We start from the raw sequence: 117822 nt of genomic DNA, 5'->3' as shown, positions 1-117822 counted from the left end.
GTATATTCAGGTTGCTCTTGTCTTTGCAGTGGTGAAAACCTATTATACAGGGGTATATCTCCATGCCCTTCTAAATATTGTTGAGGTGGGGGATATTGTTGCCATTGCCTATACTCCTGTGGTGTGCTTCCCCTATAGTTCCTGGGGGATGGATAATCATAATATCCACGTGGATATCCTCCTCTTCCCCGTGATGGGGGCCTAGGGGATAGGTGGTATCCATATCCTCCTCTTCCCCGTGATGAGGGCCTGGGGGAATGATAGCGGCCACCCGCATAGTGATCTTCCCCTATATTCCGACCCCTCTCGTTTGGTCTCGGCTCCATTGCAACAGCTCCATCTTTACCCCTATTTACTACTTTTTTATTGTTATTATTCGTAGTTTCTGGTTTTTGCAGGGGATTACTGGTCCCCCCTGCTGCATTACTATTAGCAGCTGGGTCCCCAGTATTATTGTTCACTGTTGTCTGCCAAGCATATATTTTATTAGTTTTAAAATCATTCGAATCTCTATTAAACATTTTTACCTTCTTTTTTTGCGTTTCTCTATCAATTTTTTCTAATTTCTTCTTTATATTGACATTGAACTCATTCATTTGATTGGAATCGTTAATGGGTTCCAATTTATCTTGTAATGCTTTAATCTTTTCATTTAACATGCTTAATTTGATTTGCTTCCTTTTCAGGACTAATCCCTGTAATTCCCTACCTACTTTATTGAAGAATTCCAGCCATTCATTCATGAATGACTGGTCATTCAATCCATCCTGAGGTGGTACTTCCCACCTCAGGCTCCTAAATATGAGGTTCTCTCTACGGTAGTGTTCAAACGTGAACACATCCCACCATGTTTTTACTTGTTTTTTCCAGTAGATTTTCCAGTGTTTTTAACACTGTCGAGAAGTCTTCCTCATATTCAACCATAGGCTGATCATTAGAGAAAACTGTCTCGGGGTTATGTTGTCTATTGGTTAAGAAACTGAACGCATCCATAGCTGCAGGTGGTGAGGAATGTCTCGTAAATATAATAAGGTATTTTAGATTGATAAACCGCCCTTCAACCCAAAACACCTCCACCGCGCTCCCTATCCTCCACAGATAAAAGTAAAAATAATGTGAATATAGTAAACCGTGTGGTGAAAAATCTCTCCACAATCAATGTGAAGCGGCCCCTTTAAATTTATGGTGCAACAACTAAATATTTGATCAAGGGTGCCTGTGACTAACACACTCCACACACAGGCATCCAGGAAAAAATAAGAGGCGCTTTGATAAAGTGTACTAGTGCCTTTAACACAGTGATGGTGTGACCCTCTATATGTGTTCTATACACTATCCCAGAGTTATCTGATCTCACTCTGAACAAATCTATAACTATAAATGATAAGTGTACATATCATAACCCTATAAGTGTGCAAGTGTCCTTAATACAGTGATGGCGTGACCCTCTAGATATATATTTCAACACTCACACGCATAGATAATTAACTATACGTCTCCAGTGTTACATAAATGGAGTCACCACATGTACAAACCGTATAATAAAGTGCAATAAATCCCAACATTAGTAAAGATAATAATCAGTCCAAAAATAGACGTGACATCACACGTGATAAAAATATGTGTCCAAAGCAGGTGATATTAACTCTTGATCTAGGTAAAGGTGATACTGTGTCTCTTCCACCTTTCCCCTCGTGAACAGTGATTCCACTCCCTCAAGAATTGCACTCACTGACTTGTTTTGCCAGCATTTTCATGCAAGGCAAAAATCGCTTAATTACCACACACCAGGGTAAAAGGATCAATCGTTGTTCCACAGTGAATGTATAACATGAGGTCCACATGAAAAAAACAAATGCTCCAATAGTGTAAACCAGCAACACACATTTATTAAAACACTGCAATCTTCTAACAATCCACTCACATTTAGAACAATAAAATTCAGCCAGAGTAAAGTGCAGATTACATCAGACCAAATCCAGTGAAACCAAACATAACAAACGGTCACGGCGGACCCGAGGTGTGCTGATGCCAATTCTCAATCTCACCCCTCCCTTGATGGTCCTCCGTGCTGCTGTGTAAACAATGCTCCTTTCCTATAGTGTAGTTAACAGCGCTGTGCGTCACGTCTCACAGCCACGCCCCCGACATGTTTCGTCATAAATTGACTTCCTCATGGGATAGGCTGTGCACTCTGCCACTCATCCCTTATATGCAAAACTCGCTAACGCCCATTGGCCGGCTAATCGCGCATGCGCACAACTCGGGTCCCCGTCATATGGATTTCACTGAGAGCTCCGGTGTACGCTGCATTAAGGATCAGGCATTACAATAGTGCGGACTGATGCTCGCAACAACTTCCTTATTCTGCTAAGTGAAACACAGGCATATCTGTTAGGTTAACAGACCGCTGTATATCAGATCCCATACTGTAAGAGGCATTACCTCACAGGCACTCTCCAGCGCTGTAGGCTACGCTCTCACATTGCCTGCTGTATACCTTGTGTTATTCACCCAGACATACATCCATATTAAGAGAACCTCCCTATCTCTATAAACTAAATAAAATCTACCACTCCTTCCTTGTAGGTACAAACCCACAACCTGTCTATACCTACACAAAACATGGATATTAACCACATATATGTGCGCTTATTGGTAAATAATTAAAATATTAAAATTAGTAAAAATAGCATATTAAAATTATTATTATAAACCATCTGATAAAAGTTTATTAATTAATTAAAATTACATATGTACCTCCTAATCCATAAGCATGTTAAATTAATACAAATTACGGCAAAAAATGAATGATAAATTCATATTCAGAATAAATTAAATAATAATACGGAGGACAGCACCAACTATGCCCTGCCGCAAGCCACCCTATCTCATCACACGTAGGCAATACGTTTCGATACATGATGATGAGTTAAAAATAAACATAAATCTAATACCTAATGTCTCGGCAGATATTTAATCCCCTTAAACAATCAAGACATGCGACTTCAACGTTTCATTCAATTACACAAATTACGTGTTAAGCATCCCCAAAATCTATAAATTTAAAAGTCATTGATAAAAATCTATAAATTTAAAAGTCATTGATAAAACCATTCAGGTCTAGCTCTATATTTAACCCCCTCGGGGCCAGACTCTTCATTAAAAATATCCACCGAGTTTCCCTTTGGGATAGATTCCTAACTCTGTTGGATCCCCTCCACGAGGGATGAATCACATCTATCCCACAATACTGTAACAGGGAGGGGTCTTGTTGATGTTTTTCCTTAAAATGTAGAGAAACGCTATGGTATTTGTAACCATTCTTAATATTAGTTAGGTGTTCTGAGATTCTAATTCTGAGGAGCCTCTTCGTTCTCCCCACATAAAGTAAGCCACATGGGCACCACATTAGGTAAACTACATGTGAGGAGTTGCAAGTGCTGAATTCTTTAATGTCGAAGGATTCTCCCTCCCTATTGGTTACACTCGTTATTCCTCTGTGTCTTACTTTTACCGTTTTACAGCAAATACATCTCCTGCAACAGTAAAAGCCTCTAAGGTTCAATCTCAAATCATTTTGCCTTGGTGGGTCCAATATTTTCTTGACCACATGATCGCCAAAACTTGGGGCTCTTCTATATATGAACTTTGGGTGATCCGGTAGTACCTCTCCCAGGTGCCTGTCCCTGCACAGAATATGCCAATGTCTTCTAAAAATGCTTTCGATATCCTTATACTGGCAATGATATCCAGAAATAAACCCATACTGATGTGAGTTATCCCTTACTGTAATTTCCTTTTTACTAAGACATTGCTCCCTGGGCATTTCTGCCACTTCCTGGATGACCCCATTCAATTCACCTTCCCCATATCCTTTTTGTATGAACCTGTTCTTTAGGATCCCAGCTTGCTCAAAAAAGTCTTCTAACTGTGTACAGTTGCGGCGTACACGCAACATTTGTCCCTTTGGGATATTCCTTATCCATGTTGGGTGGTGGCAGCTTCTTATTGATAAATAGCTGTTGCGATCCGTTGGTTTGAAAAATACCTTAGTTTTTAGCCCATTCCCTTCTCTTATTATCGTGACATCCAAGAAATTGACTGAGTGGTTGCTGATTTGATGTTCTAATTTAATGTTATTATTATTGGCATTGAGTTCATGTATCAAATCAATAGCAGATTCCTCTGTACCCTCCCAAATGAATAGGAGGTCATCTATGAATCTTCGATAAAATAACAATTGGGGTCTCCTTTGGCTGAAAACCTTCCTGTCCTCCCACTCAGCCATGAACAGGTTGGCGAGGCTAGGGGCATATTTAGCCCCCATGGCCACGCCAACCTGCTGAGAGTAAAACCGTTCGTTACACCAAAAATAATTGTGGGACATGCAAAAGTCCAACACATGTCCCAAAAAGCATTTCTGGACTCCCGGGATATCATGTTGTATTTCAGTATAGAAGGAGGCCACGTCAGCCATTACCAAATATACCGGTGATGAAGTCTCTAAACGGACCTCTTTAAGCAAAGATAATAACTCTCCAGTGTCCTTCAGATACGCTCTAGTAACTTTAACACTCAGCTGAAGAAATTTATCCAAGTACTCCCCCAGTCTGGCAGTTACAGAGCCAATCCCATTGACAATGGGGCAAGGTGGTGGGCATTGTGCATTTTTATGCACCTTTGGCAGGGTATAAATAATTGGAATCCTGCAGGCGCTCGGAACCAGATATCTCTTCTCTTTCAAGTTTAACGCATCTATTCTATAGCCCCATTCCACCAAGGACGATAGCTGCACTCTATATGTTTCAGTGGGGTCAGAGGATAACTTCTTATAGGTAGAACTGTCCCCTACCAGCTCCAAAAGCTGGTTGAGATAAAATGTCTTATCCAGTAATACCACCCCTCCCCCCTTATCAGCAGGTCGTATTATAAGGTCCTTTTTCTCTTCCAAGGATTTGATCCCTTCCCTGATGTACTGGGGATTCACTCCCTTACGTGGGACCAACTTCTCAATGTCATTTAGTACCAAATTCTTGAATACTTCTACAAAATGATTGCTTGGATTCTGGGGATTAAAGATAGACTTATTCTTCAACCCCGTATCTATTTTGTTGGTAGGTGCCATAGCTTTCATCGTAGACACCACCGGATGGTTAAGAAAATATTTTTTGATATTCAGGGATCTAATGAATTTGTGTGTGTCTATATAGACATCAAACTTATTCATTACCTTTTTAGGGGCACATTTCAAACCCAAGTTCAATATGTTGAGCTCCTTATGATTGAGCTCAACATTACTTAAGTTATAGATGCCCGTATTTATACATCTCTCGGTCTTTTTCTTGGATTTTTTGGATCTTCCTGCCCTACATCCCCTCCTTCTCCTCGTGGGGGCACAATCTCTTTGTTGTAACCACGGGGAGGTATCTGTCTTCCTCCTCCTTTCTGATAAAGCCCACCGGGATTCCTCCTCGGTGTTCCTCCTCCCCTCCCCTGTTGTCCTAAAAAAGGAGTATATTCAGGTTGCTCTTGTCTTTGCAGTGGTGAAAACCTATTATACAGGGGTATATCTCCATGCCCTTCTAAATATTGTTGAGGTGGGGGATATTGTTGCCATTGCCTATACTCCTGTGGTGTGCTTCCCCTATAGTTCCTGGGGGATGGATAATCATAATATCCACGTGGATATCCTCCTCTTCCCCGTGATGGGGGCCTAGGGGATAGGTGGTATCCATATCCTCCTCTTCCCCGTGATGAGGGCCTGGGGGAATGATAGCGGCCACCCGCATAGTGATCTTCCCCTATATTCCGACCCCTCTCGTTTGGTCTCGGCTCCATTGCAACAGCTCCATCTTTACCCCTATTTACTACTTTTTTATTGTTATTATTCGTAGTTTCTGGTTTTTGCAGGGGATTACTGGTCCCCCCTGCTGCATTACTATTAGCAGCTGGGTCCCCAGTATTATTGTTCACTGTTGTCTGCCAAGCATATATTTTATTAGTTTTAAAATCATTCGAATCTCTATTAAACATTTTTACCTTCTTTTTTTGCGTTTCTCTATCAATTTTTTCTAATTTCTTCTTTATATTGACATTGAACTCATTCATTTGATTGGAATCGTTAATGGGTTCCAATTTATCTTGTAATGCTTTAATCTTTTCATTTAACATGCTTAATTTGATTTGCTTCCTTTTCAGGACTAATCCCTGTAATTCCCTACCTACTTTATTGAAGAATTCCAGCCATTCATTCATGAATGACTGGTCATTCAATCCATCCTGAGGTGGTACTTCCCACCTCAGGCTCCTAAATATGAGGTTCTCTCTACGGGAGTGTTCAAACGTGAACACATCCCACCATGTTTTTACTTGTTTTTTCCAGTAGATTTTCCAGTGTTTTTAACACTGTCGAGAAGTCTTCCTCATATTCAACCATAGGCTGATCATTAGAGAAAACTGTCTCGGGGTTATGTTGTCTATTGGTTAAGAAACTGAACGCATCCATAGCTGCAGGTGGTGAGGAATGTCTCGTAAATATAATAAGGTATTTTAGATTGATAAACCGCCCTTCAACCCAAAACACCTCCACCGCGCTCCCTATCCTCCACAGATAAAAGTAAAAATAATGTGAATATAGTAAACCGTGTGGTGAAAAATCTCTCCACAATCAATGTGAAGCGGCCCCTTTAAATTTATGGTGCAACAACTAAATATTTGATCAAGGGTGCCTGTGACTAACACACTCCACACACAGGCATCCAGGAAAAAATAAGAGGCGCTTTGATAAAGTGTACTAGTGCCTTTAACACAGTGATGGTGTGACCCTCTATATGTGTTCTATACACTATCCCAGAGTTATCTGATCTCACTCTGAACAAATCTATAACTATAAATGATAAGTGTACATATCATAACCCTATAAGTGTGCAAGTGTCCTTAATACAGTGATGGCGTGACCCTCTAGATATATATTTCAACACTCACACGCATAGATAATTAACTATACGTCTCCAGTGTTACATAAATGGAGTCACCACATGTACAAACCGTATAATAAAGTGCAATAAATCCCAACATTAGTAAAGATAATAATCAGTCCAAAAATAGACGTGACATCACACGTGATAAAAATATGTGTCCAAAGCAGGTGATATTAACTCTTGATCTAGGTAAAGGTGATACTGTGTCTCTTCCACCTTTCCCCTCGTGAACAGTGATTCCACTCCCTCAAGAATTGCACTCACTGACTTGTTTTGCCAGCATTTTCATGCAAGGCAAAAATCGCTTAATTACCACACACCAGGGTAAAAGGATCAATCGTTGTTCCACAGTGAATGTATAACATGAGGTCCACATGAAAAAAACAAATGCTCCAATAGTGTAAACCAGCAACACACATTTATTAAAACACTGCAATCTTCTAACAATCCACTCACATTTAGAACAATAAAATTCAGCCAGAGTAAAGTGCAGATTACATCAGACCAAATCCAGTGAAACCAAACATAACAAACGGTCACGGCGGACCCGAGGTGTGCTGATGCCAATTCTCAATCTCACCCCTCCCTTGATGGTCCTCCGTGCTGCTGTGTAAACAATGCTCCTTTCCTATAGTGTAGTTAACAGCGCTGTGCGTCACGTCTCACAGCCACGCCCCCGACATGTTTCGTCATAAATTGACTTCCTCATGGGATAGGCTGTGCACTCTGCCACTCATCCCTTATATGCAAAACTCGCTAACGCCCATTGGCCGGCTAATCGCGCATGCGCACAACTCGGGTCCCCGTCATATGGATTTCACTGAGAGCTCCGGTGTACGCTGCATTAAGGATCAGGCATTACAATAGTGCGGACTGATGCTCGCAACAACTTCCTTATTCTGCTAAGTGAAACACAGGCATATCTGTTAGGTTAACAGACCGCTGTATATCAGATCCCATACTGTAAGAGGCATTACCTCACAGGCACTCTCCAGCGCTGTAGGCTACGCTCTCACATTGCCTGCTGTATACCTTGTGTTATTCACCCAGACATACATCCATATTAAGAGAACCTCCCTATCTCTATAAACTAAATAAAATCTACCACTCCTTCCTTGTAGGTACAAACCCACAACCTGTCTATACCTACACAAAACATGGATATTAACCACATATATGTGCGCTTATTGGTAAATAATTAAAATATTAAAATTAGTAAAAATAGCATATTAAAATTATTATTATAAACCATCTGATAAAAGTTTATTAATTAATTAAAATTACATATGTACCTCCTAATCCATAAGCATGTTAAATTAATACAAATTACGGCAAAAAATGAATGATAAATTCATATTCAGAATAAATTAAATAATAATACGGAGGACAGCACCAACTATGCCCTGCCGCAAGCCACCCTATCTCATCACACGTAGGCAATACGTTTCGATACATGATGATGAGTTAAAAATAAACATAAATCTAATACCTAATGTCTCGGCAGATATTTAATCCCCTTAAACAATCAAGACATGCGACTTCAACGTTTCATTCAATTACACAAATTACGTGTTAAGCATCCCCAAAATCTATAAATTTAAAAGTCATTGATAAAAATCTATAAATTTAAAAGTCATTGATAAAACCATTCAGGTCTAGCTCTATATTTAACCCCCTCGGGGCCAGACTCTTCATTAAAAATATCCACCGAGTTTCCCTTTGGGATAGATTCCTAACTCTGTTGGATCCCCTCCACGAGGGATGAATCACATCTATCCCACAATACTGTAACAGGGAGGGGTCTTGTTGATGTTTTTCCTTAAAATGTAGAGAAACGCTATGGTATTTGTAACCATTCTTAATATTAGTTAGGTGTTCTGAGATTCTAATTCTGAGGAGCCTCTTCGTTCTCCCCACATAAAGTAAGCCACATGGGCACCACATTAGGTAAACTACATGTGAGGAGTTGCAAGTGCTGAATTCTTTAATGTCGAAGGATTCTCCCTCCCTATTGGTTACACTCGTTATTCCTCTGTGTCTTACTTTTACCGTTTTACAGCAAATACATCTCCTGCAACAGTAAAAGCCTCTAAGGTTCAATCTCAAATCATTTTGCCTTGGTGGGTCCAATATTTTCTTGACCACATGATCGCCAAAACTTGGGGCTCTTCTATATATGAACTTTGGGTGATCCGGTAGTACCTCTCCCAGGTGCCTGTCCCTGCACAGAATATGCCAATGTCTTCTAAAAATGCTTTCGATATCCTTATACTGGCAATGATATCCAGAAATAAACCCATACTGATGTGAGTTATCCCTTACTGTAATTTCCTTTTTACTAAGACATTGCTCCCTGGGCATTTCTGCCACTTCCTGGATGACCCCATTCAATTCACCTTCCCCATATCCTTTTTGTATGAACCTGTTCTTTAGGATCCCAGCTTGCTCAAAAAAGTCTTCTAACTGTGTACAGTTGCGGCGTACACGCAACATTTGTCCCTTTGGGATATTCCTTATCCATGTTGGGTGGTGGCAGCTTCTTATTGATAAATAGCTGTTGCGATCCGTTGGTTTGAAAAATACCTTAGTTTTTAGCCCATTCCCTTCTCTTATTATCGTGACATCCAAGAAATTGACTGAGTGGTTGCTGATTTGATGTTCTAATTTAATGTTATTATTATTGGCATTGAGTTCATGTATCAAATCAATAGCAGATTCCTCTGTACCCTCCCAAATGAATAGGAGGTCATCTATGAATCTTCGATAAAATAACAATTGGGGTCTCCTTTGGCTGAAAACCTTCCTGTCCTCCCACTCAGCCATGAACAGGTTGGCGAGGCTAGGGGCATATTTAGCCCCCATGGCCACGCCAACCTGCTGAGAGTAAAACCGTTCGTTACACCAAAAATAATTGTGGGACATGCAAAAGTCCAACACATGTCCCAAAAAGCATTTCTGGACTCCCGGGATATCATGTTGTATTTCAGTATAGAAGGAGGCCACGTCAGCCATTACCAAATATACCGGTGATGAAGTCTCTAAACGGACCTCTTTAAGCAAAGATAATAACTCTCCAGTGTCCTTCAGATACGCTCTAGTAACTTTAACACTCAGCTGAAGAAATTTATCCAAGTACTCCCCCAGTCTGGCAGTTACAGAGCCAATCCCATTGACAATGGGGCAAGGTGGTGGGCATTGTGCATTTTTATGCACCTTTGGCAGGGTATAAATAATTGGAATCCTGCAGGCGCTCGGAACCAGATATCTCTTCTCTTTCAAGTTTAACGCATCTATTCTATAGCCCCATTCCACCAAGGACGATAGCTGCACTCTATATGTTTCAGTGGGGTCAGAGGATAACTTCTTATAGGTAGAACTGTCCCCTACCAGCTCCAAAAGCTGGTTGAGATAAAATGTCTTATCCAGTAATACCACCCCTCCCCCCTTATCAGCAGGTCGTATTATAAGGTCCTTTTTCTCTTCCAAGGATTTGATCCCTTCCCTGATGTACTGGGGATTCACTCCCTTACGTGGGACCAACTTCTCAATGTCATTTAGTACCAAATTCTTGAATACTTCTACAAAATGATTGCTTGGATTCTGGGGATTAAAGATAGACTTATTCTTCAACCCCGTATCTATTTTGTTGGTAGGTGCCATAGCTTTCATCGTAGACACCACCGGATGGTTAAGAAAATATTTTTTGATATTCAGGGATCTAATGAATTTGTGTGTGTCTATATAGACATCAAACTTATTCATTACCTTTTTAGGGGCACATTTCAAACCCAAGTTCAATATGTTGAGCTCCTTATGATTGAGCTCAACATTACTTAAGTTATAGATGCCCGTATTTATACATCTCTCGGTCTTTTTCTTGGATTTTTTGGATCTTCCTGCCCTACATCCCCTCCTTCTCCTCGTGGGGGCACAATCTCTTTGTTGTAACCACGGGGAGGTATCTGTCTTCCTCCTCCTTTCTGATAAAGCCCACCGGGATTCCTCCTCGGTGTTCCTCCTCCCCTCCCCTGTTGTCCTAAAAAAGGAGTATATTCAGGTTGCTCTTGTCTTTGCAGTGGTGAAAACCTATTATACAGGGGTATATCTCCATGCCCTTCTAAATATTGTTGAGGTGGGGGATATTGTTGCCATTGCCTATACTCCTGTGGTGTGCTTCCCCTATAGTTCCTGGGGGATGGATAATCATAATATCCACGTGGATATCCTCCTCTTCCCCGTGATGGGGGCCTAGGGGATAGGTGGTATCCATATCCTCCTCTTCCCCGTGATGAGGGCCTGGGGGAATGATAGCGGCCACCCGCATAGTGATCTTCCCCTATATTCCGACCCCTCTCGTTTGGTCTCGGCTCCATTGCAACAGCTCCATCTTTACCCCTATTTACTACTTTTTTATTGTTATTATTCGTAGTTTCTGGTTTTTGCAGGGGATTACTGGTCCCCCCTGCTGCATTACTATTAGCAGCTGGGTCCCCAGTATTATTGTTCACTGTTGTCTGCCAAGCATATATTTTATTAGTTTTAAAATCATTCGAATCTCTATTAAACATTTTTACCTTCTTTTTTTGCGTTTCTCTATCAATTTTTTCTAATTTCTTCTTTATATTGACATTGAACTCATTCATTTGATTGGAATCGTTAATGGGTTCCAATTTATCTTGTAATGCTTTAATCTTTTCATTTAACATGCTTAATTTGATTTGCTTCCTTTTCAGGACTAATCCCTGTAATTCCCTACCTACTTTATTGAAGAATTCCAGCCATTCATTCATGAATGACTGGTCATTCAATCCATCCTGAGGTGGTACTTCCCACCTCAGGCTCCTAAATATGAGGTTCTCTCTACGGTAGTGTTCAAACGTGAACACATCCCACCATGTTTTTACTTGTTTTTTCCAGTAGATTTTCCAGTGTTTTTAACACTGTCGAGAAGTCTTCCTCATATTCAACCATAGGCTGATCATTAGAGAAAACTGTCTCGGGGTTATGTTGTCTATTGGTTAAGAAACTGAACGCATCCATAGCTGCAGGTGGTGAGGAATGTCTCGTAAATATAATAAGGTATTTTAGATTGATAAACCGCCCTTCAACCCAAAACACCTCCACCGCGCTCCCTATCCTCCACAGATAAAAGTAAAAATAATGTGAATATAGTAAACCGTGTGGTGAAAAATCTCTCCACAATCAATGTGAAGCGGCCCCTTTAAATTTATGGTGCAACAACTAAATATTTGATCAAGGGTGCCTGTGACTAACACACTCCACACACAGGCATCCAGGAAAAAATAAGAGGCGCTTTGATAAAGTGTACTAGTGCCTTTAACACAGTGATGGTGTGACCCTCTATATGTGTTCTATACACTATCCCAGAGTTATCTGATCTCACTCTGAACAAATCTATAACTATAAATGATAAGTGTACATATCATAACCCTATAAGTGTGCAAGTGTCCTTAATACAGTGATGGCGTGACCCTCTAGATATATATTTCAACACTCACACGCATAGATAATTAACTATACGTCTCCAGTGTTACATAAATGGAGTCACCACATGTACAAACCGTATAATAAAGTGCAATAAATCCCAACATTAGTAAAGATAATAATCAGTCCAAAAATAGACGTGACATCACACGTGATAAAAATATGTGTCCAAAGCAGGTGATATTAACTCTTGATCTAGGTAAAGGTGATACTGTGTCTCTTCCACCTTTCCCCTCGTGAACAGTGATTCCACTCCCTCAAGAATTGCACTCACTGACTTGTTTTGCCAGCATTTTCATGCAAGGCAAAAATCGCTTAATTACCACACACCAGGGTAAAAGGATCAATCGTTGTTCCACAGTGAATGTATAACATGAGGTCCACATGAAAAAAACAAATGCTCCAATAGTGTAAACCAGCAACACACATTTATTAAAACACTGCAATCTTCTAACAATCCACTCACATTTAGAACAATAAAATTCAGCCAGAGTAAAGTGCAGATTACATCAGACCAAATCCAGTGAAACCAAACATAACAAACGGTCACGGCGGACCCGAGGTGTGCTGATGCCAATTCTCAATCTCACCCCTCCCTTGATGGTCCTCCGTGCTGCTGTGTAAACAATGCTCCTTTCCTATAGTGTAGTTAACAGCGCTGTGCGTCACGTCTCACAGCCACGCCCCCGACATGTTTCGTCATAAATTGACTTCCTCATGGGATAGGCTGTGCACTCTGCCACTCATCCCTTATATGCAAAACTCGCTAACGCCCATTGGCCGGCTAATCGCGCATGCGCACAACTCGGGTCCCCGTCATATGGATTTCACTGAGAGCTCCGGTGTACGCTGCATTAAGGATCAGGCATTACAATAGTGCGGACTGATGCTCGCAACAACTTCCTTATTCTGCTAAGTGAAACACAGGCATATCTGTTAGGTTAACAGACCGCTGTATATCAGATCCCATACTGTAAGAGGCATTACCTCACAGGCACTCTCCAGCGCTGTAGGCTACGCTCTCACATTGCCTGCTGTATACCTTGTGTTATTCACCCAGACATACATCCATATTAAGAGAACCTCCCTATCTCTATAAACTAAATAAAATCTACCACTCCTTCCTTGTAGGTACAAACCCACAACCTGTCTATACCTACACAAAACATGGATATTAACCACATATATGTGCGCTTATTGGTAAATAATTAAAATATTAAAATTAGTAAAAATAGCATATTAAAATTATTATTATAAACCATCTGATAAAAGTTTATTAATTAATTAAAATTACATATGTACCTCCTAATCCATAAGCATGTTAAATTAATACAAATTACGGCAAAAAATGAATGATAAATTCATATTCAGAATAAATTAAATAATAATACGGAGGACAGCACCAACTATGCCCTGCCGCAAGCCACCCTATCTCATCACACGTAGGCAATACGTTTCGATACATGATGATGAGTTAAAAATAAACATAAATCTAATACCTAATGTCTCGGCAGATATTTAATCCCCTTAAACAATCAAGACATGCGACTTCAACGTTTCATTCAATTACACAAATTACGTGTTAAGCATCCCCAAAATCTATAAATTTAAAAGTCATTGATAAAAATCTATAAATTTAAAAGTCATTGATAAAACCATTCAGGTCTAGCTCTATATTTAACCCCCTCGGGGCCAGACTCTTCATTAAAAATATCCACCGAGTTTCCCTTTGGGATAGATTCCTAACTCTGTTGGATCCCCTCCACGAGGGATGAATCACATCTATCCCACAATACTGTAACAGGGAGGGGTCTTGTTGATGTTTTTCCTTAAAATGTAGAGAAACGCTATGGTATTTGTAACCATTCTTAATATTAGTTAGGTGTTCTGAGATTCTAATTCTGAGGAGCCTCTTCGTTCTCCCCACATAAAGTAAGCCACATGGGCACCACATTAGGTAAACTACATGTGAGGAGTTGCAAGTGCTGAATTCTTTAATGTCGAAGGATTCTCCCTCCCTATTGGTTACACTCGTTATTCCTCTGTGTCTTACTTTTACCGTTTTACAGCAAATACATCTCCTGCAACAGTAAAAGCCTCTAAGGTTCAATCTCAAATCATTTTGCCTTGGTGGGTCCAATATTTTCTTGACCACATGATCGCCAAAACTTGGGGCTCTTCTATATATGAACTTTGGGTGATCCGGTAGTACCTCTCCCAGGTGCCTGTCCCTGCACAGAATATGCCAATGTCTTCTAAAAATGCTTTCGATATCCTTATACTGGCAATGATATCCAGAAATAAACCCATACTGATGTGAGTTATCCCTTACTGTAATTTCCTTTTTACTAAGACATTGCTCCCTGGGCATTTCTGCCACTTCCTGGATGACCCCATTCAATTCACCTTCCCCATATCCTTTTTGTATGAACCTGTTCTTTAGGATCCCAGCTTGCTCAAAAAAGTCTTCTAACTGTGTACAGTTGCGGCGTACACGCAACATTTGTCCCTTTGGGATATTCCTTATCCATGTTGGGTGGTGGCAGCTTCTTATTGATAAATAGCTGTTGCGATCCGTTGGTTTGAAAAATACCTTAGTTTTTAGCCCATTCCCTTCTCTTATTATCGTGACATCCAAGAAATTGACTGAGTGGTTGCTGATTTGATGTTCTAATTTAATGTTATTATTATTGGCATTGAGTTCATGTATCAAATCAATAGCAGATTCCTCTGTACCCTCCCAAATGAATAGGAGGTCATCTATGAATCTTCGATAAAATAACAATTGGGGTCTCCTTTGGCTGAAAACCTTCCTGTCCTCCCACTCAGCCATGAACAGGTTGGCGAGGCTAGGGGCATATTTAGCCCCCATGGCCACGCCAACCTGCTGAGAGTAAAACCGTTCGTTACACCAAAAATAATTGTGGGACATGCAAAAGTCCAACACATGTCCCAAAAAGCATTTCTGGACTCCCGGGATATCATGTTGTATTTCAGTATAGAAGGAGGCCACGTCAGCCATTACCAAATATACCGGTGATGAAGTCTCTAAACGGACCTCTTTAAGCAAAGATAATAACTCTCCAGTGTCCTTCAGATACGCTCTAGTAACTTTAACACTCAGCTGAAGAAATTTATCCAAGTACTCCCCCAGTCTGGCAGTTACAGAGCCAATCCCATTGACAATGGGGCAAGGTGGTGGGCATTGTGCATTTTTATGCACCTTTGGCAGGGTATAAATAATTGGAATCCTGCAGGCGCTCGGAACCAGATATCTCTTCTCTTTCAAGTTTAACGCATCTATTCTATAGCCCCATTCCACCAAGGACGATAGCTGCACTCTATATGTTTCAGTGGGGTCAGAGGATAACTTCTTATAGGTAGAACTGTCCCCTACCAGCTCCAAAAGCTGGTTGAGATAAAATGTCTTATCCAGTAATACCACCCCTCCCCCCTTATCAGCAGGTCGTATTATAAGGTCCTTTTTCTCTTCCAAGGATTTGATCCCTTCCCTGATGTACTGGGGATTCACTCCCTTACGTGGGACCAACTTCTCAATGTCATTTAGTACCAAATTCTTGAATACTTCTACAAAATGATTGCTTGGATTCTGGGGATTAAAGATAGACTTATTCTTCAACCCCGTATCTATTTTGTTGGTAGGTGCCATAGCTTTCATCGTAGACACCACCGGATGGTTAAGAAAATATTTTTTGATATTCAGGGATCTAATGAATTTGTGTGTGTCTATATAGACATCAAACTTATTCATTACCTTTTTAGGGGCACATTTCAAACCCAAGTTCAATATGTTGAGCTCCTTATGATTGAGCTCAACATTACTTAAGTTATAGATGCCCGTATTTATACATCTCTCGGTCTTTTTCTTGGATTTTTTGGATCTTCCTGCCCTACATCCCCTCCTTCTCCTCGTGGGGGCACAATCTCTTTGTTGTAACCACGGGGAGGTATCTGTCTTCCTCCTCCTTTCTGATAAAGCCCACCGGGATTCCTCCTCGGTGTTCCTCCTCCCCTCCCCTGTTGTCCTAAAAAAGGAGCATATTCAGGTTGCTCTTGTCTTTGCAGTGGTGAAAACCTATTATACAGGGGTATATCTCCATGCCCTTCTAAATATTGTTGAGGTGGGGGATATTGTTGCCATTGCCTATACTCCTGTGGTGTGCTTCCCCTATAGTTCCTGGGGGATGGATAATCATAATATCCACGTGGATATCCTCCTCTTCCCCGTGATGGGGGCCTAGGGGATAGGTGGTATCCATATCCTCCTCTTCCCCGTGATGAGGGCCTGGGGGAATGATAGCGGCCACCCGCATAGTGATCTTCCCCTATATTCCGACCCCTCTCGTTTGGTCTCGGCTCCATTGCAACAGCTCCATCTTTACCCCTATTTACTACTTTTTTATTGTTATTATTCGTAGTTTCTGGTTTTTGCAGGGGATTACTGGTCCCCCCTGCTGCATTACTATTAGCAGCTGGGTCCCCAGTATTATTGTTCACTGTTGTCTGCCAAGCATATATTTTATTAGTTTTAAAATCATTCGAATCTCTATTAAACATTTTTACCTTCTTTTTTTGCGTTTCTCTATCAATTTTTTCTAATTTCTTCTTTATATTGACATTGAACTCATTCATTTGATTGGAATCGTTAATGGGTTCCAATTTATCTTGTAATGCTTTAATCTTTTCATTTAACATGCTTAATTTGATTTGCTTCCTTTTCAGGACTAATCCCTGTAATTCCCTACCTACTTTATTGAAGAATTCCAGCCATTCATTCATGAATGACTGGTCATTCAATCCATCCTGAGGTGGTACTTCCCACCTCAGGCTCCTAAATATGAGGTTCTCTCTACGGTAGTGTTCAAACGTGAACACATCCCACCATGTTTTTACTTGTTTTTTCCAGTAGATTTTCCAGTGTTTTTAACACTGTCGAGAAGTCTTCCTCATATTCAACCATAGGCTGATCATTAGAGAAAACTGTCTCGGGGTTATGTTGTCTATTGGTTAAGAAACTGAACGCATCCATAGCTGCAGGTGGTGAGGAATGTCTCGTAAATATAATAAGGTATTTTAGATTGATAAACCGCCCTTCAACCCAAAACACCTCCACCGCGCTCCCTATCCTCCACAGATAAAAGTAAAAATAATGTGAATATAGTAAACCGTGTGGTGAAAAATCTCTCCACAATCAATGTGAAGCGGCCCCTTTAAATTTATGGTGCAACAACTAAATATTTGATCAAGGGTGCCTGTGACTAACACACTCCACACACAGGCATCCAGGAAAAAATAAGAGGCGCTTTGATAAAGTGTACTAGTGCCTTTAACACAGTGATGGTGTGACCCTCTATATGTGTTCTATACACTATCCCAGAGTTATCTGATCTCACTCTGAACAAATCTATAACTATAAATGATAAGTGTACATATCATAACCCTATAAGTGTGCAAGTGTCCTTAATACAGTGATGGCGTGACCCTCTAGATATATATTTCAACACTCACACGCATAGATAATTAACTATACGTCTCCAGTGTTACATAAATGGAGTCACCACATGTACAAACCGTATAATAAAGTGCAATAAATCCCAACATTAGTAAAGATAATAATCAGTCCAAAAATAGACGTGACATCACACGTGATAAAAATATGTGTCCAAAGCAGGTGATATTAACTCTTGATCTAGGTAAAGGTGATACTGTGTCTCTTCCACCTTTCCCCTCGTGAACAGTGATTCCACTCCCTCAAGAATTGCACTCACTGACTTGTTTTGCCAGCATTTTCATGCAAGGCAAAAATCGCTTAATTACCACACACCAGGGTAAAAGGATCAATCGTTGTTCCACAGTGAATGTATAACATGAGGTGCACATGAAAAAAACAAATGCTCCAATAGTGTAAACCAGCAACACACATTTATTAAAACACTGCAATCTTCTAACAATCCACTCACATTTAGAACAATAAAATTCAGCCAGAGTAAAGTGCAGATTACATCAGACCAAATCCAGTGAAACCAAACATAACAAACGGTCACGGTGGACCCGAGGTGTGCTGATGCCGATTCTCAATCTCACCCCTCCCTTGATGGTCCTCCGTGCTGCTGTGTAAACAATGCTCCTTTCCTATAGTTTAGATAACAGCGCTGTGCGTCACGTCTCACAGTTACGCCCCCGACATGTTTCGTCATAAATTGACTTCCTCATGGGATAGGCTGTGCACTCTGCCACTCATCCCTTTTTTTCCTGGATGCCTGTGTGTGGAGTGTGTTAGTCACAGGCACCCTTGATCAAATATTTAGTTGTTACAGAATCTATTTTGCATTTCATTCTAGTAACAAAGCCATCTACACAACCCAATTCTTTGAAGACAAGCATAGGGCGTCAAAATGGTGGCCAAATGCATATGGCCTAAACAATGGTATTTTATAGTTGGAACGAAAAATGTTTGATCCGAACGAATAATGTGCCCATGAACATGAAAGTTGCCATTTTAAACTGTACAACAGTTCCTAAAAGCACATGGAGCAGAACGAACGTAATAAACACAAAAAGAATAGGAATGAAATATGAGTGGTGTATCCGCGCAACGGAACAGAAAATTAAAAAAGTGGAGAAAATGGAAAAAAAATGGAAACAATGGAAGAAATCGCATAAAGGACTGCTGCCTCCACAGATGTGATTTCCACCTAGGTGGAAAAAACAGAAGGTAAGTGAAGGGTTAGTGTGTGGGTGTGGCGCTGTCCTAATTTATAGAAATACTTGGTAAATTGTGTGTAGCCAAATCCCATATGTAAAGTCGCATAAACCAAAATTGCTAATAAAAAATTCAACGAAAATAAAACCAAACATAAAACAGCAAAGTGACCCCCTTTGGAGTGTGTAGGTGTAACGTTGTCCTAGTTTAAAAAATACTTTGTAAATCGTGTGTAGCCAGATCCCACATGTAAAATCGCATGTAAATTATAAACAAAATATAAACAAAATCGCATATAGCAAATATAACGGCTAGGTTGGCCCCCTTTGAATTGGGGGAGGGGGAAGGGGAACAGGGGATGAAATCAAAAAATGACTTTAGCCAAAGCTATTCCATCCGCATAAAGACCCCATATAGTGATTGACAAACATAACATTGCTGAATAATTACATAGGTTAAATCGTGACTAGTGCTCAGTGCAGTTTAAGTGAAAAACTTGACATCTTTGTAAAACAAGGCAGGTATTTGTATTAATCTTGGTGACCAGGTGCTCGTGTCTTGTGATCATGCGGACACTCACCAGCTTCTTTAACCCCTGCGGGGGTAATGCGCAGTCACAGTGTATGCCACTGTGCGGCAATCCACAGGCTGTTTCTGGGTCACGGTGACGTTTTAGGCATAAGAGAAGAAAGAGGAGATTCCATAGCGTAAAACCATAAAACACTCTTTATTGAACGCAGATGACAGAATGGTACTCACATTTAAGCAGTTTATAATAGGCAACCAAATGTCATCAAAACAGGAGAGCGTCAGATTTAAGTTGGTGATCCTCTGGGAGATGATGCAAAAGCGTCAGAATAGGCCACGCCCTACGCGTTTCGTCATAGGGACCTCAACTGGACGCTCCAGTTGAGGTCCCTATGACGAAACGCGTAGGGCGTGGCCTATTCTGACGCTTTTGCATCATCTCCCAGAGGATCACCAACTTAAATCTGACGCTCTCCTGTTTTGATGACATTTGGTTGCCTATTATAAACTGCTTAAATGTGAGTACCATTCTGTCATCTGCGTTCAATAAAGAGTGTTTTATGGTTTTACGCTATGGAATCTCCTCTTTCTTCTCTTATGCCTAAAACGTCACCGTGACCCAGAAACAGCCTGTGGATTGCCGCACAGTGGCATACACTGTGACTGCGCATTACCCCCGCAGGGGTTAAAGAAGCTGGTGAGTGTCCGCATGATCACAAGACACGAGCACCTGGTCACCAAGATTAATACAAATACCTGCCTTGTTTTACAAAGATGTCAAGTTTTTCACTTAAACTGCACTGAGCACTAGTCACGATTTAACCTATGTAATTATTCAGCAATGTTATGTTTGTCAATCACTATATGGGGTTTTTATGCGGATGGAATAGCTTTGGCTAAAGTCATTTTTTGATTTCATCCCCTGTTCCCCTTCCCCCTCCCCCAATTCAAAGGGGGCCAACCTAGCCGTTATATTTGCTATATGCGATTTTGTTTATATTTTGTTTATAATTTACATGCGATTTTACATGTGGGATCTGGCTACACACGATTTACAAAGTATTTTTTAAACTAGGACAACGTTACACCTACACACTCCAAAGGGGGTCACTTTGCTGTTTTATGTTTGGTTTTATTTTCGTTGAATTTTTTATTTGCAATTTTGGTTTATGCGACTTTACATATGGGATTTGGCTACACACAATTTACCAAGTATTTCTATAAATTAGGACAGCGCCACACCCACACACTAACCCTTCACTTACAAAAAGAATAGGAACACAGCACAACTACTTACTTTTTTGCAGCACTCTCCGGATCTTTCTGTACTGCTCATGTTCTCGTAATTTAACCACCGCTTCCTGAGCTGATCTTTCGATCGTCTTACCCTGAAATTCCGGTGCAGACTCCTGACCACTTTCGCCATGATCTTGGCCTTTCGGACATTGAGGTTGGGGTAAGGCCCATACTTTCCATCATAGTCGGACTTCTTCAGGATGTCCACCATTTCCAACATCTCCCCAAAGGACATATTTGAGTCCTTAAATCTCCTTCTGGATCGGGACGTTTCAGGCTCCGGCCTTTCCTCCCCCTCCTCCTCGTTGCTACAATTAGCACGCACCTGCTGTCTATCCGCCATGTGCTCTTCCCCCACTGCTTCGAACAAAAAGGGGCGGGGAATAGACTAGAAAGAACGTCAGGGGCAGGCGGAGTTATACGCATGCGCAGTGTGTATAAAGCGTAACACACGTGCGTATTACGTACGATCTGTGAGCGGAGGAAGGAGCATCGGAGACGCCGATCGTGATAACGAAGGTAAGATCTAAACTTGCGCCTATACTGCTTCGAAATGGAAGCCTATATTGTAACAAGATTAGGGGAGTTTGGCCTGACATAAGGGTTTGTCTTGTGTTGTGTCTTGCAGAGAAAATGGATGGGTTCAACGACCACAATTTCCTGCCCCTGTTCATTGACAAATACAGGGAGCTGCCCTGTCTGTGGCAAGTGAGACACCCCCACTATAATCACAAACAGAAGAGGCAGGCAGCGCTGGAGAAACTGCTGGAGTTGGTGAAGCCAGTGGTCCCCACAGCAACCATCCCTTATTTAAAAGCTAAAATTGGTGGCCTGAGGAGCACTTATCTTAGGGAGCGCAAGAAGGTCACAGATTCCCAGAGATCCGGAGCTGCAGCAGATGACGTTTATGTCCCCAGGTTGTGGTACTATGAGAGACTGCGATTTCTGTCAGACCACACTGAAGTCAGGGAATCCCTCTCTACTCTTCCTTCCACGCTTCCTTCCATACCAGCTGAGGCTTCCGATATCCAACCTGGGACTTCCAGCCAGGAAAAATTGGAGGAGCCCAGCTGGAGTCAGGTATAGCATTGTTCTACTGATTTCTGGTCAATAAATAAATGATGTTTACTAGATGTTAGTATTGATCACTAAGTGCTGATTGAAAGTGTTTTACATATCAATAGACAGTAGTGGGCACCCAAAATTGGGACAAGAATGAAAAATGCTGGGCTCAGAAGGATAGTCTGTTATATTTGTTAACATTCAATTTGCAACAGTCAGGAGGTGAAAATTGTGTGTGATTGATGAATAAAAAACTCAAACTATGTCCCTTTTTCATACACAGGAAGACCTCAGCCAGGAGGAGGTTGTGGAATGTGGCAGTCAGGAGGAGGTGGGGATTAGTGGCAGCCAGGAGGAGGCGGGGCTAAGTGTCAGCCAGGAGAAGCCTGGGACCAGTCGCAGCCTGACTGAGTCTCAGGTCCCTCCCCTCCGCCTGCCATATAAACGAGCCAGGAAGGCCACTCCGAGTCCCGTGCAGGATTCCGCGTACAGGCTGATCCAGGAGGCTTCTGCGCCCCTCAGAGCCTTACCAACTCCTGAAGAGGCCTTTGCCTGCATGGCTGCCACCAAATTGCAGGGCATGCAGGAGGGTCAACGCAGGCTCTGTGAGGACCTTCTGTACAAAGTCCTACGTAAGGGGGTGAGTGAGGAACTAACACCCAAGACGGATGTCATTGAGTTGGACCATCCTCCTCCTCCTTCTGCTGCCACAACTCCACCACCAGAGCCACCGCGTGGAAGGAAGCGTGAAAGGAAGACCAAAGAGTGATGGCCCTGGGTTCAGTCTGGTCTGACAGAAGCTGCAGTCTCTCGTATGACCACAGCCTGGGGACACAGATGTCATCTGCTGCTTTCCGGATCTCTGGGACTTCTGGACCAGACTGCCCTCCCTTAGATAAGGACTCCTCAGGCCACCAATTTGGCTTTCAAATTATTGATGTCTGCCCTGGGGGTCCAAGGCTTCACCCACTTCTGCAGTTTCTCCAGCGTTGTCTCCCTCTTTGTTTATAGTTGTGACCCCTTAATAAAATTTTTTAGGTAAATTCTACTCTCCTGTGTGTGTTTTCATCCAAAAAGGACAGTTTGTTGGTGATGATTCAGGTACATTTCTAAAGTACAATGTAAAATTAACAAGGGACAACAACACCAAACAATCTCCTACAGATTAAATAGAACAACATATCAATGGTGTTGTGGGAACTTGACACAAAAAACACACACAAACATTTTCGGGAGTACAAATCAAAATCGCCCAAAAAAAAAAAAAAAAAAATACAAACACAAAAAAAAATCTACATTAAAGCCAAAAAATATATAAAAAATATACAAAAATATGTTGTCAGATGTGAGAAATCAAAATATATTTATTCACGATAAATAGTAACGAAATAAGTTTGTGAGAAGTGTGTGTGAATATGAGCAGCAAAACTACTTAATTTTTGTCACATTATAAAGAAGAAGAGATTGCGCTGTATTAAACCATTTTTAACATTGCAGCGTTACGAAAGTGCTGTATCCATTGCGAACGCTAAGTTTACCAGAACGAGCTGTTCCGAATTTCTTCTGAGCATGCGTGGCACTTTGTGCGTCGGAACAGGCCACACACGGTCGGAATTGACGCGATCGGATTTTGTTGTCGGAAAATTTTATCTCCTGCTCTCCAACTTTGTGTGTCGGAAAATCCGATGGAAAATGTCCGATGGAGCCCACACACGGTCGGAATTTCCGACAACACGCTCCGATCGGACATTTTCCATCGGAAAATCCGACCGTGTGTACGGGGCATTAGTCCTCACAGATACTCTTGGTGGGCGCAGAAACGGGCCCTGCTGTGAAATATTAAATCAAGAATTCTATGTACATGTCCCTGTTGAACAGGGGCTGAAAAATTGGGCCTTAGGCACTGGTGCTGGTGCCACAACACTGGAACCCCTCACAGATACTCTAGTTGGAGTGCAGGAACGAGCCCTGCTACAAAGAATTGCATCAAAAATTGTAATTACATGCCCCTGTTAAACAGGGGCTGAAAAATTGGGCCTTAGGCACTGCTGGCGGGACTGGCGGCGCCCATAACTAAAAATGTTCTTACAAGCTATCATCATGATCATTGAGGAGGAAGAGGATAATTACTCAGTATAACAGGATAGTCACTCAGCATCAGCATAGACAGTCTTTGAAAGGATCTGACATTTCAAAAAAATTTATTCGGTTACATCAGCATCAGGTGCTTGGTAGCTGGTGGTGATCCAAGACTGATTCATTTTTATGAAGGTCAGTCGATCGACCGAGTCGGTGGACAGACGCACCCTGTGATTGGTTACAAAGCCTCCAGCAGCACTGAATGTGCGTTCCAAAAGAACGCTGGATGCAGGACAGGCCAGTAGCTCAATTGCATACTGTGCAAGCTCTGGCCAGTGATCCATCCTCAAGACCCAGTAACCCAGAGGATTTTCAGTGGGAAAGGCGTCCAAGTCAGATCTTGCCCCTAGGTATTCCTGCACCATGTAAAACAGAAGCTGGCGATGGTTGCTGGAACCGATCATACCTTGGGGCTGCGGACTAAAAAATTGTCTGAACGCATCGGTCAGACGGCCACCTTCTCCACCGCTCCTTCTTTGACTGACCGAAGCCTCAGCAACATGTTGTCCAGAAACAGGAGTTTGTAACCTCCCAGTCTCTGGGAACGCGTTGCACAGACCTTTCTGCAAGGCCTCCCGAAGATGTTTCATCCTCTGCTCCCTCTGCGACGGCAAGATAAGGTCCGCAACCTTACCCTTGTAATGTGGATCAAGAAGGGTTGCCAGCCAGTATTGTTCCTTCTCCTTGATACCACGAATACGAGGATCCTTCCACAGGCTTTACAGGATCAGGGAGGCCATGCAGCGTAGGTTTGCTGAGGCATTCGGTCCGGAGTCCTCTGGGTCACTAAGGACGACATGATCTGCAGCCACCTCCTCCCAGCCACGTACAAGTCCATGTGTTTCTTGGGACTGTAAATGACCCCCTAAAGACTGCTGCTGATGCTGAGTGCCAGGCTCCACCTCCATACTGACACAATCCTCCTCCTCCTCCTTCTCCTCGTCCTCTTCCTGCGTGATTGGCGGGCACGCAGGAACACTGTCTGGATAAAGGGGGCCTTGAGAGCTAAGGAAGTCCTCCTCTTCCTGCCTCTGTTCTGCCTCAAGTGCCCTGTCCATTATTCCACGCAGCGTGTGCTCCAACGGGTGGACAAGGGGGACAGTGTCACTGATGCATGCACTGTCACTGCTCACCATCCTCGTGGCCTCCTCAAATGGTGACAGGACAGTGCATGCATCCCTGATCATGGCCCACTGGCGTGGGGAAAAAAAACAAGCTCCCCTGACCCTGTCCTGGTGCCATAGTCGCACAGGTACTCATTGATGGCCCTCTGCTGCGTGTGCAGCTGCTGCAGCATGGCCATCGTTGAGTTCCACCTGGTGGGCATGTCACAGATTAGGCGGTTCTTGGGCAGGTTAAATTCCTTTTGGAGGTTTGCCAGCCGAGCACTGGCATTATATGACCGGCGGAAATGCACAGACTTTCCTGGCCTGCCTCAGGACATCCTGTAAGCCCGGGTACCTTCCCAAGAACCGCTGCACCACTAAGTTAAGGACGTGAGCCAAACAGGGCACATGGGTCATTTGTCCCTGTCGGAGGGCGGAGAGGAGGTTGGTGCCATTGTCGCAAACCACCATTCCTGCCTTAATTTGGCGTGGCGTCAACCACCTCTGAACCTGCCCCTGCAGAGCTGACAGAACCTTTGGCCCAGTGTGGTTCCTGTCCCCCAAGCACACCAGCTCAAGCACCGCATGGCATCTTTTGGCCTGCATACTTGAGTAGCCCCTTGAACGCCTACAGAGCACCGCTGGTTCCGAGGACAAAGCACAGGAAGAGGCCATGGAGGAAGAAGAAGAGGGGGTGGAGGAGAGAGGTGTGTCAGAATCATTAGTAGTGGCGTTTTGGAGGCGTGGTGGCGGAACAACCTCCAACACTACTGCACCTTGTCCTGCATCCTTCCCAGCTGCCAGCAGAGTCACCCAATGCGCCGTGAAACTTAGGTAATGCCCCTGTCCATGCCTGCTGGACCATGAGTCAGCAGTAATATGCACCTTACCACTGACCGCCCTGTCCAGTGAGGCATGGATATTGCCTTCCACATGCTGGTAGAGAGCCGGAATCGCCTTCTGTGAGAAAAAGTGGCGTTTGGGTACCTGCCACTGAGGAACCACACATTCCACAAACTCACGGAAGGGGGCAGAGTCTACCAACTGAAAAGTTAGCAGTTGAAGTGCTAGCAATTTTGCCAAGCTAGCATTCAACCGCTGGGCATGTGGATGACTGGGAGCGAAGTTCTTTGCCTGGTACAATCTGACTTTGGTGTACTGAAAGCAGATTGCCCACAAGTACTTGGCAGTGACACCTAATTCTACACCTTCATTCCTCTCAGTGCAGGTCTCAGAGAGGACTAAAGGTATAGTGGGGTTGGAGATCTCAGTTGATGAGGAGCAAGGAGAGGTCCTCTTTGTTCTTTGGTGTGGGTCTTTTAGATACGCTTGCCAACGAACTGCATGGCAGGTCAACATATGTCTGGTCAAGCATGTGGTGCCCAAGCGGGAGATGTTTTGGCCACGCGAGATACACTTGAGACATATGTTGCAAATAGCAGCGGTGCGATCTTATGCACTCGTCTCAAAAAAGGCCCACACCAAAGAACTTTTGGAATAACGCGCAGAGACAGGAGCCCCCTGCACATGCGGAGCTTTGCGGTGTGATGCAGTCAGTGTGATGCAGTCTTTCCTGTCGAATTCCTCGACAGGAAAGATTATCAGGCAGAAATGACCAGAATTCTAAGCGATACAGAAACCTATTTGCCTCTTAGAACAAACCCCACTGCAGGATTCAAAAGGACTCTGGTGGATCTGATCGATACTGGCTCCCAGTTAGGTATACTTGATAAAAAGGAAAAAAGTTTTCTGGTTCCGGTGGCTCCACGCATCCCTATAATGTATTACCTGCCCAAGGTACACAAAAACATCACTCAACCTCCTGGTCACCCAATCATTAGTGGGATTAATTCCATAACCTCACGTATACCCATAGGGAAATATATCGATCATTATTTGCAATGCTACCATCATTCCTGAAGGATACCCGAGATACCATCAATAAATTACAACAGATTACCTATAGCAATGACCTTATATTAGTGACTGCAGACATTACATCCCTATACACCAATATCCCCCATGAGCTGGGCCTAGGAGCAGTTGAACTATTTTTGTCAAGAGAGAAAAACATCCCCAGGACCCAAAAGAGGTTTATTATGGATCTGTTACGCTTTGCTACCAAGTCAAATTACTTTTGGTATGACAACCATTATTATTTGCAGACAAAAGGGGTAGCTATGGGGGCGAAATTTGCCCCCAGTCTGGCCAACATCTTCATGGCCAAATGGGAGGAGGATGTTGTCAGGGCCCTGAACCCCCCACAGTTAGCTCTGTGGGCCAGGTACATTGACGACATCCTCCTCCTATGGAGAGGTACCATGGAATCACTTAATCGTTTCATGTCGATCCTCAATGAGAACGAAGTGGGCATCCATTTATCATATGAAGCCAGCACTTCTACGATACATTTCTTGGACCTGGAAATCACAGCTGCCAACGGTCAATTGGAGACGAAAACCTTCTTTAAGGTCACCGACCGTAACGGCTACATCCCGATCGACAGCTGCCACCATACAGCCTGGCTGAAATCGGTTCCTCGGAGCCAACTGATAAGAATCAGACGCAACTGTTCCCTTTTGTCGGATTATTATAGGCAAGCAGAGACTATCAAATCCAGATTCAGAGAAAAGGGATATGATGGAGGACAAATCGACCATGAAATCCAAAAAGTGGCCCACATTGATCGGTTATCACTGTTAGTAGAACAATCTAAAAGATCCTCTGATAATAGACACAGATGGGCCTTTCTTAATAACTATTCCATCCAACATAAACAGATAAATGCCCCGTACACACGGTCGAACTTTGTTCGGACATTCCGACGACAAAATCCTAGGATTTTTTCCGACGGATGTTGGCTCAAACTTGTCTTCCATACACACGGTCACACAAAGTTGTGGGAAAATCCGATCGTTCTGAACGCGGTGACGTAAAACACGTACGTTGGGACTATAAACGGGGCAGTAGCCAATAGCTTTCATCTCTTTATTTATTCTGAGCATGCGTGGCACTTTGTGCGTCGGATTTATGTACACACGATCGGAATTTCCGACAATGGATTTTGTTGTCGGAAAATTTTATATCCTGCTCTCAAACTTTGTGTGTCGGAAAATCCGATGGAAAATGTGTGATGGAGCCTACACACGGTCGGAATTTCCGACAACAAGGTCCTATCACACATTTTCCGTCGGAAAATCCGACCGTGTGTACAGGGCAAAAGAGTATTATCTCGAGGCACTGGAAAGTATTAAAAAGCGACCGAATACTGGGTCCACTACTCCCCGAACAAGCTGGAGTGATATATAAAGGTGCACCATCGATAGGAGGACAGATCGCACCAGGTGTAGTAGACCCTCCAAAAACACCATCCTTTTTTCACGATCTAAAAGGCTTCTATCCCTGTAGGAAATGTACGGTATGCAAACCTAATGCCTGCAAATCTCGTAAAATCAAAACTTTTACGTCATCCTCAACTGGGAGGGAATATAGGATGAAACATTTTGTCACATGTACTATGAAGTTTATCGTATACCTTATTACCTGTCCCTGTGGTAAACAATACATAGGACGCACTATATGCAATTTCTCTATATGAGTGAACGAACACATCACAGCTATAATAAAAGGACGCACAAATCATAGTGTTCCTAAACACTATTTACATCACCACAATCAAAACCCATCTGGAACGAAGTTTCAAATCATAGACAAATTCGTTCCACACTGGAGGGGGGAACCGAATGTGAGGGGTGTGTCCAAACTAGAAACTTTTTGGATACACCTCATGAAATGCTATGTACCACACGGACTCAATGTTGATTGGGATATCAACGCTTTTATCAACCAGTCTTAAACGTTGATGTCCCTCTCATGGTTGGCCCGAGATTTCCTTGGATCGCATAGATTTCTTCTGGATCGCATAGATTTGCGAATTTTTATATCTCCTTTTTTTAGTTTTATTTCTATTTTTATTTCTCTTAAATTTGTTGGCACCACTTCTACGTGAATTCCCTTGATCCCACCTGATTGGGGATCTTGAGCGTTTTCTATCAAGCCTCTGGCGAGGTTTTATTCTAGCACCATGGAGCCAAATACTTTTTTGGACTATTTCTCCAATATAATCTTCTTTTACATATAGTAGCATTATATTAGTCACTGAGCTTTATATGTAACAAGTCTCTGCAATTTCTTCAATATACATAATCTCTCCTCATATAATACTAATATTTTCACAACTCCCTTTTTTTATGAATTATTCCTTTTTGAATTATTATTTCAAGGGTCCGTTCCAGGTAGTGATATAGATTTACATATCTCCTCCCACTCATTTACAAAGGCTGCATGGATTTTCACCCTGATATTTAATTTTTTCCACGAATGGTCTACATGCATATGTTTTAGGAATATAATTCCATACAGGCTGTGTACTATGGCCTGTTTCATGAATACAATCCTACACAGATTTCTGTATTATGGTTTATTTTTACATATTTTATATATATTTCTTATTTTTCAATTCTTAACCACCAATGTCTGGTATGTCCTTTTTACTACTGTATAGGAGTGCTGGATTAGTGTCTATTCATATGTGCCCTTTGTATGGGTAGATTTTCTACTGATCACTTTTACAATATGTACTCTATATAAATATGTAATAGGATAATGTTTAAAGATTTGATTTCCGTGATGCGGACCGAGTCACACATATTCAGATGTAAAAGGACGTCACTATTCCGGACCGCCGCATTATTTGTGTTCCAGGTCTCGGACTGGCGAGCCCCCACTTCCTATCTCCTATGATACGCAAGCTACGAGCGGCCCGTCGTCACTCCTTACAGAACAGATCACATGACTGGCATGTGACTACAGAGACCAATAGGAATGACGCAATGTTGATTGGAGAATAGAAGTGAGGCTTGGTTCCTGACCAGCTCCATGGGGATATGATTGGCTACAGAAATATCACATGACTGTTTGTCATCGGTGATGCCGCCAGACCCGGAAGTCATGCAGTGCAATAGCGATAATCAGCTGTTCCACTTGATTTTAGGTTAGAATATATAAAGCGCAGTGGATGGGGGGCCATTCATACCCCAGCAGAAGTCTTTGAAGACGAAACGCGTCGGATTTCTATGACTATACCCCTACCATCACTCACTGCGCTGTTTTTTATACTGCTTTGTCATTTTGAGCCGAGTATTTACTGCCCTTTTTTGTAACTTTTTGGAAAATATTCTCTGATACCAATAAAACGCTACAACGTTTTCTAAAATAAGGATTTACACTATGTGGAAGTTTTTTCTCCTCTGTTTGCTTGTCCATGTGATGGGCCGTTGAGGAAGCGATCGCCCGATGACTGAAGCAGAATCTTGGAGGCTCCCGATTCCGATCTGGCATACCATCCGATGACATCTGATGAGACTCCGCATAAGACCACCACACGGATTGCCGCACCATACCGTTTGACGGTACAAGCTCGTTTGACTCACCGCCAAGGGCCTGTGAGTCCACCTTGTCTGTAAGGGCATCTTTTTGCTTTTCCCTCTGTGTTGAGACCATCTGAATGAGTGAAGAATCCATCCATATTTAAGGATCCCTTCAAACAGCTCCTATTAATTTTATATGAAGACTGCTTGTTTTTAGACTGTTGAGGGGTTAACTATGAGCACTCCATTCACTTAGTAATGGACTTTCAATATTCACACATACTCACCTCCTCATGGACTTTTATGTTCACATCCCGGCTTTGCCCTGATGAACACTATCTTTGCTGAGTTATATACACAGTACACTGTGATACTCCGTACACCTATATTATTGCACTTTATTTTGGAAAATGTTATCTTATATATAATATGCATACCTATTGATATATAGGTCAAGATACAGTATTCACCACTCTTATGTGTTTTTGCACACCTAATTATTTATTGTCGTTAGATATTTTTTATATTTTATTTTATCTAATTTTTGCTTTGATTCTTTTTGGTGTTCTGCAAAGAAATTATCACTAATACAATAGGTACACACTTCAGGACTTGATACCTCCTCTTTAGATAACACTGTTATCGGATCAATAGCACGTATTCTGATATTTGTTAGCGCCACACTTTATTATTATCTTTACATTTACAACGGTCAGATTGTTGTGTTGGCTGCTTCACTACATATATTTTTTAGGAGTTGGCGCAAGTTCTACACTTTATACCTTAACAGGGGCATGTAATTACAATTTTTGATGCAATACTTTGCAGCAGGGCTCGTTTCTGCGTTACAACTAGAGTATCTGTGAGGGGTTGCAGTGTTGTGGCACCAGTGCCTAAGGCCCAATTTTTCAGCCCCTGTTTAACAGGGGCATGTAATTACAATTTTTGATGCAATACTTTGCAGCAGGGCTCATTTCTGCGTTCCAACTAGAGTATCTGTGAGAGGTTGCAGTGTTGTGGCACCAGCACCAGTGCCTAAGGCCCAATTTTTCAGCCCCTGTTTAACAGGGGCCTGTAATTACAATTTTTGATGCAATACTTTGCAGCAGGGCTCATTTCTGCGTTCCAACTAGAGTATCTGTGAGGGGTTGCAGTGTTGTGGCACCAGCACCAGTGCCTAAGGCCCAATTTTTCAGCCCCTGTTTAACAGGGGCGTGTTATTACAATTTTTGATGCAATACTTTGCAGCAGGGCTCATTTCTGCGTTCCAACTAGAGTATCTGTGAGGGGTTGCAGTGTTGTGGCACCAGCACCAGTGCCTAAGGCCCAATTTTTCTGCCCCTGTTTAACAGGGGCATGTAATTACAATTCTTGATCTAATATTTCACAGCAGGGCCCATTTCTGCACCCACCAAGAGCGAGTGAGGACTTACAGTGTTGTGGCACCACCACCACCAAAGGCCCAATTTTTCTGCCCTTGTTCAACAGGGGCATGTAATTACAATTCTTGATCTAATATTTCACAGCAGGGCCCATTTCTGCACCCACCAAGAGCGAGTGAGGACTTACAGTGTTGTGGCACCAGCAGCAGCACCACCACCACCACCAAAGGCCCAATTTTTCTGCCCTTGTTCAACAGGGACGTGTAATTACAATTCTTGATCTAATATTTCACAGCAGGGCCCTGTGAGTTCTTACAGTATTGTGGCCACAACAACACCTAAGGCCCAAATTTATGCTGAGTATATAGGGCAGGCCCGTACTTTTAAACATCCAACTTACAAACGACTCCTACTTGCAAACGGAAGGAGACAACAGGAAGTGAGATGAAATCTACCCCTAGGAAGGGAAATTCTCTCCTGTAAGAGTTAATATGGGAAAAACATTTCTCCTTTCCACTGATGCTTTCCAATCCTTGTTTCACAAAAAACCCCAAATTTTCAAAAAACATTTGTCATTGGGACAAAAAGTGAGGTGAAATCTTCTGAAGAGGAGGAAAGACAGCAAAACAAATGTCACAGGGGTGATAACCCTTCCCAATGTTTTCCAAAAAGCTTAAAAAAGATTTTTTGGCTGGAGCTAAACACGTTAAAAATGTACCCGTTAAAAATTACAAACAGATTCTACTTAACAACAAACCTACAGTCCCTGTCTTGTTTGCACCGCCTGCATACTGCTGTTCAGAGTATATAGGGCCTGGTGGCCCCACACCTTTCCTTATTTTAATTTGGGTGTGGGGTTCCCCTTAATATCCATACAAGACCCAAAGGGCCTGGTAATGGACTGGGGGGTACCCATGCCGTTTGTCTCACTGATTTTCATCCATATTGCCAGGACCCGACATTACATTAAACCCGCAAGCTGTTTTAAATGAGATTTTTTCCTTTAAAAATGACATTTTGTGCAGGGACTGTTCTAAACACGGGAAACACGCATCACTTTACAGGCATACTATAGACAACCCCAGGTACGATATTTAAAGGAATATTTCACTTTTTTTTTTTTACTTTAAGCATCATTAAAATCACTGCTCCCGAAAAAATGGCCGTTTTTAAAACTTTTTTTTGCATTGATACATGTCCCCTGGGGTAGGACCCGGGTCCCCAAACCCTTTTTAGGCCAATACCATGCAAATTAGCCTTTAAAATGAGCACTTTTGATTTCGAACGTTCGAGTCCCATAGATGTCAATGGGGTTCTAACGTTCGTGCGAATTTTCGGTCCGTTCGCAGGTTCTGGTGCGAACCGAACCAGGGGGTGTTCGGCTCATCCCTAGCTGGGATATATATATATATATATATATATATATATATATATATATACTGATACTGCAGCTAGCCAAATCAACTGCCTGCCTGTAGTATGAGAACACCACCAATCTTCTACAGGTAGCTTTAGATGAACACTGTGCACTTCTACAGGTAGCTTTAGATGAACACAGTGCAGAGGTCGCACTACACTAACGTGTAACTTTAGCTGAACACTATGCAGAGGATGCACTACACCAACGTTAAAATAATGTAGCTGCCTGCGGTAGTGATAGGATCAGGAAAACACCACCAACCTTCTACAGGTAGCTTTAGCTGAACACTGTGCAGAGGACGCACTACACTAACGTGTAAATAATGTAGCTGCCTGCGGTAGTGATAGGATCAGGAAAACAACACCAACCTTCTACAGGTAGCTTTAGCTGAACACTGTGAAGAGGACGCACTACACTAACGTGTAAATAATGTAGCTGCCTGCGGTAGTGATAGGATCAGGAAAACACCACCAACCTTCTACAGGTAGCTTTAGCTGAACACTGTGCAGAGGACGCACTACACTAACGTGTAAATAATGTAGCTGCCTGCGGTAGTGATAGGATCAGGAAAACAACACCAACCTTCTACAGGTAGCTTTAGCTGAACACTGTGAAGAGGACGCACTACACTAACGTGTAAATAATGTAGCTGCCTGTGGTAGTCATAGGATCAGGAAAACACCACCAACCTTCTACAGGTAGCTTTAGCTGAACACTGTGCAGAGGTTGCACTACATTAACTTGTAGCTTTAGCTGAACACTGTGCAGAGGTCGCACTACACTAACTTGTAGCTTTAGCTGAACACTGTGCAGAGGTCGCACTACACTAACTTGGAGCTTTAGCTGAACACTGTGAGGAGGACGCACTACACTAACTTGTTGCTTTAGCTGAACACTGTGCAGAGGTCACACTACACTAACTTGTAGCTTGAGCTGAACACTGTGCAGAGGTCGCACTACACTAACTTGTAGCTTTAGCTGAACACTGAGGGGGACGCACTACACTAACTTGTAGCTTTAGCTGAACACTGTGCACTACACTAACTTGTAGCTTTAGCTGAACACTGTTCAGAGGACGCACTATACTAACTTGTAGCTTTAGCTGAACACTGTGCAGAGGTCGCACTACACTAACTTGTAGCTTTAGCTGAACACTGTGCAGAGGTCGCACTACATTAACTTGTAGCTTTAGCTGAACACTGTGCAGAGGTTGCACTACACGAACTTGTAGCTTTAGCTGAACACTGTGCAGAGGACGCACTACACTAACTTGTAGCTTTAGCTGAACACTGTGCACTACACTAACTTGTAGCTTTAGCTGAACACTGTGCAGAGGTCGCATTACACTAACTAGTAGCTTTAGCTGAACACTGTGCAGAGGTCGCACTATTCTAACTTGTAGCTTTAGCTGAACACTGTGAGGAGGATGCACTACACTAACTTTAGCTGAACACTGTGCAGAGGTCACACTAAACTAACTTGTACCTTAAGCTGAACACTGTGAGGAGGACGCACTACATTAACTTGTTGCTTTAGCTGAACACTGTGCAGAGGTCGCACTACACTAACTTGGAGCTTTAGCTGAACACTGTGAGGAGGACGCACTACACTAACTTGTAGCTTTAGCTGAACACTGTGCAATACACTAACTTGTAGCTTTAGCTGAACACTGTTCAGAGGATGCACTACACTAACTTGTAGCTTTAGCTGAACACTGTGCAGAGGTCGCACTACACTAATTTGTAGCTTTAGCTGAACACTGTGAGGAGGACGCACTACACTAACTTGTAGCTTTAGCTGAACACTGTGCACTACACTAACTTGTAGCTTTAGCTGAACACTGTGCAGAGGTCGCATTACACTAACTAGTAGCTTTAGCTGAACACTGTGCAGAGGTCGCACTATTCTAACTTGTAGCTTTAGCTGAACACTGTGAGGAGGATGCACTACACTAACTTTAGCTTTAGCTGAACACTGTGCAGAGGTCACACTAAACTAACTTGTACCTTAAGCTGAACACTGTGAGGAGGACGCACTACACTAACTGTAAATAGTCTAGCTGCCTGACTGTGGTACTAATAGGATCAGAAGAACACCAGCAATTTTCTTCAGGTAGCTGTAAATACTGTAACAACACAAGCCTGCCTGTCAGTAGGAAGATAACAGGAACGGATCTAGCTAAACTGAATACGGTGTGTGTGTTTATATATATATATATATATATATATATATATATATATATATATATAAATATATATATATATATATATATATATATATATATATATATACACACAACACCTGGGATGCATATATATATATATATACACTGTAAGTGCAGCTAACTGACTGACTGTCCTGCCTAATCTATCTAACTTAAATCAAATGACACTGTCCCTCTGTCTCTCAACGCCGGAACACACTACACAGGGCCACCGTGCAGGCGGCCTTATATAGTGGGGCCATGTACTAAACCCCCTGAGCCATAATTGGCCAAAGCCACCCTGGCTTTGGCCAATTACAGCTCCCTCTACAGACAGCGCTGTGATTGGCCAAGCATGCGGGTCATAGTGCACTAACTTGTAGCTTTAGCTGAACACTGTGCAGAGGTCGCACTACACTAACTTACAGCTTTAGCTGAACACTGTGCAGAGGTCGCACTACACTAACTTGGAGCTTTAGTTGAACACTGTGAGGATGACGCACTACACTAACTTGTAGCTTTAGCTGAACACTGTGCACTACACTAACTTGTAGCTTTAGCTGAACACTGTTCAGAGGACGCACTACACTAACTTGTAGCTTTAGCTGAACACTGTGCAGAGGGCGCACTACACTAACTTGTAGCTTTAGCTGAACACTGTGAGGAGGACGCACTACACTAACTTGTAGCTTTAGCTGAACACTGTGAGGAGGACGCACTACACTAACTTGTAGCTTTAGCTGAACACTGTGCACTACACTAACTTGTAGCTTTAGCTGAACACTGTGAGGAGGACGCACTACACTAACTTGTAGCTTTAGCTGAACACTGTGCACTACAATAACTTGTAGCTTTAGCTGAACACTGTTCAGAGGACGCACTACACTAAATGGTAGCTTTAGCTGAACACTGTGCAGAGGTCGCACTACATTAACTTGTAGCTTTAGCTGAACACTGTGAGGAGGATGCACTACACTAACTTGTAGCTTTAGCTGAACACTGTGAGGAGGACGCACTACACTAACTAGACTACCAATTAAGGGGAGTGGTTAATTGCTCATAGGTGCTTGAGGCCTATATAACTTTGTGTAGGACTCATACTGAGCCTGCTCATTGTGAGGCTGTTGGAACTCAGTCCAAGTGGAACTGGTCTAAGTGGAGTGGTGAGTTAAAACCAGAGGGGGGACCTTGAGTGCAGAGTGAACAAGTTTTTTTTTTTTTTTCTCTTTGGTTCCTTCAGACTACCAATTAAGGGGAGTGGTTAATTGCTCACAGGTGCTTGAGGCCTATATAACTTTGTGTAGGACTCATACTAAGCCTGATCATTGTGAGGCTGTTGAAACTCAGTCCAAGTGGAACTGGTCTAAGTGGTGCGTTAAAACCAGAGTTTAAAACAGGAGGTTATAACAGGGGTCATAGTACCTGTGTAGTGTGAGTACCTGAGTGTTGTCTGTGTAGTGTGTGTGGATCGTTAGTACTTGTGTATTGTGTACTGTATACTTGAGTATTGCGAGTGCACGTAGGTCTGCGACTGTTCTGTGATTGCACGTAGGTCTGTGAGTACCTGTGTATTGTTTGTTGTGTACCTGTGTATTGTCTTGTTGTGTACCTGTGTATTGTCTTGAGTATTAGTGCCAGGAAGCTAGCTGTTAGGTAATTTGGACAGGGTAAAATCCCCAATCCTCACTAAATTTAATAGGTATGATGCTCGGCGGGTGTGGAGAGGCGACTCTTTGTATATCTTGCTGCATGTATGCGTTCCTTGATCATCCGATGGAGGGCGAATACTGCTGTGCAAAATGTAAGCACATTGTTTCCCTGGAAGCCCAGGTTCCTAATCTGGGGAAGCAACTGTCAGCACTGAGAAGTCCCTCCATACTAAAGGTGAGCCAGGAACGTACATGGCAGGTGTCGGCAGGGGCCAGCACAGAGGCGGGTGGAGACAAAGAGGTGCCGGCACTAGCAAAGAGTAGATGGGTGACAGTCAGGAGGGGTAGAGGGGGAAGTGCCAGGGAGGCCGATCCAGGACTGGAGCATCCCAATAAGTACGCTCCATTGAGTGACATTGGTGAAACCAGTCAGGGACCAGCACTGCTGGAGCTGAGGGACTCTCCTAGCTGCCGGGGGAAGAACTCCTCCAGTGAGAGTATGGGGGCAGCAAAGGGAAAGGAAAAACAGATTCTGGTGGTAGGGGACTCAATTCTTAGAAGGACAGAGAGGGCAATCTGTAACCAAGACCTGAAGCGCCGAACAGTATGTTGTCTACCGGGCGCTCGGGTTTGGCACATCACGGATCTTGTGGACAGATTACTGGGAGGGGCTGGGGAAGACCCGGCTGTCATGGTGCACGTTGGCACCAATGACAAAGTCAGAGGCAGATGGAGTGTCCTAAAGAACGATTTTAGGGACTTGGGAGCTAAATTGAGGAAAAGGACCTCCAAGGTAGTATTCTCAGGAATACTACCGGTACATCGAGCCACATCAGAAAGGCAGAGGGAGATTAGGGAAGTAAACAAGTGGCTGAAGAGCTGGTGTAGTAAGGAGGGGTTTGGGTTCCTGGAGGACTGGGCCAACTTCTCAGTCGGTAACCGGTACTATAGAAGGGACGGACTGCACCTAAATGAGGAGGGTGCAGATCTGCTGGGAATGAAGATGGCCAAAAAGTTAGAGGGGTTTTTAAACTAGGCGATGGGGGGGAGGGTCCAGAGGCAGAGATAGCCAGCGCGGAAGATAAGCCAGAGGGTAGTATTGGGGGCATTAGTGGTAGGTTAACCAAAGCACAAAAACACAAGGTGAGTATAATAGCAAGTCCTAGCTGCAATCTCGAAACGCCCAATACGAGGACAATATGCAACCGTTCTAAACTATGTGGCATGTTCATCAATGCCAGGAGCATGGCGGACAAGATGGGTGAACTAGAGATACTGTTGTACGAGGAGGATTTGGATTTTGTGGGAATTTCAGAGACCTGGTTCAACAGCTCTCATGATTGGCTGGCAAACATTCAAGGGTATACCCTATACCGCAAGGATAGAGAGGGTAAAAAAGGGGGAGGGGTATGCCTATATATCAAGAATAATGTACAAGTGAATGTGAGAGATGACATCACTGAGGGAGCTAGAAAGGAGGTGGAATCCTTATGGGTAGAGCTCCAAAGGGATGAAGCTAAGGGGTAAATAATACTGGGAGTATGCTATAGGCCCCCTAACCTGAGGGAGGAACTGGAGACAGATCTCTTATCAAAATTTGGATTAGCAGCAAGGATGGGAAGTGTTATCATAATGGGGGATTTTAATTATCCAGACATAGACTGGGCGGAGGGAACCGCGCATTCATTTAAGGCTCGCCAGTTCCTTAATGTCTTGCAGGACAATTTTATGGGTCAGATGGTAGACGCACCAACTAGAAATAAAACATTACTGGATCTACTGATTACCAACAATACAGACCTGATCACGAATGTGGAAATACGGGGCAATTTAGGTAACAGCGATCACAGTTCAATTCGTTTCAGTATAAATCACACAAATAGGAAACATAAAGGGAATACAAAGACACTGAATTTCAAAAGAGCCAACTTCCCTAAACTACAAACCTTGCTAAAAGGCATAAATTGGGATAAAATATTAGGAACAAAGAATACGGAGGAGAGATGGGTTTGCTTTAAGAGCATATTAAATAAGGGCATTAGCCAATGTATCCCATTGGGTAATTAATTTAAAAGAGCGAACAAAAGTCCTGGATGGCTTAACTCCAATGTAAAAATGCATATAAAAGCAAAGGAGAAGGCCTTCCAAAAATACAAGGTTGAGGGATCATCCTCAGCATTCAAACTTTATAGAAGCACCTCCATGGTTAACAGAGGACGGAATTAAAATTAGACTTGAGAAACTTAACATTAATAAATCACCGGGACCAAATGGCTTGCATCCGAGGGTACTTAGGGAACTCAGTCAAGTGATTGTCAGACCGTTGTTCCTAATTTTTACAGATAGTCTACTGACTGGAATGGTACCAGCTGATTGGAGAAAAGCCAATGTAGCACCAATATTTAAAAAGGGCCCAAAATACATCCCTGGGAATTACAAACCAGTTATCCTAACATCAATAGTATGTAAACTCTTGGAGGGGATGATAAGGGACTATATACAAGATTTTAGTAATGAGAACGGTATCATTAGCAGTAATCAGCATGGATTCATGAAGAATCGTTCTTGCCAAACCAATCTACTAACCTTCTATGAGGAGGTGAGTTGCCATCTAGATAAAGGAAGGCCCGTAGACGTGGTGTATCTGGATTTTGCAAAAGCATTTGACACAGTTCCCCATAAACGTTTACTGTACAAAATAAGGTCCGTTGGCATGGACCATAGGGTGAGTACATGGATTGAAAACTGGCTACAAGGGCGAGTTCAGAGGGTGGTGATAAATGGGGAGTACTCAGAATGGTCAGGGGTGGGTAGTGGGGTCCCCCAGGGTTCTGTGCTGGGACCAATCCTATTTAATTTCTTCATAAATGACCTGGAGGATGGAATAAACAGTTCAATCTCTGTATTTGCAGACGATACTAAGCTAAGCAGGGCAATAACTTCTCTGCAGGATGTGGAAACCTTGCAAAAAGACCTGAACAAATTAATGTGGTGGGCGACTACATGGCAAATGAGGTTCAATGTAGAAAAATGTAAAATAATGCATTTGGGTGGCAAAAATATGAATGCAATCTATACACTGGGGGGAGAACCTCTGGGGGGATCTAGGATGGAAAAGGACCTGGGGGTCCTAGTAGATGATAAGCTGCTGCTAACAAAGCAAACAGAATATTGGCATTAAAAAGGGGATCAACTCCAGAGACAAAACGATAATTCTCCCGCTCTACAAGACTCTGGTCCGGACGCACCTGGAGTATGCTGTCCAGTTCTGGGCACCAGTCCTCAGGAAGGATGTACTGGAAATGGAGTGAGTACAAAGAAGGGCAACAAAGCTAATAAAGGGTCTGGAGGATATTAGTTATGAGGAAAGGTTGTGAGCTCTGAACTTATTCTCTCTGGAGAAGAGACGCTTGAGAGGGGATATGATTTCAATATACAAATACCATACTGGTGACCCCACAATAGGGATAAAACTTTTTCGCAGAAGAGAGTTTAACAAGACTCATGGCCACTCATTAAAATTAGAAGAAAAGCGGTTTAACCTCAAACTACGTAGAGGGTTCTTTACTGTAAGAGCGGCAAGGATGTGAAATTCCCTTCCACAGGCGGCGGTCTCAGCGGGGAGCATTGATAGCTTCAAGAAACTATTAGATAATCACCTGAATGACCGCAACATACAGGGATATACAATGTAAACAATGTAATACTGACACATAATCACACACATAGGTTGGACTTGATGGACTTGTGTCTTTTTTCAACCTCACCTACTATGTAACTATGTAACTATGAATACAGTGTATATATATATATATATATATATATATATATACATACAACACCTGGGATGCATATATATACACAATACACTGTAAGTGCAGCTAACTGACCGACTGTCCTGCCTAATCTATCTAACTTAAATCAAATGACACTGTCTCACAACGCCGGAACACACTACAAAGGGCCGCCATGCAGGTGACCTTATATAGTGTGGGGCATGTACTAAACCCCCTGAGCCATAATTGGCCACAGCCACCCTGGCTGTGGCCAATTACAGCTCTCTCTACAGACTGCGCTGTGATTGGCCAAGCATGCGGGTCATAGTGCATGCTTAGCCAATCATCAGCAAGCAAAGCACTGCGATGCTGCAGTGAATTATGGGCCGTGACGCGCTACACGAATTTGGCGTGAATGGCCCATATCGTTCGCAATTCGACGAATGATCAAACAGACGATGTTCGAGTCGAACATGGGTTTGACTCGAACACGAAGCTCATCCCCAGTGATCAGTGGGAAGAATGTTCCTTACATTGGTGATCAGTGGGAAGAATGTTCCTTACATTGGTGATCAGTGGGAAGAATGTTCCTTACATTGGTGATCAGTGGGAAGAATGCTCCTTACATTGGTGATCAGTGGGAAGAATGTCCCTTACATTGGTGATCAGTGAGAAGAATGTTCCTTACATTGGTGATCAGTGAGAAGAATGCTCCTTACATTGGTGATCAGTGAGAAGAATGTTCCTTACATTGGTGATCAGTGAGAAGAATGTTCCTTACATTGGTGATCAGTGAGAAGAATGTTCCTTACATTGGTGATCAGTGAGAAGAATGTTCCTTACATTGGTGGTCAGTGGGAAGAATGCTCCTTACATTGGTGATCAGTGAGAAGAATGTTCCTTACATTGGTGGTCAGTGTGAAGAATGTTCCTTACATTGGTGATCAGTGGGAAGAATGTTCCTTACATTGGTGATCAGTGAGAAGAATGTTCCTTACATTGGTGATCAGTGAGAAGAATGTTTCTTACATTGGTGATCAGTGAGAAGAATGTTCCTTACATTGGTGATCAGTGAGAAGAATGTTCCTTACATTGGTGATCAGTGAGAAGAATAATCCTTACATTGGTGATCAGTGAGAAGAATGTTCCTTACATTGGTGGTCAGTGTGAAGAATGTTCCTTACATTGGTGATCAGTGGGAAGAATGTTCCTTACATTGGTGGTCAGTGAGAAGAATATTCCTTACATTGGTGATCAGTGTGAAGAATGTTCCTTACATTGGTGATCAGTGTGAAGAATGTTCCTTACATTGGTGATCAGTGAGAAGAATGTTCCTTACATTGGTGGTCAGTGAGAAGAATATTCCTTACATTGGTGATCAGTGTGAAGAATGTTCCTTACATTGGTGATCAGTGTGAAGAATGTTCCTTACATTGGTGATCAGTGAGAAGAATGTTCCTTACATTGGTGATCAGTGAGAAGAATATTCCTTACATTGGTGATCAGTGTGAAGAATGTTCCTTACATTGGTGATCAGTGTGAAGAATGTTCCTTACATTGGTGATCAGTGAGAAGAATGTTCCTTACATTGGTGGTCAGTGAGAAGAATATTCCTTACATTGGTGATCAGTGAGAAGAATGTTCCTTACATTGGTGATCAGTGAGAAGAATGTTCCTTACATTGGTGGTCAGTGAGAAGAATATTCCTTACATTGGTGATCAGTGTGAAGAATGTTCCTTACATTGGTGATCAGTGAGAAGAATGTTCCTTACATTGGTGATCAGTGAGAAGAATGTTCCTTACATTGGTGATCAGTGAGAAGAATGTTTCTTACATTGGTGATCAGTGAGAAGAATGTTCCTTACATTGGTGATCAGTGAGAAGAATGTTCCTTACATTGGTGATCAGTGAGAAGAATAATCCTTACATTGGTGATCAGTGAGAAGAATGTTCCTTACATTGGTGGTCAGTGTGAAGAATGTTCCTTACATTGGTGATCAGTGGGAAGAATGTTCCTTACATTGGTGGTCAGTGAGAAGAATATTCCTTACATTGGTGATCAGTGTGAAGAATGTTCCTTACATTGGTGATCAGTGTGAAGAATGTTCCTTACATTGGTGATCAGTGAGAGGAATGTTCCTTACATTGGTGGTCAGTGAGAAGAATATTCCTTACATTGGTGATCAGTGTGAAGAATGTTCCTTACATTGGTGATCAGTGTGAAGAATGTTCCTTACATTGGTGATCAGTGAGAAGAATGTTCCTTACATTGGTGATCAGTGAGAAGAATATTCCTTACATTGGTGATCAGTGTGAAGAATGTTCCTTACATTGGTGATCAGTGTGAAGAATGTTCCTTACATTGGTGATCAGTGAGAAGAATGTTCCTTACATTGGTGGTCAGTGAGAAGAATATTCCTTACATTGGTGATCAGTGAGAAGAATGTTCCTTACATTGGTGATCAGTGAGAAGAATGTTCCTTACATTGGTGGTCAGTGAGAAGAATATTCCTTACATTGGTGATCAGTGTGAAGAATGTTCCTTACATTGGTGATCAGTGAGAAGAATGTTCCTTACATTGGTGATCAGTGAGAAGAATGTCCCTTACATTGGTGATCAGTGAGAAGAATGTCCCTTACATTGGTGATCAGTGAGAAGAATGTCCCTTACATTGGTGATCAGTGAGAAGAATGTTCCTTACATTGGTGATCAGTGGGAAGAATGTTCCTTACATTGGTGATCAGTGAGAAGAATGTTCCTTACATTGGTGATCAGTGAGAAGAATGTTCCTTACATTGGTGATCAGTGAGAAGAATGTTCCTTACATTGGTGATCAGTGAGAAGAATGTTCCTTACATTGGTGATCAGTGGGAAGAATGTTCCTTACATTGGTGATCAGTGAGAAGAATGTTCCTTACAATGGTGATCAGTGGGAAGAATGCTCCTTACATTGGTGATCAGTGGGAAGAATGCTCCTTACATTGGTGATCAGTGAGAAGAATGTTCCTTACATTGGTGATCAGTGGGAAGAATGTTCCTTACATTGGTGATCAGTGGGAAGAATGCTCCTTACATTGGTGATCAGTGGGAAGAATGGTCCTTACATTGGTGATCAGTGGGAAGAATGTTCCTTACATTGGTGATCAGTGAGAAGAATGTTCCTTACATTGGTGATCAGTGGGAAGAATGCTCCTTACATTGGTGATCAGTGAGAAGAATGTTCCTTACATTGGTGATCAGTGAGAAGAATGTTCCTTACATTGGTGAGCAGTGAGAGGAATGTTCCTTACATTGGTGGTCAGTGGCAAGGTCACTAGGGATTGCAGTGTCCTCCTGTGACACCTAGGGGGCTCCAAAGGGAAAACATCCCTCTGAGTCTCCGCTCCATCAATATAGCGGCAGATGCCACCTGCTGGATAGAGCAAGAATGACACCTGCCTACAAGTCTATATAAGGTCTATTTATAAACAATATCCATCTTTCAAGCATGTAACTGATTGGTGTACTGCCATCTTTGCCCTCAAAGTCACATAAAAATGAGGAACATGGGTACATCTCCAAAGGCAGAGCCCAGCTCCAGGTGCTCTTTCTTTGACAATCCCTTGCCTAATATCTTTGGAAATGTTCAGAAATGATTCCCCCGCCCCCCCATATGACTTTAATAGGGCTTGGATGAAACTTTGCGATTTCTGGAATTTGAGTAAAGGCCCACAAATCAAACCCATGCACATTCATCGATCACTACCTAACACCAGCAAATAAAAGAAATTATTTCCTGGAGACGCCCCTGAGCCCAGCCACCAATACAGGATTTTTTATATTGTTTGCAGAGTTTGTTATCTGGAGGGAGACGTGCAAGTTCAGGGCGGAATATTCTGCTTGGGGAAGTCCAGATGAAGGAAAATTGAAAGAGTGAAGAGTATATAAGAGAGGAGCCAGGACTCTGGAGGAAGCAGACACAACGCAGAGAGAGACCATGGCTGGTGCTCCAGGGACGGGTATGATTACATATTATTATAATCAGGGGGGATTGTAGGGTGAAATTATGGGAGATTCATGGCCAGTGAAGACATCAACAACAGAGTGGAGTCTTCATTAGTCACATTTTTGGTGATTTCCCTTTATTTGGGTCCAATATGAAAATTTTAACATTTTATATCCTCAGTAACAAAGGATTTTTTTAAAGAAGTATATCTAAAGGCAAGAGCGTGGAGTGGAGAGGGATTAGAACATTTCTGCCTGTGCCCCCCGTTAGGGAGATTCACCCTCTGAATTTGTCCCATTTACCATTATCATTGAAAGTAAAAGAGAATACCAAATTTTGAGTTGTCCCCAGAAAAGTGACAGAGGGGAAATCTACCAATGAGGACACTAGTTCTGGTGACTTGGGGGGTTCCTAAGAAATTCCCCTAATGTGCAGGGATTTCCTCTGGAAAGTGAAGGGAAATCTCTGCAATGGAACACAGATGGCGAAAACTCCTCCTTGCTCTATCCAAAATGAAAAAAAAAGAGATTTGCCCATAGTTCTACTTTAATTACTTGCTGATAGTGTTGCCACTTGTCCGGTATTCACCCCGGCAGTCTGGGTTTTTAATCATGTATCCGGGTTTCAGGCCAGACTGCTGGTTGGAAGCTAAACAGTGGGGATCTTGAGAGAGAGCGTGAGCGAGTTTTGCTTTTTGACTGCTGGTGATTACTGGGTTGCATTTTTAGGTTCTTTTTGGGGCTTTTCCTTGTAGCATTTTAACACCTTTTTCTGTCACTTTTTAAACAGCTTTTTTTTTCTTTGCTTCCTTCCTACTTTTCTGGTGGTGTACACAGCACACAAAACAGTGCAACCATAGGGCAGTTGCTCCTACTTTTCTGGTTGTGTACACATTACTTAATACACTACAGCCATAGTGCAGTTGCTACTACTTTTCTGGTGGTGTACACAGCACACAATACAGTGCAGTGTGGTGTTGCCAAAACACAAATATACATCATGTCCGGAAGGCCACCAAGGAGAGGCAGACGCTCACAGGCCACTAAAAGAGGGCAAGCAGGCTCTGTGCCTACAGTCAACAGTGCTAGTCATGGACATGGTGCATCCTCTGCAGGTTGCCGTGCGGCATGCTTGTCCTTTTTTTCTGCTGCTGGCCGTGTTATTGAGCCAGAACATGCAGAAGAGTTGGTGGAGTGGATTAAAAAGCCGTCCTCATCCTCCTCATCCTCTGTCACCCAGGCTCAGAGTAGTTTGCCCTCCAATGCAGCTGCCAAAGTGGCCTATTCCACTGGCTCCTTGTCCACAGTCACTCCTTCCGTAGCCCGACCATCATGCACGCAGGAGTCCCCCGAACTATTTGACCATAGTGACGGGTACATGCTGATGGAGGATACGCAGTGATTAGAAACTCCGATGTTGGTTCCCAGGTTGAGGAAGGGAGAAACTTGAGCCAAGAGAGAGGGGGTGCCCAAGAAGGACTAGAAACTGGCAGTCATGTTCCCCCAGCCGCAGCATACTGCCAAGTTTGCCCAAGTGACGAGGAGGGAGGGGCTGATGAGGTCGCTGACTCTACTTGCCTGATAGAAGAGAGGAGGAGGAGGAGGCACAACTCCAATGAGGCAGGATGTCCTCTAGGGGGCAGCTTAAGGGCAGCCACCCTACTACATCAAACCGCAGACCTCCGCAGGTGCAGGGCGCTGCTGACTCCCCGCTCATTTTGAAAAGTTCTTGGTGTGGGCCTTTTTTGACACATGTGCAGCAGATCTCACTGTTGCTGTTTGCAACCTGCATGTCTGAATCGGATCAGGCGCGACCAGAACAGCAGCCGCTTGGGCACCACATGCTTGACCAGACATATGACGACCTCCCATGCAGTCTGTAGCAACAGCACTTGAAAGACCCAAATCAAAGAAAAAGGCGGATTTCTCCTTGCTCCTCATCTGGGATCTCCAACCCCATCATACCTCCAGTCCTCTCAAAAACCTGCACTGAGAGGAATGAAGGTATAGCAATAGGTGTCCCAAGTACTTGCAGCCAATCTGCTATCAGTACACCTCCATCTGAATTTAGCAGGCAAATTTCCCTACCCCCAGTTGCTAAACCGGAAAAAGAAATTTGGTCCCAGCCATCCACATGCTCAGCATCTGAATGCTAGCTTGGCCAAATTGCTATCACTGCTGCCTTTTCAGCTGGTAGACTCTGCCCCTTCTGTGAATTTGTGGAATGTGCTGTATCTCCAGTGGCAGGTTCCAAAACGCCATTTCTTTTCACAGAAGGCTATTCCGGCTCTCTACGGGCATGTGGAAGGCAATGTTTTGCCTACGGGGCCTACGCAAGCACTCGGGCAAAAAGATGCCATGCCGTGCTTGAGTTGGTCTGCTTAGGGGACAGGAGCCACACTGGGGCAGAGATTATGTCAGCTCTGCAGGGGCAGGCTCAGAGGTGGTTGACGCCACGCCATCTTCAGCCAGGAACGGTTGTATGCGACAATGACACCAACCTTCCCTCCACCCTCCGAAAGGGACACTTGACCCATGTTTGGCACAAGTCCTGAATTTGGTGATGCAGCGGTTCTTGAGCAGGTACCCAGGCTTACAGGATCTCCTGAGGCAGGCCAGAAAATTCTGTGGTCATTTCCGCTGGTCATACAATCCCAGTGCTCTGCTGTCTGACATTCAAAGGAAATGCAACCTGCCCACCAACCGCCTCATTTGTGACATGCCCACCAGGTGGAACTCAACATTGGCAATGCTGCAGCGGCTGCACTCGCAACAGAGGGCCATCAATGAGTACCTGTGTAAGTATGGCACCAGGACAGGGTCAGGGGAGCTTGGCTTTTTTTCACCACGCCAATGGCTACTGATCAAGGATGCATGCACTGTTCTGTCACCATTTGAGGAGGCCACGAGGATGGTGAGCAGCGACAATGCATGCATCAGTGATACTGTCCCTCTTGTCTTCCTGTTGGAGCACACGCTTCGTGGAATAATGGACAGGGCACTTGAGGCAGAACAGTGGGAGGAAGAGGAGGACTTCCTTACCTCTCAAGGCCTCCTTTATCCAGATAGCATTCCCGTGGGCCCAATCAGTGAGCGGTAATGGTGTGCAGTAATATCTAGCAACCCAATCAGTGAGCGGTAAGGGTGTGCACTGTGCAGTAACCTCTACCAACCCAATCAGTGAGCAGTAATGGTGTGCAGTAACATCTAGCAACCCAATCAGTGAGTAGTAATGGTGTGCAGTAACATCTAGCAACCCAATCAGTGAGCAGTAATGGTGTGCAGTAACATCTAGCAACCCAATCAGTGAGCAGTAATGGTGTGCAGTAACATCTAGCAACCCAATCAGTGAGTAGTAATGGTGTGCAGTAACCTGTAGCAACCAATCAGTGAACAGTTGTGATCTGCTGTAATCTCTCGCAACCAATCAGTGAGTGGTAAGGATAGACTGTAATCTCTGGCAACCAATTTCAATCGCTGTGTGATCTGCTGCAGTAAACTGATTTTGAGCCGACCTGCTATTTTTTTGTATGTCTCAGAAGAAAATGTTTTCCTAGGGCCCAATCAATATTAAAGACGGCTCTGCTCCTATCACAAGTTGGATTAGCTGCAATGATGGAAAGTTATCATAAAGGGAGATTTTAATTATCCAGACATAGACTGGGCAGAGGGAACCACGTATTCGTCTAAGGCTCGGCAGTTCCTAAATGTCTTGCAGGACAATTTTATGGGTCAGATGGTAGACACCCCAACTAGAAATAAAGCGTTACTGGACCTACTGATTACCAACAATACAGACCTAATCACAGATGTGGAAATACCAGGGGCGGATCCAGGGGGGGGGACCATTGCCCCCCCCGAAAATATTATTAACTCCTGTCCCGGGCCGAGTCTCTCTCACATCAGCAGCGGCGGCAAGAGAGAAAGAGACCCAGTTCTCTTCATGCCGCGCTGGAGCCTGGAGAAAATGGAGGGAGGACTCGGAGGTAGGTAGGTGGAGCCGTGCCGCTGGCCTTGCCTCTCTAATGCTGACGTCAGATCACTGTCAGTCACGTCCCAGCCACTGCTGAGGGGGAGGAGAACGAGGCGCCGCATTCAGAGCCTTCTAACTCCTCCGCGCCTAGTGTGAGAGGGTTGGCTCCACCCACCTCCTCCCTCCATGATCTTCTCCAAGTCTCCAGCGCAGCGTGAACATGAGGACACTGACAGGATGAAGAAGACATGAAGGCTGCAATGGCTGTGTGTCTTGTGAAGTGATGGTGATGCTGCCTTCAATCCTATTTATCTCTCTTGGTCATTGGAAGCCCCTCCCCCCACCAGAGCATCAAAGTATAGGAAAAGTGAGTACAAAAAGTAATGCCATAGAGTGTGTGTTTCCCTCCCATCTAGTCTGTGTATATCATTACTTTGCATAAGTCAGCCCCCTTTAATGCAAATCCTTGTCCTAGACTATTTTGAGCAGGAAACTTAACCTTGTAAGTAGATTACATTTTCAGGGAATGAAGTATACATGGCGGACTGGCCTCTCTTCATTGCATATCCAAACATGGGATCCTTTGAAGTGAATATGCGTAGAACAATGAGGTTTGGGTCCCATTGTTTAGATACACAAACCTAGGCACCAAAATCTCTGGTCTAACAGAGGTGTGGTGTGGATGAGATACACCTTGTACAGGATTTTCTCAAGTGCCCACAGAGAGGGCTCGGTGTGCCAGCTGTGGCACGCGTGCCATAGGTTCGCCAACACTGGCCTAGACTAATACACACAATCTATCTATTTGTACAGGGAAAGGGTAAAAATCTGGGATTACATGAAGGAATACAGAGTTTATCCCTTAAAACATCAATCTACAAACAGTAGGACAGAAAATGCATAAGACCAACATATTTAGATACACGTACAAGGGAGATTTCCCATATTTACCATTCCCATAGAGGTTCCATTCACGTGACCGCTCTGCCATAGAGTGTGTGTTTCCCTCCCATCTAGTCTGTGTATATCATTACTTTGCATAAGTCAGCCCCCTTTAATGCAAATCCTTGTCCTAGACTATTTTGAGCAGGAAACTTAACCTTGTAAGTAGATTACATTTTCAGGGAATGAAGTATACATGGCGGACTGGCCTCCGTTCATTGCATATCCAAACATGGGATCCTTTGAAGTGAATATGCGTAGAACACTGAGGTTTGGGTCCCTAACAGACACTTCTGTGAAGCTATATTGCACGCCCTCCATATATACAAGCTAAATGAAATATATTCATAATTACAATATTTTACAGCTATTAATGGAGATTTCACATAAACTCATAAGGCAACAGATGGCCGCTTGTGGCCAGTTGAGAATATGAGACTCGGCCACACCTAAAACAATAGTTTATGTGTAATCTCCTTAAAGCGGGATTCCACTGTCTCTGAGTTATTTTTTTTTTTTTTGGCACAATGACAAATATTAAGATTTAAGAATAAGTAACTCACGTATTCCGATTTTAAAGATCTTTGCTGTCCGTTTTCTCCATAAAAAGAAACTTAGAAAATATGCTCATCACGGTTTTCATCTTGCCTGTGGGCATGTGAAGCCCACAGGCATCCTCTTCCGGGATACGGTGCTGCTGATCGACCAGCATGCACCGCCCGTTCTATTCACGATCTCGCGCATGCGCAGTAGAGGGAAATCGGATCGCCGTCAACAGCTCCGGTTGCCATCACAACGAGCGGCGTCGTAGGAAGTCCCGCCCCGTTGTGATAGCCCTCAACATAAAAACTATGCTTTAAGGTCCTATGTGTTTCACAGTAATTTGCCCAGTCTGGGTCTGCTCTGGATTATCCGTCTATGTTTGTGTATTTATCCTAAAATACAAAACTCATAAACCATTAATAACACCTCACTCTAACTCTCTGAGAGGTTTCCAATGACTACACTAGTCGTGGATACTTGGAACCACCTTCCAGCAGAGATAATGAGTCCATCAACAGTAAGTACAGTCAAAAATGCGCAGACACACCCACATATCTGTACTCTGACAAACAAAAAGTTATAGAAAACTTTTTGGGTTTGTAAGTACTTAAAGTCTAAGAAGACAACATGTAGACATAAAAAATTATATGGTGCGCCAATATCACAGATGCTGATATTAATAAGTGCTATGTGATTCCTATAGGTGGCTAAACCACTATATAAAGTGCAAAGTGCCTAGGAACAAACCCGGAAAACTTATAATTGACAAATGAAAACAAACATGCAATGTCCAATCCCCCAAAGGAGCTCGTTCTGTTCAAGAGATTCATAGATGACTGTATAATCATCTGGAAAGGAGATAAAAATAGTCTGATCCAGTATCTTGAAAAATTGAATGATAATCGAAAAAACATTAGGCTATCGTATGAGATTAGTAATAACAACATAACATTTCTTGATCTAGAAATAACTCTTGAAACTAATGGTCTATCAACAAAGACATTCTTCAAACCAGTTGAACGTAATAGCTATACTCCAACAGACAGCTGTCATTATGATCCCTGGCTCATTAACATACCCAAAGGACAAATGATAGGAATTAGAAGAAATTGTAGCAATAAGAATACATTTGTGGAACAGGCAAACATAATAGGGAATACATTTATAGAAAAGGGGTACAGTGAAGATTTCATAAAAGGTAAAATTCAGGAGGTTCTGGAAATACCAAGAGAGTCCCTTGTAGTGGATAAAGAGAAAAACAAAAAGAATCAGCAAGATATTCCTATGATATTTAATTATAATGTTCAACATAAAAAATTGAGCAGATAATTAGTAAGCACTGGTCACTAGGGGTGCAACTGATCGTCATTGATCCGTGATCCGATCCGCGGAGGTTGATCCGTACGGGACACCCGCGATCCGCGGAGCGCTCTGTGGCCTCGGCCATAGGAAAGGCCGCGGCTTCGGCCTAGCTCCGGAGCGGCGGCCATCTTGGTACACCCGGTGGACGTTAAGCACGTGATATATATGACCGTCATATGACGGAGCGATCACTTGTAACAAACCGGCGTCATGTCATGACGCCGGTTCCTCTCTCCCCTCTGTGTACTGATCTGTACAGTGGAGGGGAGAGATCGGATGGCAGCAGTGCCAATACTCTGCAATGCCCTGCCAATACTCTGCAATGCCCTGCCAATACCCTGCCATATCCTGCCAATACCCTGCCATACCCTGCCAATACTCTGCCAATACTCTGCCAATACTCTGCCACACCCTGCCAATAGGGAGATTGTGGATATTACAGTGGGGGAGATTTTTTTTTTTTGTTGATCCGAACCGTGACTCCTGATCCGAGGAACGATCCGAACCGTGAGTTTTTTGATCCGTTGCACCCCTACTGGTCACTATTAAAAGCTGATGTACAATTGAATAAAATCTTACCGGACAAACCACGTTTTATATACAGAAGAGCTCCCACACTCAGAGATTTGATTGTGAAAAATGTTCCAGACCCCCCAAAAAGAAACCATGATTTTACTTTTTTCAAGGAAAGGGTTTTTATCCATGCAAAAAATGTTTTGTGTGTCGGAATACAAATCAGAAGGGACAAAAGTGCAATAAATGTATATCTAATACCACCAAAAAAGAATATGGATTAAAAGACTTTATCTCATGTCGTACAGAAGGGGTTGTTTACATGCTGGAATGTTCTTGTTCTTTACAATATATAGGAAGAACTAAACGCCCCCTATGGAAAAGATTACGTGAGCATGTACGGAACATCAAGTCAGGATTCCCAAAGCATAGCGTATCCCGACATTTTGCTGAGGTACACGGAAAAAAACGCTATGGAGTTAAAATTCCGGGCCATTGAGAAATATAAACCCCACTGGAGGGGTAGTCACAAAATTAGGGAATTGAGCAAAATGGAATCCAGATGGATATATGAAATCAATTGTTTTGCACCATTAGGAATAATCATTGATTTTGATTTAAATTGTTTCATATCCGATATTTAAACATCTTTGATTAAGTAATGTTTCCCATCTGCCCACCCATCTTTTATCCCATACGCTATTAAAGTTATCCCGCGATTTTTTTAGATTTTTTAGATTTTTAAAATTTTGTTAAGTTAGTTTTTCACCACTAGATGCAGGGCACATGCATTTAGTTTTTGACCAATGTATTGTTTTAAATGTATTAAAATGTACTAAAATATCTGTTAAGTTTGTTTAACAGTCCAGGATAAAGTATATATTGTAACCAATAGTAATGTATTTTTTACATTCTTATGTATTGACATCTGTCACCAACATACTGCATTGGCAGTTTAAATGATGCAGCATGATGTTACAATGAATCTGAAGTCACTATGGCAACCCACAAACAAAGTGCGGCTATAAACCCACACGTTCGTCACACGGCTTCATTCCCTTGAGAACGTCACGTGACCTGTGACGCAACGCGTCAGGAGGAGGAGCCAGTGATGTCAGCCACGAGTGTGAAGCTACACGAACAGGCTGTGAGGAGGAGTGAGTCTGACTGTCATACACGCTGTTTTCCATCGGGCGTGTGTGAGTGCATCGGCTTTAGCTAGCTGACACTAATTTTGCAGTATTACACTATTGTTTTCTCTTCTGTTATATGTTTGAGCTCTGGAGGATATAGAGATTATGAACAGAAAGGGGTGATCGAATTAGCTGTTTGAATTAGAACTGCAAGCCATCTCATGTGGTAGCTATCTTCTGGAAGATCCATCATTTTTATTTATTGCTATTTATTTCTTATGCTTCCTTACCTGGCTTCAGCTTTACCAGCAGAAACAATAATGGGTGGGACCTTTTAAATAAGCACTTTCTGCTTATAATTGGTCATCGTCAGTGATATTTATTCCATTGTATAAACCTAATATTTCATATACCTGGCTTTTATTACTAGCAGGAATAACATTGGATGTGATTGCTTTTAAAGTGGTGTTCCACCCTAAAAAAAAAAAAAAATTCATGACTGTGCCTAAAAAAAAAAAATAAAAAAAAACATTTGGAATTTTTTTTTTTTTTTTTTTTTACTTACCTCTAAATGCCTGTTGCTAGGGGGTCCCTCATAGTCTGCCTCTTCCAGTGCCTGGGCTGGTGACATCACTTCCCTGAGCACAGGAAGGGCTCAGCTCTGCTCCCTCCCTCCTGTCAATCATCTGGGACCCATTACAGGTCCCAGGTGACTGAGCGGCCAATCACGGCGCGCGGCGCCGCTCGCGCACGTGCAGTGGGTGCCAGGCTGTGAAGCCACAGCCCGGGCGCCCACAGTTGCAAAGCCGGCGCCGCTGAACGGAGGGGGAGATGAGCGGGGCTTCGATCCCCATCGTCCCATCGCTGGACCCTGGGACAGGTAAGTGTCCAATTAAAAGTCAGCAGCTGCAGTATTTGTAGCTGCTGACTTTTATTTATTTATTTATTTTTTTTTGATGGGCCCTCCTCTTTAAGCACGTATATACCTTTGTTGCAATTCACCATTATAGTGGGAATTAGTTCATTGTGCACACCCAACATTTAGCACAATTGTCAATTATGTTTTAAGTTTTCCAGGTTTGTTCCTAGGCACTTTGCACTTTATATAGTGGTTTAGCCACTTATAGGAATCACTATAGCACATAGCACTTATTAATATCAGCATCTGTGATATTAGCGCACCATATAATTTTTTATGTCTACATGTTGTCTTCTTAGACTTTAAGTACTTTACAAACCCAAAAAGTTTTCTATAACTTTTTGTTTGTCAGAGTACAGATATGTGGGTGTGTCTGTGCATTTTTGACTGTACTTACTGTTGATGGACTCATTATCTCTGCTGGAAGGTGGTTCCAAGCATCCACAACTAGTGTAGTCATTGGAAACCTCTCAGAGAGTTAGAGTGAGGTGTTATTAATGGTTTTTGAGTTTTGTATTTTAGGATAAATACACAAACATAGACGGATAATCCAGAGCAGACCCAGACTGGGCAAATTACTGTGAAACACATAGGACCTTAAAGCATAGTTTTTATGTTGAGGGCTATCACAACGGGGCGGGACTTCCTACGACGCCGCTCGTTGTGATGGCAACCGGAGCTGTTGACGGCGATCCGATTTCCCTCTACTGCGCATGCGTGAGATCGTGAATAGAACGGGCGGTGCATGCTGGTCGATCAGCAGCACCGTATCCCGGAAGAGGATGCCTGTGGGCTTCACGTGCCCACAGGCAAGATGAAAACCGTGATGAGCATATTTTATAAGTTTCTTTTTATGGAGAAAACGGACAGCAAAGATCTTTAAAATCGGAATACGTGAGTTACTTATTCTTAAATCTTAATATTTGTCATTGTGCCAAAAAAAAAAAAAAAAACTCAGAGACAGTGGAATCCCGCTTTAAGGAGATTACACATAAACTATTGTTTTAGGTGTGGCTGAGTCTCATATTCTCAACTGGCCACAAGCGGCCATCTGTTGCCTTATGAGTTTATGTGAAATCTCCATTAATAGCTGTAAAATATTGTAATTATGAATATATTTCATTTAGCTTGTATATATGGAGGGCGTGCAATATAGCTTCACATAGGAATCACTATAGCACATAGCACTTATTAATATCAGCATCTGTGATATTGGCGCACCATATATTTTTTTATTTCATATTATTTGTATTAGTGAGAGATCACCTTTTTGGTTGCAGCTTTTATCACTTCATATATATAAATTATTGTTTTATTATTGTTTAATATTTTTTACCACGCCAGCGCTTGAGTACTAACATCATTACTCATAATCACGTAGACATAAAACCTTCTCACATATTAACAGGACATGAGTCAATATGGAAGGAAAAACAAAACACAACACATACTGAATCCATAGGTTGCAAAATAATGTATTATCATTTACTTTCCCAGTGTCGGGGTCAATGAAACTTCACTCCAAGCCCCAGGAAAGGAAAAAAAAAAAACGAAAAAACAAAACAAAATCCCTACAGTTTCTCAGAGTTCTAGGGATGGAGACCTCATATCTGTGCACAGGTTCATTTATTCGAGAATAAACTTAAAAAAAAAAAAAAGGTATAAATGTAAACTGGTACCAGTACTGAGCTCATTACAAATGGAACAAAAATAAATAAAAGCATGCGAGGTTAATGTGATCACATTTCTTATTGATGGCTATCCATCAATGGTGTGTACACACCCCTAGAAAAAAAAAAAAATCTTTGTTTACACCTAGACAGTTCATACACAACCATTACATCACTCAGACACACACATTCATTTAGATTGAATCCCATACATTCTGGATAGAGAGACCTTTGGTAATTGCAACTGAATTGCTAGGCGTTTCTGGCCACTGGGAGAATACAAAAGAAATCTACTTTCAGGAACTCACTTAAAGTGGTGTTCCGGCCGAAATTATACTTTTTAAATAAAAATACCCCTATAATACACAAGCCTAATGTATTCTAGTAAAGTTAGTCTGTAAACTAAGGTCTGTTTTGTTAGTTTATAGCAGTAGTTTGTTATTCTATAAACTTACAGCAGGCCGTGGCCATCTTAAGTGTGGGCATCTGAAGCCAGACTGTATTTCTTCCTGGATCTCATCCTTGCAGATCTCGCACATGCTCAGTGCAGCACAAGCAGTGTAATAGGTTTCAGGTCAGGTTTCCATAGCAACGGCAGTTTCAGAGGAAGTTGCCGCCCCTTCCCAGAAGGCATTGCAAACAGGAAATGATGCGATGGGCCGCGGCCAGGGAGAAGGAAGTAAAAAATGAATACAGCAGATATACAGTAGGTGCTGAGAAAAAAAATGAAAAAATATCCAATTTGTTTACAGTGCACAGTTTAGTGAGGGATACTGAAGAGTTGTAAAAGTGGGTGGAACTCCACTTTAACCTAAAAAAAGATAACTTGTAGACAACAGTTATTACTCTATTCACCCCCCCCCCCTCTTTTTTTAACCAATTTAAAGCAAACAATACAACATTCTTACGTGTACATTGGCAAATGGTCAATGACATTCCCACTTTGATATAGTGAAACTTAAATGCCATAGACCTCTAAAACATAACTTGTATCTTGTATTTCATTCCTTGGTTTTGGTGTACCGATCTGGTTTCCGATGGACAAGTTATTCCCTCCATTTTTCCAATTCAAGGATTCAATAAGGTTTCTTTTAAAGGATTGGAATTCTTTCACAAACTCATCCTGTTCCTGTTTCGTTTGCCTAATCTCATACTGTAAAGCCTCATTCTCTGCCTTAATAGTTGAGGAAGGGATATATGATCTCGTATTTTCATATTTATTACTCCTAGGCCCTTCACCCCAGCGTGGTGAGTATACTTCCACGTCACGCCTCTTTGTTGTATATTGATTCTGTTTTAATATCTTTTCACCAGAAGACAAACAAAACCGAGCGATGTGACCGAATAAACCACAGGTGTAGTACTTTTTTCTTTTGTAAAGTATTAAAGCATCTCTTAACAACTAATGTGGTTTTAGGCTGAGAATATTCAATGGCTAAAACCTGATTAACAACTTTTTCTGTCTTCATACGAGATATAGGGGCACGTTCAAAAGAGCTCCCACCTTTTAATGAGTTGTTGAAACTAGCACATACTCCAGATAACGGTCTGTTGTCAGATTTTCTGATCGTGTGTATACAAGTCCGTCGGACAAAAGTCCAAAGTACAAACACGCATGCTTGGAAGCAAGGACGAGCTGGAAGCGGTCGGTCTTGTAAACCAGCGTTCATAATGGAGAATTAACATTCGTGATGCGGCAAATTATGAAATTTCGAAATGCAGCGCACAGTTCTATTCTTCTTTATTGGGATAATAATGAAGCTGCTTTGCTGGTGATACTGATGTAGTTATGGCAAACTAATTTTCAAAGGCTTTAGTGATATCAAAAATAATATTATTATGCTTGTTTTTTTTTATTTTTTGGAGCAAGTTACCACAACACCATTATCCTGTAGTTTCAAAGATACAACTATGTTGGTGGCCCTTGTGTAGTGCTTACCCCCGAAGGAGCAGCTTAATATTTGCTATATCCGTAATTCACGTTTACTACTCAACCCTCGCAGCCTATAGATTTAAAAGTCACAGTCCTTAATGCTTTTTCTTAATGCTTTATTCATCAACATAAACTGGGATAGGAGAAGGACTTCCTTTGAGATGCTCTTTTGTTACATCTTTCAATGAATCTTACAGGAGAATCTGAGTACAATTGCGGGTAGTCAAGAAATCATTTTTAAACGATCTCTTCAATCAGGAATGATGGAAGTAGATTTGATAGAGAATAAGTTGATAAAGAGTCACTCTGAATAACTTTTTCATCTGGATAACTTTAAAAGAACGATCCATATCTCTACATGTGTGCTTGCAGCTTCACCGCTACCTCTTTACCACTTCTTCCCACCGACATGGTACTTCCAAATTAGGCTAAAGGAGAGCCAATCTGAATAACTCCTCCCGCTTGACTGATTGGAATCCCAGGGCAATGCTGGACTCAAAGTCATAGGCCATTACCGCCCATCTCACTGACTTGTGCACCAAGAACCCTCAGTCTCTGGCAGTACCTTTCCCTTGGGCTTTCACTCACGTGATTGATAGTCCATGTGCCACTCATAAACGATCAATCGCCCAGTTTCCTTTCGCTTTGTTGCTACTTCATCCGCAATATTCCTCAGCTTCCTTTATCTCTTTGTGGCCCGTTCCCCTCCCCGCAGGAGCGGCCTACATCATCACCGACTGCAAGCGGCAAGATGTCGCCTGTTCCTCCATGAGGACCGGATCTCCACGCTTCTCGCTAGGGTGAAGCTCCGTTGGCTCCCCGGAGGGGAAAACCTCCAACTTCCCCTCCGGGAACCAGGCTGGCTCTCCCGCTTAACCAAAAAGTGCCTTCTATGCGTCCAGAAATCTAGAAAAGATACCAAATCAAATCATCATTCAACCAAAAAATAAAATAAAAGCCTCATTCATGTGTCCTGTTTCTTAATATAGGGGGGCAACAATGCCAAGAGTTGGTGAAAGCAGGGGTCCATCATCCGGAGATAATTCCAAAAATCATCCGGATTATTCTCCTGGAGCTCCCGCAGCAAAGGCATATGACATAATTGGTCACGATTAATAAAGCAACCAATTTTTGGTCCAAGAAATCCTCCTCCTCCCGTTCCTGGACTGGACTTGGGTCAAAGCAATAACTCCAAGGCCAATAATAACACGTTATCTCCTCCGATTCCGCAACATTGCTGGTTGACGAACGGCCGTTCAGAAACGAACTGAAAAGCGCGAAATGAAAAGCAACACTCACCAAACGTCTACTAACACAAAATTAGCAGAAGGAGCCCAAAGGGTGGCGCTAAAGAGCTGAAAAACCATGTAGTACGTCACTACGTTCGCGTTGGCCGGCAATTCCTTGCTGTTTGTATGCAAGACAAGTTCCTGGCCAACGCCCTTCGGACAAAAGTCTGGCGTTTTGTCTGTGTCTGTGGAAAATCCGATCATGTGTACGAGGCTTTAGAGTACTGATATTACTTTTGGCTATTTCTAGATCCTCCTTGAGAGATATATTTTGCAACACTAACTGTCTGTAATTGTTAGCCAACAAGCAAGCTGCAAAAATGAGTCTTACCCTCACGTTTGCTGTAGTTTTTTTCTCTGTAAGCTTTAAATTTACATACTCTTGTGCCTGGTGCCATGGGCTTTTAGATTCCTCCATTGCTCTTATTATTTCAGAGCTATTTTTAACTTTAGCAATCCTGGCCATCAGTTTCTCCATGATGTACAAGTTCAGTGACGATACAACAATCCACCGCAGAACAGACTTCTGACACAGTAGTCTACCACTTAGAATATGCACAAGAGTGGAGACACAAACATTAAATTAACACTAGTATCTTCACAGAATATAGTCTACACCAGGGATATGCAATTAGCGGACCTCCAGCTGTTGCAGAACTACAAGTCCCATGAGGCATAGCAAGACTCTGACAGCCACAAGCATGACACCCAGAAGCAGAGGCATGATGGGATTTATAGTTTTGCAACAGCTGGAGGTCCGCTTATTGCATATCCCTGGTCTACACCCAAGAAACAATAGATAGAGATGATGTGCTGAACAATAGAGATGGAGATACAGTATGTACAGTATACACACCACAAACAAATGTGCTGAAATAAGCACACAAGGAACAATAGGGTAACCCTCTAGGTTGACAATAGAAAGGTAAACATAGCCGTGTTTACACCAATAGCTGTTACACCCAATTCAGTTAAAAAGAAAAACATACAAAAAAAATACTATAAGACAAATTGAGCTTATCAAATTATTGGTAGGATTTATCCTAACAAAAAAAAAAATTCAAGGTATAATATAATATGCTAAATGCACCTTATTTTACACTCTAAAATGAATTGTTCTCAGATATTAGCTTCAGCAACCAGACCTCCACAGTTTGGAATTTTAACAGAAAACAACGAGAATTTTACTGCTTGTAAATTCCCACAGTAAAAAAAAAAAAACAACCAAAAAAAAAAACAACAAAACAAAACAAAAAAAAAACCAACCAATTCTCTTGTAGGTTAGTTTCAATGTCCTAAACCAATACTATTCCTTTAGTGGACATGCAATCTAAATAGCAACCAAAAACCTGTTGAACCTGTTTCAACCTAAGCACAACAGAAAACCAGCACATTACGTTTTTATGTCTTAAAAATAAAAATAAAGCATAAAAACCAAACCAGGAAAAAAAACAGGAAAAAGAAACCAAACAAAAAAAAAATAATTGCAAAATTTTTCAACAAAACAACAAGGACCACACTCTTTCAGTGTCTTTCCAATAAAACACAAAAGAAACAAAAAAATTTTTCCCACTCAGCACATCCTCCTCATTATATGACCGGTTATAATGATACTTCCAATGTACTTTTTCAATTATAATTATGGGATATTAACCAAAACAAAATATGTGGTGTATCCTCCCTCCTTTTTTAGAGTTGATCTAATACCCACTAATAAAACAAAAGCATTTACCTATATTTTTTCCCTATATAAACTTGCTGTGACCTCCAAACTACCGGAAAAACGGACTCAATTTAAAATCCAGCCCAATAACTTAAATCTACATTACACAAATCTCGGTATTATATTAAATACTTTCAGTCCTGGTCCTCAACGTCGTGTGTCGCCAATTATGTTACCCGTTTACTATATTTGAGATTTAATATCTCTCAGATATGATCTGGGTTAAATGAGAGTTCTTTGACCATGAGTGAAAGCTTTAACACAATAAGAAAAATGTATTGGTATTAGGGTTGTCCCGATACCACTTTTTTAGGACGGAGTACAAGTACCGATACTTTTTTTCAAGTACTCGCCGATACCGATTACCGATACTTTTTTTTTAATGTCACGTGACAGGTTTTTTTTTGCTATTTTTTTTGGGGGGGGGGGGGGGGGTGAACGTTGTATGTGTGTGTGTTTTTTTTGTTTTTTTTTTACAATTTTTATTTTTTACAATAATATTTTTTTATTAAACTGATTGGTCTATTGTTCCCAAGAGCTCATGCGCGGCTCTTGCAAATCAATAAAAGTGGCGCTCAAGGTCAGTGTTTAAACTACCAAGTGTGCAAAACAGTTCTATAGACTAAAGTGATCTAGTGCTGTAAATGCTACATAAACAATACACAATTATTACATAAATGTGCAGATGAAATCGTGACAGTGCCTCTGAAAATATACCATACACGAAGCAATATTAAATCGTGCACTGATATCAATAATAGAATATGAGTGGTTTAGTCCATAAAAAATCCATAGACAGGACACCGTGCAGGAAATGTGCAGTCTCTGGAAACAGTCCACCAATTCACTCAGTGATAGTGATTCCTCTCCCTTTGAACTCAACACTCACCAGCTCAATATGCCTCACACTCTCGTGTTTTGGCAATAAGGCATAAGTATAGTTGGTCAATAGAAGACGGAAGATCCAGATTCCTTGATAAATCGAAGTGTCACCTCAATGTATAAAAGAACTCAAAATAGTGTGATACCGTAAAACATGTAAAATTTATTTAATTAAAACCTTCAATCATTACACTCACAAGAAAACTTCTTGAAAAAAGCCAAACTGACACTGCAAATCAAATCCAAACACAATCCTCCTCTGTGAAACGCCCAGCACCACTATGGAAATGACGGTCACGGCGGACCTCAAGGGACAGCGTTAGATCGATTCTCACCCCACTTCTCTGACACGCTGCTGGTGTAGATATCCTGCTGTTAGGCAAGCCCAGGGGGCAGCTCCTCTGTCACCCTCGAACTCTCTCGCCGGTGTACGGAGGTACACAACCACGTCCCGTCCGTCACTGATTGTTACTGGTAGATGCCGTACAGCCACGCCCCGACATGTTTCGTCATACCTGACTTCCTCATGGGATTGGCTGTACGGCACGGCATCACCTCCCCTTATACCCTTCACGTCTTTCGACGTAGCTGTATGCTAATGAGTCTTCCCATTCCCAGGTGTCCCCGCGGCCCTCCAAGCAGCGATGCTGGGCCGATCACAAACTCCAGAGAGCATAATCATTATACAATGTCCTCAGTGTTAGCGGAGCATATACATCCCAGATGTGTTGCATAGATTGGATAGCAAAAATTCAAAAAGGGTATACACAAACATGCAAAGCAAACATTCAAAGGGGATGTAAACTAGATAGAAACTTTTGATCATAATCTTATTCATAAGGTACTGATTGATCGTATACATACATCCTATTTACTGGACAACTCCCAAGGACTTGTTCGCCTAGAAGTGTTACCTAGTGGCCTCGTCCTGATACTCTGTGACATATAGCCAATGCATGCACCCCATACATTGACCGATCCAGATCTAAAATACGGGACCCTTCCCTAGACATACCCCTCATTCCCCTTATCTAATAATAGGGAAACTAGATAAATATGAAAAACTCCTTTCCTAACTCTCTATTATATATCTGTGATAAGTGAAAAAATTATTATTATTATTATTGTGCACTAAGTGAATCTATATAAATTATTAGAGAGCTTTAGTGCTGTTAACCACCATCATAGCCCCCTAGTGGTGAAAGTGAGAGAGTGACATCTCAGTTTCCCAAAAGTTAAATAAAATTAAAGTAAAATTAAATAGGATTGAACCGCACAATTACCATCCCCCGTGACCACTTAAAGTCATTCAACCTACTGGTGTGCCAGATTAATGTAAATTCTGATACCTGTGCAGTGTGCTTCAAATCAATAAGTGATGAAGTGTCTATAAGTCAATGTTTCAAAAAAAATTTTTTCAAAAATATTATTATTTTTTGTGTAAAATTCTAAAATTCAAACTAATGATATTCAAATTAATAATTTTATAAAAAACAAAATGTGCGGTGAAATAAACTGTTAAAAAAAATATATATAGAGCAAAGTATGAGCAATTCTCATTGGGTACCCTATTAGACGTCACTGATGAAACAGTTTAAATCTACCTCAATATTTAGGCCCCTAGGGGCAAGGCTCTTCAGACGATATATCCATAGGGTCTCCCTTTGTGAGAGGTCCCTTACTCTGTTCGACCCTCTCCACGATGGATACACACAATCTAATCCACAAAATTGTGCTAAGGAGGGGTCTTGGTGATGTTTCTCTCGAAAGTGTAAGGATACACTATGGTATTTGAAGCCATTCTTAATATTCGTGAGGTGTTCAGATATTCGGACACGGAGTAGTCGTTTTGTCCGTCCAACATACAGTAACCCACACGGGCACCATAAAAGGTAAACCACGTGTGAGGAGTTGCATGATATGTATTCTTTGATTTCAAAGATTTTCTGGTCTGTGCTTGTAACAGTTGTTATCCCCCTATTGGAGACCCTCACGGTTTTACAACACACACATTTCCTGCATGAGAAAAAACCTTGTAGGTCAATCCTTAAAGTCTGTTGCCCTGGTGGGTTCAGGATCTTTCTTACCACTCTATCTCCAAAGTTTGGAGCTCGTCTGTAGACAAACCTAGGTGATGAGGGCAAGATTTGGCCTAAGTGTCTATCCCTACCCAAGATATGCCAGTGCTTTCTAAATATTGCTTCAATATCCCTATACTGGAAATGAAAGCCTGTGATGAACCTGATTTGTTGTTGAGTTTTTTCTCTTGGTGGGCGTCCCCTACCAAAACATTGGTTCCTAGGTATAAGAGCTATTTCCTGTATTGTGTTGTCCAATATTTGCTCTTGATAACCCTTCTGTAAGAATTTGTCCTTTAATATTTTAACTTGGATATGGTAATCCTCCAGCTCGGTACAATTTCTCCGTACCCTGAGTATCTGCCCCAACAATAATAATAATAATTTTTTCACTTATCACAGATATATAATAGAGAGTTAGGAAAGGAGTTTTTCATATTTATCTAGTTTCCCTATTATTAGATAAGGGGAATGAGGGGTATGTCTAGGGAAGGGTCCCATATTTTAGATCTGGATCGGTCAATGTATGGGGTGCATGCATTGGCTATATGTCACAGAGTATCAGGACGAGGCCACTAGGTAACACTTCTAGGCGAACAAGTCCTTGGGAGTTGTCCAGTAAATAGGATGTATGTATACGATCAATCAGTACCTTATGAATAAGATTATGATCAAAAGTTTCTATCTAGTTTACATCCCCTTTGAATGTTTGCTTTGCATGTTTGTGTATACCCTTTTTGAATTTTTGCTATCCAATCTATGCAACATATCTGGGATGTATATGCTCCGCTAACACTGAGGACATTGTATAATGATTATGCTCTCTGGAGTTTGTGATCGGCCCAGCATCGCTGCTTGGAGGGCCGCGGGGACACCTGGGAATGGGAAGACTCATTAGCATACAGCTACGTCGAAAGACGTGAAGGGTATAAGGGGAGGTGATGCCGTGCCGTACAGCCAATCCCATGAGGAAGTCAGGTATGACGAAACATGTCGGGGCGTGGCTGTACGGCATCTACCAGTAACAATCAGTGACGGACGGGACGTGGTTGTGTACCTCCGTACACCGGCGAGAGAGTTCGAGGGTGACAGAGGAGCTGCCCCCTGGGCTTGCCTAACAGCAGGATATCTACACCAGCAGCGTGTCAGAGAAGTGGGGTGAGAATCGATCTAACGCTGTCCCACGCTGTCCCACGCTGTGGGCGTTTCACAGAGGAGGATTGTGTTTGGATTTGATTTGCAGTGTCAGTTTGGCTTTTTTCAAGAAGTTTTCTTGTGAGGGTAATGATTGAAGGTTTTAATTAAATAAATTTTACATGTTTTACGGTATCACACTATTTTGAGTTCTTTTATACATTGAGGTGACACTTCGATTTATCAAGGAATCTGGATCTTCCGTCTTCTATTGACCAACTATACTTATGCCTTATTGCCAAAACACGAGAGTGTGAGGCATATTGAGCTGGTGAGTGTTGAGTTCAAAGGGAGAGGAATCACTATCACTGAGTGAATTGGTGGACTGTTTCCAGAGACTGCACATTTCCTGCACGGTGTCCTGTCTATGGATTCTTTATGGACTAAACCACTCATATTCTATCATTGATATCAGTGCACGATTTAATATTGCTTCGTGTATGGTATATTTTCAGAGGCACTGTCACGATTTCATCTGCACATTTATGTAATAATTGTGTATTGTTTATGCAGCATTTACAGCACTAGATCACTTTAGTCTATAGAACTGTTTTGCACACTTGGTAGTTTAAACACTGACCTTGAGCGCCACTTTTATTGATTTGCAAGAGCCGCGCATGAGCTCTTGGGAACAATAGACCAATCAGTTTAGTTTTATTTCATTTTAAGTGGCAGCTTAGCATAATACGTTTATTTATACTTGTTGTCTAGGGGGGTAACACCCCTGCACCTGGCATTTGAGCGCAGTGGTGGAGACTCGGGAAGGGCGGTATATCTTGAGTTTTCTCATTTGTCACATAATATTTTTTTATTCTTTATTGTTTTTTTTTTTTTTTTTTATCAGCCCTTTTGGGGGGCTTTGGTGAGATATCAGGGGTCTTAACAGACCTCTGATATCTCCCCCTTGAGACAGAGAAAGAGACAGAGGATAGAGATTCCCCAGTCCCTTTCTCTGCAGCCTCAGCTGCACTGAGAATGAATGGAGAGAAGACAGCGGCTCCTCTCCATTCATAAACTGACACATCGTAATCACAGGAGATTACAATGTTTCAGTTATGTGAATGGACAGAGTCAGCTGACTCTCTCCATACACAAAGGAAGGAGGGGGAGGACGGAGGAACTGAGGGGGAGAACGGAGGGGACAAATAAGGAGAGAGGAATGCAGGGGACAGATAAGGAGAGAGGAACGAAGGGGGAGTACGGAGGGGGACAGATAAGAAGAGAGGAATGCAGGGGACAGCGGAGAGGCACAGAGGAACGGAGGGGGCACGGAGGAGGATGCAGTGACAGTCAGCTGTGAGCGATCACCGCTGTGTCACTAAAGCTGGTGAAAGCCGCTGGGGGAGAATCTTGTAACTCCCCCACGCGCCGATCACAGCTGTCCTCTAGGTATCGGGGGAAGCATCGGGAGCATTTGCCCGAGTACAAGTACTTGGGCAAATGCTCGGTATCGGTGCCGATACCGATACTAGTATCGGTATCGGGACAACCCTAATTGGTATATAGTAAAGTAGGCCTAGACTAATACACACAATCTATCAATTTGTACAGGGAAAGGGTAAAAATCTGGGATTACATGAAGGAATACAGAGTTTATTCCTTAAAACATTTATCTACAAACAGTAGGACAGAAAATGCATAAGACCAACATATTTAGATACAGGTACAAGGGAGATTTCCCATATTTACCATTGCCATAGAGGTTCCATTCACGTGACTGCTCTGCCATAGAGTGTGTGTTTCCGTCCCATATAGATTATATATAGATATATACTATATATAGATATAGTGTATATCATTACAGGCTTATGCCTCTTTGGTTGGCATGGTGTGGCTCTGATTGGTGGGCTTCCCTATTCCTGGTTAAGGACTGGCTACATCTCCAATCCCTATACTTTGCATAAGTCAGCCCCCTTTAATGCAAATCCTTGTCCCAGACTATTTCGAGCAGGAAACTTAACCTTGTATGTAGATTACATTTCCAGGGAATGAAGTATACATGACGGACTGGCCTCTCTTCATTGCATATCCAAACATGGGATCCTTTGAAGTGAATATGTGTAGAACAATGAGGTTTGGGTTCCATTGTTTAGATACACAAACCTAGGCACCGAAATGTCTGGTCTAACAGACACCTCTGTGAAGCTATGTTGCACGCCCTCCATAGATACAAGCTAAATGAAATATACCGTATTTATCGGCGTATAACACGCACTTTTTTTCCCCTTAAAATCAGGGGAAGATCCCCGCTAATTGTGATCTATCGGCGGCAATCGCCGCCGACATTCACATAGCGTGTAGTTTTAAATATGGCGCCGCGGAGTTCGGAGGGACTCGGCGGAGCTGAATGAGCGCCGCCAAAATCACAGTAACTGGGCGGAGCCGAGATACACATAGTCGAGTGTTCTCAGCTCTTTCCAGCGCCGCTCACAGTCACGCCCAGTCCCGCCATTGGACCTGTGTTACGTCCATCATAGGGCTGGACTGGGCAGGACTGTGAGCGGCACCGGAAAGAGCCAAGTACACTCGGCTATGTGTATCTCGGCGGCGTTCGTTCAGCTCCGCAGCGCCATATTTAAAACTACATGCTATGTGTATGTCGGTGGCGATCTGCCCAAGCATGGACACTGGGGCAAGGCTGCACTGACCACTGGGGCAAAGCTGCACTGACAAGACTGCACTGGGGCAAAGCTGCACTGACAAGACCACTGGGGCAAAGCTGCAATGACAAGACTGCACTGGGGCAAAGCTGCACTGACAAGGCTGCAATGGACACTGGGGCAAGGCTGCACTGACACTTAAAAGGCTGCAATGACACTGACAAGGCTGCAGATGAACACTGATGAGGCTGCATTGATGGGCATTTTAATGTAAGTTTTTTTTCCTTAAACTTCCCTCCTAAAAGTGTTTTTCCTTAAAATTCCCTCCTAAACTTGGGGTGCGTGTTATACGCCGGCGCGTGTTATACGCCGATAAATACGGTATTCATAATTACAATATTTTACAGCTATTAACCACTTAAGGACCAGCCTCGTTTTGGAATTTAGGTGTTTACATGTTTAAAACAGTTTTTTTGCTAGAAAATTACTTAGAACCCCCAAACATTATATATATTTTTTTCTAACACCCTAGAGAAAAAAATGGCGGTCATTGCAATATTTTTTTTCACACCGTATTTGCACAGCGGTCTTACAAGCGCGCTTTTTTTTGGAAAAAAATTCACTTTTTTGAATAAAAAAATAAGACAACAGTAAAGTTAGCCCAATTTTTTTAATACTGTGAAATATAATGTTACGCCGAGTACATTGATACCCAACATGTCACGCTTCAAAATTGCGCCCACTCTTGGAATGGCGTCAAACTTTTTTCCTCAAAAATCTCCATAGGCGACGTTTAAAAAATTCTACAGGTTGCATGTTTTGCGTTACAGAGGAGGTCTAGGGCTAGAATTATTGCTCTCGCGCTAACGATTGCGGTGATACCTCACATGTGTGGTTTGACCACCGTTTTCATATGCGGGCGCTACTCGCGTATGCGTTCGCTTCTGCGCACAAGCTCGTCGGGACAGGGCATTTTAAAATTTTATTTTTTTAATTTTTCTTATTTATTTTACATGATTTTATTTCTTTTTACACTGTTTAAAAAAAAATGGTGTCACTTTTATTCCTATTACAAGGAATGTAAACATCCCTTGTAATAGGAAAAAAGCATGACAGGTCCTCTTAAATATGAGATCTGGGGTCAAAAAGACCTCTCCGGCCACCGATAAAAGTGACTTTGCGGTGAGACCACTTTTATCTTGTAGCCGACCGCCGGCCGAAAACGGGGATACCGGGGTTATGGCAGCTACTGCACACTTCTCTTAGCAAAGCCCATTTAAATCCTTGTTTCCTTATTATGGCAGTAAAGTTAGTACTCAGTCACATCCACATTTCCTGTCTCTGCCATGGACTGGACACATTTAAAGTAATCAAAACATCCTCAGCCTTTTCTTTTCTCACATCCAGCAATCCTCATTAATAATTTTACAACATTCTGTCCACTTTCTTTATAGTGCAATTCACTTTCATGTTTCCTATCTACTTCTTTAAATCATCAATAACCTTTTGATTTCTTTCTTCTACAAACACAAGTTTACACAGGAATGTGAAGGGGAGGGGCACCTCACTCCTTTCTTACACAGAAACACAAAGGTGGGAGGTGAGGAAGCTGCGAAAAAACGAGCAGGCTTCTCCCATCAGTAACAAACAAATGGCCCCTGCCCCCACCTATAACTGGCCTTCACAGCAAGGAGCACATGGAAGAGCTATCACATGAAAGACAAAAACAGAACATTCCATAGCTCAACTTACCAACCAGTCTGCCAACTGACCAAATTAACCTATCCAACAGTCTGCGTTAAAAACAGGGGGTTAGTTAGCACGCATTTGCAAACGCATGCATAAGCTGCAAGGCCTCTTCACGGCACCCTGTGTATTGCTTGCAGTCCTAAGGCTACTGAATTTATAAGTGTCTCCACAATGGAAGCACATGCATTAAATTGATAGATGAGGGGCAGGTGGGCCTGGAGGCAACCCAATCCCCCTTAATCCATTTAATGGGTCAATCCCCTATCCATTTAATGCATGTGCTTCCATTGTGGAGACGCTTATAAATTCAGTAGCGTTAGGACTGCAAGCATACACAGGGTGCCGTGAAGAGGCCTTGCAGTTTATGCATGCGTTTGCAAATGCGTGCTAACTAACCCCCTGTTTTTAACGCAGACTGTTGGACAGGTTAATTTGGTCAGTTGGCAGACTGGTTGGTGAGTTGAGCTATGGAATGTTCTGTTTTTGTCTTTCTCTCATCAGTATTTTACAAATCATCCAAACGTAGCATTATCCTTCTGCTTCTCAAACAACAGTCTAAAATTCAGTTTTAGACTGTTAAAATTCCATCACGTTGCATACTTTCAAAAATCTAATATTGTACACATTTAATCCCCTTATCCAACTCTGTCAATCTGCCATAAAAATTATCATACACAGAAACCCAAGTTGATCATAACTCCTTCAGCTGGTATTGATCTGGCCTGTTTTGGTCCAGCCTATAATAGTCTTGGTGTCATTTCTTAACCACTGTCCATATCTGTCTGTCATTTCTTTCATATTACTTAATTTACTTGTGCCACTTCTACCTCTCCCGGCTTGAAAGGTCCATGGGAGTGCTGTACTCCCAATCTAGAGTCCTCACTCTGGAGTCTCTACTTACAAAATTTGTGGGTTGTCACCCAAAATTTCTCCTGGGCCACACACACAGTAGCCATCAAATGGCACTTTATTACACTTGGCCACACGGGCCTGTACACTTGCCAGATAGGCATTATTTTACTTCTCTTCTAACTTTCTTTTTTTCAAAATCTTACATTAAAACCTCCTACATGCTTCTTGCCTTGTCCTCCATTCTAGATCAGAAAACGTGTCACAGATCAGCTGCAATGCTCATCGGTCACCTGTAGTTATACAGACATACAAGGCTGACTTGTTACCATTCAACCCATGGGCCAGCAGGCAAACTGTTACTTGTAGTCCCATGGACCTGCAGACATGATGTTACTTGTAGTCCCACAGCTCTTCTGTTAGCTTTTGTCCCAAAGACATGTATTTAAAGACTGGAGACGATATGAGTCACCATGTCTTATCAGTTGTTTGATTTAATCTACACGCCCAGTCCCAACCCTGGCTGATATGGTTTATTTTTATTTAAGTTGGGCTCAATCCAACATATGTTAACTGGGCAACAGGTCTTGGTCTTGAAAACAAGGTCCAGTGTATTATTACCCCAGCGGTATCAAGCATTCCTTCTATGTGTTCCCTGTGCTCCTCAACTGCATCCAGCATTCCTCCTTCTGTGTGTTCCCTGTGCTCCTCAACTGTGTCCAGCATTCCTCCTTCTGTGTGTTCCCTGTGCTCCTCAACTGTGTCCAGCATTCCTCCTTCTGTGTGTTCCCTGTGCTCCTCAACTGCATCCAGCATTCCTCCTTCTATGTGTTCCCTGTGCTCCTCAACTGCATCCAGCATTCCTCCTTCTATGTGTTCCCTGTGCTCCTCAACTGCATCCAGCATTCCTCCTTCTATGTGTTCCCTGTGCTCCTCAACTGCATCCAGCATTCCTCCTTCTATGTGTTCCCTGTGCTCCTCAACTGTGTCCAGCATTCCTCCTTCTATGTGTTCTCTGTGCTCCTCAACTGTGTCCAGTATTCCTCCTATGTGTTCCCTGTGCTCCTCAACTGCATCCAGCATTCCTCCTTCTATGTGTTCCCTGTGCTCCTGAACTGCATCCAGCATTCCTCCTTCTATGTGTTCCCTGTGCTCCTCAACTGCATCCAGCATTCCTCCTTCTATGTGTTCCCTGTGCTCCTCAACTGTGTCCAGCATTCTTCCTTCTATGTGTTCCCTGTGCTCCTCAACTGTGTCCAACATTCCTCCTTCTATGTGTTCCCTGTGCTCCTCAACTGTGTCCAACATTCCTCCTTCTATGTGTTCCCTGTTGTGAAACGCGTAAAGCTTTGAAATGCAGTTTTTTATTCAATCATGCGTTCATATTATACCCTTTTCTTTGATTTTATGTATCTTGTGCAATAATGGAATTTTCACATTTGTCTATTATATGCCCATCAGCTCATCATATCTGCTATGTACCATATCTCATGTGTACTTATATGAATAAACTCTCTCATTATTGTGCAATTTATTTATTTTTTTCCAACACACATTTCACTCAAAGTCCCAAATCCCCCTCTTTTCTCAATGATTAATAGGGATGGAGGTGTATGCTCGTTTGGACCAAACACCTCATTTAAAGTCCCCAAATTCCCCCCTTTTATACAACTGTATCCAGCATTCCTCCTTCTGTGTGTTCCCTGTGCATCCCAGCTACATCCACAAGTCCTCCTTCTGTGTGTTCTCTGTGCTCCTCAACTGTTTCTAGCATTCCTTCTTCTGCATGTTCCCTGGGTACCCCAGCTGCATCAAGCATTCCATCTGCGTGTTCCCTGTGCACTTCAGCCACATCCAGCATTCCTCCTTCTGTGTGTTCCCTGTGCACCCCAGCTGCATCAAGCATTCCATCTGCATGTTCCTTGTGCACTTCAGCCACATCCAGCATTCTTATTTCTGTGTGTTCCCTGTGAAGCCCAGCTGCATCCAGCATTTCTCCTTCTGTGTGTTCCCTGTGCACCCCAGCTGCATCCAGCATTCCTCCTTCTGTGTGTTCCCTGTGCACCCCAGCTGCATCCAGCATTTCTCCTTCTGTGTGTTCCCTGTGCACCCCAGCTGCATCCAGCATTCCTCCTTCTGTGTGTTCCCTGTGCACCCCAGCTGCATCCAGCATTCCTCCTTCTGTGTGTTCCCTGTGCACCCCAGCTGCATCCAGCATTCCTCCTTCTGTGTGTTCCCTGTGCACCCCAGCTGCATCCAGCATTCCTCCTTCTGTGTGTTCCCTGTGCACCCCAGCTGCATCCAGCATTCCTCCTTCTGTGTGTTCCCTGTGCACCCCAGCTGCATCCAGGATTCCTTCTTCTGTGTGTTCCCTGTGCACCCCAGCTGCATCCAGGATTCCTTCTTCTGTGTGTTCCCTGTGCACCCCAGCTGCATCCAGCATTCCTCCTTCTGTGTGTTCCTTGTGCACCCCAGCTGCATCCAGCATTCCTCCTCAGCAAGCCCATGTTGTATTAAATTTTGTCGGATTGTCTTTTGCTTGGTAAATGAGTTTTTCCATCTCGGCCATTCTATCGACTCTTTTGAACCATTCAGCCACTGTGGGTGGTGTGTAACTCCTCCAGTGAACTGGGACACAGAGGTTGGCTGCATTGATAAGGTGTAGGGTAAGGGATTTTTCGTAGGAGGAGAGGGGCATGGAGGTGTGATGGAGCATGTATTGGGCCGGAGTGAAGTCTGGGGCGTAAGAGGTAATTAGGGTGATAAGGCGATGAATTTCCGTCCAGTACAGTAGGATGAGAGGACATTCCCACCAGATATGAATGAGGGTACCAAGCGCTGCATTGCAACGCCAGCATGTCGGGGGGACCGAGGGGTTCATTTTGTGGATTTTATCAGGTGTCCTGCACCAGTTGGTGAATATTTTGTATCTGTTTTCCTGGGTGGATACATTAACGGAGCCCTTATGAATATGGTTGTGTATACGTTCCCATTCAGTGGAGGTTAAGTCTATAGACAGTTCTGATTTCCAGCGACGGATAAGCTTATCATCTTTAATTTTGCAAGTTGAAAATAAGAATGCGTAAACAGTAGAGATCACATGACGTTGGGGTTCTGAACTATCACATAGCAATTCAAAGGGTGTACGCTCGGTACCACAGTGAGATGGATTTGGCGTCAGTAAAAAAGTTTCTTAATTGTAGGTACTTGTAAAAGGGGATGTTGTATTCAGTGAGTTTGGTTGCCATGGCTTGGTGAGGGAGAAGTTCACCATTTTGGAAGAAGTGGTGTGCCCTGGTGGGGGCTGTGCATGATTCCCTGTGCAGATCTCTTAAGGCAAGGCCTGGCAGGAAGTCAGGATTACGGACCAAAGGGGTCATAGGGCCTGGGTGCGGTGTGTAATCGAGTGCTTTGCCGGCTAATTTAAGGTGGGACAATGTGGCTCCAATAAAGGGATGTGTCACCAAATCTCTAGGAATGGAGTTGTGATTGATCCAGGGTAGATGTGACAGCGGGGTTTTAGCGAAAGAATCCTCAAGTGTAATCCAGGCTTTATTGGAACGATGAAGATGCCAATCTACAATCCTAGTTAAATGACATGCCCAGTGGTATTTTTGAATGTCGGGGAGGCCAAGGCCCCCTAATAGCTTGGGGAGTACTAGCCTATCCCAGCTTAGTCAGGGGGTCTTGGATGCCCAGATAAAAGTCCTGCACATACGCTTGTATGATGTAAAAAAGGAGGTGGGTAGCTTTATGGAGATTGCCTGAAAAAGGTAAAGAAGTCTGGGCAGTACATTCATTTTTAATATGGCTGTCCTACCCAACCAGGAGAAGGACCCAAAATGCCATTTATTTAAATCAGCTTGTATGTTTTGAAGCGCGGGTTGGAAGTTTCTCATGTAGAGATCCTGTAATTTAGTAGGTATTTTGATGCCCAGGTATGTAATGTCCTGTGATTCCCATGTAAAGGGGAAGTTCTGTTTGCATTTGGGTGACCAGTGTGGCTGGTAGGGAGATGTTCAGTGCTTTCGATTTTGTAAAATTAATTTGAAGGTTTGACAAGGTTTTGAATAATGAGAAATCTTTAAGAAGATTGGGCATAGTGACTATAGGGTCCGTGAGGAAGAGTAAAATGTCATCCGCATAGGCTGCTAATTTATAGTGGTTATCACCAATGTTAATGCCTTTGACGTCCGGGTTGTCTCTTAATCTGCGGAGCATTGGTTCCATAGTGATGATGAATATGAGCGGGGATAGGGAGCATCCCTGACGGGTTCCGTTTGAGACAGAGAAGGCGTTCGACAGGCGGCCATTGATCCTAAGTTTAGCTGTAGGTGCAGAGTATAGCGCTAGGATCATTTGGAGTAGATGCGATGGGAAACCCATTACTCTTAAAGTCGCTTCCATATAGTCCCAAAGACAGGAAAAAACCTTGTGTGGATGTTTTGGAGAGCCAGGGATGGATATTTGGAGCCTTGATAGTATTGTCCCTGGCCTCCCTGCCAGGGACAAAACCTACTTGATCAAGGGAGATTAATTTGGGTAGTAGAGGGAGAATGCGGTTTGCCAACACTTTGGCGTAGAGCTTTAAATCTACGTTCAGGAGTGAAATTGGGCGGTAGATAGAGACCAATGAGGGGTCTTTGCCTTGTTTGGGAATGAGAGTGACGTGTGCTTCAAGGATGTCCCTCATCGTATTAGAGGTTGGTGAGAGATTATTGAAGGCTTTGGTGAGGTGGGGAATGAGAGTGTCTGGGAAGGACTTATAATAGCTAACTGTCAGGCCATCTGGGCCAGGGCTTTTGCCCGGTTTCATTTGCTTTAATACAGTTAAAATGTCTTCTCCTGAGAGTGGAGATCAAGGTCCGAGGATTCATCTGAAGAGAGGGGGGAGGGACAGTATTGTGCAAGGAAGTCGGTAATGGCTGTAATTTGGTCCGAGGTGGCTGCAGGGGGGAGGTTGTATAGTTTGGAGAAGTACTGAACAAAATGGTCAGAGATATCATCCGTAGTAACAAGGGCGTTGCCAGTCGGTGTTGTAATTTTGTGAATGGTATGGGCCGCTTTCTTAACTTGAAGCGCTCTGGCTAAAAGTTTACCCGACTTGTTGCCGAATTCGTAGAATAATTTTTGGGTTATGGCGTAGTTACGTTTTAGTGCGTGGTTAAGTTCCTCTAGAAGTTCTTCTCTGGTCTGAGTTAGTTCCGTTAATGTGGAAGCTGCTAGCGATGCTTTGTGTGCTTGTTCAAGTGTTAGTATGCGGTCGGTCAGCTCATTAATTCGTGCTTTTCTAAGTTTGTTTCGTTGGGCCACAAGGGAGATAAATTTCCCCCTTATGACGCATTTGTGTGCTGCCCAAACGGAGATAGGAGAGGTGTCTTCTGTTGTATTTTCTGCAAAGTAGTGGGTGAGGCTCGTGGTAATTTGTTGTATATGGTCCAGGTCGGTCAGTAGAGAATTATCAAGTCGCCATATGTTGGACCTACCATGGGTCATCGGGAGGGTAATGCCCTGTACACACGTTCGGATTTTCTGACGGAAAATGTGTGATAGGACCTTGTTGTCGGAAATTCCGACCATGTGTGGGCTCCATCACACATTTTCCATCGGATTTTCCGACACACAAAGTTTGAGAGCAGGCTATAAAATTTTCCGACAACAAAATCCGTTGTCGGAAACTCCGATCGTGTGTACACAAATCCGACACACAAAGTGCCACGCATGCTCAGAATAAATAAAGAGATGAAAGCTATTGGCTACTGCCCTGTTTATAGTCCCGACGTACATGTTTTACGTCACTGCGTTCAGAATGATCGGATTTTCCGACAACTGTGAAGTAACAGGTTGCTGAGTTGCAATTTAATAGCTCGTAGGGCTCTGTAGGTTAGGGAGGAAGCACCGTTGGATGTGTCAAGGGAGGGATTCAGAGCGACATTGAAGTCGCCTCCTACTATCAGAGTACAAAATTGGAAGCTGAGAAGTTGTTGGAAGGTGTCTCTAAAAAAAGGCCACTTGTTGCGAATTAGGGGCGTAAATGTTAGCTATTGTGACAGGCCTGTGGTGCAGAGTGCCTTTAATGAATAGGAATCTCCCTTGGGAGTCTCTTTGGACTTCTGTCACCTGCAGGGGGCATTATTTAGAAATTAAGATTGAGACTCCTTTGGATTTAGCCTCGGTGTTGGAAGCGTGGTACACCAGTGGGAATTGGTGATTATACAGTTTAGGGATGCTATCCGTCCTGAAGTGCGTTTCCTGTATAAGTGCTACATGTATTTTCGATCGTTGTAGGAAATAGAACAGTTTAGACCTTTTCTCTGGGATGTTAACGCCTTGTATATTGATTGAACAGAGTTTGAGTGTCTGTAGGTGCTTATGTAGGTCAGGCGGTGAGTCCCGGGGGTCTGTGTCATCCGCCATAAGTATGAGTGAAGGGAGAGGGATGACCTAGGCGATCAGGATGTGGGTCTGTTCAGTGTATGGCAGGCTTAAGTGTAATGTTGAGGTAACTGGGGTGAAACCGATGAGGTTTGGGGGTGACTTGCTCCCGTACCTCTAAACTGTACAGTATCGGTAAAGTACAGTGCGGGTACAATGTGTGTACCCTGAGGGGTGTAACAGCACCGTGACTCACAACTGTGTGGGGGTTGGCAATCGCCAAGCAGTGAAGGAGGACTATAGGTAAAGGAAAGAATGGTATAGTCCGCCACCACAGGGTCTTCAGGTGATAAAGGGAGGAGGTTTTGGAGAAAGTATTTTCTGGGGGATATATAATAGGGCGAGGGGATACGCTCAAAGAAACGTGAGTGCTGGGTGGTAGGATTTGGGTGAGTAAATGCATCATTACACAAATAGCATACAAGAACCATCATATAGAAATATTGGGAGTTCTGATACCACCACCCAGCCCCCATACCAGAAGGCACCCAAAACGCCATTAAATACTATCGCGGCTAAATGCGGGTTTGGAAAGGTGGGTGCCCTCTCATGGGTCAAGTGTCGGCCTCAGAACGTGTGAGGTAATTAAACAGAGGACATTTATAGGGCCTAAAAACAGCACAAAAATCTTAAAAGAGGGATAGAACACTGTAACCGGAGTAACATGTAAATAAACAAGTAAATCAGTCAGCAAGCTGACCATGCAATCAGTGACAGATCTCCAACTAGAAAGTCTGAGGAATACTAAACTTGTAGACTAGAAGATTTCTCATAGAGAGAGAGTGGAATATACCTCATACCTCGCCGTGCAACCTAACATGCCAGCAAGTGTGATTGGGTAAAGTTACAGTTACAGGCCAGTAGATGGCGGTAGTGCACTCTGCATAAGCCTGCAGGTAGGTGTCACATCAGTTGAGTGTCTGTACAGGACATGTAGATGGATGTAGTGTACTGTGTATAAGTCTTCAGGTAGGCATCAGTTCTCAGCAGTGAGTGTCTGTACAGGACATGTAGATGGATGTAGTGTACTGTGTATAAGTCTTCAGGTAGGTATCACATCAGTTCCCAGCAGTGAGTGTCTGTACAGGACATGTAGATAGATGGATGTAGTGTACTGTGTATATGTCTTCAGGTAGGTGTCACATCAGTTGAGTGTCTGTACAGGACATGTAGATAGATGGATGTAGTGTACTGTGTATAAGCCTGCAGGTAGGCATCAGTTCCCAGCAGTGAGTGTCTGTACAGGACATGTAGATGGATGTAGTGTACTGTGTATAAGTCTTCAGGTAGGTGTCACATCAGTTGAGTGTCTGTACAGGACATGTAGATGGATGTAGTGTACTGTGTATATGTCTTCAGGTAGGTATCACATCAGTTCCCAGCAGTGAGTGTCTGTACAGGACATGTAGATGGATGTAGTGTACTGTGTATATGTCTTCAGGTAGGTATCACATCAGTTACCAGCAGTGAGTGTCTGTACAGGACATGTAGATGGATGTAGTGTACTGTGTATATGTCTTCAGGTAGGTATCACATCAGTTCCCAGCAGTGAGTGTCTGTGCAGGACATGTAGATAGATGGATGTAGTGTACTGTGTATAAGTCTTCAGGTAGGCATCAGTTCCCAGCAGTGAGTGTCTGTACAGGACATGTAGATGGATGTAGTGTACTGTGTATAAGTCTTCAGGTAGGCATCAGTTCTCAGCAGTGAGTGTCTGTACAGGACATGTAGATGGATGTAGTGTACTGTGTATATGTCTTCAGGTAGGTATCACATCAGTTCCCAGCAGTGAGTGTCTGTACAGGACATGTAGATGGATGTAGTGTACTGTGTATAAGCCTGCAGGTAGGTGTCACATCAGTTGAGTGCCTGTACACAGAGGCGTATCTAGTGAAAATGGCGCCTATGGCAAGCACTGAAACTGTGCCCCTGTCAAAACATTTGAAACCCATCTTTCAGATAACCTTAGCAGAAAAGACAGCTAACAAAATGAAAAGTCAAGCTCTTTAATCTTTCAATTAACAAATTATGGATTGGCACTACATAAAAATTACAACTGCACCTTCCTTGCTTTCACTAATGCAAACTGGTCTATGATGTGCTCAAAGTCATTTTTTTCTGTTTCTACACTCAGCACACACACAATGGTCCGCAGGCACACACTGATACAAAAATCACTGATGATACCAACACTGGCACTCACAGTCATTAAAATACATTGGTGCACACAGTAACTCATATAAAAACAATGACACACACACTCAATGCACACACATAATCATTAACATACACTGACATACATACCTGTATGATGTCGGTGTAACTGTATGTCTTTGTGTGTGTGTGTGTGTATGTATATAAATATGTATATTACAGGAGGAGATGATCAGAGACTGCAGACATAATACAGGAGATGATCAGAGACTGCAGACATAGTACAGGAGATGATCAGAGACTGCAGACATAGTACAGGAGATGATCAGAGACTGCAGACATAATACAGGAGATGATCAGAGACTGCAGACATAATACAGGAGATGATCAGAGACTGCAGACATAATACAGGAGATGATCAGAGACTGCAGACATAGTACAGGAGATGATCGGAGACTGCAGACATATTACAGGAGATGATCAGAGACTGCAGACATAATACAGGAGATGATCAGAAACTGCAGACATATTACAGGAGATGATCAGAGACTGCAGACATAGTACAGGAGATGATCAGAGACTGCAGACATAATACAGGAGATGATCAGAGACTGCAGGCATAGTACAGGAGATGATCAGAGACTGCAGACATAATACAGGAGATGATCAGAGACTGCAGGCATAGTACAGGAGATGATCAGAGACTGCAGACATAATACAGGAGATGATCAGAGACTGCAGACATAATACAGGAGATGATCAGAGACTGCAGGCATAGTACAGGAGATGATCAGAGACTGCAGACATAATACAGGAGATGATCAGAGACTGCAGACATAATACAGGAGATGATCAGAGACTGCAGACATAGTACAGGAGATGATCAGAGACTGCAGACATAGTACAGGAGATGATCAGAGACTGCAGACATAGTACAGGAGATGGTCAGAGACTGCAGACATAGTACAGGAGATGATCAGAGACTGCAGACATAGTACAGGAGATGATCAGAGACTGCAGATATAATACAGGAGATGATCAGAGACTGCAGACATAGTACAGGAGATGATCAGAGACTGCAGACATAGTACAGGAGATGATCAGAGACTGCAGACATAGTACAGGAGCTCAAAGACTGCAGTTTCTGGCTTACCAACAGTCTATTTTCCAAGCACAATTAGTAAGATAATAAATGGTTAAAAAGTCTTTGAAGATCCAGGCCTGAGCAGCCCAAATCCTGAAAGGCCATATAAAAACCAAACAAATCAAATCATCGGGAATACTGTGTCACACTCTTGCAGCGTCTTCCAGAAATCTAATCATCAGTGTGTTCATCCGTCCTGTGTGCAGTGTAAATAGATAAAGAGAAGAGCGAGGGGAATACCGTATTTATCGGCATATAACACGCACTTTTTTCCCCTGAAAATCAAGGGACAATCGTGGGTGCGTGTTATAGGCCGATCCCCGCCGATTTTGTGTTATCGGAGCGATCGCGGCAATTGCCGCGGTCGCCGCCGACATAGACAGCCGTGGGTAGATTCAAATATGGCGCCGAGACTGCAGGGATTAGTCGGAGCCGAGATACACATACCCGAGTGTTCTCGGCTTTTTTCGGCGCCGCCGTCACGCCCAGTCCCGCCCCTGGACCTGTGTTATGTCCATCATAGGGCGGGACTGGGCGTGACTGTGAGCGGCGCCGAAAAAAGCCGAGAACACTCCTCCATCCTCATTACATGTCACAAACACTCCTCCTGGTATCAGCTCTGTAATGAGCTCCCACCTTCTCCTGTCCTCGCCTTATCTATGATCTCCCTCCCCCGCTCAGCCTGTATCACTCACCTGTTCTGCTGTCTTTCAGGGCAGCCCAGGCCACAGAGTCCCCCCTCCTCCTGGGCACTGTGCTGAGGCTCCCAGAGAGTGGGTGACAGACACCTCCGAGCTCTGCGCCCTCAGGACTGAGGGAACCATTAGCAACATGCAGCAGATGGCAGCCATCTCTCTCGTCATGTGATGGCAGTCAGCTGACACTTCTGAGAGCACTGATTGGCTAGGACTCCCCTGCTATCTATTTAGCTCGTAGCTGGCTTACTTCATCCCTCCCAGCACACTGTGTGGGCGGCGCCGGGTGAGAGCGGAGCGGTTCAAGTTTTTTAGGGGGGGGGCGGTCAGACACCTCAGCCCAGTTCATCCATGCCCAAAAATGATTTTTCTGGAAACAACCCGGGACGGCCGCAGGTCCAAAACCCGGGAATGTGCCAACAAAATTGTAACTGTTGCTGGCAAGTATGTGATAAGTGCCTTGCTGCCCAGCCACTCATGAGCGCCCCCTTCACATGGCGCCCATGGCACTTGCCATATCTGCCATACCCTGGATACGCCACTGCCTGTACAGGACATGTAGATGGAGGGGGAAGCCCCTGTAGGGTCCTCAGTCAGTACACGAGTGGTTGCCGCCAGCGATGGAGTGGAAGAGGAGACTGTGTGAGACGCGGCTTTGGAAGTCAGCCTTGAGTGTGATGATCTGTGTGAGGCGTTGTCCAGGTAACAGTCGCAGTGTTCGTCGGATGTTCTTGAGGCTTTTCCTTGGTGTCAGGGAGATTGTGGGCGGAAGTGACACTGTACAGAACTGCTGCCAGGTCAGGGGCGGGTACAAACCGCAGGGTGTTGTGGGTCATGTAGTTTTGGAACACTCCACTAGACATATGGGCGGTGTTCATTCCATAGGCGAGTGCTGCTGCTTTTTAGCTAAACTTGCAATGTCTATGACAGGCACACAATCCGAACCCAGTACAAGATGCAAAACATCTATTGTGCCGAATATCTCTTGAAGAAAGTCAGTCACATAAACATTGAATTAAAGGTTAACAGTGTGAGAGAACTGATTAAAGCCGAACAGGGCAAACTGAGATTGCGTGGTAGCGCGTATCTGAGGCTGGCTAGCGGTTTCGGCGAGCTCTCCTGAGCCTTGGCGAGTTTGTGGGGCTGCCCTCCTGGTAGTGAATGCGGGTACCGGTAAGGTGCCTGGGGGCGGATGGGGACCTTCTCCTACGGTACCTGGTATCTTGCGCCTCCATGGGTTCTTCCTGAGGTGATTCTTTGCTTGTCACTGAGCGGCGAAACTCCGCATACCAGTTAGGGACATCTACCAGGGGTATGCCCAGGGTTCCGCAGAAGTGTGGGAGATCCTCTGGTACTCTCAGGAGAGCCGTACGGCCCTGGGTGGAGGCAGAAAGGCAAAATGGGAATTTCCATTTATATTGAATACCTTTTGTGCGAAGGGCGTCCAGCAGAGGCTTCAGATCACGGCGGAGCTGTAAGGTGATTCCTGAGAGGTCCTGATAGATTTGGATTGCTCTCCCATCATGGAGAATTTGAGGCCTGCTTCTTGCTTGTCTGATTATTTCTTCCTTCAGTTTATTATACAGCAAATGATGTCAATCGGGGATCCGTCTCCCTTCCCTTGGGACGTAAGGCCCGGTGGATCCTCTCCATGTCAATGGGCGTATGAGGTGGTCTATTAAGCAGACCATTGAAGATTCCAGTCACAGTGGGGGCTAATTGTTCTCCCTCGATGGCCTCTGGCAGTCCTCTGACTCTGAGATTATGGCGCCGACCTCTGTTGTCGAGGTCTTCCAGATGGCGTTGCATAGCTCTCATTTGTAATGTGTGGGAGTCAGTGCGATTCGCAGCTTTGCAGATAGTCGCATCATGGCATTCAGTCACTCTTTCAACTGTGAGAACTCTGTCACTGAGCGCACGGATATCGAGCCTGAGCTCTGAAATGGCGGCAGATAATGTGTCTTTGATGTTCTCTGCGATGGTCCGCAGGTCCTGCATGTTTAAGTGCGGCTGGGGTGAGAGTTCAATGCTATTTCTATCCCTGTGAGGGTTTGGAGATCCCGCGTGTGGCGGTTCTGTCAGGGCTGCCTCAGAAGCCTGAGAGTGTGAGTGTCTGTGGTGGGAAGGCCCTGTGTTCCCTCTGCCGGTATGAAGCATTTCAGGAATAATATGACCCCCGTCCCCTAATTGTTCGTGGGGGGAGCGGGAGTGGGAGGCAGAAAAGATTTTAACATATTTAATTCTAAAATTAGAAAGGGATTGAAATGTCTGTAGAAAAGCCATTATGTTTGGAAGAGTAATTCTAGGTTGCTGAATGTAAAACAAAATATCATCTGCATACATACAAGTCTGATAGCGTGAACAGATGCAACTGGGACCCAATAATTTTTCTAAGGCCCAAAGCCCTTCCAAGCAACCAGGTACTAGATAGAATTCCTTAATTTCCTGGAGACAAAACATTGGTATCCTTCTGAAGAGATTTTTTAAGAGAAACATGGAAGACATTAGGGATCCTCATTGAGGTAGGAGGTTGTAGTCTAAAGGATACCGGGATAACCTGGTGAATAACTTTGTAAGGCCTGATAAACCTAGGGACCAGTAAGGGAACTCTGAGTGACAGATTTCTTGTTTGAGAGCCAGACCCGATCCCCGACCGTAATCTGAGGAGCCTGAGTACAGAGGCGATCCGCAAAGTGTTTTTGGGCAGCAGAGCTTGAGGGCAAGTTAGGCTTTACTCCAAATCTGAAAAAACATGTGAATTTTGGTGTTGGCACTGGAAATGTTGGAAAAAGTGTCTGAGAATGAACAGAATTTGGGATGAAAACCATAAAAACAATAGAAGGGAGAAGTTCCAGTGGATGAATGAAGCCGGTTGTTGTAGACAAATTCAGTCCAGGGCAGTGCTGAAGACCATTCCATTTGCTTATCAGAGAAAAAACAGTGAAGATAGGTCTCTAATGCCGTGTACACACGACCGGACTTTTCGATCGAACTGGTCCGCCGGAACGAATCCGTCGGACAATCCGACCGTGTGTGGGCTTCATCGGACCTTCAGCTGACATTTTTGGTTGAAAATCAGACGGACTTTAGATTTAAAACATGTTTCAAATCTGTATGCTAGTCCGAGGGACGAAAACCGACGCTAGGGTAGCTATTGGCTACTGGCTATGAACTTCCCTATTTTAGTCCGGTCGTACGTCATCACGAATCTGTCAGACTTTGGTGTGATCGTGTGTAGACAAGTCTGATTCGACGGAAGTCCGTCGGAAGTCCGTCGAAAAGTCCGATGGGATTCAGTCCGTTGAAAGTCCGGTCGTGTGTACACGGCATAAGGATTGGTTCGTCCTCCCTGTTTGCCCATTTGTTTGCGGAAGATAGGCAGAGTAAAAAGAGAGTCTGGTTCCCAAGAGGTCACAGAAGGCTTTCCAGAACCTGGAAACAAATTGTGTACCCCTGTTGGAGACAATGTTCTGGGTGGAGTCTGAGTATTTCTTAAACAAACAAGGAAGCCAGGAGTTTCAAGGAGGGAAGTTTGGCTAATGGAATAAAATGACCATGTGCCCATTTGAGGGAGGTAGATCTACAATAAAGTCCATGGCTATGTTTGTCCAAGGGTGTGTCAGAGAAATAATCAGCCCGGCCGTATTGGCCGAATGGGTTTCCGGAACGAATGCATGTGCAGTAGAACGATGCGGCGCTCGCGCGCTCGTGGCCCAATGGCACAACGCGCACGCAGTCGTATTAGCACACGCTCAACGTGATGCTCTGGCTGCCTATTTAAAGACACTCAGGTGCTCAGACAGGTTGCTGGTTTGTCTTCAGCTTCCTGTCTGAGTTGTTTTCTGTTTCCTGCCTACTGAATCACTGCTTGACCCGGATCATTCCTGACTACTCTGCTCTTCTCCTGGACCTGACCAACGGCTTGTTTATACGGATTCTGCCTTGTCTTCAGTGTTTGACCCCCTTGCTTGTGACCCGGATTTACCTGCTATCTCCTGTGCCTGAAACTTTGCTTGTGACCCGGATTTGCCTACTATCTCCTGTGCCTGAACTTCTGCTTGTGACTTGGACTTAACTGCTTTCTCCTGTGCTTGACCCTCTGCCTGTGTCCCGGATCTGCCTGTTAACCTTGTGTTTTATCCTCAGCCTGTTTCAAACATTCTGAATTGCCAGTCTCTGCACATCTACCAGGACCCTTCAAGGAGTATTACGCAAGTCCCATCCAACCTGCTGGTAGCCTGTGCCTCTTCGTGCCATCCGTTCCCTGTTCCACCTCCAGGGGGCGGACTGCACTTAGTCGCAAGGGCGAATCGCTCTCGGCAGCTCAGCCTCGGTAAGTACTTACCTGACAGTACAAACCAGCCAGATGTCAGAGGCCGACAGAGCACGCTCTCCGCTTGAAATACTGTGCCAGCAGGTTTCCACACTCACCGATGCAGTTCAGAACCTGCAAGAAGGCTACACCCAAATTGATAGTCGCCTCCAGCAATTCTCTGGAGCAGCCATACCAACAGCTGCACCCGCCAGTGGGGCCTCCGCTCCTCAGCCTTCATTAAATCCAACTGTGGTAATGGCCCTTCCTGAACCTAGGGTCCCTATGCCGGAGCGATTTGCAGGCAATCAAAAAAAATATAGGGCTTTCAAGAACGCTTGCTCCCTATACCTAGCTCTTCATCCCAGGACTTTTTCTTCTGAAGTAGTAAAGGTGGGCTTCATTATTTCCCTCCTGGCCGATGAACCCCAAGTCTGGGCCCACAGTCTGATGGAACAAAGGAGCCCAGTTCTAAATTCAGTAGATACCTTTTTTGAAAACATGGCACAACTTTATGATGACCCACAGCGCACGGCTACTGCTGAAACCATTTTACATAACCTGATTCAAAGGGGGAAGGCAGGTTGGGGACTATAAAGTGGAATTCCGGAAGTGGTCGGCTCATACCTGCTGGAACGAACCTGCCCTGAAGTACCAATACCGCCAGGGGTTGTCGGAAGTCCTTAAGGATGAGTTAGCTAGGGTGGAGACCCCTGCAACTCTGGAGGAATTGATCCAGTCAGCCACCAAGCTAGACAGGCGCATGCGCGAACGGCGCTCAGAGCGCTTCCAGGTTCCTCGATCCAGCTGGGTGCTTCCCAAGCTGACCCCCTTTCCGGTTCCTCCAATCACCACTACTCCCGAAGTCGAGCCTATGCAACTCGGACTGGTCCGCGCTTCTCTTACTCCCGAAGAGAGGCAACGTAGGCGGCAAGCCAATCTTTGCCTGTACTGTGGGGGTACAGGTCATTTTCTCCGTAACTGCCCTGTGAGACCTAGTAAGTTTTATCCTCGATCTGTTATGAATTATGAAGTTACCAGTGCACCCAAGACTTATGTCTCACTCCTTATCTCCCTACAACTAGCGGAAAAGGAAACTCGCCTGGCAGCTATAATTGATTCTGGAGCATGTAGCTGTTTTTTGGACATCACGCTGGCTCAAGAGCTACAAATTCCTCTTCAAACTAAGAAGCAAAGCCTTTAAGTACACTTGGCTGATGGGTCTCTCCCCCGCTCTTGACCTATCACCCAGGAAACCAGACCCATTTTCATCACTACTGATTCTGGTCACCAAGAGTTCCTACGTTTTGACCTTATTTCCTCTCCTTTGTTCCCCATCATCTTGGGACTCCCCTGGCTACAGGCACATGAACCACAAATAAACTGGAACAAGAAAGAGGTTTTGCTTCTCTTCAGCGTATTGCTCCCAGCACTGTCTCACTCCGGCCCCGGCCGCCTGTTCAGCTGTAATCCCTGTGCCTGATAACCTCCAACATGTTCCATCGGTGTACCTCGAGTTCCGAGACGTTTTCGACAAACAGGCTGACCACCTACCACCTCACCGGTCTTAAGACTGCCCCATTGACCTTCTGCCCGGCTCTGAATCTCCCTTTGGCCGTATCTTCCCGTTATCAGAAACAGAGCTAAAAACTCTCAAGACTTACATCGATGAAAACCTAGAAAAGGGTTTTATCCGCCCTTCCTCCTCACCGGCTGGAGCCGGTATCTTCTTTGTAGAAAAGTAAGACGGTACCCTGAGGCCATGCATTGATTACAGGGAACTAAATAAAATAACTATAAAGAACCGGAGTTGTTTCAACGTTTTCGTTCCGCCCGAATCTTCTCCAAACTGGATCTCCGAGGGGCCTACAACCTCATCAGGATTCAGGCTGGAGATGAGTGGAAGACTGCCTTTAGGTCCAGGTTTGGACATTATGAATACCTGGTGATGCCCTTTGGGCTATGCAATGCCCCGGCCACTTTCCAACATCTGGTCAATGACATTTTCCGGGAGTATCTTGACAACTTCCTAGTCGTCTACCTGGACGACATCCTTATTTTTTCTGCTACTGTTGAGTTACACCGAGTTCATGTTAAAAAGGTCCTGGCAATTCTCTGAACACACAAGCTGTATCTTAAGGCAGAGAAATGCGACTTTGAAAAGTCTGTTGTGCAATTCTTGGGATTCATTATCTCCACCAATGGGGTCGCAATGGACCCACAGAAGGTCAAGGCAATCCAGGAATGGCCAGCCCCATCAGACAAAAAGGGGTACAACGTTTCATTGGCTTTGCCAATTTTTTTCCTTAAACACGTTTTCTTTTATTGAAAATATATTCGATACATATACATCCATACATTTCTTATATAAAAGAAAAAAGGATAAAAACTGCAAACAGTACAGTGTATATTATCAAACAGTTTGCTATGACTTCCCCCAAATTCCAAGTATAGAAAGATGCTACTTCTATATATTATATCACCATCAGCATTCTAGATATATTCCAGCATTGTACATGTCGTGTCCCTCTAGTAATCGCTTCTCCCTCCAACATAGATTTAACAAAAAAAAAGTTATTGGTCTATGTGTTCTATTGTAACAGCCTTTATATTTTTCAGTGTCATTCACAGGTTTCAGGTGCCTTAAGCCACTTTTCCCAGATTTTTTCATACTTAGTGGGACACCCTCTATGTGCGTATATGAGTTTCTTATAGGGTAATACTGTATTTACTTCTGTAATCCAGTGCGCGAGTTCTGGAGGATCAGGCCTCATCCAAAGCCTAGCTATAACTTTTCTTGCAGAAAAAAGTGTTTCATGAAGAAATACCTTTTGAAATTGGTTAATCTCTGTGTTTGGGAAAATTCCCAGAACACACAGTTTGGGCTGAATGTGACAGGGGAGCCCATTGTATCATGTAGGAATCTCACTACCTGGGTCCAGAAAGCCTGAATCCTCGGGCATTGCCATATTAGGTGAAAGAAAGTGCCCACTGCTTGATTGCACAGTGTACATGTGGCAGGTTGATTCTGTTTATATCTGGAGATTCTATATGGTGTGAGGTAGGATCTGTGCAATATGAAAATCTGAGTCAATCGATCTGACAACTTAGGGGATACTATTTTGCAAGCATCTAGAGCATCACTCCATTCATCATCTTCCATACTACCCACCTCCACCTCTCTCTCCCACCTAGATTTCAGTGCATATGCTATTTTGGTCGCTGATGGTGTTGTCAGGATAAGATAGAATTGGGAGATCAATTTTTTTGGGTCTGGGTATTTCACAGATTCCATGAGAGGATTACGTGCTGAGACAAGATCATCTGATGGAAATTGCGATCGAAAGGCATGGCGGAGCTGTAGGTATCTGAAAAATAAATGGTTTGGAAGCATAAACTCAGTTTGCAGCCTATCAAAGCTCTTCAACTTTCCATTACTGACAATGTGGGACAGGTAGAATATCCAGCTTGAGCTCCACACCTCACTGTCCGGGATCAGAGAGAACTCAGACAGATCTGGATTATGCCATAAAGTGGTAAAAGCGTGTATTGCTGATATGCTCAGCTTATGAGAAGCTAGCTTCCAGCAGTGGCGTCTCCAGCTTTCATATTTAGGGGGGGCACATGGGGGGACAGGGACAAAAGTAGGGGGGGCAACTATAAAATGCAATTATATATATAATATATATATATAAATCTCCTGGGGCCCTTTACTACGACCCCACAATGGCCCTTTCACATGTTCTGCAGTGAGTTCCCTTCCTACTGTATTGGGCCCCCCCCAGGGTGGCAGAAAATAAGAGATATATGTCACCAGCATACCAAGAAAATTTAAGGATCCGAAGCGGTGGGAGAACTATCAGGGTTGCAAAGGTTGTCTTGCCACCGGGCCCTGGTGTTCTGCCACTGTGGGGTTCCCCAGCCTCCTCTTGCTGTCCTGCCCCTGCTATTGACAGCGCTGGTCTGAGAAATCACTTTGTTTTTTCAGTAACTGAGAGTCCTGGTGGAGTCCTTCCTGCAACTCGCTCTTCTCCCTGCCAATGAGGATGCAGGGGAAGGAGCAGATCGGGTGGCCGTGGTTGTGTGAGCGCTCGCATTATGCAGTGTCAGTGAGCAGAGGGAGGGGGGAGGAATCTCCCGCAGGAGCTGACTGGGGACTCTCTCCCTCTTAGACATTGATTTTTTGTAAAAAAAAATAATTTTTTTTTCTGTTGGGGGGGAGGCACATGGTGGGGCACAGCATAATGTTGGGGGGGCCAGGGCCCCCTCTGGCCCCCCCTAGGGACGCCATTGGCTTCCAGATCTTCCTATATTGATACATAAGTGATCTACGGTTATCTGTCCTCGCAACCCCTTTTACTCCCCCTGTTATCATCACCATTGAATCCTGGGTCTGCCTAGACCACTCTGGACATAAGAAACTGAGGAATCTCTCCTTATCTACCTCATCAACATGGAAAATTTGTGCCAGTTGGGCTGCCAAATAGTACATGTTGAAATCCAGAAGGGCCATACCAGCTAGATCAGTGGGGTTCTTCAATTTATGCCAGGACAGTTTGTGCCTTTTATTGCCCCATATGAATGGTTTTAAGATAGCTTCTATTACCTTAAAATGTCTAAGAATTAAATATACTGGAGAATGCCAGATCATGTATAGAATTTTGGGTAAGAGAACCATTTTCTGAGTCTTCTGTATGATCATTTCATATAGTGGGTCTATATTTAATGGTATATAATCTGCTGGGTCTCTAGTCAGCCGTACCCCCAGGTATTTAATAGTATCTACCCTCTGCAAAGGTAATAAGGCTCTATTCCTAGGTGGCGGGAAACTGTCCAAGGGTAATATCTGTGACTTGTCCCAATTTATTCGAAGGCCAGAAAATGTACCAAATTATTTAATTAAATCTAGAACTAGCGGTAGGGCATTGTCTGAATCATCTAGGTATAATAGTGTGTCATCCGCGTACATACTGATCTTTTCCATCACCTCCCCTCTACCAAGTCCCATAACTCCAGGATGTGCTCGAATAGCTATCGCGAGTGGCTCTGCCGCCAGCGCATAAAGCAGCGGCGACAGAGGACACCCCTGTCTCGTACCCCTGGTCAAGAAAAACCGTCCAGAAGTCCAGCCATTAGCCAGTACTTTCGCAACCGGGGCCTGATACAAGAGCTGCACCCACTTTATGAATTTAGGTCCCAGGCCAAAACTACTAAGACAGGACCAAAGGTATCTCCACTCTACTGAGTCAAATGCCTTAGCAGTGTCCAAGGCCACTATCACCCGTGACCCTGGACAATCATGAGTGGCCTGTAAATTTATAAACAATCTTCTGTGGTTAAAGGAGGTGTTTCTACCTGGCATAAAGCCAGCCTGATCACTATGCACTAGGGACAAAATAACTTTATTCAGGCGGATGGCAAGCACTTTCGCAAGTATCTTGACATCCACCTGAAGCAGAGAGATGGGTCGATACGACTTCGGGGCATGTGGGTCCTTGCCCGGTTTGGGGATCACTACTATAGTGGCTTCACACATCGATACCGCCATTTCAGAGCCCTCAAAGATGGCATTATATAGTTTAAGCAGTCTGGGAATCAACAGGTCTGAGTAAGTGGAGTAAAATTCCACCGGTAGACCATCGGATCCCGGGGCTTTAGATCTGGGGAATCCTGCTATGGCACTAGATATCTCATCTTTTGTAAGTGGAGCTTCTAGTTCCTCCACCTGTTCTGCAGTTAGTTGAGGGATTTGAATTCCCCCTAGGAAGGACTCCATAATGGACGTGTTATCCGTATCTGTGGCCTTGTAGAGGTTGCTAAAAAAATCTTTAAACATATCAGACACTTTGCCAGGTTCCGTCTCCAGTACATCATCAGGAGATCGCAGTGTCAACTGTGTCCATCTGCAGCAATGTCATTTTGGGACCCTTTGGGTTCAGAGACCCCAAATTTTGCCTGCAGCCAGGGGGCATCTAGGAACCCTTAACTACCGAGTTTAAAGTTCAGGGGACCTATGGCTGCAAATGGGCACAGTGAGGCATGCAAATGGGCACAGTGATGCTGCAAATGTGCATTGTTGACCCTCTTTTCCACTTACAGTAGCTGTGCATTTCTCACCCTCATCTTATACTCGGGTCACTAAGTTTTTCCCATTTTTTTGTGGTAGATTAGGGCCTCGACTTATACTCTGAACGACTTATACTCGAGTATATACGGTAGATGCCTCTGAAACTGCCACCGGAGCCATCCTCTCCCAAAGACAGGGGCTCAAGGCCCTTCTACATTCCGTAGCCTTCACATCCCGGAAACTGACTCCGCCAGAAAAGAACAATGATGTAGGTGACAGGGAGTTGTTGGCCATTAAATTCGCCTTGGAAGAGTGAAGGTACCTACTGGAGGGTGCACTCCACCCTGTCATGATCTTCACCGATCATAAGAATTTAGAATATCTCAGGTCAGCCAAACGATTAAAACCCAGACAAGCCCGCTGGACTCTTTTTTTTTCTAGATTCAATTTTCACATATCCTACAGACCTGGCTCCAAAAACAGAAAGGCAGATGCACTCTCTCGGATGTTCCTTGAAACCTCTCAGGCAGCTGAACCTAGCACTATCTTGTCTCCACAAAATTTCTTGTTGGCCATCCAAACTGACTTAATAACTTCTATTAAATCAACGTCCAGTCACTGTACAGACCCAGAAGTACCTTCCTTGGAAAAACATGATGACCTACTCTGGGCCCGAGGAAAAATCTTTGTTCCACTAGAAATGAGACCCTTGGCTCTTAGGACTTTTCATGACCACAAACTAGCAGGTCACTTCGGGACACAAAAGACTGCTGAACTCGTCTCCCGATCTTTTTGGTGGCCAGGCTGGAGACAGGACTGTAAGGATTATGTCTCTTCTTGCTCTCTTTGTCAGCAAAGTAAGGGTCCAAACACCAAATCCTGGGGTCTACTCAAGCCTCTGTCCATTCCGGAACAGCTGTGGGTGGAAGTCTCCATGGACTTCATTGTGGATCTACCTCCTTCGGGGGGTTTTACCACTATCTTGGTCGTTGTCGACCGTTTTTCTAAAATGGCACATTTTTTGCCCATGGTGGGTACTCCTTCTGCTGCAGATACAGCTAAAAAATTTTTTAAAGAAATTACAAGACTTCATGGTGTACCTAGGAGCATCGTTTCGGATAGAGGTGTCCAATTTACCTCCAAGTTCTGGAGGGAACTTTGTAAAGCCCTGGAAATAAAGATTTGTCTCTCCTCTGCCTATCACCCACAGAGCAATGGCCAAACGGAGAGAACAAATCAAACTCTAGAAAAGTACCTCCATTGTTTTTGTTCCGGTTCCCAAGATGATTGGTCCAATCTTCTGCCATACGCTGAGTTTGCGTACAACAACTCCATCCATACAGCTACCAATCAATCACCATTTTGGTCAAACTTCGGTTTCCACCCTTCTTTTCTTCCAAACATCATTCCTGAGATATCTGTCCCTGCGGTACAAGACCGCATAGCCTCTATTCAGTTGAACTTCCAGAAAATTCAGGAAACTATACAAAGAGCTCAGGACAATTACAAAAGACATTATGATAAAGGAAGGAAGGAGAACCCAGTCTTCAAAATTGGCGAGGAAGTTTGGCTATCAACTACTAAACTCAAATTACCTCTTCCTCACGGAAGCTGGGGCCAAGGTTCATTGGACCTTTTAAGATCAAAAGGGTGATCAACCCTGTGTCCTTTGAGCTAGCACTGCCCAACTCTTACAGAATACATTCAGTATTTCATGCCTCCTTATTAAAGTCTGTTGTTTCCAGCCCCTTCTCTGGGAGAGAAGAACTACCTCCCCAACTAGTCGAGGTCGACTGGGAGAGGGAATTTGAGGTGGAGTCTATTCTAGGCTGCAGGAAGAGGGGTAGACAGCTCCAGTATTTGATTAGTTGGAAGGGGTACCCTCCTGAGGACACCTCCTGGGAACCCGCTAGGAATCTGCACGCTCCTCTCTTGATCCGAGCATTTCATCAAGAACATCCCGAATTGATGTCCAGTTTGGGCGTCCGGAGTCCGCCCCTCGGGGGGGGGGGCACTGTCAGAGAAATAATCAACCCGACCACGAGCGCACAAGCGCCGCATCGTTCTACTGCACATGCGTTCGTTCCGGAAACCCATTCGGCCAATACGGCCTGGTTGATTATTTCTCTGACACACCCTTGGACAAACATAGCCATGGACTTTATTGTAGATCTACAATAAAGCCTCAAATGGGCACATGGTCATTTTATTCCATTAGCCAAACTTCCATTGAAGAGTAAATGGACACACAGATCTGGGCTTGGAAGCAAGCAGGCATGTGTGTCTCCAAAGCAGGTGGCTTTCTATGAGGGCAGATGGTGGGGGGGAGGAGCCAGGAGCGCCAGCGAGGTACATGAGAAGAGAAGGATTGGGGCTGTTCTGTGCAAACCATTGAAAAGAGCAGATTTACACTATGGCCATGTTTCCTCTGTCCACATGCCCTTGAGTTTGAGTGTTTGGATTTCCTGTTGCACTTCCGCAGCTACGCTGCACACAGACAAGTCACACTGCCAGCTGGACATCCCTGGTTTGGTTTGCACACAAGCTTTTACTGCTTGCTTTTTGGTAAGCGCAAAATCTATGTGGTGGAGGATCACTGTGAGCGGTGTGTTTATGCAATCTTTACAATCAAGCTCTCTTTGCGCAATATTGAGGGGCTTTCCTTTGGGACTTTTCTCATTTCCACTTGAGGTCTCTGTTTTTCTCCAGTCAAGATCACATGCATATATTTATTCACAATTTGATTTGTAATGGTTATCAGTGATTCTTTATGATATTATTCGATTATTGCACATTTTGTTTGGATTTCTTTGGTGTTGCGTTTTTATAAGAGGAATCTTTCAGATTTTTATTTCACTAATTTATGATATGTATGATTTATTTATGTACATTCACAATTCGTAGAACCTGGACAGTAGGTAATAGTATAATCAAAGTAGGCAAAGAGGTAGACCATTGGGCCTGATGAGAATTAAGGCGCTCAGACATCTTAATGTACTCCAGATTCTTATGGTTGGTATAGACTACAATGGTGAGCTCCCTCCAGTCAATCTCACCATTCCTCAAGGGCCATTTGGCCCCTAAGAATACCCAGTTCCCAATGTCATAGTTTAGCCCCGCATTGGAGAACATCTGAGAGTAAAAAACACAGTGATGCAGCTCATCAGACGAGGAAGACCACTGGGAATGGATGGCTTCTACTCCCATTTCCGAAGCATCAACTTTCCACGGACATTATTATAATGATCACTGTGAGGTGGAAGAGTAAATCAAGATGTTATCCTAATATGCAAAAACAAATTGGCCCAGATACTCATGAAAAATGTAATTCACAAATTCCTAAAAGACAGATTTTGCCTTACGCAGGCCGAACAGCATTACAAGGTATCCGTGGTGATCTTCACAAGTATTAAAAGCCGGTTATCACTCATCGCTCTCCCGAATGTGAATCAAATTATAAGCTCCCTGTAAATCCAATTTGGAAAAAATTTGAGCTCCCTGGATGCGACTAAAGAACTCTGTAATAAGTGGTAGGGGATACTTGTTAGGTATAGTGATCGTTTTCAAGCCACGGTAGTTGATACAAGGCCATAAGGACTTTTCAATGAAAAATAAATCTGCCCATGCAGGGGAAGTGGATGGACGAATAAACCACTTCTCTAAATTTTCCTGAATATATGTTTTCATGACTTGGGTCTCAGGTAGTGTGGGATTCATCAGACCTTCAGCGGACATTTTCGGTCGAAAATCAGATGGACTTTAGATTTAAAACATGTTTCAAATCTTTCCGACGGATTCGAGTCCGGTCGAAAAATCTGTTCATCCATCTCTATGCTATGAATATACCTTTTCATGACTTGGGTCTCAGGTAGCGACAGAGGGTAAGTTCGGTTTCTAGGAGGGGTAGTGTTAGGCAGGAGGTCTATTGGACAATCCTATGGCCGATGAGGAGGAAAACAGAAGCGGCCTTTTTATGGAATACAGGCTAAAAAGTCAGCGTAACCAGTAGGGACAGCTGCGGTCTGGGGCTAGGACATAATTCCACCCCTGTAGCCAATCTATGTGCAGGTTATGCCGTTTAAGCCAGGGATAACCTAAGACAAGGGGATAGGCAGGAGATGTTATCAAGTAGAAGCTGATTGTCTCCCTGTGTGTTGCCTCAGTCACCAGAGTAATGGGTATAGTCAAAAGATGACCAGGCCTATGGATAAGGGAGAGTTATCAACAGCTAAAACTGAAAAGGTTCAATGCACGTTAGTCGAAGGGAATCTGTAGCTGGTGTTCTAGGTCCCTATTGATGAAATTGCTAGTGGCACCAGAATTCATGAAGGCTGAGAGGTGGTAGGAGAATGTGGCAGCACTAAGTTGTGCAGGAACAAATAGCTTATTTCAGAGGGTACCTGGCACCCTATCATCTAGAGAGGTAGACCCCACTTGCACTAGACTCTGGATGGTTCCTGGTTTATTGGGGCAGCTGGGAGCAAAACGGTTGTAGCCACCACAATATAAGCAGAGTCCTTGGGATCTTCTGCTAGCCTTTTCCTCAGTAGATAAACGAGTAGTGCCAATTTGCATAGGCTCCTTCTGGAGAGGTTGAGAGGACCCAGGAAGGCCTGATGGAGAAGAAGTGGGCAGTGTACTAGCAGGCAAGTAAACAAACCTGTCTTTATGCCTTTGCCGTAAACACCTGTCTATATGGATGGCTACTTGCATGGCTTCATCCAATTATTTTGGTTCAAGCTAGTGTACTAAGAAGCCCTTGATAGCGTCTGATAGGCCTAACCCGAATTGGCTTTTCAGAGCTGGGTTATTCCACCCTGAGTCAGGTTAGTGATTGGGTAACTAGATTCTATTACGGAGGCTCTGACATGGATACACCTCTGTCAGGTCAAATAAACATTTCTTAACATTTGGGCAACCTGGTTGTATTTTTTGAATACCTGTGTAGTGGTACCCCCGTAGGGGCTATTGAGTGTAGTAGTCCGTCTGTCACCCTGCCCAGCCAGGGCATGAAAGAAGTCCATGCTCTTGTTATTTTTATGTTTTTTTGAGGGGAATTAAACTTGGATAGGGATGGGGAACTTATGAGATGCCCAGGTAATTAAAAGTCAATATTGGGACCAACTATATACACCTCGGTATATACGATCTCCTCTTCTCCTCTTGCACTTCATTGCCTGCAGATTATCACTCCTCCAGCACATCACTTGCTGCATTTCCTGGATTAGCTAGCACTGTAGGCCCGACACTGGCTCAGGACAAAAATACAGGTCGAGGGTCAAATTGGCCACTCAATGAAAGAAGGTATAAAAAAACCAACAGCTGTATTGTGAAAAATACAGAAAAGCTTTATTAGAAGAAGTCAGGGATCCAGGTAGAGGAACAGCAAGCAGGATAAGGAGCCAGAAGGGATGTCAGCAAAGCCAGTCTTTAAACAGGAACGCAGGAGATGATTTCTTGTGATGTGACCAAGGCAAAGGAAGGAATGAAGTGAGCTGGAAATCTTTAAGTAGGCGGGACTGACGAGTAGATCCACAACAGCTGGTTAACTGTGGAGAGAGATGAGAGCTGGCAATTAGCGGCCAGCTCAGAGATAGAAGGGCTGAGCCAGCTCTGACAGTACCCCCCTCCTCAATGACACCTCCCCCTCGGAGGACCACCGACCCTGAGGGGAAAACGTCTATGGAAATCACGGAGGAGGGCAGGAGCATGTACGTCCGAAGATGAGACCCAGGAGCGTTCTTCCGGACCGTAACCCTTCCAATGCACCAGGTACTGTATGCGCCTATGGGAGTCAACAATGGATTGTACCTCATACTCCTCATGGTTCTCAACCTGTATAGGGTGAGGATGTGGCACCGAGGTGGTAAAGCGGTTGCAGACCAATGGTTTCAATAAGGAGGCATGAAACACATTTGAGATGCGCATACTAGGAGGAAGGTTCAACACGTAAGCCACTGGGTTAACCCTGCGAAGGATACCGAAAGGCCCAAAAAACCGAGGTGCGAACTTCAGTGAGGGAACACTAAGTCGGAGGTTGCGAGATGACAGCCAGACCCTGTCCCCAACCTGATAGGAAGGCGCAGGCAGGCGTCTGTGGTCTACATGGAGTCTGTCCCTATCATTAGCATGACGCAAAGCCTCCTGGACTTGTGCCCAAGTGGAACGAAGACCACGGAGATGCTCCTCTAGTGCAGGAATACTCTGCGGATCAAACGAGTCAGGCAACATAGAAGGTTGGAAACCATAACTCGCCATAAAGGAAGACAATCGGGAAGCAGAATTCAAGGCACTGTTATGAGCAAACTCTGCCCATGGTAATAGGTCTGACCAGTTGTTGTGATGGTCAGAAATATAGCAACGTAGGAATTGCTCCAAGGACTGATTGGCTCATTCTGCGGCCCCATTAGACTGCGGGTGATACGCAGAGGAGAAAGCAAGCTGAATTCCCAGCTGTGCACAAAAGGCTCGCCAGAACCTGGACACAAACTGACTACCCCTGTCCGAGACAATCACCTTGAGTAGCCCATGTAAGCGAAAGATCTCCTGAGCAAAAATGGAAGTCAGTTACTTAGAAGTGGGCAACTTCTAATGCCGCGTACACGCGACCGGTTTTGCCGTCGGAATAAACTCTGAAGGTTTCTCCGACGAAATTCCATTCAAGCGGTCTTGCCTACACACGGTCAAACCAAAGTCCGACCAAAGTCCGACCGTCAAGAACGCGGTGATGTACAACACTTACGGCGGGACTAGAAAAAGGAAGTTCAATAGCCAGTAGCCAATAACTTCCGTCTCGTACTTGCTTCAGAGCATGCGTCGTTTTTGGTCCGTCGGAACAGCATACAGACGAGCAGTTTTCCCGATAGGAATTGGTTCCGTCAGAAATATTTAGAACATGTTCCATTTCTAGGTCCGTCAGAATTTTTGAAAAAAAAAAGTCCGATGAGGCATACACACGATCGGAATAGACGATGAAAAGCTTCCGTCTGACTTTTTCTGTCGGACATTCCGCTCGTGTGTACGCGGCATTAAGTGGAATACAATGACACATCTTTGAGAACCGGTCAACCACCATAAGAATAACTGTGTTGCCTTGGGAGTTGAGTAACTCCACAATGAAATCCATAGACAGGTGGGTCCAGAGCCTCTCTCCATTGGGTATGGGTTGTAGGAGGCCCACTGGAAGGTGTCGTGGAGTCTTACTCTGAGCACACACGAAACAGGCAGCTACGAAGGCAGTTACATCAGCACATAGACTAGGCCACCAAAATTGTTGGGAAATGGCCCAAACGAGTTGATTCTTACCAGGGTGGCCAGCTGCCTTGGGAGAATGGTAAGTCTAGAGAACGGCAGTACGGAGACACTCTGGGACAAAGCAGCGGTCACAAGGTTTCTCAGGAGGAGCACCGACCTGAGCAGCAAGAATTTTGTCACTCAAATGAGAAGTAAGACTGGTGCGAACCATAGCCAGAATACGATCAGGAGGAATCATAGGAACCGGAACCGACTCCAACTTGGAAGTGGAGGAAAATTGTCGTGACAAGGCATCAGCCCTTACATTCTTAGTACCGGGTAAGAATGAGACAATGTAATTGAAACTTGACAAGAAAAGAGCCCATCGTGCCCTTCTGGGAGAGAGGTGTTTAGCCTCAGACAAGAATGTGAGATTCTTATGATCAGTAAGAATGAGAACCAGCACAGTGGTACCTTTGAGGAGATGTTTCCATTCTTTCAGGGCTAAAATGATAGCCAACAGCTCTCTGTCACCAATCTCGTAATTGCACTCGGAAGGTGACAATTTCTTGGAAATGTCGCCACAAGGATGCATAGCACTCTCAGAGGTAGGACGTGGAGGCAGAAGGGCGCCAACACCAGTCTCGGAAGCATCAACCTCAAGGGTAAAAGGTAACGTAGGATCAGGATGTGCCAACACAGCAGCAGAAACAAAGGCAGCCTTGAGACTTTCAAAGGCCCTAATGGACTCTGGAGATCAACTCTGTGGGTTACTGTTCTTTCTGGTCATATCGGTCAGGGGCTTGACCAGAGACGAGAAGTTACGAATAAACTTCTGATAATAGTTGGCAAAACCCAGGAAATGCTGCAGAGGACGTAACCCCACGGGTCGAGGCCACTGTAGGACTGCCGAAAGTTTCTCTGTGTCCATGGAAAAACCAGCAGTGGAAATGGAAGTGGAAATTTAACCTGTTCCCGTTAGAACTCACACTTCTCCAGTTTACAATAGAGATTGTTCTCTCTTAATTTCTGAAGCACACGACAGACATCTTTGTGGTGGCTCTCCAGGGACTTAGAAAATATGAGGATATCATCGAGATAAACCACCACACATAACTGCAACAAATCTCGGAGGACATTGTTAATAAATTCCTGGAAAACTGCTGGGGCGTTACACAGGCCAAAAGGCGTTATGAGATACTCCTAATGGCCTGTTCTGGTATTAAACGCAGTTTTACACTCGTCGCCCTCCTTAATCCTCACGAGATTGTAAGCCACTCACAGATCAAACTTGGTGAAAACCGTTGCTCCCTTGAGGCAGTCAAATAGCTCTGTAATCAATGGGATCGGGTAGGCAATCTTAATCGTGAAACGATTGAGACCCCTATAATCAATACAAGGTCTCAGTTCACCGCTCCTCTTCTTCACAAAGAAGAAACCAGCACCAGCAGGAGAAGAGGATTTGCGGGTGAAACCCTGAGAAAGTGCGTCTGCAACATACTCCTCCATGGCTTTATCCTCCAAGACCGACAAAGGGTAAACCCAGCCACGAGGTGGAGTGGCACCAGGTTGAAGGTCAATTACGCAATCAAAAGGTCGGTGTGGAAGCAAACTACCAGCTTGACCTTTGTCAAAGACATTGCTAAAATCACGGTACTCCTCTGGCAGGGAGGAGAGTGAAGAGGTACACAGGACCTTGGCTACCTTCCGGAAGCATGTTTCACTGCATTGTGGTGACCAGGAGAGAACCTCAGCACGGAGCCAATCAAAAGAGGGGTTGCGCCTCTGTAACGAAGGATGACCTATAACCAGCGGAAACTTAGGAGAGGAAATCACATGGAATTGGATTATCTCATGGTGAAGAGCCCCTATGGCCATGGAAATCAGAACCGTCTCATGAGTCACATGGGCAGGCTGTAGAGGTCTCCCATCAAGAGCCTCAATGGCAAGTGGAGTGTCACGCAGCTGCATTGGAATCAAGTGCTTTGATACAAAGGCAGTATCAATGAATAAGCCTGCAGCCCCAGAGTCGATTAGAGCCTGTATCTCGATAGACGACTTAGCCCAACAAAGGGTGACCGAAACCAGGGGCTTATCCTTCTGGATAACTGGGGACGACACAACACCACCCAAGGTCTGTCCATGACAGGACCTCAAGGTTCGGGTGTTCCCAGGACGGGTAGGACAAGACTTCAAAAAGTGACCTGCCTGGCCACAATAAAAGCACAATCTCTCCCTCCTCCTAAAGGCTCTCTCATCCACAGAGAGACACATGAAGCCCAAGTGCATGGGTTCATCTTTACTGACCGACTTGGTACCAGTAGGCATGGGAGGTGAGGGAGGCACAGGTGGGACTGCAAGGCTCGGAGGCAAACATATAGGAGGCTTCCGCAAGCACTCCCTAAATGACAGTCTTTATCTGAGTCTGAAATCAATGAGGATGGTAAATGAGATCAAGCTCTCCAGCTCAGTGGGTATATCTCGGGCTGCTATCTCATCCTTGATGGAATCTGAGAGACCATGAGAAAAAGCAGCCACGAGGGCCCCATTGTTCCAAGCAACCTCTGCTGCCAGAGTACCAAACTCAATGGCGTAGTCGGCAACAGGTCTCGTACTCTGTTTGATGGACATGAGACACTTGGCAGCAGAAGCAGAGCGTGTGGGAATGTCAAATACCCTTTTAAAGGAGGCCACAAACTCAGGGTAACTCAAGACAACAGGTTTTTGCGTCTCCCATGGAGGGTTAGCCCAGGCCAAGGCTCTCTCAGAAAGCAAAGATATCACAAACCCTACTTTGCTTCTGTCCATGGGAAATGCCTGGGGCAGCATCTCAACTCAAACCCTCTGCATTGAACTTGATCACCCCCAAATCGATGGGGAAGCGGGGCGGAACCAGACATACCTCTTATAGAGGTAATACTCAAGACGGGTGCCTGCACAGAGACTGGCGCAGCAGCAGGGACGGCCTGCAACTCGGGTTGTACCGGAGCAGCCACAATGGGGGATTACAGGTGAGCCGTGTGACTCAGGAGCGTTTGTAACGCCATGGCAAACTGATCCATGTGGTGATCTTGCTCATCCAATCTGGAAAAATTATTACCAACAAGTGGATTGACTGTATCTTCTGAATTCATGGCCTTCGCCTACTGTCAGAAACCATGAACCAGACCGAGACAGAAGTACAGTAAAATCACACTTGTTTATTAATAAAAATAAAAAGGTAAATATAGTAAGCATAGTCAAAGCATAGCCAACCAGATCGGGTAATCAGCCAAGCCAGAGTTCAGTAACCAGATCGGGTAATCAGCCAAGCCAGAGTTCAGTAACCAGATCGGGTAATCAGCCAAGCCAGAAGTCAGGGATCCGAATAGAGGAACAGCAAGCAGCATAAGGAGCCAGAAGGGATGTCAGCAAAGCCAGTCTTTAAACAGGAATGCAGGAGATGGTTTCTTGTGATGTGACCAAGGCGAAGGCAGGAATGAAGTGAGCTGGGGATCTTTAAGTAGGCGGGACTGATGAGCAGATCCACAACAGCTGGTTAACTGTGGCGAGAGATGAGAGCTGGCAAATAGACGACAGCTGAGTGGCCAGCTCAGAGAAGGAAGGGCTGAGCCAGCCCTGACAGTGGGGGAATTAGCATGGCTGTATTATAGAGGGAAACACACTGTGTGGTATTGTAAATTAAGTAACTTTGATTGCCAGATAAGCAACAGTGGAAAATTATATTTACAAAAGTGGAGTAAACCATTCTCTTGTTAGCATATAAAGCACAGATTCACAGTCCATTCACCAAAGATACAGAATGCAGCTCAGTGAACGGGCACTGTGGTTATTATTCCTCTCTTCAGGCACATCAGTGGTATACAAGGCACATTTTGATTACTTGTCATAGGCTGTTGTCCATAAGCAGGTTCCACAGATGCAGCAGTGTTCATAGGCAGGCCTCCTGAGGATCCCTGTTCTGCCCCTGCAGGCTGGAACACTCTCCCTGAGTAAGGCCTAGCTTTCCCTTACAGGCAATATACCTTTACCTCACTCATTCCACACACACACACGTCTCTCAAAATGGTGGCTGGGCTCTCTTTTATATGAAAGCTAACAGAAAATGGTCGACAAACTCTTGAGAGATCTTGATACCAATCAGAACATAAGGCTTCTCCAAGATGGCTGCTGGAGAAGAGTTAGAGAACAGTTAGAGACTCAACAGGATTTCATAAAACAGCAGGCGTTTCATCAGATTAGGCGACCCATCAGAATGTGTAACGGAAGTGACGTTAAAAATAAGTGTAAAATGCAAAACTCCGGTGGGTGTAACAAGATGTCCGTTTTCCCCCTTCTCTGTGTATCCTTACTGTGGAGGAGTGCGGGGTGTAGCAAAATGGCGGCGACGAAACGTCACTTCCGTTACACATTCTGATGGGTCGCCTAATCAGATGAAACACAGGTAAACACAAATACATTCTGAATATAATATGACATTTCTGCATGAGTAAGTAAGTATGATAAAATTGTAGTCCCACTTCTCCTCTCAGCCAGCAAGACTGTCCCGTCACAGTTAACTGTATGTGAGGAGGCTACCTACAAGAGGCAGAGGAACCAGGTACAGCAATGCTGTCAATGATTTAACACAGGAGGAGTAAATCATGCTGATCCATGTGCGAGGGATTTGAAATAAACTGATCTCCTAGCGTGTTCACTATGTTCACGTGTTCAGCTGGGACATTGACACGTCAAAAAGGCAGCATGTATCATGTATTGGGCATCAGCAAACGTTACTAGTTTCCACTTTGGTGGAGTGTCTCTTCTTAGAAGAATATAGACCGTCCAGGTCAATTATGAAGCAATCCAAGAGACCAGAGCCATTAGGCAAAATGGAACATACGGGAATAGGAATGGAATGCTACACACTGCAGGCGGATGGAGACAGACCCGCGATGTTTCAAGCCATGACTGTAACTGTATAACAGCATAAAATTGCCCCGAAGGCTTTCACCATTCCTTGGTGTTCCTAGTTATGGCAATCCACTGGTCCTGGTTGAAGATTTAAAGATCTTGGATACAAAGTGTCTCTGGGATGTAGCTCTCTCTTAAGTGTGCTACAGCAGAGCTCATAAAAGAGTCATCGGGTGTCAGACACCAACTATATAGTCCTGTTACTGCTGTGTGTCATCTCCTATGCCCCAGAAAGGCTTCACGGAGATGGTGTATAGCGTATAGCTTATCACCATTGCTGGCTGTCAGCGGGCTCCGATCTTACAGGTACGTGATAAGTTGAGGCGTTTCGCAAGTCATCACATGCTTCGTCAGGATTTTGGGGGCGTACTGTGACACCGGCTTTTAAAGGGATCATGTTCCCTCCTTTCATTCCTATACTGCCGGGACCTCTCCTTAAAGGGAACCTCCCCTTAAAACTTTTTAAACATAGTTTCTTATTTTAAAGAGTGGAGAGCTTTCAGCAACTGTGCTTACACATTTTCATTTACATTTACATATGTATCATTCACCCTCCACTCTCAGGGAAGACATTGATCCCTCGCTTGGGTTTTATGTTTTGACTTTATATTATCACTGGCTCAGCCAGGCCTGAAGCAGGTGCCCTTTACAGGCAGGGACTGCGGGCCCCTACAGTGCAGCAAAAATAGAAAGTTCCAGTGCTAGCTGTCCCTGTGGCTACTGCTCCCAGTACAACCTCTTCGGGCACTGCCAGCCCTCCTGGCTGCAGCTGCCCCTTTCCACTGCCTGTGCCACCACAACCCTCCAGGCTGGCTCTGCACCCATCCCAGACTGCTGCATCTCAGTCCTCTTAGGCGTGCCCCCCAGTCCTCCTGATTGTGTGTACACTCACCAGCCCTCCTGGCTGCCTCTTTGGAACTCTTGGAGACTTGCCCGGCAGTGTTTTCCCACTGTCCTCTCTTGCTCCTCTTGTGCCTCCTGCCAGGACACCTCTGTGGTTTGTAGGAGGGTCCTATCCGGACCCGAGCCCCAGGCCCAAGGTCACCCCACAGACTTGGGAGCTCCCTCAAAGGCCCTGACAGCCTAAGACTTCATCTCCATCTTCCACTCGATCAACTCCTCCCCACAGCTGGGCTGACCCTTGGTATTTAAGGAGGCCTGCCTCCTGCCAATCCAGATTGGGGATTGGTCAGGGTTCCTCAGAACACCCCAGGTGGCTCCACCTCCCCTCTTCACCTGTCTTTGCAGAAAGCACCGGAAGATTCTGGAAAGAAGTGGGAAGTCCTAGTGACACCACCTGTGAGTCACCCAGCTCTACTCTGAGATACTCCCAGCCCAGATCATAACACACCCAGGTTTGGCTGCCAAGCCTGGAAATTTTACCTACTCTCAAAAAAAAACTATACTTTTCTTCTAGCACACTAGAGGGTGCTACACCTGTAATAAAACTTGAATTATATTCTGGGCCTTCCATCAGATGAAGCCTTTACTTCAAGTCTGGATTCTTGTTTAACACACAATCCCACAATACTCATCTGTCATAGACATATCCGTGTTTGATACCCCAGCTTTGAACTTATTTCTTGTTTGTTCCCTAATTACCCCCCCCCACACTTAGTCTTTTTGTTTCTCTCTGGCCCCACCATTCCTGTCCCCCCCCCCACTTTGCCTTTCCTTTCTTGTGGTTATATTGATTTCAGTTTGAAAGTAGTAAGGGTCATTAGTAATAGTAGTAGAAGTCGATGATACCAATATTTCTAGAGGTTAAATAGTCTTTTATATTTACTGTACAGATGCATGTGTAGCACCCTGGTGTTTAGGCAGAGTTGCTTCTAAATTTACCTGCCAGGTATAGCTACCTTGGCTCATTGTTAGGGATCGATTGATTTCACTCTAAGCCTGTAATTGCTGCACTTCTCTCTCTTGCAGCTAGGTGGCTGGGTATCTGGTGGCATTAGATACGAGAAGGGCAATGCAAGGTCAGATTATGGATATATGGGGTATCCCAGCCAATGGGCAGGGGTTTTCTTAAATCCCTTGGCCTGCTGGAAGAACCTATATATTTGGGTGAAGTCAAGTGATCAGTGTTCTGTGCCACCTGGATGGCTGTCTGGGTGGACGTGTTTTGTGTTGCCCTGGGCTGCTAGGCCAGAGTTTGGGCCTATCACAGGCACACCTGGCTGCTAGGCTGTCTGAGGGCCTATCCAAAAGCAGGAGAGCAGCGCAGGGTTGGTTGGTCCAACCAGAAGTGACGGTTCTGCCCACCCAAGAACCCTTCGCGGTCGGAGGTAGAGGGGAAGCTGTTGCCACTAAGGGACCAACCACCTTATTACCAGGGACCACAGTGAGAAGCTGAAGCAAGTACTGGAGCAGAATTCTCACCAACCGGGGATGGTGAAGAATTGGGAAACTTCAGTGGGTATCAAGCCAGGGACCCAGCCAGTGGAGGTGACGCTTGCAGAGCAGCCTTGTGTGTAAAGCCAGGGACCAAGCAGGCCAGTGGGGTGAAGCTTGAGAAGTATCTTGAGTGCCAAGCTAGGGACCCAGTAGAGAGGCAGGGGTGTTGCTTGAGGAAGATACTACCGTGAAGATTTGAGGAGCTCACGGGATTCAGTGGCAGTGAATCATCTAGTCTAGTGAGAGAGACTGGGAGCTCAGTGGGCTGAAGAACTACAAGAAGTGATTGTAGTGGAAGTGAAAACTGTTATACCTTGTGTTAGAAACTGTTAAAGACTGTTGCCATAGGAGACAGCATTCCTACACATGCAGATGTGGCATCTTGCTGGATGCCTTTCCCTGCATGGCTATCCTCCTGTTGAAGTCTCGGAGTCTGCCAATTAACATTGCAACTGCCTAAGGGTGTCCTGGCACGTTGTTCTGCGAGTGCACGTTGGTCTGCGAGTGCACGTTGGTCAGCGGGTGCACGTTGGTCAGCGAGTACCTGTGTATTGTCTTGGTGAGTACCTGTGTATTGTCTTGTTGAGTACCTGTGTATTGTCTTTTTGAGTATTAGTGTCAGGAAGCTAGTTGTTAGGTAGTTTGGACAGGGTATAATCCCCAATCCTCATTAAATTAGTGGGTACGATGCCCGGTGGGTGTGGAGATACGACTGGGTATACATCTTGCGGGATGTATGCGTTCCTTGATCATCCGATCAAGGGCGAATACTGCTGTGCAAAATGTAAGCACATTTTTTTCCCTGGAAGCCCAGGTTCTGAATCTGGGGAAGTAACTGTCATCACTGAGACGACCGTCCATACTAAAGGAGATCCAGGAACGTACACGGCAGGTGCCGGCAGGGGCCAGCACAGAGGCGGGTGGAGACAAAGAGATGCAGGCACTAGGAAAGAGCGGATGGGTGACAGTCAGGAAGGGTAGAGGAGGAAGTGCCAGGGAGGCTGATCCAGGGCTGGACCATCCCAATAAGTACGCTCCATTGAGTGACATTGGTGAAACCAGTCAGGGACCAGCACTGCTGGAGCTGAGGGACTCTCCTAGCTGCCGGGGGAAGAACTCCTCCAGTGAGAGTGGGGGGGGGGAGCGAAGGGAAAGGAAAGACAGATTCTGGTGGTAGGGGACTTAGTTCTTAGAAGGACAGAGAGGGCAATCTGTAACAAAGACCTGATGCACCGAGCTGTATGTTGTCTACGGGGCGCTCGGGTTCGGCACATCACGGATCTGGTGGACAGATTACTGGGAGGGGATGGGGAAGACCGGCTATCATGGTGCATGTTGGCACCAATGACAAAGTCAGAGGCAGATGGAGTGTCCTAAAGAACGATTTTAGGGACTTGGGAGTAAAATTGAGGAAAAGGACCTCCAAGGTAGTATTCTCAGGAAACTACCCGTACATCAAGCCACACCAGAAAGGCAGAGGGAGATTATGGAAGTAAACAAGTGGCTGAAGAGCTGGTGTAGTAAGGAGGGGTTTGGGTTCCTGGAGGACTGGGCCGACTTCTCAGTCGATCACCAGTAATATAGAAGGGATGGTCTGCACCTAAATGAGGAGGGTGCAGATCAGGTGGGAGTAAAGATGGCCAAAAAGTTAGAGGAGTTTTTAAACTAGGTGATGGGGGGGGGACCCGGGGGGGAGGGTCCAGAGGTAGAGATAGTCAGCGCAGAACATATTCCAGAGGGTAGAATAGGGGGCATTAGTGTTAGGTTGACTACAGCACATAAACCCAAGGTAAGTAAAGTAACAAGTCCTAGTTGCAATCTCAGAATACCCAAGAAGAGGATAATATGCGACTGGTCTAAACTACGTGGCATGTTCACCAATGCCAGGAGCCTGGTGGACAAGATGGGTGAACTAGAGATACTGTTGTACGAGGAGGATTTGGATTTTGTGGGAATTTCACAGACCTGGTTCAACAGCTCTCATGATGGGCTGGCAACCATTCAAGAGTATACCCTTTATAGCAGGATAGAGAGGGTAAAAAAGGGGGAGGGGTATGCCTATATATCAAGAATAATGTACAAGTGAATGTGACAGATGACATCACTAAGGGAGCTAGGGAGGAGGTGGAATCCTTATGGGTAGAGCTCCAAAGGGATGAAGCTAAGGGGAAAATATTACTGGAAGTATGCTATAGGTCCCCTAACCTGAGGGAGGAGGGAGAGACGGATCTCCTATCACAAATTGGATTAGTGCAAGGATGGGAAGTGTTATAATGGGGGATTTTAATTATCCAGACATAGAGTGGGGGGGGGACCACGCATTCATCTAAGGCTCGCCAGTTCCTAAATGTCTTGCAGGACAATTTCATGGTTCAGATGGTAGACGCACCAACTAGAAATAAAGCATTACTGGATCCACTGATTACCAACAATAGAGACCTGATCACGGATGTGGAAATATGGGGCAATTTAGGAAACAGCAATCACAAGTCAATTGGCTTCAGTATAAATCACACAAATAGGAAACATAAGGGGAATACAAAGACACTGAATTTCAAAAGAGCCAACTTCCCTAAACTAAGAACCTTGTTAGAAGGCATAAATTGGGATAAAATCTTAGGAACAAAGAACACGGAGAAGAGATGGGTTTGCTTTAAGAGCATATTAAATAAGGGCATTAGCCAATGCATCCCATTGGGTAATAAATTTAAAACAGCGAACAAAAGTCCTGGATGGCTTAACTCCAATGTAAAAATGCATATAAAAGCAAAGGAGAAGGCCTTCAAAAAAGTACAAGGCTGAGGGATCATCATCAGCATTCAGACTTGAAATGCAACAAGAAATGTAAGTGTGCAATTAGGGCGGCTAAGATAGAACACGAAAGACACATAGCGGAGGAGAGCAAAAAAATCCCAAGAAATTCTTTAAGTATGTAAACAGTAAAAAAGGGAGGACAGACCATATTGGCCCCATAAAGAATGAGGAAGGACATCTGGTTACAAAGCATGGGGAGATGGTGAAGGTATTGAATTTATTCTTCTCCTCAGTCTTCACGAGGGAATCGGGGGGCTTCAGTAACCAAAACTGCAGTGTTTATCCTCATGACACATTACAGGAAGCACCTCCATGGCTAACTGAGGACAGAATTAAAATTAGACTTGGTAAACTTAACAATAATAAATCACCGGGACCAAATGGCTTGCATCCGAGGGTACTTAGGGAACTCAGTCAAGTAATTGCCAGACCATTGTTCCTAATTTTTACTGACAGTCTACTGACTGGAATGGTACCAGGTGATTGGAGAAAAGCCAATGTAGTACCAATATTTAAAAAGGGCCCAAAATACATTCCTGGGAATTACAGACCAGTTAGCCTAACATCAATAGTATGCAAGCTCTTGGAGGGGATGATAAGGGACTATATACAAGATTTTAGTAACGAGAACGGTATCATTTGCAGTAATCAGCATGGATTAATGAAGAATCGTTCTTGCCAAATCAATCCATTAACCTTCTATGATTAGGTGAGTTGCCATCTAGATAATGGAAGGCCCGTAGATGTGGTGTATCTGGATTTTGCAAAAGCATTTGACACAGTTGCCCATAAAGGTTTACTGTACAAATTAAGGTCCCTTGGCATGGGCCATAGGGTGAGTACATGGATTGAAAACTGGCTACAAGGGCGAGTTTAGAGGGTGGTGATAAATGGGGAATACTCGGAATGGTCAGGGGTGGGTAGTGGGCTCCCCCAGGGTTCTGTGCTGGGACCAATCCTGATTAATTTGTTCATAAACGACCAGGAGAATGGGGTAAACAATTCAATCTCTGTATTTGTGGACGATACTAAGCAGGGCGATAACTTCTCCGCAGGATGTGGAAACCTTGCAAAAAGATCTGAACAAATGAATGGGGTGGGCAACTACATGGCAAATGAGGTTTAATGTAGAAAAATGTAAAATAATGTGTTTGGGTGGCAAAAATCTAAATGCAATCTATACACTGGGGGGGAAACCTCTGAGGAAATCTAGGATGGAGAAGGACCTGGGGTCCTCGTAGATGATAGGCTCAGCAATGCCAAGCTGCTGCAAACAAAGCAAACAGAATATTGGCATTAAAAAGGGATCAACTCCAGAGATAAATTGATAATTCTCCCGCTCTACAAGACTCTGGTCCGGCCACACCTGGAGTATGCCGTCCAGTTCTGGGCACCAGTCCTCAGGAAGGATGTACTGGAAATGGAGCGAGTACAAAGAAGGACAAAAAAGCTAATAAAGGGTCTGGAGGATCTTAGTTATGAGGAAAGGTTGTGAGCACTGAACTTATTCTCTCTGGAGAAGGGACGCTTGAGAGGGGATATGATTTAAATTTACAAATACCGTACTGGTGACCCCACAATGAGGATAAAACTTTAGCGGAAGGGAGTTTAACAAGACACGTGGCCACTCATTAAAGTTAGCAGAAAAGAGGTTTAACCGTAAACTACGTAGAGGGTTCTTTACTGTAATGGCCTGTACACAGGATAGGATTTTCCAACAACAAAAACGTGTTTTTTTTTCCCGAAGGATCTTGGCTCAAACTTGTCTTGCATACACACAGTCACACAAATGTTGTCAGAAATTCCGAACGTCCAGAACGCGGTGACGTACAAGACGTACGACGAGCCGAGAAAAATGAAGTTCAATAGCCAGTGCGGCTCTTCTGCTTGATTCCGAGCATGCATGGACTTTTGTGCGTTGGAATTGTGTACACATGCTTGGAATTTCCGACAAGTTTTGTTGTCGGAAAATTTGGGAACCTGCTCTCAAACATTTGTTGTCGGAAAGTCAGACGGCAAATGTGCTATGGAGCATACACACGGTCGGACTTTCCGACAACAAGCTCACATCCAACATTTGTTGTTGGAAAATCCTATCGTGTGTACAGGGCATAAAAGCAGCAAGGATGTGGAAATCCCTTCCACAGGCGGTGGTCTCAGCGGGGAGCATCAATAGTTTCAAAAAACTATTAGATAAGCACCTGAACGACTGCAACATACAGGGATATACAATGTAATACTGATATATAATCACACACATAGGTTGGACTTGTGTCTTTTTTCCACCTCACCTACTATGTAACTATGTAACCCTCTCTCTCAAAGTTCTGTTCAAGAGAAATAAAAATCTCTTTGCATTCAAGAAGTGTCTGGCGCCCAATGAATCTACTTTGCATTATACCCACTATGCCTTACAACCCACCATATAAAGAAGGATGCCAGCTATCTCTGGCCCTGGAGGTTCTCATTAGACTGAAGGAGGCCGGAGACCTTGCTACACATGTACAATATGTGTGCAATAAGTAAACTAAACAGTTACTCCACTTAGAGATGGAATCAAGATGTAATGTCCTTCTTGGTTCTTTTCTCAGAGTCCAACTCAAAACTTCAGTTTCCTCCAAAGTCTCCAACACATGTCCTCGTCCTTTGTGTTCCAAACTAACTCTGTTCTTTGTCTCTCCCATGCCTGTTTCAAAAAGTCATAAACTCCTCACCCAACTTCCTGTATATCATATCCTGTCCTTTGCTTAGCTCCTAAACCAATCAGACTGGTTTATTTGCCTATCAATGGGGAAAGCCTAGCTTCTTAACACAACACATGATCTTAAAAATATAACTCCATATCAGTGCTATAAAATCACTACAACTAGCCATGACAACACAGTTTCTCATTAATTAGGTAGAGGATATTTTGGTTCATTTGAGTCCATCTCACCATAACCTGTCTGGTTGTAACCTTGGAGAATTTTCAATATTGGGTGACTTCCTATTGTGATTTTATAAAGATGCCAATAATTATTTGTTTGTTGATTTTGTAGGTAAGCAAGGCACTCTTTCTATGGTAGAAGATTGTAAAAGGTCTCTACTACTGAAACTAAACAAGTACCTGAGCAGCAAAAACAAGGCTGGATTTCTAACCATTTACAAGATGAATATGGAGCGCGTGAAGAATCAGAAGATATGGGAATATGGAACAGCAAAGGCCGATAAGAAAAACAAAGTGATCATGATGGTTGGTGAAACAGGATCTGGTAAAACAACCCTGATTAACACTATGATCAACTACATCTTTGGTGTGGACTGGAAGGATGAACACCGGATCCAGCTAATTGAGCAGAGTAGTGAGAAGAGTCAAGCTCACAGCCAAACATCGAGTGTCCACATCTACCAGATCAACCATGACGATCACTTCCAAATCCCTTACTCTTTAACCATTATTGACACTCCGGGGTTTGGAGACACCAGAGGGATAGATTATGATGAGAAAATCATGCAGAAGATACGAGAATTTTTTTATAAATGCAAATTCACGGAAATTGATGCGATTTGTTTTGTGGTTCAGTCTACTTTGGCTCGGTTAACTCCAACACAGTCGTACATCTTTGACAATGTTTTGTCTATTTTTGGGAATGACATCAAGGATAATATAGTCTTCTTCACAACCTTCGCCGAAATCGGGGAACCAAACGTTCTCTCTGCAATTATGGAGGCTGATGTTCCATGTGCGAAATCTAAAGATGGAAAACCTTTGTACTTCAAGGTCAATAACAGCATGGTGTATGCTAATAACCACCCCGATGAAGAGGACGACGATGGCTGCCTGGCTCATGAAATACAATGGAAGATGGGAATGAAAAGCATTCAGAAATTTCTTTTACACTTTTTGCCTGGATTAGCCAGTAAAGATCTAAGTTTAACAAAGAAAGTTCTGTCAGAAAGACATACTTTGGAGGTAGTTTTGGATGGGCTTGTCCAAAAAATTGAGGAGGTAATGTTTAAACAGCATGAACTGAAAGAAACAGAGAGGAATCTGAATCAACACAAGACGGATATTGAAAGCAACAAGTATTTTAAATTTGAGGTGACAGAAACTGTAAAAAAAAAGATAGACTCTGAGAGCGAATGCTCAACCAACTGCCGTGAGTGCAGCTCTACATGTCACCGAGATTGCATCGTGTATTTTGACTCCCTGGTTTATTTTTGTGAAGTTTTTAATGTCAAGGGAACTTGTCGCGTGTGTGGACATAAGTCTAGCACACATTTTTCAGAAATGTCTTACTGGAAAACTGTTGTTGACAAAAAAATGAAAAGTTATGTTGAAGTAAAAGAAAAATATGAAAAAGAGGAAAAGATGGCGCTGACCCCAGCAAAGGTTCTCATAAAATTGAAGGATGATATCAAGAAGGCAGAGGAAGAGGCCCTGAAACTTATTCAGAAGGTGGCCAAGATCCTTAAACGACTCCAAGAGATCGCCTTAAAACCAAATCCAATGTCTGCTGTGGATTACATCCAGCTGCTCATCGAAAAAGAGAAGCGGGAAGGAAAGAGTGGATTCATGGAGAGAATTAAAATGCTGGAAGAAGCCGTTAAAAAATTTGTTATCCTCAGTAATATTCAATCTCAAGGAGCAGGTGCCAGCTTTGACACAATTGTCAAGCCGAAGGGTCCCAATTAGAGAACAGATAGAAAACAGGTGGGGAAATGTATGTTTATGCCTTCAGCTACTTACTGATTTTTTTTTTCTTGACCCATACAAAAAAACCCAAAAAAAAACAGAACTACTGATAATTAGTGAATAAATGGACAAGCATAGCTAGTAGTATTTAGTAACATTCAACTAGGCTTGTTTTGAAATGTTGAAGACATTTTGCTGCTCATCCAAGTAGCTTCATTAGCTTTAATGAATGTCAGGAACATACCCCAGTATTTGTAGCCACATCATTAACCACTTACCTACAGGGCACATTCACCCCCTTCCCGCCCAGGCCAATTTTCAGCTTTCAGCGCTCTCACACTTTGAATGACAGTTGCGCGGTCATGCTACACTATAACCATGTGAAATTTTTATCATTTTATTCACACAAATAGAGCTTTCTTTTGGTGGCATTTTATTATTGCTGGAATTTTTATTTTTTACAAAAAAAAAAAAAAAAAGACTGAAAATTTTGAGAAAAGAAAAGGTTTTCTTAGTTTCTTTCAGTAAATTTTGGAAATAAGTAATTTTTCTCCTTCACTGATGGCACTGATAGGCTGTACTGACGGGCACTGATGAGGTGGCACTTATGGGCACTGATGAGGCGGCACTGATGAGGAGTGTAAAGAGCCCCTGCTTGCTTGGTTCCACTCTCCCGACACTCCTATGCAGCTATAGAATCAGATTACAGATCGCAACATCTGATGGTTCCGTCATCCGATGCTCCGGGACTAGAACTACAGCTATGTGCCGTTCTAATTCAGTTGTGTAGCTCAGAACAAACACCAGGCAGGCTGTATGTAAGTTCAACCAGAAATCTCTTTTATTGAAAAATACAGGCTCTTTTATACAATAAAAGAGGAGGTGCGTACCTCTGGCTCATATTACTCTGAACATACCCCTGTGACCAGAAACCTAATTAACATGGGCTAATTAACTATTCCCTTTAGACAGCCTAGATGACTCAGACATGACCTTTAGGCCAGACTGGCCGTCTTGTAGCTCAGAAAACCCAATCAACATTATCACAATAGCAGAGTTAATTAACACAAACAACAATGGGGATCTAATGACTCTTAGATCCCATACTAGAGACTTATTTACAATACACATTCTAGCAGGCAACAGACAGACAGGTGGCTGGAATTGACACCAGCACCTCCCAACAGTATTTGTCCCAGCTTTTATGAATCAGCCACTATTTCTAATATGGCAAATCCAGGGTCCCCAGAGTCTGTGTGTCCTGGGGGACCAGGACCCGAATCCACAGTAATACCACCTCAAGGGTCCCCAGGCACACAGCTCACAAATAGCACCATTCCCCCAAATGCCAGGGCCCACGATCGATCGGCAAGAGGCTAGCATTCAGTCCCCTCCAAAAGTCTCTCTCCCGGCTGGGTCTGTCACATTTCTCCCCTTTCAGCAGGAGACTAACACAGGAGGAGACCCCAGACGGGTTGACTCCGAAGTTAGTCAGTAGTTCCAGCCCTCTAATGCCTGTACCCACACAGTACCCCAAACAAATTGTTCCAAACAAAGCATTCCTCACCCAGCCAACCTCTGCCTCTCTCAGAGAACATATCTGCCGCTGGGGAGAGGCCTGGACTGGCCCTTCTCCCTGGAGTCCTTTCTGCCGCTGGAGAGAAGACAGGGTGTCTGGGCTCACTCCGTCATGCTGTTGGGGATCTGGGCCAACTGCCCAGCATCCCTGGGGTATACAGGTGGAGACTGAAGTCCCATCCACCTTCACAGGAAATCCATCCTCTGTTAGTTGAGGGCAGAGTCCAGCAGTATTTGGCCCTGTTGCCAGCCCTTCTTCTGGAAACACCACACCATCTGCTCCGGCTAACTGTTGGGGCAGGAGGCTGGCTTTCTCCACTCCCAAACTGTGTAGCTGCCATTGGGGAGGTGAGCTGGCTGCTTCCTTTTCCATTCCCTCATCTGGATGTTGGGACGATATGTCTGTGGTACTGTCTCCCAGGTGCACGGATCTTTGCTGGGGAGGAAAGACCACTTCCTCCACCCTGGCCAACTATTGGGGAGGGACGACGAACACCTCCTCTCCCTTCTCCCCCTGTATCCTGATCTGCTGCTGGGAAGTGACCACCTCCTTCTCACCCTGAGCCTCCGGAACCACCGCAGGTGTAGGGCAGAGATCTTGGACCCTCTGTCCAGTTGCCAGCGCTTCAGCTGGGGAAGTTCCTTGTAACTTCACAGATACTTCTGTTGGTGCTGGGCAGAGCACAGTGAAGTTTGGCACTAATAACAGCTCTTCTTCTGCTGGAGGCTCACCAGGTTGTTCTTCCTCAGCAGAAAAGTCTATCAAATCCCCTGTCTCTGCAACTGGTGTCTGGGGATAAAGGTTTACCATCTCCTCTCCGTGGAACCCAGAAGATGCTATCAGTGCTGGGCAGAGGTTAACAGAGCTCTGCCCTGTTGTCAGCACTTCAGGTTTGGGGATGGCAATCTTCAGATTTTCCACTGCCGATTCTCTGGCATGCTGCTGGACAGGCACTTTCCTCCATCCAATATCATCCCATGCAGAAACAGGATCATAAAGGTCAGTCAGCACTTGCTGCATCCGCCATAAGACCTCCGCCTCCATAGCTGCGGGGGCAGGTTGGCAAAGCACACTGTTACTTTACCACATTGTCAACTCTTCAGCCAGGATTTCAGAGTTGTCAGCTGGTATTTCCTGATAGTCCCAGGCAAAGGGAGCCCCACCCTGCTGCTGAGCAGAGTCTAGCAGCTGTCTGTAGGCGATCTCCAGCTCCCATTCCTGAACGGCCAGAAATTCCAAATCTTCCTGTGCCCAGTGCACTTCCGAGACATTCAGTCTTCGCTCTCTGTGCTCCATTATTTCCTCCAAACGCCACTCCCGATGACTCCCAAAGTCAGGGTCCTCGGACAGCCTCCAGTATAACAATCCCAGGCCATCGTAGTCAAAGCCTTCCGTGGGGCTGTCATCCACTGTCCACGGGCACACTTGGGCTACATACCACTGGAGGGCTCTGTAGCTCTCGTCCAACCGCATTTCTGCCCGGATCAGCCTGCTTAACTCAGCTGTCCACTCCTGGTTCGGCTGTTCCCCTAATAACAGCATTTGCACTTCATACTGCGACCAGTACCTTACATGGATGGAGGGGAGAACTTTTCCCTGGTTTCGCTGCTCATGGGCTAGCGCTTCCTTCCAGAGTTCGCAACCTGCTCTGATACTGGTCCTCTGTGCTGTATCTGCATCTCTCGCAACCTCCTTCTGAATTCCTATTCCATGGTGGCTGGTATCTGTACCTCTCCTCTCCTGCTATCTGGACCTTGGATCCAGGTGATGGTTTAGATGTGTTCACGGCAAGGAAGCACGATCCCACCATTTCCTCCACGGCTCTCAAGTAAGTCTTTCAGCGTGGCTCTCCTGCAGGCTGGTTTGGAGTGTCCCAGTAACTGGAGAGCAAATCTCACCGCTGCCAACCAATGTAACAAGCCCCTGCTCGCTCGGTTCCACTCTCCCGACACTCCTCTGCAGCTATAGAATCAGATTGCAGATCGCAACATCTGATGGTTCGGTCATCCGATGCTCCGGGACTAGAACTACAGCTATGTGCCGTTCTAATCCAGTTGTGTAGCTCAGAACAAACACCAGGCAGGCTGTATGTAAGTTCAACTAGGAATCTCTTTTATTGAAAAATACAGGCTCTTTTATACAATAAAAGAGGAGGTGCGTACCTCCGGCTCATATTACTCTGAACATACACCTGTGACCAGAAACCTAATTAACATGGGCTAATTAACTAATCCCTTTAGACAGCCTAGATGACTCAGACATGACCTTTAGGCCAGACTGGCCGTCTTGTAGCTCGGAAAACCCAATCAACATTATCACAATAGCAGAGTTAATTAACACAAACAACAATGGGGATCTAATGACTCTTAGATCCCATACTAGAGACTTATTTACAATACACATTCTAGCGGGCAACAGACAGACAGGTGGCTGGAATTGACACCAGCACCTCCCAACAGTATTTGTCCCAGCATTATGAATCAGCCACTATTTCTAATATGGCAAATCCAGGGTCCCCAGAGTCTGTGTGTCCTGGGGGACCAGGACCCGAATCCACAGTAATACCACCTCAAGGGTCCCCAGGCACACAGCTCACAAAGAGCACCGTTCCCCCAAATGCCAGGGCCCATGATCGATCGGCAAGAGGCTAGCATTCAGTCCCCTCCAAAAGTCTCTCTCCCGGCTAGGTCTGTCATAAGGAGACACTAATATGCCACACTTATGGGCACTGATAGGTGGCACTGATATGTGTCACTGGTAGGTGGCACTGGTGGGCACTGATAGGCAGCACTGGTGGGCACTGATAGGTGGCAGTGATGGGCAC

The 117822-nt window shown here is 44.1% G+C and overlaps 1 protein-coding gene across 1 annotated transcript; it reads left to right on the top strand.

Moving 5' to 3' along the window:
- The first annotated feature begins 45050 nt into the window (after positions 1-45050).
- On the top strand, positions 45051-114825 carry LOC141145651 (uncharacterized). Its single transcript, XM_073632487.1, has 2 exons — positions 45051-45202; positions 111783-114825. Exons 1-2 carry the CDS (start codon positions 45181-45183, stop codon positions 113417-113419), a joined length of 1659 nt encoding a protein of 552 aa, XP_073488588.1. The 5' UTR covers positions 45051-45180; the 3' UTR covers positions 113420-114825.
- The last annotated feature ends 2997 nt before the right edge of the window (positions 114826-117822 follow it).

The sequence above is a fragment of the Aquarana catesbeiana genome, linkage group LG05, assembly GCF_042186555.1.
Source record: "Aquarana catesbeiana isolate 2022-GZ linkage group LG05, ASM4218655v1, whole genome shotgun sequence".
Lineage (NCBI taxonomy): Eukaryota > Metazoa > Chordata > Amphibia > Anura > Ranidae > Aquarana > Aquarana catesbeiana.
The sequence above is the reverse complement of the archived record's forward strand: the minus strand, read 5'-3'. Positions and strand labels throughout refer to the sequence as shown.

What these genes read in the sequence shown, in the direction of transcription:
- LOC141145651 (XM_073632487.1), top strand. Translation starts at nt 45,181, where the DNA reads ATGGCTGGTGCTCCAGGGACGG. An exon ending in GGCTGGTGCTCCAGGGACGG is followed by an intron (nt 45,203 to 111,782) that starts GTATGATTACAT and finishes TTGATTTTGTAG; the next exon opens with GTAAGCAAGGCACTCTTTCT.